This window comes from Mobula birostris, chromosome 14 (genome assembly GCF_030028105.1).
Source record: "Mobula birostris isolate sMobBir1 chromosome 14, sMobBir1.hap1, whole genome shotgun sequence".
Lineage (NCBI taxonomy): Eukaryota > Metazoa > Chordata > Chondrichthyes > Myliobatiformes > Myliobatidae > Mobula > Mobula birostris.
In genome coordinates, this window is record NC_092383.1 from 5457942 (window position 1) to 5602120 (window position 144179).

The window sequence follows — 144179 nt, forward strand, 5'->3', positions numbered from 1 at the left end:
TGCTGCCTGACTTGCTGAGTTCCTCAGCATTTTGTGTGTTGTCCAAGCTTTCCAGCATCTGCCCAATCCCCAGTGTTTGCTCTGTTAACATTTATTCATTCCCTCAGTGGTCACCTTATTAGGTACATCTGGACATTAATGCAAATATCTAATCAGCCAATCATGTGGCAGCAACTCAATGCATAAAAGCATGGTCAAGAGGTTCAGTCGTTGTTCAGACAAACATCAGAATGGGGGAAGAAATGTCATCTAAGTGACCTTGACCGTGGAATGATTGTTGGTGCCAGACGGGGTGGTTTGAGTATCTCAGAAACTGCAGATCTCCTGGGATTTTCACACAGAACAGTCTCTAGAGTTTACAGAGAATAGTGTAAAAATACAGAAATATATACAGTGAGCGGCAGTACTGTGGGAAAAAAAATGCCTTATTAATGAGAGAGATCAGAGAAGAATGACCAGACTGGTTCAAGCTGACAGCAATGTGACAGTAAATCAAATAACCACACATTACAACAGTGGTGTGAGGAAGAGCATCTCTGAACGCACAACACGTTGAGCATTGAAGTGTGTGGGCTACAGCAGCAGAAGATCATGAACATACACTCTGCGGTTATTTTATTAGGTCCAGGAGGTGCCGATTAAAGGTGCTGAGCGTCCATCTACTAAAGATCAGTTTTCTAAAGAGACAACCTCAGCTTCTGTTATCTCTAATCATAACTGAAGGTAGGTGCCCCTGAGCCAACCGCAGTAAATCCCTCTACACCTTCACCACCATAACCATGGTGTATCGCCCAGGTTCGGCTGTGAGATTCCTAATGTGCAACTTCGCAAAATTACAGACTCTAACGGCAATGGACTGATGTTATTTCCCTTTTAATAGACTTCTGATTTCACCATAGCGAGCCAAACCTGGCAATTCTTAGTAATTAGACATTTTCAGGAATCTCTGGTCATAAGGGGTGGTGCAGTAGCCGATTGGTTAGCTCAGTGCTCTATAGTGTCAGTAGGAAGATTGGGGTTCGATTCCCGTCACTGTAAGGAGTTTGTACATTCACCCAAAGACCACGCAGGTTTCCTCTAGGTGCTCTGCTTTCCTCCCACTTTCCAGAGATGTGCGGTTATGGTTGGGGTGAGTAGGCCGTGGGCATGTTATGTTGTCACTGGAAGCGTGATAACACTTGTGGGCAGCCCCCAGTGCATCCTCATCGATTTGATTTGAAACTAATGACACCTTTCACTGCATGTTTCAATGTACACGTGACAAATAAAGCTAATCTTTAAAAAGACTTTAATTTTTAACATCTATTTAGATTATGAGAACACTCAGTCCTCTTCTATTGTCATTTAGAAATGCATACATGCATTAAGAAATGATACAATGTTTCTCTGGAGTGATATCACAGAAAACAGGACAGACCAAAGACTAACACTGACAGAACCACATAATTATAACATATAGTTACAGCAGTGCAAAGCAATACCATAATTTGATGAAGAACAGACCATGGGCACAGTAAAAAAAAAGTCTCAAAGTCCCAAGTCAATCGACTCCCGAGTCCCTGATAGCAGGCAGCAAAAGGGAGAAACTCCCTGGCATAAACCTCCAGGCACCGTCAACTTGCCGATGCCTTGGAAGCAGCTGACCACAGCCGACACTGAGTCCGTCCGTCTGAAAACTTCGAGCCTCCGACCAGCCTCTCCGATACAGCCTCCCGAGCGCCGTCCTCTGCCGAGCGCCTTCGACCTCTCCCCGGCCGCTGAAACACGCAAAGCCGAGGATTTCATGGCCTTCAGCTCCGGAGATTCCGGTTACCACACAGCAGCAGCGGCTGCGAAGCGGGTACTTCAGAAGTTTTCCAGTTGTTCCTCTGTACTCTCACGTCCGTCTCCATCAAATCAGAATTGTGCACGATCCCCTACTTGACAAATAACAGATATTCATCACCGAAGTTAAGCACTGAAGCCAATGAAATAAATATTGGACACGTGATAATCGAGCCTCCAATTAGCTCTAATGACAGTGGATGAAGTTCCATTGTTCCTCTTTGCTTTTCCCCTCATTTCCTTATTGTTTTTTTTCTCTGTTTTGGATTAACCTTTTCCTTGCCCAATTGATACCTTATAGGAACCGACTACTGAGAGCATTTTTTTTCTACTTTGGAAGACACTGTCTCCTTGCTGAGGCACGGGTTGGAGTTGTCCAGAGGGCAAATCATTTTCTGCCTGGTACCCAGATGCTCCGCTGGAGATTCCTCACATCACAGTCGAATAGGACGCTTGACCAGTGAGTGTAACTCCACTTCCCTGCCCATTCCGCAGGGCCCGTCTTCTACCGTCCAAGAGCCGTGAATACACTCGCTGACTTACTACCACTGACATAGGTCATGAAATTTGTTGTATGGTGGCAACAGTACAGTGCAAGACATAAATATTAATATGTTGTGATCAATTAATAATCAGTCAATAGATAAATAGATGAATAAATAAATAAATTACGCAAAGAGGAATAGTGGGGTAGTGATCATGGGTTCATGGATTGATCGGAATCCTGATGGCAGAAGAGAAGGAGCTGGTCCTGAATTTTTGAGTGAGTGTCTTCAGGCTCCGGTACCTCCTCCCTGATGGTACCAGCGAGAAGAACCTGTCCCAAACGTGAGGGATGCCGCCTTCTTAAGGCAGCGCCTTTTGATGTCGTCAGCCTCGGTGGCGACCAGAAGGAGACGGCAGAACAGTTTGTTTCCTAAGTGAGCAACGGTTTGGTAGGGGAACCCAGTGGGTCAAGCTGCATCTGTGGGAGGACTGGAACTGTCGATGTTTCATGAGTTACTCCAGCAGGTTGTATGTTGCTCCATGTTCCGGCATTTACAACCTCTTGTGTCTCCCTGTTTCCGGGATGACCACAGGGTATTTTATTTTATTTTATATTATTTCATTTTATTTTATTTATTGAGATGTAGCGCAGAATATTTCCATCCAGACCTCCGAGCAGCACCACCCAGCAACCCCCGATTTAATCTGAGCCTAATCACAGGACAATTTACAATGACCTGTTAACCTACAAGGTACACAGTTGGACTGAAGAGGAAACCAGAGCACCCAGAGAAAACCCTCGCGTTTCACGGGGAGGGCTGACCCCATACAGGAAATGGCGTTGGCAATGAACTCTGAATGCTGACGCCCCAAGCTGTAATAGCGTCACGCTAACTGCTACGTTAAAACGGTGCCTAATACCATACGCTGTTTTGCCTCCACATCAGAGATCTCCTAATGGAACAGTGAACGCAAAACATAAAACATTACAGCACAGTACAGCCCCTTTGGCTCATGACATTGTCGCAATCTTATAACCTACTCTACGATCAATCTAACCCTTTCCTCCTACATAGCCCTTATTTACTATCATGCATGAACCTATCGAAGAGTTTTTTAAACACCCCTAATGTACCTGCCTCTTCTTCCACCTCTGGCAGGGCTTTCCGCACATTCACCACTCTCTGTGTATAAAACATACCTCTGACATCACCCTCCTACATTACTCAGATCCCCTGAAAATTAGACCCCTTCTTATTAGCCATTATTGTCCTGGGAAAAAGTCTCTGGTTTTCCACTCTATCTATACCTCTTATCATCTCGCACACCTCCATCAAGTCACTTCTTTTCTTCTTTCACTCCAAAGGGAAAAGCCCTAACTCACTCAACTTATTCTCATAAGCAATGCTTTCTAATCCAGGCAGCACCCTGGTAAATCTCTTCTGCACCCTCTCGAAAGCTTCCATATCTTTCCCATAATACAGGCATCCGTTAGTCTCATCAGACCATGGATTTGCGCCTTGGAAGGTTTCTGGGGCGCAGGCCTGGGCAAGGTTGTATGGAAGACTGGCAGTTGCCCATGCTGCAAGTCTCCCCTCTCCACGCCACCGATGTTGTCCAAGGGAAGGGCACTAGGACCCATACAGCTTGGCACCAGTGTCATTGCAGAGCAATGTGTGATTAAGTGCCTTGCTCAAGGACACAACACGCTGCCTCAGCTGAGACTCGAACTAGCGACCTTCAGCTCACTAGACCGACGCCTTAACCACTTGGCCACATGCCACCGTCTTCCTATAATGAGGTGAACAGAAATTAAGGTAATACCCCAATGTTCTCCGTTGTCCCACCGTCGCTCTGGAAGTGGGAATAAATTGTTCTGTCCTCACACTTCAACCTCTGCCTGAGCACCACATCCCTGTAAACATTCTTACTCCTCCTACCTCACCACCCTGCCCGCTCCCTGCCACCATCCTAGCCGTGACCCTACCCTAACTGAACCCTACCATGTTAGATCATGACCTCGCTCCTATCCCCAGCTCAACTACCCATTGTAGCCATTCTCCTAATCCTCCCACCCCACTTCAATCCTGTCTAACCCATGCAACCAAATCTTATCCTCCACACTCTGCCGCCCCATTGTCCCATTAGTCATAGTCATACTTTATTGATCCTGGGGGAAATTGGTTTTCATTACAGTTGCACCATAAATAATAAATAGTAATAGAACCATAAATAGCTAAATAGTAATATGTAAATTATGCCAGTAAATTATGAAATAAGTCCAGGACCAGCCTATTGGCTCAGGGTGTCTGACCCTCCAAGGAAGGAGTTGTAAAGTTTGATGGCCACAGGCAGGAATGACTTCCTATGATGCTCTGTGTCGCATCTCAGTGGAATGAGTCTCTGGCTGAATGTACTCCTGTGCCCACCCAGTACATTATGTAGTGGATGGGAGACATTGACCAAGATGGCATGCAACTTAGACAGCATCCTCTTTTCAGACACCACCGTGAGAGAGTCCAGTTCCATCCCCACAACATCACTGACCTTACGAATGAGTTTGTTGATTCTGCTGGTGTCTGCCACCCTCAGCCTGCTGCCCCAGCACACAACAGCAAACGTGATAGCACTGGCCACCACAGACTCGTAGAACATCCTCAGCATCGTCTGGCAGATGTTGAAGGACCTCAATCTCCTCAGGAAATAGAGACGGCTCTGACCCTTATTGTAGACAGCCTCAGTGTTCTTTGACCAGTCCAGTTTATTGTCAATTCCTATCCCCAGGTACTTGTAATCCTCCACCATGTCCACACTGACCCCCTGGATGGAAACAGGGGTCACCAGTACCTTAGCTCTCCTCAGGTCTACCACCTCTCCAGGGTCTTCATGATGTGGGAGGTCAGTGCCACCGGTCTGTAGTCATTGAGGCCGCTGGGGCTGGAGTCCACATCACCCTGTGGACTACAGCTTCAAGATGGTTTGTTCTGCCCGGTTTATAAGCTGAGGCTTTATAAGGCATTGGTCAGATTGCAGTTTGAATATTGTCAGCAGTTTTGTGTCTCTTGTCTAAGAAAGGATGTACGAGCATTGTAGAGAGGGTCCAGAGGAGATTCATGAGAATGATTCTGGGAATAAAAGGGTTAATGTATTAAAGAGAGGGGCATTTGATGGCTCTGAGGCTGTGCTTGCTGAAGTTTAGGATGGCGGGGCTGGGAGGATCTCATTGAAACCTATCGAATATTGAAAGGCCTGGATGGAGTGAACGTGGTGAGGATGTTTCCTATAGTCGGGGAGTCTAGGACCAGAGGGCACAGCCTCAGAATAGAAGGACCTCATTTTAGTGGAAGATCAGAAGGTGGTGTATCTGTGGAATTCATTGTCACTGATTGCTGTGGAGGCCAAGTCATTTGATATACTTAAAGCAGAGGTTGATAGGTCCTTGATTATTAAGGGCGTCATCAAATGTTACAGGGAGAAGGCAGGAGAATCGGGTCGAGAGGGATAATAAGTCAGCCATGATGGAATGGCAGTACAGACTCAATGGGCCAAATGGCCTAATTCCACTTCTATGTCTTATGGTCTTTTATTTAGGCTTGGGGTTATTTCTACTCTCATTCCATTCCGATCGCTGATTCACCACCCCGATTACCCGGCCACTTGCCGAGAGCTCCATCTACTGACAGCGTGAGATCCAGGCAGAGACCAGGCGTTTCTCACACACCCAGACACTGCTCCCCCAGGGTGCCTGGATAGTGACTGGTTTCCCTCAGGCGAGAACCAGACTTGCGTCTGCCTGGAGCTGAGAGCCACCTTGCCCAAGAGGCAGACGCCGTACTACATTAACCGAGACCGCACTTCAGAAGGGCTTCGCTGCCCGGGAGGGCGGTGGGGACATTCTGTTTTCTTCACTACCTTGTACAATTTGTGTGTAACACATTCTGTCTGTGTTGTCACATAAGACAATGGTAATAAACCTGATTCTCATTCTGATTCCGTCTGTACGTCCATGCCTGTGATGCCGCCGTGCCTCACTGCGCCTGTTCGCGTAAAGGCCAGCTCTATTTGTCACGTGTACTTCGAAGCATACCGTGAGATGCATCGTCTGCGTCAGCGACCAGCACGTGCCTGCAAGTGGCGTTGCCCTTCCCGCGCCAACAGAGCACGCCCACAAATCACTAACCTTAACGCGCACGTCTTTGGAATGAAGGAGGAAACCTGAGCACCTGGAGGAAACCCGTTCCGTCATGAAGGAAACTCCCGACAGACAGCAGTGGGAAGGTTTGAAATATTTTATTGAGAAACAGCATGGAATGAGCCCTTCTGGCCCTTTGAACAGCGCCACCCAGCAATTCCCGGTTTAACCCTAGCCTAACTAAAGGACAATTTACAATGACCAATTAACCTACCGAGCAATGCCTCTTTGGACCACGGGAGGAAACTGGAGCACCCAGAGGAAACCCAGGCGGTCACGGGGAGAAAGTACAAACTCCTTACAGCAGTGCCGGGAATTGAACCCACGTCGCCTGCACTGTAAAGCTCGCTGCTGCTGTCTTGTATAATTTATTTATAACATGTGTGTGTGTGTGTGTTGTTGTAGAAAATGGTGATCATAAACCTGATTCTGTTTCTGTCTCCACCCAAGTGCCTGCGATGTTGTTGCAAGTTTACACTGTACCCGTACCTTGTGTACGTGACAATAAGCTCAAAGAGATTCTACACTTGCTGGAAATCCAGAGAAATAAACACACACACACAAAATGCTGGAGGAATTCAGCAGGTCAGGCAGCATCTATGGAAATAAATAAAGAGTCAACTTTTCAGGTCGATCCCCTTCTTCAGAACCGAAGAAAGGCATATTTTCCTCTCTTTGAAGCGCTAACCTCAAGCGTGGTGAAGAAAAAGTAAATCCTTTTATTTATTTTAATGGAAAATGTCACTCCCAAGCAATGGTAAATCCCAGCTCACATCCGATTGGGAAAGGTCAGGGAGCACAGGGACCGCTTGGCACCAGTGTTGCCAGCTTTCGGCTTGGGTATTATCCAACTGCAGATAAACAAGATCTGTCACAGGGCCATTTGGGAGCTTGCTGTCTCAGCTGCTGTTTACCAACCAGCCCATCTGCCTCTCTCCAAGGGAAGAGTTAATTAGTCACATGCCCAAATTTATTATTCAGGATCAATTGAGTTTAGCACTAGCAATGAACATCTACTTGTCCAGCAAGATAATCCCGGCGTTCCTGGCAGACCTAACAGTCTGCTGATGCATCACAGCACAGCTGATCCAGCCAGAAATGTAATCACCTTTCCTTTCCCAGGGTTAGCTCATTAATGGAGATACCTTGAGCCAAGCGACGGGCACTTGGTGATGCAATTAGAACAGAGAGAGCGAGAGTGAGCAGCCCGGCCCTCCTGTCCTGCTTCAGTGCACCTGTCAGCGTCGTCCATGGGCACTCGTTATCTCAAAGCCCAGCTCTCCAGGCTATGGACTCTCTCTCGGCGTAGAGGGAGGCAGAAAGGGGCAGGCAGGCAGAAAATAAATTACGCCTGTGCCGCAGAGCTCCCCGAGACCCGTCCACAGGCAGCCTCCCGTACAGTGTACGCGGGGTCTGCAGGTGTCCTTGCACATCTGCCCCTTGGCTGCTCAATTGACATGGGAAGGAATAAAAGAGCACAGGAAACAGGAGCAGCTGGAGGCCGTTTGGCCCTTCGAGTGTGTTCTGTCCCTCATTAAGACCAGGTTTAATCTGCTTTTTCAGGATTCAAAATTCATGTTTGTTTGTCAGATCTGCATTGAAACATGAAGTGAAATGTGTGTTTGTGTTAACAACCAACACACCTGAGGGCGTGCTGGGGGCCGCCCGCAATTGTCGCCTCACATTTCAGCACCAACATAGCATGTCCACCATGTCAGTTCAGGGTCACTTCCTTGGATTAACCCTGTAATTCCCTGGTATCTTGAATGATGGAGTCATAGAGCCTTGGAGCACAAAAACAGGCCCTTTGGCCCATCTGGTTCATGCTTAACATGGTACCTAGCTAAACTAGTACCATATCCCTGCCTTAGGCCTATATCCCTCTAAACCAAGGGCTCCCAATCCTTTTTATGCTCCGGACCCCTACCATTAACCAAGGAGTCCATGGACCCCAGGTTGGGAACCCCTGCTCTAAACATTTCTCATCCATTTACCTGTCCAAGTGTCTTTTAAATATTGTATTTTTTTTTCTTTTTTTTCTCTTCCCTCTTCCCTTTTCTCTGGCCTCTTACCTCTTTGCATCACCTGCCAATCACCTCCCCCTGGTGCCCTGTCTCCTTCAATTTCTCCCATGGTCCACTCTCCTCTCCTATCAGATTCCTTCTTCTCCAGCCCTTTAACCTTTCCCACCCACCTGGCCTCACCTGTCACCTTCCAGCTATCTTCCTTTCCCTCCACCTGCCTCTCTTCCCCCCGCCCTTTTTATTCTGGCATCTTCCCCCCCTTCCTTCTCAGTCCTGATGAAGGGTCTCGATCCAGAACGTCGACTATCTATTAACTTCCATAGATGCTGCCTGACTGCTGAGTTCCTCCAGCATTTTGTCTGCGTTACTCTGGATTTTCAGCGTCTGCAGAATCTCCAGTGTTTTGTGTTGTTCATGTAACGGCCTCACACACTTCCCCTGTTCGGAATGAACTGTGTGAGTAACTCAATAGTGTAGAGACCTCAAAGAGTCACCACCTTCTGCTAATCTCAATACAACCCGCCCTCTGAGACTGTGGTCCCGTGCCTCCACTCCTCAGCTAGGGGAACGACCTCCCTGTCTCCGTGCAAGATTAAAAAGAAACACTGAATCAGAATCAGGGTTGTTATCGCTGACATATGTCATGAAATCTGTTGCTTTGAGACAGTATTAGGGTGCATGTCAGTTACTACAAGTTATAAAAATGAATAATATGAAAGATGAATAATGAGGTAGTGTTCATGGGTTCAGAACTCTGATGGTGGAGGAGTGTGGGTCTTCAGGCTCCTGCACCTCCTCCATGATTGTAACAATGAGAAGAGGGGATGCCTCAGATGATGGAGATGCTCGTTAATGATGGATGTCAGCTTCTTGAAACACTTCCTCTTGATGTCCTCAATAGCAAAGAGACTCCTCTTGCTCCTTAAACTTTACAGAAGACAGGCCAAGGGTGCTCAGCATGCACTTCGTTCAGAAAACAACGCATTTCGTTGTACATGGGACAAATAAAGCCAATGACTTCAGTACAAAAAGAAAAGCAATAACAAGAATGCTGAACGTTGTGTTCCAGTTAAAGGAAATTTATAATCAGAGTTCATAGACGTCACCATATACAACCCTGAGATTCATTTTCTTGTGGGCATACTCAATAAAAATATTGAATAATAACCATAACAGAATCAATGAAGGACAGTCAACTGGGGCATTCAACCAGAATGCAGAAGACAGCAAACTGTGCAAATACAAAAAGAAAGGAATAATAACAATAAATAAGCAATAAATATCGAGAACATGAGATGAAAGTGAGTCCATAGGTTGTGGCGAGTCCACGGGCTGCATCTCAGCCTGGTATGGAAACACCAACACCTTTAAATGGCAAATTGTAGTTACAGCGCAGGACAACAATAAGGTGCAGGGGCCACGATGGGTGTACAGATGATCATATCTCAAGGAGCACTGCTACAAGAAAGCAGCATCCATCATGAAGGATCCCCACTATCTAGGCCAGGCTCTTTTCTTGTTGCTACCATCAGGAAAGAGGTCCCACACCACCAGGGTCAGGAACAGTTATTACCCCTCGACCATCAGGTCCCACACCACCAGGTTCAGGAACAGTTATTACCCCTCAACCATCAGGCTCCTGAACCAGCGTGGATAACTTCACTCACCTCAGCTCTGAACTGATCGCTGAACACAAGCCATGGACGGAAACTCACGTTCTCAGTATTATTATTCTGTGTATTTGCAGTTTGTCTATTTTGCACATCGGTTGTTTGTCAGTGTCAGTGTGCAGCTTTTCATTGATTCTATTGTATTTCTTTGTTCTACCGCAAATGTCCATAAGAAAATGAACCTTGGGGTAGAGTTTGGTGGCATATATGTACTTTGATAATAAGATTAACTTGAATTCTGAACTTTGATATTTATTGTACAAAATCTTAATTCGAGTCAAGATCAGGGGTTCCAGACCAGGTCATGGACCCCTTTCTTAATGGTATGATCCATGGCATAAGAATGACCAATATCAGTAAGCAAAGGGTCCATGGTGTTGGAGGTTGGGAACCCCTGGTCTAGATGAAGAATCTTGAGCTGCCCATTTCCCTCCATAGATGCTGCCTGACACACTGATGTCTTCCAGCTCCTTCTGCAGATTCCAGCGTCTGCACAATCTTTTGTGTCCCCAGTGAAAAGTTTGTTTGTGTGCCTTGCAGGCAGGTCAAGCCGAACCCACGAGTAAGGTAAGGTACGAGTGTAAACGCTAGCATGAACCAGATGAGCAGAAAGGCCAACTCCTTTAGCGGCGAGCGTATAATTGCCACACGTACGTTCCTGGCAAGTCCCACTCAACAATAAATTTGCTTGAATTGCCTGCGGCACGACAATTAAAAGCTAATTAAAATGCGGGAATCTGTGCTCTTTCCCCCTCCCTCTTCCTCGAGACAGAAGTCTGAAATGAATCACTTTCCAGTTCCTGAAATGATTCCAACACTTCGCATTTCTCCACAGTGAGGCTCGGCACCAGAAAGAAATTAAATACGTCGGATTTCAAATCAGTAATTGACTAAAGCACAGGCACATTACCAAATGATAATTATAATTAATTTGTCGCCAGTATTGTGACAGCAACATATCATTAATGTAATAAGATGCTGTTTTGAAAAATCAGAAATTTGCATGTATTTAACATTAATTTAACTGCAGTTTTATGATGGCAAGTGCATTGTTAATGTAATAGACACCATCGCTAATGCAAGAATTTGCATCTAATTAGCCTACTAACAGTTGTAATCATACACACTTCTGAACTGCACGCTTTGTTTATTGTTTGTTGTCACCCATCTGAATGTGTTAATTAGCCAGGGTAGAGTGGTAACGTTACACAGGGCCAGAGAGATACAGCAATCAAAACAGGCAGTTGCCATTAACAGCTGAATAGACACCTGCAAGCAAAAATAAAATTTATTTTGGACCGTAACGTGTGGGGAGTGCCGCTCCAACTTAACACTGGATAACCTGCACTCTTCTCATTTCGGCAGATCTATCAGCTCTCAGAGCGACAAGCACAAACTCAGCGGGTCAACCGGAGTCTCTCCCTCCAGAGATACAGCACGGTAACGGGCCTTTCTGCCCTCACGAACCCGGGCCGTCCCGTTACTCCCGGGTGATCAACTCACCTGCTAACCAGTCCGTCTTTGGAGCGGGGGAGGATACAGGGAGAGTGTACAAACAAGTGGGGAAAAAAGGGTGAAGGAGTAACACCTTGTATTCTGTCTGGGTGACCTCCAACCTGATCGCGTGAACAGATTTCTCAAACTTCTGGTAACTCCTCTCCCCCTCTCTCTCCCCCCCCTCTCTCTCCCCCCCCTCTCTCTCCCCCCCCTCTCTCTCCCCCCCCCTCTCTCTCCCCCCCTCTCTCTCCCCCCCTCTCTCTCCCCCCCTCTCTCTCCCCCCCTCTCTCTCCCCCCCTCTCTCCCCCCCCTCTCTCCCCCCCCCTTTCTCCCTTTCACTTTGGTGGAAGGAGTAAAAGCATAAACTGTTTTATAAATGAGAATATTCAAAAATCTGAGGTGCAAGGGGACCTGGTTCGGGATTCCGTCAAGGATAATTTGCAGGTCCATTTGGTGGAGAGAGAGGTAAATGCAATGTTAGCGTTCATTTTGAGAAGACTAGAATACAGAAGCAAGGATGTACTGTCGAGGCTTTATAAAGCACTGGTGAGGCCCCACTTGGAGTATCGTGAGCAGTTTTTGGGCCCGTTATCTACGAAAGGGTGTGCTGACATTGGAGAAGGTTGAAAGGTTTATGAAAATGATCTGGGGATTGAAAGGCTTCTCATATGAGGAGTGTTTGCTGGTCCTGGGCCTGTGTTCACTGGAGTTCAGAAGGATGAGGGGTACATCACTGAAGCCTGTCGAGTGGTGAAAGGCCTTGACAGAGTGGATGTGGAGAGGATGTTTCCTATGATGGAAGAGTCTAAAACCAGAGGACACAGCCTCAGAATAGAGGGTGTCCTTTGAAAACGGAGATGAGGAGAAATTTCTTCAGCCAGAGAGTGGTGAATCTGTGGAATTCTTTGCCTCGGGCGGGTAAGGAGAGCAAGTCTTTATGTATATTTAAGGCAGAGGTTGACAGATTCTTGACTGGTTAGGACATGAAGGGATACAGGGAGAAGGCAGGAGATTGGGGCTGAGAGGGAAATGGATCAGCCATGATGAAATGGCAGAGCAGACTTGATGGGCCAAATGGCCTAATTCTGCTCTTAAAGTCTCACGGAAATTGGAACACCCAGAGGAAACCTGCTTGGTGTCAGGGAGAACATATAAACTCCTTACAGGCAGCAGTGGGAATTGAACCTGGATTGCTGGAGCAGTAACAGCCTTGCGCTAACCACTACTTTACTGTGTCGCCGTGGTGATTTATTTATATTTACTTCCTTAGAGATGGAGCGCGGAATAGGCCCTCCTTGCCCTCCGAGCTGTACTACTTGGGGGTGCCCGACAACCCTGACTTAACCCTAATCTAATCACAAGAAAATTTACAATGCCCGATTAATCTACCTGGTACGTCTTTGAACATTCCATGGGGAGGACGTACGGAGACTCCTTATAAAGGACGCTGGGAATGAACTCCCACCGATTTGACCCTAGCTTAATCAAGTGGCAATTTACAATGACCAGTTAACCTACTAATTGGTACTGTGGGAGGGAACTGGAGCAAGTGGAGGAAATCCACACACTCCATGGGGAGAATATACAATCTCCTTATGGAGGACAGCGGGATTGAGCTCTGAACTCTGACACCCCGAGCTGTAATGGCATCTGTGCTAACCACCATGCTTCTGTGGCGCCCCATCATGCGGCCTATATTGCGTCCGATAGGTATTTCACCACAACAGGAAGTAACTTGCAAGGGCAGGAATGCGAGGAGCTTCCGCCGGTACTGGTTAGAATCCAAACAGGACAAAGAATGACTTCACCTTGCTCAGAACCACGAACACCAAATGCAAATTTGTTCAGATTCTTTATCATTATCTTTTGAATTTAATTAGGTTTCATGGCTCCAAATGTTGGTCACAAGTTCCAAGGAGTGATTTGTTACCTACTAATGACTCTCTTGGTTCGCAGTCGTTGTCAGCGGGCAGCCCATTTCTACAGCAGATTTACAGCTCGCTCCATTCCTCTTCCTGCTGGCCTGCACGACAAGTGCGGCAGTGAAATCAGTCAGCTTGCTCCCTGCAACCAAAGGCCATCACTCTTCAGCAAAACGAGCACTTGGGATGACTCTACAGCTCGTCTCTAGACTATATTCTAAATGGAGAGAAAATTCAAATTCTGAGATGCAACGGGACTTGGGAGTCCTCGTGCAGGATACCCTTAAGGTTAATTTGCGGGTTGAGTCAGTGGTGAGGAAGTTAAAGGCAGTGTTAACATTCATTTCGAGAGGACTAGAATATAAAAGCAAGGATGTAATGCTGAGGATTTAATAAGGCACTGGTGAGGCCTCACTTGGAGTATTGTGAGAAGTTTTGAGCCCCTTATCTTAGAAAGGATGTGCTGACACTGGACAGGGTTCAAAGGAGGTTCATGAAAATGATTCTGGGATTGAAAGGCTTATCTTATGAGAAGCGTTTGATGGCTCTGGGCCTCTACTCACTGGAATTCAGAAGAATGAGGGGCGATCGCAATAAATCCTATTGAATGCTGAAAGGCCTGGATGGAGTGGATGTGGAGAGGATATTTCTTGTGGTGAGGGAGTACAAGACCAGAGGACACAGCCTTGGAATAGAGGGATGTACATTTAGGATGGAGATGAGGAGGAATTTCTTTAGCCAGAGAATGGTGAACCTGTGGAATTCATTGCTACAGGCAGCTGTGGAGACCAAGTCATTGGGCATATTTAAAGCAGATGTTGATAGATTCTTGATTGGTCAGGGCATGAAGGGTTATGGGGAGAAGGCAGGAAATTGGGGCTGAGAGGAAAATTGGATCAGCCATGATGAAATGGCTGAGCAGACTTGATGGGCCAAATGGCCTAATTCTGCTCCTATATCTTATGCTCTTATGGTCTTGTGTCCCAGCTGGTCTTCTGGGAATTCCTTCCAATTTTATTTGTGACCTATAAACACAAGAGATTCTATAGATACTAGAAACCCAGAGCAACAAATATAAAATGCCGGAGGAGACCCATCGTCAGGACTAATTATACCCTTCCCCCACCCACCTATCTACCCCCTCACCTGGTCTCATCTATCACCTGCCAGCTTGTACTCCTCTTCCGTCGACCTTTTTTATTCTGGCTTCCATTCATTGCCTTTCCAATCCTGCAGAGGGGTCTCAGCCTCAAACATCAACGGTTTATTCCCTTCCACAGATGCTGCCTGACCTGCTGAGTTTCCCCAGCATTTTGTTGTTATTTGTGACTGCGCTCCTTAGATTCTTTGCATCAGCGGCTCTGGCAGCACTTATGGAGGGAATAAACAGTCAACGTTTTGGGCCGAGACCCTTCATCAGACTGGAAAGGAAGGAGGTAGAATGTTGGGGGAGGGGAAGGAGTACAAGCCGGCAGGTGACAGGTGAGACCAGGTGAGGTGAAGGTGGGTGGGCCATGAAGTAAGAAGCTGGGAATTGATAGGTGGAAGAGGTAAAGGGCAGAAGAAGAAGGAATCTGATAGGAGAGGAGAGTGGACCACGGGAGAAAGGGAAGGAGGAGGGAAACTTAAGGCTTCAGGTGAGGCGAAGGGAAAGGGTGGGAAGGGGTCAGAATGGGGAATGGAAAAAGAGAGAAGAGGGTTGGGGAGAAATTAGGGTAAGGTTGAGAAATCACATATTCCAGCTGTTCTTGTGGGAATTCTTTCCAATCTCACTTATGAATGAGTTTCTCAGAGAAAAAAAAGCAAAAGTTCTGCACTGTTTTATTTTTTAAAAGGCTCAGGAGAAGTGATGCGCTGCCACTGAGGAGTAAAACAGTAAACTGCAGAGTGGATGGTCCTGTCAGTATAACTTGCAAGGAGTTTCTCGTGGAGTTACAAATACGAAAGGGCTGCTTCAGTTGTGCATCAGTACTGACTCTGTGTAGAAGTGCAGAGGGTTTATCTATGGCGTGGAATCTTTGACATCTGAAGCCTTAACCAGAGGAAGCTAAAAGGTGCCAACATTCAACCTTAAGGGTTTTAAACAGGAACAGAGTTGCTCTGGCCTTCGGCGTGGATCAACGAGACTAGGTAGAATAACATTTTGGCATGGACTAGATGGGCCAAAGGGCTGCTTTCTGTGCTGTAGTGTTTATGCTCTATGACTCTTAACTCCCTCCTATTGTGAAGCAAGTTATTGATGAAGTGTTTGTTTGATTTTGAAGCACCTCAGGTATTAAGTGTCCCTGACTGAAAGTCCAACATCGTCTGCACTCATGCTTATCCCGAAAGGGTCTTGAATCATCTATCAGAACAAACCGACTCCCACTTAAAAGGCCACAGAGTTTAGTTACCTATTCTTCTTGATCTTTATTGCTAATCAATTAATTATTATTATTATTTCTTTCTTTTTGTATTTGCATAGTCTACGCTCTGGTTGAACGCTAAAGTTGGGCAGTCTTTCATTGATTCTATTCTGGTTATTATTCTGTAGATTTATTTAGTATGACTACAAGAAAATGAACCCCAGGTTTGTATATGGTGACATTTATGTACTTCAATTATAAATTTACTTTAACTGTAACACTGTTCTGCATTCTTGTTATTGCTTTGAACTTTAAACCACACTGCCCGACAACCCCGATTTGGCCCTAACCTAATCACGGGACAATTTCCAACCACCAATTAACTAACTAACCGGTACGTCTTTGAACTGTGGGAGGAAACCAGAGCACCCGGGGGGCGGGGGGGAACCCACATTCCACAGGGAGGACGTGCAGAATCTCCTTACAAAGGAGGAGACCGGTACTGAACTCCGAACTCCAACGCCCTGAGCTGTAATAGTGCAGTGCTAACCATTACCTTACTGTGGAACTACGGTGTTGACCACTGAGTCAGTGTAGCAACAAATGCCGTTCCATGGTTGTAACCAGAATACCAGTTAATTCAGCGCGTGAATTTCTTGAGATGTTTTGATGTGGTACAGTGCTCCATAAATGCAAGTACTATTATTAATTTAGTCATTATTCTTTATAAGTGTTTGATACGCAGGACAGTACTTCCTGCTTTAATTATGGAGACCCATTAAGGATATCAATCATCACTACCCCGGTCTCTACATTTCCACTATTGACGAATACGTGAGAAATTGTCTCCAATAAAGCTTTCTAGCAATCAGGAAATGCAATTCCTGAAATTACAGGAAGTCTAATAGTTCTCCCAGCGGGACTATTTACCAAGAACACACACTACTGCCAAATGTGCAATTCAGATACAAAGTCCCAGTAAGGCCTAAAAATATATGTTGCATGGCCGAAATTGAATTAAATATTACAGCATTATAATTGATTTTAGCAGTGATATTTAATTCCTTTTTGCATCACTAAGCAAGATTTAGATTTATTTAATTGCTTTTGGTTTATAGTGAGGCTTGATTCATTACTACAACGTGGCTCGTGCCTGGGTAATGCATGCATCATAAACTCTGCCCGGATCGAATGATTAAAATTAAGGAATACTAAATCTTGGAACTAATCTAATGCTAGGATTAAAGCGATGGAAAAATTGCTCGTTAGATTGCAGCAGATTATTTCAACAAAACAACAGCAGATGGGGATTAAAAAGAATTTCACTGCTCATTACGATTTAATGGGGATGGGTTTTGGTTAAACTGGTGATTTACTCGGATGAGAAAGTGGGTGTTCCTTTAAACTCTTCAAGTAAGCTTTTGCTGAAGATAGTGATTTTCATTTTATTTTATTTAGAGATAAAGTGTGGAACTGGCCTTCCCGACCCAGTGAACCGCGCCAGCCAGCAATCCATCTGTTACTTCAAATTTCAGAGTAAGTGTTGTTATCAGAGAACATATATGTCACCATATATAACTCTGGGATTCATTTTCCTGTGGGCATACTCAGCAAGCCTACAGTAGAGCTACTAGGACTTGATGCTTCAATCCCTATGGTAAGTCGGCACTCTCGATGTTGGCAGTGGGTTTGGAGTGGTGACAAGGAGGGAGGGTAGGTACGTACGTCATCAGGTGGGCACCCTCCTTCTTTGACGTATCGTTGATAAGCCCATGACATCTGCAGAGGGCTCAACGGTGCTACCTGGTGTCCCAGATACACCCCCCTCATTTCTGTACTCTCCTGTTGTCATCTTGCAGCCCAGTTGTTGTCTTTCCTTTTAATCCAAATCCAATTGCTGCTTTCTTCTGCTGCATTTGACAAGGACTTGATTGGTTGTTGGAGGTAGTGACCCCTCACCCCCATCTTCCTCAACAGACTGGTCGTAGACGTAGCAACAAATCCCCTGCATCCCACTTCTACAGGGAAAATCTTGGTCTTCCAGCCATTCTGGGCAGCTTCAGTTGCCAGTTCAGAGTACTTGGTCTTTTTTCCTCTCATAAGCTTCTTCGACACCATCTTCCCATGGTACTGTCAATTCCACAACATATGCCAGCTTGGCTGTTGTGGACCACAGGACCATGTCTAGCTGGAGTGTTGTAGCCGCAATGTCTGGGGGAAGCACAAGCTTTTTTTTTCCCAAGTCCACGTCCATTTTCCAATCCCGAGCAACCTGCAGAACGCTTACATCTTTTGATGTTAAATGGTGCTCTGGAGGTTGGCCTGCTGGTACAAATCGTGTGATGTGGACATTTCCTGCTGATGTTTGTGGGAGAGAGGTTGCTGAAAGCAGCTCGCCAGAGTCTTCTGTCTTGGGGCAGTCCGTCAAGTTGCCTGCACATTGAAGAACCTTCCTTTCCCAGGGATGGGGTCTTTGGAGCTGCTGATGGTGTGTCTGTAGCTCTGGGTTTTTACAGGATTATGATTATGAAGACACGTAGTCTTCTTTTATTGTCATTTAGTAATGCATGCATCAAGAAATGATACATTATTTCCTCCGGTGTGATATCACAAAAACACAGGACAAACCAAGACTGAAAAACTGACAAAACCACATAATTATAACATATAGTTACAAACAGTGCAACAATACCATAACTTGATGAAGAAGTCCATGAGCACAGTAAAGTTCAAAGTTTCTCAAACGTCCCACATCTCACGCAGACGGGAGAGGGAAGAAAAACTCTTCCTGCCATGTCGACCACAATCCGACTCTGAGTCATCCGAAAACTTCGAGCTCTGATCAGCTCTCCGACACCGTGTACTGAGTGCCATCTCTATCCGAACGATTCGACCTCCTTCTCGGTCACCAAAAGCAGGCAAGGCTGGGGATTTGAGGCCTACCCTCCGAAAGATTCCCGACCACACAGTAATGACAGCAGCGGACGGGCGTTTGAGAAATTTCTCCAGGTATTGCTCTGTGCTTTCATGTCCATTCTCCATCAAATCAGAATTGTCCACGGCCCCTATTTAACAGATACAATATCATTTTCACCGGAGAGCTGCGCACACACAGGCGCGCTGCCATCTTCTTCTCCCGAAAGATGAGGTTGCTAGCCCTATGCCCAACCCTCCTCCTTTTGCAGCTGGTCTTGGGACCATCCATGGTGGAGCTAACCCACCTATTTAACCCTGGCCTAATCGCAGGACAATTTACAATGAACAATTAACTCGAATGCCTTTGGACTGTGGGAGGAAACTGGAGCACCCAGAGGAAACCCACACAGCCATGAGGAGAACAATACAAATACTGGCAGTGCCAGAATTTAATTCCAAACTCCAATGCCCTATGACGTAATAGCGTCCCGTTAATCACTGTGCCGCTGTGGCAAGCATTCTGTCAAGGTATACCCCTCAAGGCCGGCTGTGGTGGACACCTCGCTGTGGAAGCATGCCATCGTATTGAGGGGCCATTGTGTGTTTGTGCTATGGCTGTTGTAACCTCCTGAAATCACTCAGTACCTCTACTACTCAGAAGCTGCCTGACCCATTGAGTTCCTCCAGCTTTTTGTGTATTCCAACCATGCCCATGACAGTCAAAGAGCACTACAGAACAGTAGTCCCTTTGGCCCATCTGTTCCTGTGCTGGACTGTTATCTTGCCTAGTCCCATTGACCTGCATTTGTGCCACAGACCTCCATACCCCTCCCATCCATGTACTTATCCAAACTTTTGCAAAGTTGCGATTGAGCCAGCACCCACCACCTCCACCAGCAGCTCGTTCCACACCTGCACCACCCTCTGAGTGAAGAAGGCTCCCCTCACGTTCCCTGTAAATATTTCATTTTCCCCACATAACCTCTTGCCTCTTAAGTTCTAGTCTCACCCAACCTCATTGGTAAATGCCTGCTTGCTTTTACACCTCATGATTTTGTATACCTCTACAAGATCTCCCCTCAGTCTCCTGTGCTCCAGGGAGTAAGGTCTTAACTTACGCAACCTTGCCCTGTAAGTGAGGTCCTCAAGTCTTAAGATCGGGATCAGGTTTAATATCACTGACATTCGTCATAATGTTTGTTATTGTGTGACAGCAGTACATTTCAATTCATAGTAATTAACAGTCAATGCATTACAATAAGTAGTCTGTGTGTGTGTGTATGTATAATCAAATACGTGGTGCAAAAAGAGAGCCAGGTGAGGTCGTGTACATGGGTTTACTGTTCATTCAGAAATATGATGGGAACATCCTTGCAAGTTTTTTCTGTATTTTTTTTCAACCTTATTGATATCTTTCGTGTAGGTAAGTGACCAGAACTGAACACAATACTCCAAATTTGTCCTCACCAATGTCTTCTACAACTCCACCACAACATCCCAGTCTCTTATGCCTCCTGTCGTGCTATGGACTAGGTGGAGCGGAGCTGCGGGAGACCATGGCCGACTGCTGATGGACGTGAGATCAATGCTTGCTGTACGTATCTTACAGTGGCAATGCTGCCATTGATCTGATGCTGGTCAGGAGGCCCAGTGCAAATTTTCTCGGTGATGAAGTGTCAGTTGACTAATCACCAGAGGTGATAAATCCAAGTACCACTGGGAAGAAAACAAATGAACGTCCTGGTGCAATCACAACAGCTTGGTGCTGAATGCCCTCAAAATGGTGGAGATGCATATTGACTTCAGGACAAGTGTGTCCCCCTCTCCACCAACAACCCTACAATTCACACTGTTTCAACGTTCAAATTCCCAGGTACCATTATTTCATAGGACCTCGCGTGGGAGAACATATCTCCTTCATTAACAAAAAGGCTCAGCAGAAGATGTACTTCTTGCTGTAGTTGGTGAAGTTCCATCTTCCAGAGAAGGTACTGGTGCAATTCGACACTGCCATCAGAGAGAGCATCCTCACATTGGCCATTACTGTCTGGTTTGGTGCAGCATCTTCTCACAGGTCAGCTGAAAATGTTATTGGCTGCAGCCATACCATCACTGCAGGACGTGTGGGTTCAGGGCAGGAAAATCATTGCAGACACTACCAACCCAGCAAGCTGCCTTTCCTTTTCCCTCTGGAAAGCACTATAGGGCTCTTAAAACAAAAACGTCATGCCATTTTAAAGGGTTCTTCCCCCAGCCAGTTAATCTGATCAACCATTCTCTTTACCACCGCGCCCTCCCTATCTATTACCCCACTCACTGCAATGCACAGTAAACACTTTAAACCACTGTTTATAAAGCTGTTTACATTGTACGTACATGCTGGTATTTATGTATTTATCCACATTTTATTCTGTATCTGTACTTCAACTTCTATTTTTTTGCATAATTCTTTTCTGAATTGTTGAATGTTGGTTTTTGCTGCATGTTATGCCAACTCCTAATACATGTAAATGTATATGGCGAATAAAGTTGTTGTTTGATACTTGAATTCCTTTGATTTAGTTGCTGCAACGTGGTATGACACCGAGCATAAATTCTTCAGTCGGAGGCACCACAATCAATTAAAATGGAATTTAATCTGATAAGATGTATTTTGTAGCAATTAGAGTTAAATGGTTATCTCCCACTGGTATACAAACACTCTGTGCTTGCAATAACAATTGCCCATGCTCCTTAGTCCTGCATTCTCTTTCAAAGGGTTTGGGATGAAGACTGGATGTCACAGTGCATTGATCACAGGCTGCCGGTGTACACGATTATTCAACATAAGAATACAGGAAGTGGCTAGAATGTGAAACTGGCTACAAGGTTGGAGGGATGTCTCTAATAGTGAGAGAGTCTAGGACCAGGGGACACAGCTTCAGAATTCAAGGACATCGCTTTAGAACAGAGATCATGAGGAATTCCTTTAGCCAGAGGATGGTGAATCTGTGGAATTCATTGCCACAGATGACTGGCCAAGTCATTGGGTATATTAAATGCGGAGGGTAATAGGTTCTCGATTACAAACGAGAGAAAATCTGCAGATGCTGGAAATCTGAGCAACACACACAAAATGCTGGAGGAACTCAGTCAGCCGGACAGCATCTAGGAAAAGGGTGCAGTCGACGTTTCAGGCCGAAACCTGGAGAGAAAAAGCTGAGGAGTAGGTTAGTCAGGGTGTCAAAAGTTATGGAGAAAAGGCAGGAGAATGGGGTTGAGAGCAATATTCACTGTAAGGTGTGTGTGTACACACGTCTTTTGCTACTAGCGCACAAAAGTTTGTCACCCTCTACCTCGACGGCGAATTTGCAAGTGGGAAGAAGTGGAGTGATATTTGGAAACTTGACTTTTTGAAGTGTCATTTAGCAAGCAAATCAAGTATTGGTGGTGTATAAAAGCTCTCAAGTTCTTATTGACAGTATTTGCTAGCTGTTAAAATGAATACCTCTATATATAAAATTCAGGGCACACATGTTGTTGTCACTGGGCAAAAACTTGCATAGCACAAAATTTTTTGTGCACACTGGTCATTACAAAATATTGGGAATATTGGTTGAGAGGGATAATAAATTGGCCGTGATGGAATGGTGGAGCAAACTTGATGGGCCGAATGGACTAATTCTGCCTATATATCTATGGTTTTGGGGTCTAACATAGAGTGGCTGAGATAAGTAGCACTCAAGTACATGAGGTGTAAAGGAATAAAAGCACTTGTAGAAGAAATCTGAAATAATTAACATTCTTGTACCCATGACATAAACACAGGAAAGTCTGCAGATTCTGGAAATCCAAAGCAACATACACAAAATGCTGGGGGAACTTAGCGGGTCTGGCAGCATCTACAGAAAAGAGTAAACAGTCAACGTTTCAGGCTGAGACCCTTCTTCAGGACGGGAGAGGAAGGGGGAAGATGCCAGAATAAAAAGGTGGTGGGGGGGAGGAGGATAGCTAGAGGGTGATAGGTGAAGCCAGGTGGGTGGGAAAGGTAAAGGGCTGGAGAGGAAGAGATCTGATAGGAGAGGAGAGTGGACCATAGCAGAAAAGGAAGGACAAGGTGATAGGTGAGAAGAGGTAAGAGGCTGGAGGGGGAATAGATGGTGAGGGAAGGGGGAGGGAATTTTTTTTACCGCAGAAGAAGAACTTGATGTTCATACCAATAGGTTGGAGGCTACACAGACAAAATATAAGGTGTTGCTCCTCCATCCCGAGTGTGGCCTCATCGTGACACAAGCAGAGGCCATGGACTGACTTATTCCCTTGATGCTACCTGTATTTTCAGCATTTTATTATTTAATCAAAGTTCAAAGTACGTATACATTATACAACCTTGAGATTTGTCTCCTAACAGGCAGCCACAAAACAAAGAAACCCAAAAGAACCCATTAAAAAAAGACTGTCAAATACCCAATGTGCAGAGAGAAAAAAAACAAATCATGTGAACAATAAACGCAAGCAAGTATTGCTCTGAACCGAAGTCTGCAGAGTCCATCCCCACACCCTTAGTTCAGTGCAGAGCGGAGCAGCGAGCTGAAATGACCCGTCCCTCGCCCCCGGCCCCGACACCCTGACCTTTTCAATCTGGCCTGGCGCCTGAGTTGTCGTCCAAGCGTTGGCTTCTGTTGCTTCGATATGCTCTGGACCCTGGACCCTGCCGTCTCGACTTGGCCTGGACCCAACCCTTCCAGTTTGGGCCGGCACTTAAATCGATCAAACCTCGGGCCTTCCTCGCTCTCTGTGATGGGCCTGCTGCCCCGCCTCACCTTGGTTCTGCCACAGCGAATTGCCTCCGAGTCCGAGGGGTGAAGCTTGCGATGATCGTTTTCCAGAAGAAGAGTGATTAACAAGGTGTTTAGCTGTTTCCTTTGCTTCCATTGGCCACCAGTCAGAAGTCGCTGAGATTCACCAGTGCCGTCTTAAACTGAAACCTTTCTTTCCAGAAACTTCTGTAGTTTTGCTTATCTAGGGCTGTATGGTAGAATTGCAGTTAGCGTAACGTTATTCTAGCGCTATTGACTCACCTTCAATTCCCATTGCTGTCTGTAAGGAATTTGTACATCCTCCACGTTTCCTTCAGGTTCTCTGGCTTTCTTCCACATTCCAAAGCTGTTCGGGTTAGTAAGCTAACTGGTCGTGCAGGTGTGGGTTCGTTTGGTTGGAAGGGTGCTGTAATAACGTTATGCTGACCGCTATATCACCGTAGCACCCTATTAGAGCAAATATATAGAAGTTTTTGGAAAGCAGAGTTCCAATTTAAGATGGTGCTGGTGAATCTGATCGACTTCTGGCTGGTAGCCGATGAAACAAAGAATCTCTAAATAAATAAGGTAATAAATGGTGAGATATGCTTGTTGAAATGGATAAAAATGAATTAGATTAAAATAGGTTATGAGGACACGCAGTCCTCTTTTACTGTCATTTAGTAATGCATGCATTAAGAAATGATACAATATTCCTCCGGTGTGATATCACAAAACACAGGACAGACCAAGACTGAAAAAAACTAACAAAACCACATAATTATAACATATAGTTACAACAGTGCAACAATACCATAACTTGATGAAGAACAGTCCATGGCACAGTAAAAAAAGTTCAAGGTTTTTCGAAAGTCCCACATTTCACGCAGTCAGGAGAAGGAAGAAACTTCTCCCTGCCATGCCCGACCACAGTCCGACTCTGAGTCGTCCGAAAACTTTGAGCTCTGATCAGCCCTCCGACACCGAGTACCGAGCACCATCTCTGTCTGAACGTTTCAACCCCAGCCTCGGTCGCCAGCAGCAGGCAAAGCCGGGGATTTTGGGGCCTACCCTTTGGAGATTCTCGATCGCACAGTAACAACAGCAGCAAACCAGGCATTTCAGAAATTTCTCCAGATGTTCCTCTGCTTCTCACGTCTGTCTTCATCGAATCAGAATTGTCCACGGCCCCTATTTAACAGATACAATATCATTTCACCGGAGAGCTGCGCGCACTGCGTCGAGCTGCCATCTTCTCCTCCCGCCTATAGAAGATAAGACTTCTATAGTCATAAGCACCAGAATGGACCTAAACACAAGAGATTCGGCAGGTGCTGGAAACCCAGAGCAACACAAACAAAATGCTGGAGGAATTCAGCTGGTCAGGCAGCATCTGTAGAAATGAACAAAAAAATTGACGTTTCAGGCAGAGACCCTTCTTCCGGACTGGAAAGGGAGGGGGGAGGCACCAGAATAAAAAGGAGGGGGGTAGGGGAAGGAGGATAGTTGGAAGGTGGTAGGTGAAGCTAGGTGGGTAGGAAAGGTAAAGAGCTGGAGAAGAAGGAATCTGATGGCGGGGGGGCATTATCGGTAGAATGATCTGTTTCTGTATTATAAGTATGTTGTCTCTTATTGACTGACAAAGTCAGTGTTTATTGCTGATTCCTCGTTTCCTTTGCAAGGATGTGATGGGCCATATTGCCTTCCCTCTGCTGAAGGTGCTCCCACGGTTTTGGTGGACAGGATCTAGACCCAGCAATGGTGAAGGAACAACAATATGATTGCACATCAGAGTGGTGTGTGACTTGGAAGGAGACTTGCAGCATCATAGTAGCCCTTGTTCAGAATCAGAATCAGGTTTATTATCCACCAACTTATTTAATGAAATTTGTTGTTTTGTGGCATTAGTACAGTGAATGCATAAATAAATGCTGTAAGTTACAATAACAAATATTTAAAAATAAATATTTGGTCTAAAAAGTGAAGCTGTGTTCATGGGTTCATGGTCCACCTAGAAAGGTAATGGTGGAGGGGAAGAAGCTGTCCCTAAAATGATGAGGGTGTGTCTTCGAAGTTCAAAGTAAATTTATTATCAAAGTACATATAGGAGAGAGGAGAAGATGGCGACGCGATGCAGTGCGCGTGGCCGTTCCGAATGAATATCGTATGTGTAACTAGGGAGGCTGTGCACAATCTGGATTTGATGGAGACAGCCGTGAGGAGCACGGAGGAACATCTGGAGAAACTTCTGAAATGCCTGTTTCGCTGCCGCTGCTACTGTGCGATCCAGAATCTCCGGAGGGAAGGCCCCAAATCCTCGGCTTTGCCTATTGCCTGTTGCCGGGGCTGGGGTCGAAGCGCTCGGCAGAGATGGTGCTCGGTGCTCGGTGTCGGAGAGGTGGTCGGAGGCTCGGAGTTTTCGGATGGACTCGGAGTCGGACTGTGGTCGGATGCTTCCAGGATGCTGCATCGGCAAGTTGGCAGCACTGGAGGTTCACCATCTGCGTGAGATGATGGAACTTTCGAGAGACTTTGAGACTTTACCGTGCCACGGTCTGTTCTTATCAAGTTACGATATTGCTTTGCACTGTTGTAACTATATGTTATAATTATGCGGTTTTTGTCAGTTTTTAAGTTGGTTTGTCATGTGTTTCTGTGATATCATTCTGGAAAAACATTGTATCATTTCTTAATGCATGCATTACTAAATGACAATAAAAGAGGACTGCATGTCCTCATAATCTAATCTAATATTTACCTCTGGGCATAAACGGTAAATCTAAGAAACACAATAGAATTACTAAAAGATCACATCCAACAGGGTGGACAAACAACCAACGTGCAAAAGACAATAAACTGTGCCTATATAAAAAAAACAAGTAACAAATATTGTGAACATGAAATGCAGAGTCCTTGAAAGTGAGTCCACAGGTTGTGGGAACAGTTCAGTGATGGGGCGGTTGAAGTTATCCTCTCTGGTTCAAGAACCTTATAGTTGAGGGGTAATGACTGTTCCTGAACCTGGTGGTGGCCTGAAGCTCCTGTACCTCCACTCTGGTAATAGCAAGGAGAAGCAGGCATGACCTGGGTGGCGGGTGTCCCCAGTGATGGATGCCCTCTTCTTGACACATCGTCTTTTGATTGTGGGGAAGATAGTGCCAGTGACAGAGCTGGTTGAGTTCACAAACCTCTGCAGATTTTCCCAATCCTGTGCATTGTGCTGTAGAAATGTTGGGGTTTTATGCACTGAATGGACCCCACATTAGCACCACGGTGTGCTTGTGGATGGTTCAGGAGGATAACGATGAAGCCATTTCAGTTTGGGCCATAACATCTTGTTGATTAGAGGAGAAGTGTAGAAATGAGTTGGCCAATGTTCACCTCAAGTTGAGGTTGAAGAATGGTTGAATGGATAGACTTGCTGTTTCTGAGTCCAAAACTTTTTCATTGAAGTTTGATTTTGATCCCCAGTGCTGTCTGTTTGGAGTTAGTATGTTCTCCCTGTGACTGCATGAGTTTCCCTTGGATCCTCCATTTCTCTCCCATGTCCCAAAGGCATGTAGGCTGGTAGGTTACGAGACCCTAACTTGCACAGTAGTGTAGTGGTTAATATAGCACTATTACGCCACCAGCAATCAGGGTACTATTCCTGTCACTCTCTGTAAGGAGTTTGTACATTCTCCCTGTGACCATGTGGGTTTCCTCCGGGTGTTCCGGTTTCCTCCCACATTCCAAAGAGTTTTGGGTTAGGATTAGTAAATTGTGGGTATGCTATGTTGGCGCCAGAAGCATAGCGACACTTGTCTGCCCACACCACATATTCAGACTGCGTTAGTCCTTCACTGTATGTTTCGATATTGCATTCTACTTGTGACAAATAAAGCTAATATTTGTCTTTAATCTCTTTAGTTTGTTCGTTTGTTCGTTATGTGCCATGTCATATGACATGGGCAGTTATGGTCTTTCCATGATGGTGATTGTTCTCAGCAAATGTTTCAACAGAAGTGGCTTGCCATTGTTTTCTTCTGGGCAGTGTCTTTACAAGACGGGTGACCCCGGCCATTATCAATACTCTTCAGAGATTGTCTGCCTGGTGTCAGTGGTCACATAACCAGGACTCGTGATATGCACCGGCTGCTCATACGACCATCCACCACCTGCTCCCATAGCTTCACATGACTCTGGTCGGGGGCTAATCAGGTGCTGCACCTTGCCCAAGGGTAACCTGCAGGCTAGAGGAGGGAAGGAGAGCCTTACACCTCCTTTGGGAGAGATGTATCTGCACACTGCCACCCATTAGATTGCCCCTAATGTGTGATAGGACCCTGGAGAGTTCATGGGGCTATCAGTATATAAAAAATGAGCCAGGGTCGTACAGCAGAGCAACACGCCCTTCAGCCCACCACATCTATGCTGACTTTTTTTGTCCCTCTACACTAATCCTTGTTAACCGCACCTTGTCTGCATCCAGAAACCTGTGCACGTTGGGTTAGGTCAATGCTCCAGTGTGGTTCTGCTCTGTCAGACTTTCTCTGCCTTTCCGGTAAGTTATTATACTGAGTTAATAAATTATTAAATTGAATCTTTCCTCAAGTCATAAACACAAGAGGTTTTGTAGGTGCTGGAAATCCAGAGCAACACACATGGCAGGTTAGGCAGCATCTATGGAGGAGAATAAACATTTGACGTTTCAGGGCAAGACAGAGATCAGGACTGGAAAGGAAAGGGGGAGGGGGAAGGAAACAAGCTGGCAGGTGACTGGTGAAACTAGGTGAGGGGGAAAGGTGGGTGGGGGAGGGAGGCAGTAAGAAGCTGGGAGGTGATAGGTGGAAGAGGGAAAGGGCTGAAGAAGAAGAAATCTGACTGGAGAAGACTGATGCAAAATACTTATTCAGTTCATCCACCATTTCCTTGTCTCCCATCACTTCCAGCAGTTAGAAATGTCACTCTCACCCCTCTTTTACTCTTAATACTGGAAATGTGAAAAAAAAACTTTTGGTATCCTCTTTCATATTCTTGGCTAGTTTACCTTCATATTTTATCTCTTTTCTCCATATGGTTTTTTTACTTGCTTCCTCTTGGTTTTTTCAAAGCTTCCTAATCCTCTAACTTCCCACTAATTTTTGATATATTATATGCCCTCTCTTTTGCTTTTCTGCTGTCTTTGACTTCCCTTGTCAACCATGGTTGCCTCATCATCCTTTTAGAATGTTTTTTCATCTTTGGTATGCACATATCTTGCAGCTTCTGAGTTGCTCCCAGAAACTTCAACCCTCGCTGTTTTGCTGTCTTCCCTGCTGGTGTCCCCTTCCAATCAATTTTGGCCATCTCCACTCTCATGCCTCTGTAATTCTCTTTACTCCACTGTAACACTGATGAATCTGACTTTAGCTTCTCCCTCTCAAACTGCAGGGTGAATTCCAGCATATTATGATCACTGCCTCCTGAGCTTCCTTTACCTAAAGCTGCCAAATCAAATCTGGGTCATTACATAACACCCAATCCAGAATTGCCTTTCCCTTAGTGAGCTCAACTACAAGCTGCTCCAAAGATCCATCTTGCAGGCATTCTAAAAATTCCCTCTCCTGGGATCCAACACCAACCTGATTTTCCCATTCTACCCTCACATTGAAATCTCACATGACTGTCATAACATTGCTCTTTTGAATGCCTTTTCAATCTCCCATTGTAATTTGAAGCCATATCCTGGCTAATGTTCAGAGGTCTGTATTTAACTCCAATCAGAGTCCTTTTTACCTATGCACTTTCTTAACTCTACCCACAACAGTTCTACATTTTCCCATCCTATGTCTTCTCTTTCTAAGGAATTGATCACAGTTTTTATCGGCAGAGCCACCTGCCTACCTGCCTGTCCTTTCGATACAATGTGTATCCTTGGACGTTAAGCTTCCAACTATAATCTTCTTTTAGCCACGTCTCAGTGATGCCCACAACATCATACTTGCCAATCTCTAACTCCGTTACAAAATCTGTTAATCTTATTCCGTATACTACGTGCATTCAAATATAACACCTTCAGTGCTGTATTCATTGCTTCTTTTCAATTTTCCTCCCATATTATACTTCAACTCATCCCATTGACTGTCAACTGCCTGTCCTTCCCAGCAGTCTCACTACACACTTCCTCTGCTTGCAAACCAACACCCCTCTCCTCAGCCCTATCACTCTGGTTCCCGTCCCCCTGCCAAGTTATTTTTATCTCTACCCAGCAGCGCTGGCAAGCCTGCCCACAAGGATACTGGTTCCCCTTTTTGTACAAAGATGCTACAGAAAACCAGATACAGTGGATTCTGGTTAATTGGGACACACCAGGACCAGTACACTTTGGCCCATTTAAGCGGCTACCCCAATTAGCCGAAGTTTCATAGAAATAGTTAAAAAGGTATAAAAAGGAAAACTGCCATTTAACTGAGTAACAAATTATGTATTTTAATGAAATTCAGGACAAATCTGAATCAAAGTCTGATTTAATATCACCGGCAGATGTCATGAAATTTGTTATTCGGCAGCAGTACATTGCAGTACATAATAATAAAAATGTAAATTACAGTAAGTATTGAAATATTTTAAAGTTAAATTAAATAATTTTTTTAAAAAAAGAAAAAAAAAGTGGTGAGGTAGTGTTCATGGGTTCAATGTCCATTCAGAAATTTAATGACAGCGGGGAAGAAGCTGTTCCTGAATCTCTGAGTGTGTGCCTTTAAGCTTCTGTACCTCTCTCCTGATGGTAGCAATGAGAAGAGGGTATGTCCTGGGTGATGGTGGTCCTTAATGATGGATGACACCTTTTTGAGGCATCGCTCCTTGAAGATGTCCTGGATGCCGGGGAAGCTAATGTCCATGATGGAAATGGCAGCAGTTAAAACTTTCTGCAGCTTATTTTGATCCTCAGCATTGCCTCCTCCCCCTATCAGACAGTTAGAATGCTCTCCAGGGTACATCTGTAGAAATTTGTGAGTGAAGTTAGAACACCATCAACACTACTACTGTACTATAAAACTGTGTATCAGTTCCTAATAGTTATCAAAGGAAGAATTCATTCAGTGTACGTTTGCTCTTTTGATTGATTGTAAACGAACAAAATCAGTGCAGACACCTAGTAAAGATAATGGACTGATTTCAAACAGTACACTCAACGATTGCATCTTCCAAATCTTCTTTTTCATTGTAACATTCAAGATGATTGTCGATACCTTCAAAATTTTCATAGTTACTAACTTGTTGAAATAGGGAAATTGTTTCCTTTTCACTCTTGGCTGCTTCTGGCATCTCTAATCCTGAATGCTTGAAACTGCAGTGAGCAAAACAGTTCTGAATTGTCCTACTGTTTATTAATTGCCAAAATTCAAAGTTACGTTTATTATCAGAGAACACACATGTCACCACGTATAACTCTGAGATTCTTTTTCTTGCGGGCATACCTATCAAATCTAAAGAACAGAACCATAAACAGGATGAATGGACAACAAATTGTGCAAATACGGATAGAAATAAATAGCAATATATAATAAGCATGAAATAAGATGCATACGTAAGGATCCTTTTCATTGACTACAGCTCTGCCTTTAATACCATCATTTCAAATAAACTGATTCCTAAGCTCCGGAACCTGGGCCTCAGCACTCAGATCTGCAGCTGGATCTTCAACTTCTTCACAGACAGGACCCAGGCTGTAAAAATAGGGGACAAGCTCTCCTCTACAATCACTCTGAGCACCGGTGCCCCACAAGGCTGAGTACTCAGTCCCCTGCTGTACTCACTGTACACCCATGATTGTGTAGCCAAGTTTCCATCAAACTCAATATATAAGTTTGCTGATGACACCACAATTGCAGGCCGTATCTCGAGTAATGATGAGTTTGAGTACAGAGAAGAAATTAAGAACCTGGTGGCATGGTGCGAAGACAATAACCTATCCCTCAACGTCAGCAAGATGAAGGAATTGGTTGTTGACTTCAGAAAGGACCACACGACCCAATTTACATCGGTGGTGCACAAGTGGAGCAGGTCAAAAGTTTTAAGTTCCTCGGGGTCAATATCACAAATGACCTGACTTGGTCCAACCAAGCAGAGTTCACTGCCAAGAAGGCCCACCAGTGCCTTTACTTCCTGAGAAAACTAAAGAAATTTGGCCTGTCCCCTAAAACCCTCACTAATTTTTATAGGTGCACTGTAGAAAGCGTTCTTCTAGGGTGCATCACAACCTGGTATGGAAGTTGTCCTGTCCAAGACCGAAAGAAGCTGCAGAAGACCGTGAACATGGTGCAGCACATCACACAAACCAATCTTCCGTCCTTGTACTCACTTTACACCGCACGCTGTTGGAGCAGTGCTGCCAGGATAATCAAGGACACGACCCACCATCCAATGCACTTTTAGTCCCTCTTCCCTCCGGGAGAAGGCTCAGGAGCTTGAAGACTCGTACGGCCAGATTTGGGAACAGCTTCATTCCAACTGTGATAAGACTGCTGAACGGATCCTGACCCTGATCTGGGCCGTACCCTCCAAATATCCGGACCTGCCTCTCAGTTTTTTTGCACTACCTTACTTTCCATTTTTCTATTTTCTACTTATGATTTATAATTTAAATTTTTAATATTTACTAATTTTTACTATTTTTAATATTTAGTATTTGTAATCTAGGGAGTGCGAAGCGCAGAATCAAATATCGCTGTGATGATTGTACGTTCTAGTATCAATTGTTTGGCGACAATAAAATATAAAGTAAAGTAACAAGATAAAAGAGTCCTTAAAAGTTATACCCTTTTGTTCAAGAGCCTAATGGTTGAGGGGTAGTAACTATTCTTGAACCTGGTGGTACGAGTCCTGAGGCACCTGGACCTTCTTTCTGTTGGCAGCAGTGAGAAAGGAGCCTGACCTGGGTGGTGAGGAGCTTTGATGATGGGTGCTGCTGGTGTATGCAATGTTTCATATAGATGTGCACAATGGTTAAGAGTGTTTTACCCATAATGTACTGGGCTAAGTCCACTACTTTTTGTAGTATTTTCTGCTTAAAGACATCGGTGTTCTCATCAACACTCACAACACGCAGGAGGAACTCAGCAGGTCGGGCAGCATCCGTGGAAAAGATCGGTCGACGTTTCCACGGATGCTGCCCGACCTGCTGAGTTCCTCCAGCATGTTGTGAGTGTTGCTTTGACCCCAGCATCTGCAGAGTATTTTGTGTTTGGTGCTCTCATACCAGGCCATAATGCAGCCAGTGAGCACACATCAGTAGAAGTTTGCCAAGGTTTTTGATGACATGCCAAATATCTGCAGACTCCTGAGGAAGTAGAGGCGCATTCATGCTTTCTTTGAAATTACATTTCTATGATGGATCTAGGACAGATCCTCTGAGAGAGCCAACTATCAGTGACAAAAATCACTGCTTTTTGAAAACAAGCACACAAGTGCCACTATTTAAAAACCATTCTAAGCACGGCGTAATGTCTAATGGCCACAAGATGTGCACGTGGCTGACACTAGTTAGAAACTGTTTGGCAACAGGTCTCCTGCCCCAATTAAGCAGCATAGTATCCCATATAAACAAAGGGAATCCTGGCTATTTTCTCGATTAGTTTTTGTTTCTCAGAGTTGTCCCAAATAAGTGGCTGCCCCAATTAACCAATGGCCCAATTAACCAGAATACACTGTGTTTGATATGAATCATATTGGCAAGCATTCAGATATCTCTGATGCTCTGAAATGGCATGATGTGTTCTGCTGCATTGTTTAAACCTACTCAGCTGAAATAGTTCATTAAGAATCACTGACACAATTACCTACTTCAAGTAATAACTAGCACTAGACTGGGCTAGAGTAATGAAAACATTTCAGCATAATTGCAATCTTATTTGTTTTACATTGTTCAGATCAAGATTAGGGAATATTTATAAACTAACTTGCTTCAAATCTTAAAATTAGTGCATTTGGAGAAACAAATATAGATACTTTTTCTAAGCTGAAAGATTGTGAATCTTTATAACTTTGAAGCAAAGCCAGTGCAGCATCACTGTAGTAAGGATACAGCTGCTTAATCAAAGTCTAAAGTAAATTTATTATCAAAGTACAGATATGTCACCATACACAACCCTGAAATTCATTGTCTTGCAGGCATTTACTTACAGGAGAATACAGAAATACAAATGCTGGCTGGTGGTGTAGTGGCATTCCTACTGGACTTCGAAGCAAGTGGTCCTGGGTTTGAATCCAGCTGGCTCCTTGGACACTTTGCATCTTTGCTGGGTTGAGCGTCGAGCCAGCAAATCGGCCTCATAAAATACAGACAAAACTGCAGAAGAAACAACAAGGTTACTGCCTGATGAGGCACGAGGCATGGAAATGAGTAACCAGAGTGGTCGCTTCGGAAAGTTTTGTCGCACGACAAAGCCAGCCACTTGTGTGAAGACCCTTTTGGACTATTTAAATGGAAGGTATTTACATTGCACTTATCTCTGCCTCAGGCTGAAAATAAGCACCCTGAGATCCTCCTTAAATCCATTCATTCTCAAGGTATGAATGCTGCTGACTAAGCCAGCATTAATTGACCATCCCCAACCGCCCCTAGACTGAGAAGGCAGTCAAGGGTCAATGACGTCATAGGGTCTGGAACAAAGTTTGCACCTGATTGGTCAGTTAGCTTATTATTATCACGCGTACTGAGGTAGAGTGAAAAGCTTTTTCCTGTATGCTGTGCATACAGAACATAGAAGACTACAGCACAGGAACAGGCCATCTGGCCCACAATGCTATGCTGAACCAGCTAAAAAGCAAATCAAAAACACCCAAACACCAATCCCTCCTCCGATACCATTAGATTAGATTATGAGGACACGCAGTCCTCTTTTATTGTCATTTAATAATGCATGCATTAAGAAGTGATACAATGTTCCTCCAGAATGATATCACAGAAACACAAGACAAACCAAGACTAAAAAAAACTGACAAAAACCACATAATTAAAACATTTAGTTACAACAGTGCAAAGCAATACCGTAATTTGATAAAGAATGGACCATGGGCACGGTAAAAAAAAGTCTCAAAGTCTCTCGAAAGTCCCATCATCTCACGCAGACGGTAGAAGGAAGAAAAACTCTCCCTGCCATGAGCTTCCAGCGCCGCAAACTTGCCGATGCAGCATCCTGAAAGCACCCGGCCACAGCCGACTCTTGAGTCCGTCCGAAAACTTCGAGCCTCCGACCAGCCCTCCGACACCGAGCACCGAGCACCAAGCACCATCTCGGCCAAGCGCTTCGACCCCAGCCCCGGCAACAGGCAATAGGCAAAGCCGAGGATTTGGGGCCTTCCCCTCCGGAGATTCTCGATCGCACAGTAGCAGCGGCAGTGAAACAGGCATTTCAGAAGTTTCTCCAGATGTTCCTCCGTGCTTCTCACGTCTGTCTCCATCAAATCAGGATTGTGCACAGCCCCTACTTAACAAATACGATATCATTTCGGAGCAGCCGCGTGCACTGTGTTGCGCCGCCATCTTCTCCTCCCCTACCAGATCCATGTCCCTTCATTTTCTTCACGTCCACGTGCCTATCCAAACATCTCTTAAAAGCCTCTAATGTACTTGCCTCTACCACCATGCCAGGCAGTGCATTCCAGACATCCATGATTCTTTGAGTAAAAAAAATCCCCCTTGAACCTTCTTCCCCCTCACCTTCAATGCATGACCTCTGGTTTTAGACATTTCAACCCTGGGAAACAGATACTCTCAGTCCACTCTACCTATGCCTCTCATAATCTGGTAAACCTCCATCAGTTCTCTCCTCAGCCTCCGACGCTCCAGAGAAAACAACCCAAGTTTCCGGAAATGCAGCGCTATTACATCACAGGGCATTCCGGAGTTCCGAGTTCAATTCCGGCACCGTCTGTAAGGTTCCAGCAACGCCACGACTCTGTTTAACCCTAACCCCATCACGGGACAATTTACAATGACCAATTAACCTACTTGGTACATATTTTGACTGTGGGAGGAAACTGGATCACCCGGGGAGAACCCATGCATTCGGCAAGGAGGATGTACAGTGACTCCTTACAGAGTGGTGCCTGAATTGAACCTAGAACTTCAGAATGCCCCACGAGATAATAGCATCGTGCTAACCACTACGCTACCGCGGCTTGCCGGAAGGTAGCAGCGAGCACGTCCACATGAAACACTGTCGTAGGAAAGCAGTATCCATCTTCAAAGATCCTCACCACCCAGGCCACGCTCTTTTCTCGCCGCTGCCATCAGGTAGAAGGTACAAGAGCCTCAGGATTCACACCACCAGGCTCTTGAACAAATGTGATGACTTTCACTCACTTACCCATCCACTGAGATGTTCCGCAATCACTTTAAGGACTCTTGTTATCTCATGTTCTCGTTATTTATTGCTATTTATTTATATTTGCAGTTGCTCAGTTTGTTGCCTTCTGCACTCTACTTGATCTATCACTGATCGTGTTCTCAATACTATTCTATAGATCTGCCGAGTATGCCCTCAGGAAAATGAATCTTAGGGTTGTATGTGGTGACATAAATGTACTCTGATAATAAAATTTACTTTGAACTTTGAAGATTGATGCCTTCTTCCAGTGATTTGATTAACTCTTGGCAGGCTGTGACTGGCCATCAGGAAGGAGGTACAGGAGCCTTGGGTCCCGCACCACCAGGTTCAGGAACAGTTATTACCCCTCGACCATCAGGTCCCACACCACCAGGTTCAGGAACAGTTATTACCCCTCAACCATCAGGTCCCACACCACCAGGTTCAGGAACAGTTAGTACCCCTCGACCATAAGGTCCCACACCACCAGGTTCAGGAACAGTTATTACCCCTCGACCATCAGGTCCCACACCACCAGGTTCAGGAACAGTTATTACCCCTCAACCATCAGGTCCCACACCACCAGGTTCAGGAACAGTTATTACCCCTCAACCATCAGGTCCCACACCACCAGGTTCAGGAACAGTTATTACCCTCAACCATCAGCTCCCACACTACCAGGTTCAGGAACAGTTATTACCCCTCAACCATCAGGTCCCACACCACCAGGTTCAGGAACAGTTATTACCCTCAACCATCAGCTCCCACACCACCAGGTTCAGGAACAGTTATTACCCCTCGACCATCAAGTCCCACACCACCAGGTTCAGGAACAGTTATTACTCTTACAACCATCAGGTCCCACACCACCAGGTTCAGGAACAGTTATTACCCCTCAACCATCAGGTCCCACACCACCAGGTTCAGGAACAGTTATTACCCCTCAACCATCAGGTCCCACACCACCAGGTTCAGGAACAGTTATTACCCCTCAACCATCAGGTCCCACACCACCAGGTTCAGAAACAGTTACTACCCTTCAACCGTCAGGCTCCTGAACCAGCGTGGATAACTTTGCTCATCTCAATTCACAATCTGTGGACTCACTCTCAAGGTCTCTACAACTCATGTTGTCCACAATATTTATTTATTTATTATTTGTATCTGTTTCGTATTTGCACTGTTTGTCTTCTTTTGTACATTGATTATTTGTCAGTGTTGGTGTGCAGTTTCTCATTGATTATGTTATATTTCTTTGTCCTACTGTGAATGCCTGCAAGAGAACGAATCTCAGGCTTGTATATGGTGACATATATGTACTATGAAAATAAACTTACTTTCAACTTCGAACTTTGGTTTGCTTTCAGTTCTCCGAGGACTTGCCATCTAATGGACAATCAATATTAGTTTAAGTGAAATTGGTTGTATCTGTGGGGAAATTGGTAGTATCTACAGAGGCACTGCCTCAGGAAGGGAACATCTATTATCGAGGATCCCCACCATTCAGGCCACGCCATCTTCTCTTTATTACCTTTGGAAGGAGGTACTGAAGCCTTGAAGACCCACACCACCAGGTTGAGGAATAGCTACTTTCCTACAACCATCAGATTCCTGAACTGATTTGAACCACCCTAACTCTACCACAGCAATGGAACACCATGAACCACCTCTTGCACTACCGTAGACTCGTCTCTGAAATGGTCGCCGTGATAATAAACTCCACTTTCCAATACTGACTGTCCCTGAATGTTCAGCCCATGGCCGATGAGAGTGTGAGGATTCTCAAAGTGGAGATTAAATGATACAAAGTTCAAAGTAAACTTATTATCAAAGTACATAAATGTCACCAAATAGAGCCTTGAGATTCACTCTTGCAGGTAAGTACAAGAAAGACAATAGAATCAATGAAAGACTGCACTCACCAGGGCGGATAGACCACCAGTGTACAAAAGACAACAGACTGTGCAAATACAAAAAGAAAGAAAAAATAATAATTATAATTCAATAAACAAAAATATGATATGAAGAGTCCTTGAAAGTGAATCCATAGGTCATAGATTAACCTTCACCCTGCCCTCAAGTTCAACCTTCACCCTGCCCTCAAGTTTACCTGGTCCATTTCCAACACCTCCCTCCCCTTTCTAGATCTTTCTGTCTCTGTCTCTGGAGACAGCTTATCTACTGATGTCTACTATAAGCCTACTGACTCTCACAGCTATCTGGACTATTCCTCTTCTCACTCTGTCTCTTGCAAAAATGCCATCCCCTTCTTGCAATTCCTCCGTCTCTGCCGCATCTGCTCTCAGGATGAGGCTTTTCATTCCAGGACGAGGGAGATGTCTTCCTTTTTTAAAGAAAGGGGCTTCCCTTCCCCCACCATCAACTCTGCTCTCAAACGCATCTCTCCCATTTCACGCACATCTGTTCTCACTCCATCCTCCCGCCACCCCACTAGGAATAGGGTTCCCCTGGTCCTCACCTACCACCCCACCAGTCTCTGGGTCCAACATATAATTCTCCGTAACTTCCGCCACCTCCAACGGGATCCCACCACTAAACACATCTTTCCCTCCCCCCTCTGCTTTCCGCAGGGATCGCTCCCTACGCGACTCCCTTGTCCATTCGTCCACCCCAATTCCACCCACTGACCGATCTCCCTCCTGGCACTTATCCTTGTAAGCGGAACAAGTGCTACACATGCCCACAACAGGAATTCTGCAGATGCTGGAAATTCAAGTGACACACATCAAAGTTGCTGGTGAACGCAGCAGGCCAGGCAGCATCTCTAGGAAGAGGTACAGTCGACGTTTCAGGCTGAGACCCTTCGTCCTGATGAAGGGTCTCGGCCTGAAATGTCGACTGTACCTCTTCCTAGCGATGCTGCCTGGCCTGCTGCGTTTACCAGCAACTTTGATGTGTGTTGCTACACATGCCCTTATACTTCCTCTCTCACTACCATTCAGGGCCCCAGACGGTCCTTCCAGGTGAGGTGACACTTCACCTGTGAGTCGGCTGGGGTGATATACTGCGTCCGGTGCTCCCGATGTGGCCTTCTATATATTGGCGAGACCCGACACAGACTGGGAGATCGTTTTGCTGAACACCTACGCTCTGTCCGCCAAAGAAAGCAGGATCTCCCAGTGGCCACACATTTTAATACCACTTCCCATTCCCATTCTGATATGTCTATCCACGGCCTCCTTTACTGTCAAGATGAAGCCACACTCAGGTTGGAGGAACAACACCTTATATTCCGTCTGGGTAGCCTCCAACCTGACGGCATGAACATTGACTTCTCAAACTTCCGCTAATGCCCCACCTCCCCCTCGTACCCCATCTGTTATTTATTTATATACACACATTCTTTCTCTCTCTCTCCTTTTTCTCCCTCTGTCCCTCTGACTATACCCCTTGCCCATCCTCTGGTTCCCCCCTCCCCCTTTTCCTTCTCCCTAGACCTCCTGTCCCATGATCCTCTCATATCCCTTTTGCCAATCAACTGTCCAGCTCTTGGCTCCATCCCTCCCCCTCCTGTCTTCTATCATTTCAGATCTCTCCCTCCCCCTCCCACTTTGAAATCTCTTACTAGCTCTTCCTTCAGTTAGTCCTGACGAAGGGTCTTGGCCCGAAACGTCGACTGTACCTTTTCCTAGAGATGCTGCCTGGCCTGCTGCGTTCACCAGCAACTTTGATGTGTGCTGCTTGAATTTCCAGCATCTGCAGAATTCCTCGTGTGGTCATGGGAACAGTTCAGTGATGGAACAAATGAAGTTATCCCCTCTGGTTCATGAGCTTCATGCTTGAGGGGTAATAACTGTTGCTGAATCTGGTGGTGAAAGTCCTGATGTTCTTGTAGCTGCTTCCTGATGGTAGGGGCAAGGAGAGGGCATGGCTTGGGTGGTGGTGGTGGTCCTTGATGATGGTTTCCAGTGACAATACAATCTCCTGTCCACCCCTTATTAGATTATGTAAAATGTACCAGTAGGGTTGGATGAGAGGTCAGTACAATGAAATCCTCTCTACAAATGTTAGTTTAGGAAGGTGTCCTTTTCAGATATCTTCATCACTCTTGGGAACAATTTTCTCTGCATGTGACGTGCATGAAGTCACTATAATTCTTTACAAAGGAACAACATGTTCTTGGGCTAGGACAACCCCATTACAAGACAGACTGTTTGGTTACTTTAGATAGAGACATGAAATTAAATTCTTGGCTTCAGTACAGAGCTTCAGAGGAAGTTCTTCAAGCTCTCTCTGTCAAAGTTCCTGTGGTTTCTCATCCTTCTTAAGGCTGCTGCTGAAGTTTAGGAAGATGTTCTGAGAGTGTTTTACGTCAAATTAGAATCAGAATCAGGTTAAATATCACTGGCACATGTCATGGAATTTGTTGTTTTACAGCAGCGGTACAGTGCAATATAATAACAACAACTGTAAATTATAGTAAGAAGTATATAAGTGTTTAAAAAGCTAAATTAAAGAAGTGGTGCAAAAAGTAGTGAGGTAGTGTTTATGGGTTCAATGTCCATTCAGAAATCGGATAGCAGAGGGGAAGAAGCTGTTCCTGAAACATTGAGTGTGTGTCTTCAGGCTCCTGTAGCTCCTCCCTGATGGTGGCAATGCAAAGGCATGTCTTGAGTGAGGGGGATCCTTAATGATAGATGCTGCCTTATGGGATTGCATCTTGAAAATGTCCCGGAGGCTGGGGAGGCTAGTGCCCACGATGGAGCTAAAAAAAACAAGAAAGGAAAATGTCAAGAAGTACTGAAAATACTAGTAGGGCATCTGTGTGTGTGTGTGTGTGTGTGTGTGTGTGTGTGTGTGTGTGTGTGAATGTATGAGTGATTCGTTTCCAAATAAAATCCGCGTTCTTAAAACAGTTTAAAGGCCAACAAGTACTATAAAGCTTTCCCAAGTGCTTCACATTGCCAATGGCTCTCCAGCACTGTAACATTAAACACTTAAACAGCTGTCTCTGTTTTAGTTCAACTTTATGAAACACTTGTCTCTAATCACTGAGCGAACCTCAAACACCATTCCACAGTATTAAATGCAGCAAATACTACTTCAAGGGAAACACGTAAACTAGTAACACTAAAAAAAACAGCTTCCCTCACACAGCACTCCAAACAATCTCTCCCATTCACCCTTCCAAACAATCTCCAATCTCTCCCACACACCCCTCCAAACAATCTCCCTCACATACCCCTCCAAAAACTCTCCAATCTCCCTCACTCACCCCTCCAAACAATCTCCAATCTCCCCCACACACTCCTCCAAACAATCTCCAATCTCTCCCACTCACCCCTCCAAACAATCTCCCTCACATACCCCTCCAAAAACTCTCCAATCTCCCTCACTCACCCCTCCAAACAATCTCCAATCTCCCCCACACACTCCTCCAAACAATCTCCCTCACATACCCCTCCAAAAACTCTCCAATCTCCCTCACTCACCCCTCCAAACAATCTCCAATCTCCCCCACACACTCCTCCAAACAATCTCCAATCTCTCCCACTCACCCCTCCAAATAATCTCCAATCTCCCCAACACACCCCTCCAAACAATCTCCAATCTCCCCCACTCACCCCTCCAATCTCCAATCTCCAATCTACCCCACACACTCCTCTAAACAATCTTCCCCACACACCCCTCCAAACAACGTCCCTCACTCACCCCTCCAAACAATCTCCAATCTCCCCCACACACTCCTCCAAACAATCTCCCCCACACACCCCTCCAAACAATCTCCAGTCTCCCTCACACACCCCTTCAAACAATCTCCAATCTGCCCCACACACTTCTCCAAACAATCTCTCCCACACAACCCCACCAAACAATCTCCAATCTCCCTCATTCACCCCTCCAAACAATCTCCAATCTACCCCACACACCCCTCCAAACAATCTCCAATTTCCCTCATTCACACCTCCAAACAATCTCCAATCTCCCCCACACACCTCTCCAAACGATCTCCAATCTCCCCCACACACCTCTCCAAATGATCTGTAATCTCCCCCACACACATCTCCAAACGATCTCCAATCTCCCCTACACACCTTTCCAAACGATCTCCAATCTACCCCATACACCCCTCCAAATAATCTCCAATCCACCCCATACACCCCTCCAAACAATCTCCAATCTACCCTACACACCCCTCCAAACAATCTCCATTCTCCCTCACTCACACCTCCAAACAATCTCCAATCTCTCCCACACACCTCTCCAAACAATCTCCTATCTCCCTCACTCACCCCTCCAAATGATCTCCAATCTCCCCCACACACTTCTCCAAACGATCTCCAATCTCCCCCACACACCTCTCCAAACGATCTCCAATCTACCCCATACACCCCTCCAAATAATCTCCAATCCACCCCATACACCCCTCCAAACAATCTCCAATCTACCCCACACACCCCTCCAAACAATCTCCATTCTCCCTCACTCACACCTCCAAACAATCTCCAATCTCTCCCATACACCTCTCCAAACAATCTCCTATCTCCCTCACTCACCCCTCCAAACAATCTCCTATCTACCCCATACACCCCTCCATACAATCTCCAATCTCCCTCACTCACACCTCCAAACAATCTCCAATCTACCCCACTCACCCCTCCAAACAATCTCCAATCTACCCCATACACCCCTCCAAACAATCTCCAATCTACCCCACACACCCCTCCAAACAATCTCCTACCTACCCCATACACCCCTCCAAACAATCGCCAATCTACCCCATACACCCCTCCAAACAATCTCCAATCTACCCCACACACCCCTCCAAACAATCTCCCCCACACACCTGACAAGTTATCTCTCCAACCACCCCCCCCAACCATAATATTAGTGTCTCAATGAATCCCACTACCTCCCACCGGCAATCTCCCTGCTTCAGGTAGAACGTCGACATTGTGATGGAAGACTGTGATATTTACGGTAGTTTATTTATTTCGAGATGTTGTGCAGAATAGGCCTTTCTGGCACTTCGAGCCACAGCACACCCGATAAATCTGATTTAACCCTAACCTAATCACAGGACAGTTCACAATGACTTACCTAACCAATTAACCAATACTGTTTGGAGTGTGAGTGGAATCCGGAGCACCCGGAGGTGAACCAGGCATTCCATGGGGAGGATGTACGGCACAAACTCTGGACAGGACATCGGGATTGGACTCATGAACTCCGACACCCAGAGCTGTAACAGCACCATTTTAACCGCTGTGCTGCGTGGGGCCCACTAATATTTGGAAATATCCTGTATTCATCAGCTTTCTCGATTGGTAAGCTTATTGGAGAAGGAGCATGTGTGCCTTATGCCCATGTTAGTATTTAACCACTCAGAAACGAAGTGATTTCATTGGTGCCCCACGAGGACATACTGATTGGTCAGTTTTCTTTCATCTTTCACTCGTTCGGCAAGATTCTGTGCCCAACTGGATACATTTCAGCAAAGAAGTTGGAATTGGAAACAGAGATGGGGTTTCCATTGTCTCTTCCACTTGTTCTGAAGAAAGTCCAGAGGAGAGTGAACTCTGTCTGAAGTCCCGAAACGAAGCCCGACAGCGGAGGCCTGGAGACCGGAGGCTGGAGTTGGAGGCTCCTGCTGGATTTGGAGGCCCCTACTGGAGTTGGAGGCCCGTGCTGGAGTTGGAGGCCTGTGCTGGAGTTGGAGGACTCTCCCTGTCTGTGGGTGGGTGGGAGGGAGAGTGCAAAGCAGCCAACATACGAAACCCTCCCAACTGAATCATTCCCTCATCTTCCCCCTCCTATGAGGCAGGATCATGCACCATCAACAGACATGAGGACAGCTTCTATCCTGTTGTTCTTAGACTCTTGAATGAATCTCTCATAAGCAAAGAATGAACTTTTGATCTCTCGTTCTACCTCATCGAGGCCCTCACACTTTATAGTCTACGTATACTGCACTTTCTCTGCAACTGAGTCTAGATTCTGCTCTCAAGTTTACTTTTGTATTACCCTGATGTGCTTACGTATGGAATGTAGTTCTGCTCCTTTGCCTTATGGTCACATAAAGGTAACGGGGAGAAGGCAGGAGAACAGGATTGTGAGAGATAACAAAACCAGGCATGGTGGGATAGTGGCTGCAAAACAACACATTTCACAACATATATCAGTGATAATAAACCTGAATCTGATTCCGGGATCCTCAGTAATTGATTCAACTGGTGGTAGCGCAGCCCCCCCTCTGAAAAACGGTCAGAAATGTGTGGAAGATCTCAGTAGCCCACTCCAGGTATTATTACCATGCCAGTCTGAGCCCGCGTTCTGCGGCCTTAATTACGGTGCACTTACAGCGCTGAGCTGTTTACAGGCTCTCTCCCTGCTCTGCTTGGGCAATTCATTCGACTCTGGAGCTCTTCCCCATTCATTCTGATGCTTTTAAATCCACTTATTTCATGTTGGAGAGAGAGAGAACAAATTACACTGGGTATGGTTCAACAAGTGCACCAGGCCACTTTAGCTGAAATTTGAGCACTCAAGGCTCCTTCTAGGCATTTTGCATCCTCTCTAAATCCCTTTTGGAAACCATTTAGAAAATGGCTGTTATTTTTGCAGGAAGAGGGGAATTTATATTACATGATTTAAACACAGAGCAGCTCTCTTTCTCTCTTGAGAGTTATTTCCTGGTTTTTTCATTCATTCAGCAGAGGTTGACGTCAGGGAGTATTGTTCCATGCAAAAGACAGTGGGCCACTCAGCCCCTCAAATTCATTCTATCTTGCCCAAATTGTAGCTCAACCCCACATTGCTCCAGTTCCCTCATGAGCCATCCCAATGAAAATTCATGTACCTTCCTCTCAGAGATTCCAGTTACACTCCTGTCTCCAGGGTGTGTATGTGTGTTTGTGTGTATGTCTGTGTGTGTGTGTGAGAGAGAGAGAGAGTGTGTGTGTATATAGTATGTGTGTGAGTGCTTGCATGTGTGTGCTTGTGTGCGTGTCTGTGTGTGTGTGTGTGAGAGAGAGAGAGTGTGTGTGTGAGTGCGTGTGTTTGTGTGCGTGTCTGCGAGTGTGTGTGTGTGTATATCTGTGTGTGTGAGATCAGTCAGGGTGTTAAACCCTACGGGGAGCAGACGGGACAATAGAGTTGAGAGGGAAAATAAATCAGCCATAGAGGAATGGTGGAGCAGACTGGATGGGCTGGATGGCCTAATTCTGCTCCTATGTCTGATTGTTTGATGGCTTTGCCCACCATTACCTGAGGGGTGCAGAGGTTTGCTGTGACCTGGTGGGTCAGAAAATCTAAACGGAGAGCCTTTGCCACAGATTATGATAGTGGGACGTTATTTGACACTTGAGCCTGGCTGTGATCTCACCGGGTTGTGTCATTCACATGACTGCTTCATCGTTGTCACTCTGGTGTTGAAAGGTTACAAGTAGCTCCAAGTGAAAACTGAAGTTTATCTCAAACAGCCTGATAGTTACGAGACGGCATACTCCTTGTGTTAGATGCACCCTGCTGTGTTACTCAGGATATCTACTTTCGCAGTGACAGGATGATACAGACATAACCACACACCAACTGGTTCAAGAATCAAATCTCCTGCTTACTACAAGGCTCTGCCGTAGGCTGGCTCAATGCCTGAAGTTTGATCAATTACATTTATCTGAAAGGTCATTAATTCCGGCGTAACAGCTGAAACTCCCTAATCCAATACAATTCTTTCCCAAGTTAGATTTATACCTATTTCGAGATGCAGCACAGGACAGGCTCCATGTCCCAATGAGGCAGCATCACCCAGTACCCCATCAATTTAACCCTAGCCTACTCACAGGACTATTTACAATGACCAATTAACCTACTAAACAATACGTCTTTGGCATGTGGGAAGAAACCAGAGCACCCGGAGGAAACCCACAGGGTCACAGGGAGAACGAACAAACTTCTTACAGTCGGCGTCAGAGTTGAACTCCGAGCCCCAGCACCCCAAACTACAACAGTCTCGCACTAACTGCTACGGTACCATGATGGAGTGCAGCCCCTGTAACAAGGAGGCCTGATGTGGGGTCTTGGCCCGAAACATCTCCATAGATGCTGCAGACCTGCTGAGCTCCTCCAGCATCTTGTGTGTATTGTTCCGGATTTCCAGCGTCTGCAGAATCACTGGTGTCTTTCACAAGTTACATTCATTCAGTTATTTTCAGAATCGGGTTTGATATCACAGGCACATGTCGTAAAATTTCTTGTTATGTGGCAGCAGTACATTGCAATACAGAGTACTAAAAACTGTGGATTACAGTAAGTACATGTCAGAATCAGGTTTATTATCATTGGCATGTGTCGTAAAATTTGTTAACTTAGCAGCAGCAGTTCAATGCAATACATAATATAGAAGGATAAATAAGTAAATCAATTACAATATACTTACATTGAATAGATTAAAAATCAGGCAAAAACAGAAGTAATATGTGTTAAAAAAGTGAGGTAGTGTTCAAGGGTTCAAAGTCCATTCAGGAATCGGATGGCAGAGGGGAAGAAGCTGTTCCTGAATCGCTGAGTGTGTGCCTTCAGGCATCTGTACCTCCTACCTGATGGTAACAGTGAGAAAAGGGCATGCCCTGGGTGATGAAGGTCCTTATTAATGGACGCTGCCTTTCTGAGACACCGCTCTTTGAAGATGTCCCGGGTACTTTGTAGATTAGTACCCAAGATGGAGCCAACTAAATTTACAACCCTCTGTGGCTTCTTTCGGTCCTGTGCAGTAGCCCCTCCATACCAGACAGTGATGCAGCCTGTCAGAATGCTCTCTATGGTACATCTATAGAAGTTTTTGAGTGTATTTGTTGACATACCAAATCTCTTCAAATTCCTAATGAAGTACAGTTGCTGTCTTGCCATCTTTATAACTGCATCAAAGTGTTGGGACCAGATTAGATCCTCAGAGATCTTGACACCCAGGAATTTGAAACTGCTCACTCTCTCCACTTCTGATCCCTCTGTTCCTTCGTCTTTCCCTTCCTGAAGTCCACAATCAGCTCTTTCGTCTTACCGACGTTGAGTGCCAGGTTGTTGCTGCGACACCATTCCACTAGTTGGCATATCTCACTCCTGTACGCCCTCTCGTCACCATCTGAGATTCTACCAACAATGGTTGCATCATCAGCAAATTTATAGATGGTGTTTGAGCTATGCCTAGCCACACAGTCATGGGTATAGAGAGAGTAGAGCAGTGGGCTAAGCACACATCCCTGAGGTGCACCAGTGTTGATCGTCAGGGAGGAGGAGATATTATCACCAACCCACACAGATTGTGTTCTTCTGGTTAGGAAGTCAAGGACGCAATTTCAGAGGGAAGTACAGAGGCCCAGGCTCTGTAACTTCCCAATAGGATTGTGGGAATGATGGTATTAAATGCTGAGCTATAGTCGATGAACAGCATCCTGACATAGGTGTTTATGTTGTCCAGGTGGTCTAAAGCTGTGTGAAGAGTCATTGAGATTGCATCTGCTGTTGACCTATTGTGGCGACAGGCAAATTGCAATGGGTCCAGATCCTTGCTGAGGCAGGAGTTCAGTCTAGTCATGACCAACCTCTCAAAGCATTTCATCACTGTCAATGTGAGTGCTACTGGGCAATAGTCATTAAGGCAGCTCATGTTATTCTTTTTAGGCACTGGTATAACTGTTGCCTTTTTGAAGCAAGTGGGAGCTTCTGCCCGTAGCAGTGAGAGGTTGAAAATTCCTTGAATATTCCCGCCAGTTGGTTGGCACAGGTTTTCAGAGCCTTACCAAGTACTCCATCGGGACCTTCGGCCTTGCGAGGATTTACTCTCTTATATACAAAGGTTTTATTAAATAAGTAGAGGGAAAAGAGAACAAAAAAGTAGTGAGGTGGTGTTCATGGATTCAAAGCCCATTCGGAAATCAGATGGCAGAGGGGAAGAAGTTGTTCCTGAATCGTTGCATGTGTATATCTTCAGGCTCCTGTACCTCCTCCCTGATGGAAGCAATGAGAAGGTGGTGGGGGTCCTTGACGATTTCTTAGATGCTGGGGATGCTGGCTCAGTTTACAACTTTCTGCAGCTTTTCCCAGCCCTGAGTGATGGCGCCTCCATACCAGACGGTAATGCAACCAGTGAGAATGATCTGTGTGGTACAGCACAGAAACAAGCTCTTTGGCTTACTAATTCAGAAAAGGCCTCCTGCCTCTCTGCACTAACCCTGCTTTCCTGCATTATGACTGTGTCCGTCTATAACTTGCTGATTTAAGTAGCTGACTAAGTGCCTCTCCAATATAATGCAAGATCTTAATGAGGTAGATTATGAGGTCAAGAGTCCATCCTCTTATACAAGAGCTCCGTTCAAGTGTCTGATAACAGCACGATAGAAGCTGTCCTTGAGCCTGGAATGTGCTTTCAGGCTTTTGTATCTTCTGCCTGAAGGGATAAGGGACAAGAGGGGATAGATAGGGTTTTGATTATGTTCTAGGTGGTGAGGTGGAGGTGTGAGGCACTCCTTCCCTCCACTAGCCTGCGGGTCACCCTTGAGCAAGGTGTAGCACCTGCTTAGTCCCCTGATCAGGGTCACACAAAGCAATGGGAGCAGGTGATGGATCATCATATGAGCAGCCGGTGCATATCACAAGTCCTGGTTATGTGACCCCTGACACCAGACAGACAACCTCTGAAGAGTACTGATAACGGCTGGGGTCACCCGTCTTGTAAAGACACTGGTCAAATGAAGCCACTTCTGCAGAAAAATTTGCCAAGAACAATCATGGTCATGAGACCATGATCGCCCACGTCATAAGACATAGCGCATAATGAAGATGATGATGATTTGATAATGCTGGCTGTTTTATTGAGACAGTGAGAAGTGGAGACAGAGACCATAGAGGGGAGGCTTGTTTCCGTGATGTGTTCGGCTGTGTCCACAACTTTCTGCAGTTTCTTTCTTTTACTCTGGTCTGGTGACCAGAACTGCACACAATATTCCAAGCGCAGTCTTACCAGTTTCAGCATAAAACCAGTTCCCACATAATGTCTAACTTTTATACTCTATGACCTGGCCTACAAAGGCTAGCTTGCCATATGCCTTCTAAGCCCCCTTATTGACCTGTGTTGTCACTTTGAGGGAACTATGGAGCTGAACATGCAGGTCTCTTTGTTCATCAGCCATATACTGCATATTCTCTACCTGTACTTGACTTCTCAAAATACAACTGCTCACACTGGTTAGGATTAAATTCCATTTGCCAGTGCTCCACACAGATTTCCATTTTTTCTGTATCCCGCTGCAGTCCGAGACAAGATTCCTCGCTGTCCATAACACCACCGATTTGGGTGCCCTGCTGGGCAAGATAGTGAGTAGTGTTGGATTTGGAAATTGGACATTGGTTTTCTAAGTCCAAGTCCTCAGGACTTCCTACAGGGGCACCAGCGAGAGCATCCTGACTGGCTGTGTCACTGCCTGGTATGGGAACTTTACTTCCCTCAATCACAGGTGCGGGCAGCCCAGTGCATCTGTCAATTCAGGACATTTATCCTCTATTCAGGACATTTACAGCAGCAAGTGTGTAAAAATGGCCCAGGGGATCATCAAGGACTCCAGCCACCACAACCACAAACTGTTTCAGCTGCTTCCGTCTGGCAAACAGTACCAGGGCATTAACGGCAGGACCAACAGGCTACAGGACAGCTTCTTTCACCAGGCAATCAGACTGATCAATACGCATTGATCTGATTGTGTATCTGACTGTACATTATACCTGACTGTATACAAAACAATTATGCATACAATCTCAGTGTTTGGGCTATATCCTCCCACATTTCCCTTCTTTAATGCTTGTACATAGCGACAGAGACCCAACATAAAGATTTTTACTCCCTCATGTTGTGAGATAGATACAAGAAATAAAAAAATTCTAATTCTATTGCACTAAGGTATAGGGAAAAACATTTTCACGCTGGCATTCGGACAGGTCGTACCATACAGCAGTGTAGGATTAGTGTAACACCTTTACAGTACCAGCAACCTGCTTACAGTTCCCACCAAGGAGTTTGCATATTATCCCTGTGACCGCGTGGGTTTCCTCCGGGTGCTCTGGTTTCCTCCCACAGTCCAAAAACGTACAGGTTGGTAGGTTAATGTAGTGTAGTGTAGTGTAGTGTAGTGTAATGTAGTGTGCCTGGACTTTCAGAAAGCATTTGATAAGGTCCCACATAGGAGGTTAGTGGGGAAAATTAGAGCAAATGATATTGGGGGTAGGGTACTGACTTGGATAGAAAATTAGTTGGCAGACAGGAAACAAAGAGTAGGGATTAACGGGTCCTTTTCAGAATGGCAGGCAGTGACTAGTGGGGTACCGCAAGGCTCAGTGCTGGGACCGCAGCTATTTAGAATATACATTAATGATTTAGATGAAGGGATTAAAAGTAACATTAGCAAATTTGCAGATGACACAAAGCTGGGTGGCAGTGTGAAATGTGAGGAGCATGTTATGAGAATACAGAGTGACTTGGACAGGTTGGGTGAGTGGGCGGATGCATGGCAGATGCAGTTTGATGTGGATAAATGTGAGGTTATCCACTTTGGTGGCAAGAACAGGAAGGCAAATTACTATCGGAATGGTGTCAAGTTAGGAACAGGGGAAGTACAACGAGATCTAGGTGTCCTTGTTCATCAGTCAATGAAAGTAAGCATGCAGGTACAGCAGGCAGTGAAGAAAGCTAATGGCGTGTTGGCCTTCGTAACAAGGGGAATTGAGTATAGGAGCAAAGAGGTCCTTCTGCAGTTGTACAGGGCCCTGGTGAGACCACACCTGGAGTATTGTGTACAGTTTTGGTCTCCAAATTTGGGGAAGGACATTCTAGCTATTGAGGGTGTGCAGCGTAGGTTCACAAGGTTAATTCCCGGGATGGAGGGACTGTCATATGTTGAAAGATTAGAACAACTGGGATTGTATACACTGGAATTTAGAAGGATGAGAGGGGATCTGATTGAAACATATAAGATTATTAAGGAATTGGACACGCTAGAGGCAGGAAACATGTTCCCGATGTTGGGAGAGTCCAGAACCAGAGGCCACAGTTTAAGATTAAGGGTAGACAATTTAGAATGGAGTTGAAGAAAAGCTTTTTCACACAGGGGGTTGTAGTTCTGTGGAATCCTCTGCCTCAGAAGGCAGTGGAGGCCAATTTTCTGGATTCTTTCAAAAAAGAGTTAGATAGAGCTCTTAAAGATAGCGGAGTGAAGGGATATGGGGAGAAGGCAGGAAAAGGGTACTGATTGTGGATGATCAGCCATGATCACAGTGAATGGTGGTGCTGGCTGGAAGGGCTGAATGGCCTACTCCTACACCTATTGTCTATTGTCTATTGTTAATAGGTCACATGGGTGGAATTAGGTGTCATTGGGCCGATGGGCCTGTTCCCATGCTGTAACTCTAAATTAGATCTCTTTAAGTACAACAAAATGGGAAAAAGAAAACAGAGCACATAAGATATAGGTACAGAAAAACTCGGTGTATGTAGACAAATGAGGTGCAAAGGTCATGAGGAGGTGGACTGGGAGATCGGGAGTTCGAGAGTTCAGCCTTTAGCATCTGACTGGTCTGATCAACATGGGATAGAAGCTATCCTTGAGTCTGAGAGGTGGCTTTTGTATCTTCTGCCTGATGGGAGATGGTCAGAGAGCGAACGACATTACTTTCGATGCCATCCATTTTGATCATTGCATAACACTCGTACACTCAAGCTGCTTAATGCCATTTCCTGTACTCAAGTGTAATGAAAACAAAATAATTGTTACTCCGGATCTGACCAGCACAAATAAAACACAAAAGAAAAGGAACACAATAATAATAATAATAACCACACAATAAATATAAATTATTTATGTAATATAGCTTATATACACAGATGGATTGCACGTCTATGAAATGATACAAGGCTGGACATAAGGTCACTGACAGGAATTAATAAAGTAGTGGTGGAGTTAGTGGGTGGAGGTGTTGATCAGCCTTACTGCTTGGGGGAAGTAACTGTTTTTGAGTCTGGTGGTCCTGGTGTGGATGCTACGCAGCCTCCTCCCGGATGGGAGAGAGACAGACAGTCCATGAGCAGGGTGGGTGGGATCCTGTGTGATGATACTGACCTTTATCCAGCACCTTTCTATACAGTACCATGCAAAAGTCTTATCACTATTTATGCAGTAATTTTATGTATTGCACTGTACTGCTGCCGCGAAAAAAGAAACAAATTTCATGCCATATGTGGGTGATGATAAACCTGATTCTGATCTGGGTCTCTATTGTGGACTGAGAGTGGGAAGGGGGCAGGGAGAGGGGAATCATGGTTGGGAAAAGGGAAGAGAGAGGGGAGGGAGCGGGAAGCATTTGAGAGTCATCCTGTCATGATCAATAAACCAATTGTTTGGAATCAATGACCTTGCCTGGTGTCTCAGGGCTGGGTGTGTCTGCACCCTCACTGCCCTCCACTCCTGGCACTCTTCTGCCACCTGTTCCACACCCCTCCTGTGGCACCACCCTCACCATTCCCATCATCCTATGCCCCTGCCAGATTTACAACTCACTCTCAGTACAAATATAGTACTGGGCCAAAGTTTTAGGCACCCTAGCTATATATAATCACAAGAAAATCTGCAGATGCTGGAAATCCAAAGCAACACACACAAAATGCTGGAGGAACTCAGCAAGTCAGGCAGTATTTATGGGAATGAATAAACAGTCAACGCCTTCAGGACTGGAAACGTAGGGGGAAGATGCCAGAATAAAAAGGTGGGAGGAGGGGAAGGGGTCTGGCTGGAAAGAGGGTCTGGGTGAGTACATGGTTGAAGAGTCAGAGGGCAGTATAGATCACAGAGGGGCAACAGTGAGAAACAATCTCACTGAACTCCCGTCGAAGAGAAACTTCTTCAGGTAGGCGTCCCTCAAAGAGACTTCTATATGTGCCTAAGCTTGTTTTTTTTTTGGCATTTGTGTGCGTGCATGTGTGTCTGTGCGCGTGCGTGTGCGATGTTGGCGGGACGATGTCTTTTTCGTGCCTTTACAAGGCGCGGAGCGAGAGAGAGAGCCCGTGTGGCGCGCCACTCCTCGCACAGACAGTTCGCAGTATTTTTCCCTTATCCGAGTTGCGATCTCGATACTCAACCCGGCACGGATGGAAAGTGTACTTGGGAGTGGCGCCGACTGGATTCGAACCCAGGAACCTTCGTTGCGGAGTCCGGCGCTGATGTCATTGCGCCACCAGCCGACCCATGTGTGCCTAAGCTTTTGCATTGCACCGTATGTCCTTGGTGACGGGTAGGCTGCTGCCACTGAGGTACAGTAGGTCAAGGGTAGAACAGCAACAGGACGCAGAATATTGTGTTACAGTTACAGAGCAAGTGCAGTGCAGGCAGACAGCTAAGGTTCAAGGCCACGACAAGGCAGATTGTGAAGCCAAGAGCGGATTTCATCACTCAAAGGTATGGTTCAAGAATCTGATAAGGACGGGATAGAGACTGGTGGTACATGTTCTCAAATTTTTGTATGATGGGAAGTGGTAAAGGAGAATGGGAGGGACCTTTGCCCTTCTGTAATAGCGAGGAGTACAGGGAGGGAATGCTGTCTTTACATGAATGGACTTGGCCACTTTTACAATCAGCATTTTCTTGTGGGGTCCAAACCAAAAACTCCATTCCTCATTTGGACAGGATGCTCTCTGTGGTGCCTCTGTCAAAACCGGTGAGGATCCACAGGGGCATGCCAAAATAATCCACTGGCACGGCAGCCGAGGCAGCCGAGGAACTGAGGGTGAGGGCTTCAAAACCAAGGCCACTCTAATAGATTTGAGGTGTTATTTTGAGATACTGGTCTGACCATACTTGGAGTATTGTGAGCAGTTTTGGGCCCCTCCTCTAAGGAAGGATGTGCCGGCATTGGAGAGAGTCCCGAGGAAGTTGACACGAATGACCTTAGGAAAGAAAAGATTAATATGTGAGGAGCGTTTGGTAGCTCTGAAGGTACTCACTGGAGGTTAGAAGAATGCGGCAATCTTATTGAAACCTGCCGAATATTGACAGGCTAGATAGGGTGCTCATGGAGAGGATGTTTCATATACCATAACACATAGGATCTGAATGAGGCCATTCAGCCCATTGAGTCTGCTCCGATGTGGAGGAGTCTAGGACCAGAGGGCACAACCTCAAAATAGAGGAACGTCTATTTGGAATGGAGATTAGAAGGAATTCCTTCAGCCAGAGGTTGGTGAGTCTGTGGAATTCAATGCCACAGACTGCCGTGGAGACCAAGTCAGTGGGTATATTTAAAGTGGAGGTTGATAAATTCTTGATTAATAAGGGCATCAGAGGTTATAGGGAGAAGGCAGGAGAATAGGACTGAGAGGCAAAATGAATTGAATTGACTTTATCACTTACATCCTTCATAAACATGAGTAAAAATCTTTTACGTTATGTCTCTGTCTAAATGTGCAATGTGCAATTTACAGTGATTTGTAATAAATACCATGTACAACAGGACAGTCAATATAACATAGAAATACAATTGTATCAGCATGAGTTAATCAGTCTGATGGCCTGGTGGAAGAAGCTGTCCTGGAGCCTGTTGGTCCTGGCTTTTATACTACGGTACTATTTCCCGGATGGTAGCAGCTGGAACAGTTTGTGGTTGGGGTGACTTGGGTCCCCAGTGATCCTTCGGGCCCTTTTTACACATCTGTCTTTGTAAATGTCCTGCATAGTGGGAAGTTCACATCTACAGATGTGCTGGGCCGTCTGCACCACTCTCCACGGAGTCCTGTGATTGAGGGAGGTACAGTTCTCATACCAGGCAGTGATGCATCTAGCCATTTTCACATAACAGAGCAGACTCGATGGGCCAGGCAGCCTAATTCTGCCCCTATCTCTCCTGGTTTGGTGGTCTCCTTGACAGAAGCTGGTTGCAGGTGATCCCGCACTGGAGCCAAGTGTGAACAGACCTCAGCTCGGATCGGGGTCCTGGGGCGGGGCCAGCAGCCGAATCTCTATCCGCCAGAGATGGTGACGGCTTCACCCAGGCGGATAAGGGAAAGGTCACGACCCTTCATTACCATAATCCCAGGAAGGATTAAAGCAAGTTTCAGTTTACATCACTTGAAGATAAAAGGTCACCACCTGCTTAGAAGCTGCTGCACATCAATTAACATTCCATTAGGCAGCAAATGTATAAATAGAGAAACCTTTTGGCAAATGCACCAGTCACATTGACAGTGTTGATATTAGTAATTGTATTTAGTGGCTCTCAGCAATAAGCCTATTCTTAGTCCAGACTCTTAAAATCCCTCCAGTCATCACATTGAAACCATAAACATAGCAGGGGTGGCCAGTGTCCACACTTCTCAAAAACGGAGATGCAAGGCGTTCTGCGGATGCTGGAAATATTGAGAAACACACAGAAAAGAACTCAGCGGGTTAGGCAGCAGCTACGGAGGGGACCCGGCAGTTGACATTTCGGGAGAGACCTGACGTCTTGTGCCTCGGCCCAAAACATCGACTGTCTATTCCCCTCCATAGATGCTGCCTGGCCTGAATCGGAATCAGGGTTATTATCACTGGCATGGGTTGTAAAAGTTGTTCATTTGCAGCAGCATTACAGTGCAATAAATACTAATGCAAAGTATAAATTATAATCAGAGTAAATAAATAAATATGTAAATAGATAGACAGGTAGATAGATGAATATATAGATAAATAAATAGTTTTTAAAAATAGATAAATGAATAGCAATGTAACTAGCGAGGTGGTGGTCATGGGTTCATTGCCTATTGAGAAATCTAGTGGCTGAGGGGAAGGAGCTGCTCCTAAATCGTTGAGTGTGTATCTTCAGGCTCCTGGACCTTCTCCCTGATGGTAACAATGAGAGGAGGGCCTGTCCACGGTGGGGAGGGTTTTTCATGATAGATGCCACCTTCCTGATGGTGGGGAGGATAGTGCCCATGATGGAGCTGCTGAGTTCCTCCTGCATTTTGTGTGTGTGTTGGCATTTCCATAAAGACACCCATATGGTGACGGAGGATACTCTGGGGGTGGGGCTGTGAAGTGCAACAGAGACACTTTCGGAGTGAGAAGTCACCAGCCTGTGTTACGGTTGTTCCTCGCCATACTGAGGTACCTCTGCGTGACATCAGCACATCTTCAAAGCCCTCTGCTAAGCAAGTAGCCACCAAATGGGGGAAGGCAGAGTTGACAGGTGTTGGTTTATCATTGTCTCGTGTAGCACAGCGGGAGTGCCACGCTGCTGAGGAACAGCACTGAGGATGAACCACTCAAGCTGGCTCCTGATGGGTCGTTGTAATAGTGGAATTGGTATTGGAATTGATAGATTATTGTCAGAATTAAAATGTTTGGCCTCCGGGAAGTTCCACTTTTAGCAGGTGGAGTGGAGGTACTCGACGAAGTGGTCCCTCAGATTAAGATGGAACTCACCAATGTGAGGAGACTGCATCGAGGGCACCGGTCACAATGGATGGCCCCAACAGATTCACAGGTGAAGCGTTGCCACACCTGGAAGGACTGTTTGCAGCCCTGAATGGAGGTGAGGGAGGAGGCGAATGGGCAGGCGTAGCACGTTAGCCCTTTGCAGGGATAAGTGCCGGGTGGAAGCTGTAGGAGGGAAATGCAGGAGGGGGAGGCAGGGGCAGCAGGAGAGGGAGGAAGGAGCAGTAGGAGAGGGAGGCAGGGCAGTAGGAGAGGGGGAGGAAGGGGCAGTAGGAGAAGGAGGCAGGGGCAGTAGGAGAGGGAGGCGGGGCAGTAGGAGGGGGAGGCAGGGGCAGTAGGAGAGGGAGGCGGGGCAGTAGGAGGGGAGGAAGGGGCAGTAGGAGAGGGAGGCAGGGCAGTAGGAGAGGGGGAGGAAGGGGCAGTAGGAGAGGGAGGCAGGGCAGTAGGAGAGGGAGGCAGGGGCAGTAGGAGAGGGAAGCAGGGACTGTAAGAGGGGAAGGCAGGGGCAGTAGGAGGGAGGTGGGGCAGCAGGAGAGGGAGGCAGGGGCAGTAGGAGAGGAGGAAGAGGCAGTAGGAGAGGGAGGCAGGGGCAGTAAGAGGGGGAGGCAGGGGCAGTAGGAGAGGGAAGCAGGGACTGTAAGAGGGGAAGGCAGGGGCAGTAGGAGGGAGGTGGGGCAGCAGGAGAGGGAGGCAGGGGCAGTAGGAGAGGAGGAAGAGGCAGTAGGAGAGGGAGGCAGGGGCAGTAAGAGGGGGTGGCAGGGGCAGTAGGAGGGGGAGGCAGAGGCTAGCAGAGGGGGATATATAAGTAGCTGAGCTAGAGGATGTTTTGGAGGGAATCAAAGCAATCCTGCAAGCATTGAACATCAGAACTGGGAGAACAACATCTCCACATACACTCTTTTAATTCACTTGAAGGAACAAATATTTTTTTTCCCCTGTTGAAGTTTCCAGCAGCCCTGTCTGACAGACTGACATTAACAGCGCTAAAATGATTGCCAAACATAACAGAACCCTTTTATTGCGGTGCTTTGTGTGACAAGCAGGAAATGAAACAGGCGACCCATTAAAACCTCAACCCTTCAGTCTACAATATATTTCTGCCATCGTATCAAGAGGAGATCTTAATTATCAGGGTTGGTTGCACAGACGCCTCCTAATATTGTAAGAGCGATATCACCAGAGCCTCCTGCTCGGTGTGTGAGTGACGCTAATTGAGTTGCAGTTGAACATCTAACCCAATCAAACTGTTACTCATGTTTTAAGACTGCTCTGCTACCGGAGCTAAATGGGCCTATTCTGACAGGCTGAGCAGCGATTCTGGTTGCCTGGATACCAGTCTAGCTCATAGGTGACATCAGAGAAGCCATGCGACGTGCTTGACATGCTGGCTGCTAACGGGAAGGTGGCGAAATACAGAATTGACAATAAACATCCCACATATAGATTATTAAGATTGCTTCTTTCCAGCCCCCCCACCACCCCCCAACATGATTTACACCTCTGTAATAATTACAAACAAAATGAAATACAGAAACGGATCTATCGAGACGCAACATTCCCTGGAAATGGAATTGGACTGGGTTTATTATTGCTGCGTGCACTGTGATACAATGAAAAAGTTGTCTTGCATACTGTTCATACAGATCAGATCATCACACAGTGCATTGAGCTAGAACACAGGAGAACAGCAACAGAATGCAGAGTAAAGTGTAATGGCCACAGAGAAAGTGCAGTGCAGGTAGACAATAAGGATTGCGAGGTCAAGAGTCTGTCTTATCGTACTGGGGAACCATTCAATAGTTTTTCACCAGCTGGGTAGAATCTGTTTTTGAACCTATTGGTATGTGTTTTCAGGCCCTTAGTGCAGGAAAAGAAGCAGTTTCTAAAACTTTGAGTGAGTGTCTTCAGGCTCCTGTACCTCCTCCCCAGTGGTAGCAATGAGAAGAGGGCATGTCCTGGGTTCTAGGGTTTTGTAATGATGGACGCTGCCTTTTTGAGGCATTGCCTTTTGAAGTTGTCCTCAGCTGTGGGGAAGGTGGAGCTCATAATGGACCTGGTCGAATCGACAACCGGCTGTAGCTTTTTTTGATCCTGTGCAGTGACCCCTCTGTACCAGATGGTGATGGAACCGATTAGAATGCTCTCCATGTGATATCTGTAGAAATTTACTATAGAACGTTTGGTGACAGACCTTATCTCCTCAAGCACCTAATGAGATATAGTCACTCTACAGCACAAGCGATTACTGATTGGAGTTCAATTCCCACCAACGTCTGCAGAGAGTTTGTATGTTCTCCCTGTGACTGCATGGGTTCCCTTCTGATTGCCCTAGTTTTCACCCACGTTCTTCCCAAGTTCCAAACTCATACGGTTAACGTTGGTAAGTTGTGGATACATTATGCTGGCACTGGAAGCATGCGGACTATCCCTGAAAAACACTCACTGATTTAATTTGACACAAATGACCTGTTTCACTGCATGTTTTGATGTACGTGTGACAGATAAATCTTGGGATTATGTTGAGTATCTACCTGATAGCAACTTTCCCGTAGCTTAACAGTACACCTGACTGTAGCTGGAATGGGTGCAGCAGAGGAGTATATTTCAAACCCAGCCTTATGACCAGAGTGGAGGATGAACTTTGAACTTGAACTTTGAACTATTATGGCCAAGCAGAGATCCAGCCATAGGTGATAGCCATGCAGTAGTTCATATTCGCAAAGTTAATTAATGACTGGTAATATTTCCATAGTTGTACCTCTTTTTGTCTGAATCTATCTCATATGCGTAATACTGGAAGTCAATAGCGAGGGTGTAAGTAGGCATGCAGTGATCATTGGTCAACAAGCATTACTGAGGCTTTATAAGGCATTGGGTCAGACTACACTTGGAGTATTGTGAGCAATTTTCGGCCCCTTATTGGAAAAGAGATGTGCGAGTATTGGAGAAGGTCCAGAGGAGGTTCACAAGAACGATTCCAAGAACGAAAGGGTTAATGTATGAAGAGTGTTTGATGGCTCTGGGTCTGTACCTGCTGGAGTTTAGAAAATTGACAATGAATCTCATTGAGACCTGTTGAATATTGAAAGGCCTAAGTAGGGTGATATGGAGAGGATGTTTTCTATAGTTGGGGAGTCTAGGACTAGAGAGGACAGTCTTAGAATAGAGGGACATCCATTTAGAACAGCGATAATATCTTCAGCCAAAGGGTGGAGAATCTGTGGAATTCATTGCCACAGATGGCTGTGGAGTGCAAGTCATTAAAGCAGAGATTGATAGAGATTAAAGCAGAGACTTGATTAGTAAGGGCAGCAAAGGTTACAGTGAAAAAGCAGGAGAATGGGGTTGGGAGGGATAACAAACCAACCATGATGGAGTGGCGGAACAGACTCGATGGGCCAAGTGGCCTAATTCTGCTCCTATGTCCTATAGTCTTTTGCTTGCTACAGGGCTTGTATTGTGGCAGAAATATGGAGAGGCTGATGTAATATTTGGTCTAAAGGAGATGGTAGGAAAGATTCATTCTCTCAAGAGCCAGACTAAAGTCAAATTGCAGGGATTCTCTCTCCCCCAGGGTGTCATTACTAGAAATACGATTTAGGATTTTACATCCTTTTAGACTGCTTTTCCTTGGCTGTCATGGGTCCAGTTGTGTAGCTATTGAAGCATCATTCACTGGGAGAGAGATGAATGCCGACTGGTCAAATTGAGCTCGGCTGCATGACAGGTTCAAGGCAATAAAACCGTCATCTCCAGAGGACGGTGCGGATGGATGGTGGCGAGGGCGGCGAGGGCAGCAATAAAAAGCTGCACAAATTAAAATAGTCTTTCAACTTCAGGGGAACACTCGAGTAGCAGCTGAGTAGGAGAAGGGGGATGTCTGTCTGGGGCTGCACCCCACAATACCCTGTATGGTTACAGGCCTTCCAAAGTGAGACAAAAATTAAGCCTTACCAAAAGAAAGCAAACCACTTACCAACATAAAAGAGCCTCAGCGCAGCCAGTCTTAATAATTAATCCTCAGGAATTAATCATTTTAATAATTACTATTACTAATGCAGATCAGCTGGTGATTTAGGGTAGTACAGTAGTGTAGCGGCTAGCACAACGCTCTACAGTACAGGTGACCCGGGTTCAATTCCCACCGCTCCCGGTAAGGAGTTTGTACATTCTCCCCGTGACTGAGTGGGTTTCCTCCGGGTGCTCTGGTTTCCTCCCACAGTCCAAAGACGTACTGGTTGGTTGGTTAGTAGGACGTTGTAAATTGCCCCGTGATTAGGCTAGGGTTAAATTGGTGGGTTGCTGGGCCACACAGCTTGAAGGCCAGAAGGGCCCACTCCTCACTGTATCGCAAAAAATAAAATCCCTGTTGCCGCCCTCATTGGTCAATAGAGGAATACTATCTGTAACGTTTTACCACAACTCATACAAAACACTTGAGGAGTTGAGCTAGGGGTGAGGGGAGCCATTCATCAGGACTGGAAAGGAAGGGGGCAGAAGCTGGAATAAATAGGTGGGGGTTGATGACAAGCTGGCAGGAGATAGGTGAGGTCAGGTGAGGGGAGGGGAAGGTGGAGGATGAAGTAAGAAGCTGGGAAGTGATAGGTGGGAGAGGTAAAAGGCTGAAGAAGAAGGAATCTGATAGGAGAGGAGGGTAGACCATGGGAGAAAGGGAAGAAGGTGGCGAACCAGAGGCAGGTGACAGAAGGGTGAGGAGAAGCGAAGAGCTGAGAGGGTAACCAGAATGGGATTGGAAAAATGGAGAAGGTGGGAGAGGTTAGAAATGATCAGAAATTGGAGAAATTGATGTTTAAGCCATTAGGGCAGAGGCTACCTGGACGGAATATAAGGTGTTGCTCCTCCTACCTCAGTTTGGCCTCATCATGGCAGCAGGGGGAAGTCCTGACAGGACGGGAAGTCGAATTGAAATGGGTGGCCACTGGGTGATCCTGCCATTTGCAGTGGTCAGAGCGAAGGTGCTCAACAAAATGGCTTCCCAGTATGTGTGTGGGGTCTCACTGATGGAGTGGAGGCCACACCGGGAACACCAGATACATCCAAAGAGACTCGCAGGTGAAGTGTCGCCTCACCTGGAAGGACTGTTTGGGGCCCTGAATGGTGGTGGGGGAGGAGGTGCAGGGTAGGTTAACGTCTGAGGAGTATGTGATGGCTCCTGTACTCGCTGGAGATTTGAAGAATGGGGGGGGGGGGTGATATCACTGAAACCTACCGATTATTGAAAGGCCAGGTTGGAGTGGAAATGGTGAGGATATTTTCCTATAGTGGGTGAATCTAGTGCACAGACTCAGAATACAAAAAAAAGGTCCCTAAATAATGAGGCGGAATTTATTTAGCCAGAGGGTGGTGAATCTGTGGAATTCTTTGTCACGGGCAACTGTGGAGGCCAGGTCATTGGGTATATTTAAAGCAGAGGTTGATAGGTTCCTGATTAGTAAGGGTGTCAAATACTGGAGAGGAGGCAGGAGAATGGGGTTGAGAGGGAAAATAAATCAGTCATGATTCCATTCTGTTCCCATGTCTCATGGTCTTGTGGTTTTATCAGGAAAATGTCCCGATGAAGGGTCTCGGCATGAAATGTAGACTGTTCACTTCCCTCCATAAATGCTGCCTGACCTCTTAAGCTCCTCCAGCATTTTGTGTGCGATGCATTTCACGTTGGTGTCCCGAGAGCAATTCCTTCCACCGGGAAGTCTGTGAGTTGGCAGGCTGCCCCACACTGCCCACCCTTTGGTACTCGTTGTGGTCACACATTCCTCAGCACAAGCTGAGGGGTGGGGCAGTCCCGTGACTCTGTGCACTGGGTGGCCCACACCACATTCCTCCCTCGTACAATTCACAGTGTGGTGCAAAAGTCTCAGACACATGTATAGATAGATAGGAGCCTCAGACTTCTACACAGTAGTGTATTTGTCAACGTGGAGCGGAGAGTGAGTGTGTAAATCTGGTGGGAGCAAAGAATGTTGGGAATGGCGAGGGTGGGGCACCTTGGGAGGGGTGTGGGGGAGGTGGTAGAGAAGGAGTGTCAGGAGGGGAGGGTGGTGAGGGTGTAGACACAGCCAGCCCTGAGACACCAGGCAAGGTCATTTCATTCGAAGAATTGGTTTATTGATCATTACAGAATGCCTCTCAGGTGCTTCCCATTCCCTCCCCTCTCCCTTCCCCTTTTCCCAGCCATGATTCCCCTCTCCCTGCCCCCTTCCCACTCTCAGTCCACAACAGAGACCAGAATCAGATTTATCACTCACATATGTCTTGAAATTTGTTTATTTTTGCAGCAACAGTACAGTGCAATACATAAAATTACTACAGTACTGTGCACTCTAACTATAAATATGTGCCTTAGACTTTTACACAGTTCTGTAAAAGAGCAATGTGTCAGATGGATCTAGTTGTGCCAGTACTAATGTTGATGGGATAAGCAGTAGTTACTAGGCAGCCACTCGAAGGACATTATCATGCCACAGTAACCATCAACTTTTGGGGTGATGTTTCCTATTGTGGGATAGTCTGAATATTTTTCTGTCAAAGGTGCAATTGTTCTGACTATTATGCTGAAGAATTAGTTTTGTCTGAACTTGCAAAGCACATACTGTGAAAACAATAGGAGCTTCTGCTCTGTTGGAAGGGAGATGGCGGGAGTGTACAAAATGCCAAAAGCAAGCCAAAGTCTTTTATTCCTCCCCATTAACAGTTGTGGCCTCAGTGATGTTAAAGGAAGATAGAGGTATACAAAATTATGAGGGATATAGACAGGGCAAATGCAAGCAGGCTTTTTCCACGGAGTTTGAGTGAGCCTAGAACTAGGGGTCATAGGTTAATGGTGAAAGGTGAAATGTTGAAGGGGAATCTGAGGAGGGTGATCTTCACTCGGAGGGTGGTGTGAGTGTGGAACAAGCTGCCGGAGGAGGTGGTGGATGCCGGCTTGATTGCAAAATTTAAGTGAAATATGTGGATGGGAGGAGAATGGAGAGCTCTGACCCAGGTGCGGGTTGATGGGACGAGGCAGAATACCGGTTCAGCACTGTCTAGATAGGCCAAGGGGCCTGTTTATGTGCTGTAGTACACTATGACTCAATGATTCTAATTTGCAGACCATAAGATTATGAAGTATAGGACACAGATTAAGCTATTTGGCCCATCAAATCTGTTCTGCTATTCCATCATGGTTGATTTATTTTGCCTCTCAACCCCATTCTCCTGCTTTCTCCCCGTAACCATTGACAGCCCTTACTAATCAAGAACCTATCAATTTCCACATAAAACATTTATTTATACAGCGTGGAATAGGCCCTTCTAGCCCCTCAAGCCACACCGCCCAGCAATCCCTGATTTAACCCTAGCCTAATCATGGGACAATTTACAATGACCATTTGGTACATCTTTGGATTGTGGGAGGAAACCAGAGCATTCGGAGGAAACCCACACGATCATGGGGAGAACATTCAGTCTCCATTCAGACAGTGGCACGAAAATACCCAATGACCTGGGCTCCACAGCCGTCCGTGGCAATGAATTACACCCTCTGACTAAGGAAATTCCTTCCCATCTTCGTTCTAAAGGGATGTTCTTGTTTCCTGAGGCTGCATATTCTGTTCTTGCACTCTCCAGGTCTAGGATGAGCTGATTTTAGCAGGTCAGGCGTTTGTTGTGGGAAGGAGAGTCATGACTTGCCCCAACAATCCCTGCAGGAAAAGTGATGGAAGCAACAGGATCAGGGAAAGGAGAGCAGGAATCAGTGAAGTCCTGAAGCAGGGCTTCAAACCAAAATATTGACAAGTCCTCCCCCCCTACCCGCCCCCTACAAATGCTGCTCGACCTACTGAGTTGCTGAAGCAGACTGCATGATGCTCCAGATTCCAGTGTCTGTTGTTATAGAGAGACAGGCCTTTCAGCCCATCTAATCCAGGATGAACTATCAATCTACCTAGACCCATCAACCCTCACCTGGTCCATAGCCCTCCATATCTTTCCCATCCATGTACTTATCCAAACTTCTCTTAAATATTGCAAGGAGGAGAAGATGGCGTTGCGACGCAGCATGCAGCTGCCACTCTGGTGAATGATATCTGTAACAATTCAAGTAGGGTGCCGTGCACTATTCTGATTTGATGGAGACAGACGTGAGAGCACGGAGGAACATTGGGAGAAGCCTCTGAAATGCCTGCTTCGCTGCTGCTGCTACTGTGTGATCTGGAATCTTCGGAGGAGAAGGCCCTGAGTCCTCGCCTTTGCTTGTTGCTTGGCAGCCAGGGCGAAGTCGAAGCGCTCGGCAGAGGATGGCGCACGGGAGATTGTATCGGAGGGGCTGGTCGGAGGCTCGAAGTTTTCAGACAGACTCAGAGTCGGCTGTGGTCGGGTGCTTCAAATGCATTGGCAGTTGTCGGCGCCTGGAGGTTTATGGCAGGGAGGGTTTCTCCCTTTTGCCGCCTGCTATCTGGGACTATCGGGAGTTGATCGGAACTTTGAGACTTTTTTTTAACCGTGCTCATGGTCTGCTCTTTATCAAATTATGGTATTGCTTTGCACTGTTGTAACTATATGTTATAATTTATGTGGTTTTGTCAGTGTTAGTCTTTGGTTTGTCCTGTTTTTTTGTGATATCATTCTGGAGGAACATTGTATGATTTTTTAATGCATGCATTTCTAAATGACAATAAACGAGGACTGAGTGTCCTCATAATCTAATCTAATCTAATCTAATCAAACCTTTATTCACCACTTCCACTGGCAGCTCATTCCACACTCACACCATCCTCAAGTTCCCCTTAAACATTTCACCTTTCACCCTTAACCTATGACCTCTAGTTCCAGTCTCATCCAACTTCACTGGGGAAAAGCCTGTTTGCATTTACCCTATTTATACCCCTTATAATTTTGTGTATCTCTATCAAATCTCTCCTCATTCTCCAATGCTGCAGTCTCTCATGTCTCCAGTAACTTTTGTTTGTTTGTGCACTGCTGAGCAAAGGTCTTAAGCACGCATATATATAGCCAAGGTGATTAAGACATTTTCACAGTACTGTATGTGTCAATGTGGAGCGGAGAGCCAGTTTGTAAATCTGGTGGGAGCAGAGGATTTGGGAATGGTGGAAGTAGAGCGCCGCAGGAAGGGTGTGGGACAGGTGGCAGAGAAGGAGTGCCAGGGGCAAGGGGTGATGTGGGTGCAGACACACCCCAGCCTTGGGACACCAGGCAAGGTCAGTTGATTCCAAGCGCACAGAATGTCTTTCTGGAGCTTCCTGCTCCCTCCTCTCTCCGTTCCCCTTGTCCCAACTGTGATTCCCCTCTCCCTGCCCCCTTCCCACTCTCTGTCCACAACAGAGACCCATATCAGAATCAGGTTTACCATCAAATAAACACCTCTTAGTTTCCAGCTGCGTACAGGTATTGATTTTATCCAACATTTTGATGACAAGCTCTGCCATCTTCATCAGGGATGATGACTGGTCAAGCTTAGTCCGGTGGTGCTTATACCCCTGCCATCCATCCCTACTGATTGGTTAGTCCTCATCCAATCAGGTTTCCACTGTCCCACCTAGTTTATAATCAAATTCCAATTCTTACTTAGAGCAAGACCTTCACCTTTGTTAAAATTTTTTTCCTTTAGTGTTATTTCAAAGTCTTTCTTCACCAGATGGTCCCAAAAGCCACTGGCATGGCACAGTAGTTTTGTGCCATCCGGAGTCAATCCTATGGCCATTGCAAATGCAGTGTTCAGCTACTGCTGATTTCTCCAGGTGACCCAAATGGATACACCTCCTGTGCTCTTTGATGTGGGTTTGCACTGTGTGTCCCATCTGGCCTATATATGCTACTCCATATTCACAGGGAATTCTGTAAGTGCCAGCCAATAGAATCCCAGGTCATCTTTCACCTGCATAAGCTGTGATTTGAACTTCCTTACGGGTGTGAGGATGGCATTAATCTGGTATTTCTTCAGGATCCTGGAAATCCTTCCAGAAACGGTGGAAATATAGGGAAGACAGGCGGTAGCGGTGGGTTCCTCCTCATTGTTAGATTTCCTGGTTTTTCAATCGGCCCTCTTAAGGGCCCAATTAATTTCCTTCACCTTGTTGCCATTCTGTAGGAACATTGTGTGTAATCATCTTATTTCTTCATGGAGACTTACTGGGTCCAAAATAGTTTTCGCACAGTTAATCAAAGTAGAAAGGACCGCTGTACGTTGGGAGGTATGATGGTGGTTGTTACTGTTGAGGTATGAGACCATGCGAGTGGGTTTCCAATAGACGCCATGTCTGAGGTTACCGTCTGGTTTCCGTCATATTAGAATGTCCAGGAATGGGAGGCAACCATTCTTGTCCATCTCTATCGTAATTTGAATGTTTGAATGTATGCTGTTCAGATGGTCCATGGAACTGTTGGAGTGCCTGGCGTCCATGAGGCCACACTACGAAGGTGTCATTGACATACCTGAAGAAGCATCTGGGGTGTAAGGGTGATGAACTCAGAGCCCTCTCCTCAAAGTCCTCCATGGAGGAATTAGCAATAGCTGGACCAGCGAGGGCAATCTAATGGCCACTCTGTCCGTTTGTTTATAGTGGTTCTCCTTATGAAGGAAGCACGTTTATCATCACTCACATATGTCATGAATTTTTTTGTCATAGTAGTAAAGTGCAATACATAAAATTACTATAGTACTGTGCAAAAGTCTTAGGTACCCTGGCTATGTATGTGTGCCTAAGACTTTTGCACAGGGTTGTATCTAATGCAGGCAGAGCATGCAGATGTAACTATGGTAAGTTCAAGTTCCAGTTTAATTGTCATTCAGCCGTCCATGAATACGAAACAGTGTTACTCCCGGGGCATGGTGAAAAACACAGTACCAAAGGTCATATTGAATTATCGGCACCCAATTACCCACCATTGAGAACATCTACCATAAACGCTGCCTGGGCAGGGCGAAAAGCATTATCGAGGATGCATTTCCCCCTAACCATGGTCTTTTTACTCTCCTCCCATCCGGTAGGTGCTACAGGAGCCTCCGCTCCCGCACCAGCAGGCAAGGAAGAGCTTCTTCCCTGAGGCTGTGACCCTGCTGAACCTCACATCACAGCGCTAAGCAGTATTGCATCCGTATTGTACTGTCTCAGCACTTTTATATTTGTGTGCTGTAGCGCAGGGGTCCCCAACCTTTTTTGCACCACAGACTGGTTTAATATTGACAACATTCTTGCAGACTGGCCGACCGGGGTTGAGGTGGGGGGTGTTCAAGTAGGGTTAGACTCACCTCAACGTGTCTTTTACAGTTAAGGTTGCCAACTTTCTCACTCCCAAATAAGGGACAAAAGTAGCAGTCAAATACAGGACACTTGTGTTTACCCTGAGCAAGACTATCATGACCATGAAGCCTTGCGCATGAACCTGTGGGTGCATGAGCGTACGTGCCGATTTTTCTCCCCCACAAATCAGTTTTGGCTTAATCTTCCCGACTATACTGTACATACATTATTTCTACTGTATATAGGCTGTGTATTTATCACATCATTCCTGCTTTTACTATATGTTATTGTTACTTTCAGTTTTATGTGTTATTTGGTTTGATTTGGTAAGTTATTTTTTGGGTCTGGGAATGCTCAAAAATTTTTCCCATATAAATTAATGGTAATTTCTTCTTCGTTTTACACCATTTTGGCATGAAAGGTTTCATAGCAATGTTCTACCTTAGCGGGGGAAATACGGGACAAGGGTGGTCCCGTATGGGACAAACTAATTTAGCCCAATATACGGGACGTCCTGGCAAATACGGGACAGTTGGCAACCCTATGTTCAAGTTCAACAGTGGGTGACAGGGAATGAGGAAAGGTGCAGCTGACTCATATCATTTCCTCGCAGCCCGGTAGCACATGCTTTGCGGCCCGGTACTGGTCCGCGGCCCGGTGGTTGGGGACAGCTGCTGTAGCACTTACTCTTTATTCGCAGTTATTTTGTAAATAACACTGTTCTTTGCATTTCCGGTCAGATGCTAAGTGCATTTCATTGGCTTTGTATCTGTACTCGGCACAATGACAATGAAGTTGAATCTAATCATACGTAACATGCTGGAGAAACTCAGCAGCCAGGCAGTATCTACACGAAGGAATAAAAAGACCGTGTTTTGGGCTAGGCTCCTTCAGCAGGATTGAAAAGGAAACAAGAAGCCAGAATAAGAAAGAGGGAAGAGGGGAAGGAGCAGAAGCTGGCGGGAAGGTGGATGAGAAGGTGGGGGCAGGGAGAAGCTGGGAGGTGAAAGCTGAAGACCATAAGACCATAAGACCATAAGACAAAGGAGCAGAACTCGGCCATTCAGCTCATCGGGTCTGCTCTGCCATTTTATCATGAGCTGATCCATTCTCCCATTCAGTCCCACTCCCCCGCCTTCTCATCATAACCTTTGATGCCCTGGCTACTCAGATACCTATCAATCTCTGCCCTAAATACACCCAGTGACTTGGCCTCCACTGCTGCCCGTGGCAACAAATTCCATAGATTCACCACCTTCTGACTAAAAAAATTTCTTTGCATTTCTGTTCTGAATGGGCGCCCTTCAATCCTTAAGTTATGCCCTCTCGTACTAGACTCCCCCATCATGGGAAACAACTTTGCCACATCCACTCTGTCCATGCAAGAAGGAGGAATTTGGTAGGACAGCCGACAAAAACAAGTTCCCAGGAAGGGCATAAACAAGAGAAAATCTGCAGATGCTGTAAGGCCAAACGACACACACAAAATGCTGGAGGAACTCAGTAGGCCAGGCAAAAGTACAATTGATGTTTCGGGCCGAGACCCTTCAGAAGGGCATGTGGCCGTGGTATCGAGCATATGAATGAAGAGTTGGTGAGCAGTAGAGACATGGTGCCCCCAGTGCCTCTCCTTCTTCCCTTTCTCCTATTGTCCACTCTCCTCTCCTATCAGATTCCTTCTTCTCCAGCCCTTTACCTTTCCCACCCACCTGGTTTCACCTATCACCTTCTAGATATCCTCCTTCCCCTCCCACCACCTTTTCACTCTGGTATCTCCCCACTTCCTTTCCAGTCCTGATGAAGGGTCTTGGCCTGCAATGTCAACTGTTCGTTCATTTCCATAGATGCTGCCTGACGTGCCGAGTTCCTCCGGCATTTTTCCGAGCAGAGACCAATGCAACAAGGAAACCGTTCCTTTAGCCATGATGCCCGCACCAAAGTAAATCAGAAACTGCTGCACATACTTAACAAGTCAGGCTCCACCTGAGGAGAGAAGAGAAACAGTGTCAATGTTTGAGGTTGTGACCTGCCCGTAAGGTAGCAACAATTAGATCAGAAGGGTTTGAGCAGGTTTGCTGTTCTGGTGCTGCTGGGTTTGAGAGCTTGGCAGCCTCTAGAGGTGTAGTTCTATTTGTCTAAGTACCATGTCAGAGTGAGAATCAGAGTCAGGCTTAATATCACTAACATATGTCTTGAAATTTGTTTCTTGGCAGCAGCAATATGTTGCAATACATAATAAAACTTCAAATTACAATAGAAGGTGTCTGATGGCTGAGGGAAAATGCTGTTCCTGAAACGTTGAGTGTGTGCCTTCCGGCTCCTGCACCTCCTCCCTTACGGTAGCAATGAGATGAGGGCATGTCCAGGGTGATGGAGATCCTTAATGATGGATGCCGCCTTTTTGAGGCATTGCCTTTTGGAGGTGTCCTGGATGCTGGGGAGACTAGTGCCCATGGTGGAGGTGGCTGAGTTTACAGCTTCTGTAGCAGCCCCTCCATACCGGACGGTTAGAATGCTCTCCATGGTTCGTTCACCTGTGGAAATTTGCGAGTGTCTTTGGTGACATACCAAATCTCCTCAAACTCCTAATGAAATTGTATGGGGGTTTCTTCTTTGTTATGTTAAAATTAAAATGGCTTCTTTCTTAAGTTAATCTTTTAAACTGCTGCGTATGTGAATTAAAATGGCTTCTATGTTATGTTAAATGCTGAGGAAGTCTCTAGCTAGAAATTTGCTTGGGTTAATACAGATAGCAGAGGTACTATCAGCCAATGGGTGTTCATGTTATTCTTTCTTGGGGTGATATGCTGTCTCATATGACTGGGAACCAGGGGCTTTTGGCGGGGAGTCGGAGGAGAGACCGTGAGGACGACGGACGTGCGGGAAGGCTCAGTTCGATCACTCCGGGTTTTCCCGAGCTGCGAGTCGCCGGGATCAGAGGGGTCCCGAAGAGGTTCCTGAGCTCCAACATGTGCACGAAGAAATTGAACTTTGATAAATCTGGCGCCTTTTCCATTCCTGTTTTTTGTATTGAACTTATATTAATTTCATAGACTTAGTAATACCTATAAAGTGTAATTGGTAAAACGTACTGGGTGTGCTGGCTGATGATTGATGTTTGAAGCTGAATTTGGTGGCAGTTGTACAGCAACCAACACAACTGGGAGACCAGGCGGGTGGCGGGCGGGATTTCCCCAAGATAAATACGAGCCAACATAGCTGAGCATTACAAAATAGAGCTCCTTTGGTCATGCTGTTTTTGTAACTGCTTCAATATGGTGGACTCGGGATATCTCTTCAGAGATATTGACACCTGCATGCTGGCAGCTTCCTTTCAGACTCACAACATACGGAGGAAAGACATCGACCTCCACCCACTCTTTATATGCCCTTGAAACAGCAAAATCTGAGAGTTTAAAGTTTTTGGTGGTATTAATAAACATCTCTTGGACATACTTCGAAGAGAATATTATGTTCAAGCTTACCTTTGTTGTTGCATGAATAAAGTCACCAGAGAGACGTGGCTGGTAAATATAAAGTAGTCTTTTTTTGACAAAATGAGAAACAGCAGGCATCATGTTGAGACCCCTTTGGAAGAAGAGGCCTGCTCAACACAACAGCACATGACATTTTATATGCTAAAGATCAAAGGACAATTCTATATTTACAATGTATCTACAATGCTTTCTTTGAATTATATATAACTTTCACGCCTCCTTCTTCACATCCACACTACAGGCACACAAAATGAATGCTAAATCAACATCTCTGGTTCACAGATCTTAGGAACCCCTTGTCCAGAGCTGCATTTTAAATTTAATCTACAATCTATATTCAGATCTGAAGATTGGTGGCTGAAGTTAGTTGCTGAAGATAGTAGTTAATATTTTGCTAAATGTCCTAACCCCAAAAATGCCCTAACAATCTTTATGCCAGATGTTTACACTTGTTTACATGTATAGATATGGAGTGTTATGTACATGTTGATAGAACTCCAAGTGCAGCCAATTTGTACGATTGCAACAGTTGTACAAACACGCAAGTCATTATTTACTGTATTGCTGAAAAAAACTGGAACAATTCAATGGGAGTTACACAGCACAATGAGTTTGAAGAACCATGTGGTGAAAGTCTTGCTATGAATCATGACAATGAGTTCAAGAAAAACCATGAAACCAGAGATTGCGCTTTGTTGAAAATAATGGAAGGTGAAATTGCATCCTTATCCTTCGAATGATTTGTGAGCATGCCAGAAAGACCTATACCTATGTTTCATTGTTTACACCAAAGACATGAAGAGCTTATAAAAATCCTTCAGCACATAAACGTTGATGGGATAGATATCAGAATCATCAGGAATTTGTATTGGGCATAAAGAGCAGGCATGAGCATCGAAAATGAGACAAATGGGAGGCGGGAGGAGAAGTTGGCGGCGCGACGCAGCGTGCACAGCTCTCCGGTGAAATGATATCATATCTGTTAAATAGGGGCCGTGGAAAATTCTGATTTAATGGAGACAGACGTGAGAAGCACAGAGGAACAGCTGGAGAAATTTCTGAAATGCCTGTTTCGCTGCCGCTGCTACTGTGCGATCGAGAATCTCCGGAGAGAAGGCCCCAGAATCCCCGGCTTTGCCTGCTGCTGGCTACCGAGGCTGGGGTCGAAGCATTCGGCAGAAATGGTGCTCAGTACTCAGTGTCGGAGGGCTGATCGGAGCTCGAAGTTTTTGGACGACTCAGAGTCGAACTGTGGTCGGGCATGGCAGGGAGAGTTTTCTTCATTCTCCCGTCTGTGTGAGATGTGAGACTTTCGAGAGACTTTGAACTTTTTTGCTGTACCATGGCCTGTTCTTCATCAAGTTATGGTATTGTTGCACTGTTGTAACCAAAGTAAAGGCATCCGTTAGTCTTGCGAGACCATGGATCTGCGCCTGGAAAGTCTTCACTCTCAAGGTTGTATGGAAGACCAGCAGTTGCCCATGCTACATCTGTCCTCTCTACGACACCAATATTGTCCAAGGGAAGGGCATTAGAACCCATACAGCTTGGCACCAGTGTCGTTGCTGAGCTCAAGGACACAATACATTGCCTCGGCTGGGGCTCGAACTCACGACCTTCAGGTCGCTAGTCCAATGCCTTAACCACTTGGCCACCTGCCCAAGTTGTAACTATATATTATAATTATGTGGTTTTTGTTAGTTTTTCAGTCTTGGTCTGTCCTGTGTTTCTGTGATATCACACCGGAGGAATATTGTATCATTTCTTAATGCATGCATTACTAAATGACAATAAAAGAGGACTGCGTGTCCTCATAATCTAATAATCTAATCTAAAATGATTTTGTCCTGATTAAGAAGGGAGTCTGACAAGGTTGTGTGCTCTCACCCGACCTATTCAAACTTCATAGCGAGAAGATTCTAAGTGAAGTTAATAGTATTCCAGGCGTGATTTTCGGTGGGTACAATTTGATCAACCAACGATACCCAGACAGTGCTGATAGCTACTTCTAAAGAGAAGCTCCAAGAAATACTACATTGAAGAAAATGCAAAGAGAGGATTGCCCATTAACTGCAAGAAGACTGAATGTATGATCGTCACAAAGGCGCAAGAAATAGAAAAACACAAACTGAAAGTGAGCAATGAAACAATCAAGCGAACATGGAAGTTCAATTACTTAGGGAGCACAATAACATCTGGTGGTAGGGCTGAAGTTAAAATTAGAAGAAGGATTGGTACTGCTAAATGCGTATTTGAGCATTTGAGCACGATATTAAAGAATAACATCATTTCTATGGACATGAAACAGAGTGTTGTGCATTCCACACTATCATATAGAAGTGAATCAACACTCACAACACGCTGGAGGAACTCAGCAGGGCAGGCAGCGTCCGTGGAAATGATGAGTCAACGTTTCGGGCCGGAACCCTTCGTCAGGACTGTAGAGGGAAGGGGCAGAGGCCCTATAAAGAAGGTGGGGGGAGGGTGGGAAGGAGAAGGCTGGTAGGTTCCAGGTGAAAAACCAGTAAGGGGAAAGATAAAGGGGTGGGGGAGGGGAAGCAGGGAGGGGATAGGCAGGAAAGGTGAAGAAGGAATAGGGGAAAACACAATGGGTAGTAGAAGGAGGCGGAACCATGAGGGTGGTGATAGTCAGCTGGGAGAGGGGGCAGAGTGAAACTGGGATAAGGGAAGGGAGGGGGAGGGAATTACCCGAAGTTGGAGAATTCTATGTTCATACCAAGGGGCTGGAGGCTACCTAGACGGTATATGAGGTGTTGCTCCTCCAACCTGAGTTTAGCCTCATCATGGCAGTAGAGGCCATGTATGGACATATCTGAATGGGGGTGGGAAGCAGAGTTAAAGTGGGTGGCTACTGGGAGATCCTGTCTGTTTTGGCAGACAGAGCGGAGGTGCTCGTTGGACAATATCAAAGCAAACCAAGGGAAGACTCAAAGCTGCAGAAATATCATGTAAGGACAGAGTAACAAACGCAGAAGTGTTGCAAATAGCTGGAATAATGTCATCAATCAGGAAACAGCAGCTGGGATTTCTGGGATGTATACTGAAGAAAGAGAAGCTCGAATATCTTGCAGTGACAGGAAAAATTTCCGGAAGAAAAGGTCGCGGTTGACCGTTCATAGTATTCGTGAGTTACATCGAAGGATGGACAGGCAAGAGTTTTGAAGCGCTTATTAGAATTTCTCAGATTAAAGGCAGATGAAAGACCATGATCGCCCACGTCAGACAACACGGCACATAATGGTGGTGGTGATGATGATGATGATGATGATGATGATGATGCAACATGAAAGAAGTGGTTAAGGATGTGGTGATTGTGTGAGGTGATTGCGAGTGAGAGGGACTAAGTGGGGAACAGCAAAGAACAAATTGGCTGAGTAGCCAAATCCTACATTTTAATGCCAATACACAACTTAGTTACCTTCATTACAAAGATTGTTATAATCTTGCACTTTATCATTAACACTTTTTCAGTAACATCTACACGTCATTCTGCATGGTTATTGCTTTACCTTATTCTGGCTCAATGCACTGTGTAACGATCTGATCTGTATGAACAGTATGCAATAGACAATAGGTGCAGGAGTAGGCCATTCAGCCCTTCAAGCCAGCACCGCCATTCACCGTGATCATGGCTGATCATCCACAATTGGTATCCAGTTCCTGCCTTATCCCCATAACCTTTGATTCCGCTATCTTTAAGAGCTCTATCCATCTCTTCCTTCAAAGCATCCAGAGACTTGGCCTCCACAGCCTTCTGGGGCAGAGCATTCCATATATCCACCACTCTCTGGGTGAAAAAGTTTTTTTCTCAACTCCGTTCCAAATGGCCTACCCCTAATTCTTAAACTGTGGCCTCTGGTTCTGGACTCACCCATCAGCAGGAACATGCTTCCTGCCTCCAGCGTGTCCAATCCCTTAATTATCTTATATGTTTCAATAAAATCCCCTCTCAGCCTTCTAAATTCCAGAGTATGCAAGCCCAGTTGCTCCAATCTTTCAACATATGACAGTCCCGCCATCCTGGGAATTAACCTTGTGAACCTACGCTGCACTCTCTCAATAGCAAGAGTGTCCTTCCTCAAATTTGGAGACCAAAACTGCACACACTACTCCAGGTGTGGTCTCACCAGGGCCCTGTACAACTGCAGAAGGACCTCTTTGCTCTTATACTCAATTCCCCTTGCTATGAAGGCCAGTATGCCATTAGCTTTCTTCACTGCCTGCTGTACTTGCATGCTTGCTTTCAGTGACTGATGTACAAGAACACCTGCATCTCGTTGTACTTCCCCTTTTCCTAACTTGACTCCATTTAGATAATAATCTACCTTCCTGTTCTTACCACCAAACTGGATAACCTCACATTTATCCACATTAAACTGCATCTGCCATGCATCTGCCCACTCAGCCAGCCTGTTCAAGTCACCCTGCATTCTCATAACATCCTCCTCACATTTCACACTGCCACCCAGCTTTGTGTCATCGTCAAATTTGCTAATGTTACTTTTAATTCCCTCATCTAAATCATTAATATATATCATAAACAGCTGCGGTCCCAGCACTAAACCCTGCAGTACCCCACTGGTCACCGCCTGCCATTCCGAAAGGGAGCTGTTAATCGCTACTGTTTGTTTTCTGTCAGCCAGCCAATTTTCAATCCATGTCAGTACTCTGCCCCCAATACCATGTGCCCTAATTTTGCCCACTAATCTCCTATGTGGGACTTTGTCAAAGGCTTTCTGAAAGTCCAGGTACACTACATCCACTGGCTCTCCCTTGTCCATTTTCATAGTTACATCTTCAAGAAATTCCAGAAGATTAGTCAAGCACGATTTCCCCTTCATAAATCCATGTTGACTCGGACCGATCCTGTTACTGCTATCCAGATGTGTCATAATTTCATCTTTTATAATTGACTCCAGCATCTTTCCCACCACCGACGTCAGGCTAACCGGTCTATAATTCCCTGTTTTCTCTCTTCCTCCCTTCTTGAAGAGAGGGACAATATTAGCCACCCTCCAATCCACAGGAACTGATCTTGAATCTATAGAACATTGGAAAATGATTATCAATGCGTCCATGATTTCTAAAGCCACCTCCTTAAGTACCCTGGGATGCAGACCATCAGGTCCCGGGGACTTACCAGCCTTCAGACCCAACAGTCTATCCAACACCATTTCCTGCCTAATATAAATTTCCTTCAGTTCATCCATTACCCTAGGTCCCTTGGCCACTATTATATCTGGGAGATTGTTTGTGTCTTCCCTAGTGAAGACAGATCCAAAGTACCTGTTCAACTCATCTGCCATTTCCTTGTTCCCCATAATAAATTCACCTGTTTCTGTCTTCAAGGGCCCAATTTTGGTCTTAACTATTTTTTCCCTTTTCACATACCTAAAGAAGCTTTTACTATCCTACTTTATATTCTTGTGGGGCCAAGCTTCGCACCGTATCTTGGTACATGTGCCTTCAAGAGGACCACACCCTTTTTGTAGGGTTTGGAGGCTTACATGCCTCAGTGACCCAGTGAACTATGTTGACTGGAGTCAGAGTGTTATGCTTTGGGAGGGTCAACCCATGCTAAACAGGTTAAAGGGCAGAGGCCAGACTAAGAGTGGTCCATCGGTCCTCCAGTTTCAGGGGTTCAGCTCAGGGCTAACAACCCTGAATGGTCAAACAAAACTGTTACGGAAACAGCAATGAAGATTCTTTCTACATCTGAGCGTGATGGTATTCCTGAGTCTCCACTTGGGACTTACACGACTGGAAGTAGTGAAAGCTGACAGGAAGCTACTGGCACGATGAAGGAAGCCGTGAACATCGCCAGAGATGGAGGACCTTCATTGCTCCTAAATGACGGCGGCGTAAAGGGCAGTAAGTTAAGTTCATAGTATGGCAACAGTAAACCATAAACCCCTTCCCTTCAACTATCTCAGACATTGTATGACTATCACCCTCAGGGGTTCCCAACCTGGGGTCCACAGACCCCTCGGTTAATGGGATATAATAGGTAGCCTTAGACAATTTAAGTCAACAAAATCAATACCAATTACATAATGCGCAAGATACACAAAAGGCTTTAGGAACTCCGTAGGTCAAACAACATAACACCATTAGATAAAGGAGCAGAATTGCCCCATCAAGTCTGCTCCACCATTCCACCATTGGCTGATTTATTTTCTCTCTCAACCCCATTATCCGGCCATCTCCCCATAATCTTTCACGACCTGATTAATCAAGAACCTATCAACCTCCCCCTTAAATACACCAAATGACTTGGACTCCACAGTAACAATGAATTCCACAGATACACCATTCTCTGGCTAAAGAAATTCTTCCTCATCTCCATTCTAAAGCGATGTCCCTCTTTCCTGAGGCTGTGCCCTATGGCCCTAGACTCATCCACTATAGGAAACATCCTCTCCACATCCACTCTATCTAGGCCTTTCATAGATAGGTATCTATGGAGACAAATAAACAGTCGACGTTCCGGACTGAAAGGTCTCGGCCTGAAACTTCATGTGTCCTGATGAAAGGTCTTGGCCCAATACGTCAACTGTTTAGTCCCCATCATAGATGCTGTCTGACCTGCTGGATTTCTCCAGTGATTTGTGCGTGTGTTGCTCTGGTTTTCCAGCATCTGCAGACTCTCTCGTGTTTACGATCATTGAAAAAGTGGTTCACTGCCTAAACTACTGCTGAGCAAAAGGCTTTGAGGTCTTTTATAAACTTATTCTAAACTCAAATCATTGTCTGTGGTAAGACCATAAAAATTCCAAAGGAAAGGAAATTGAAGAGGGTTTGGGTGGGTTTGAGTGCTTGGTGATTCAACTCCACCGCACATCCTGGCTGCACGGTTGCATAAATACTAACCTCTGTGCTATGTTCTGAAGATAATTCTCCATCACTCCCAACCACAATCCAGATCTAACAGTGAAAGAAAACAAAGTGGTTTTAACCTCCGAATCCCATGACCAATTATTAATGGAATAACTACACAGGGCATTTTGGAGAAAACTATTTAATTCTGTGAGCTGCACTTTGCTGGTTCCTTGTTGAAATGAAGGCTTGGCTGAGTTGGCAGCTGGACCACTCCGTCCGCCACACAGACAGGATCTCCCAGTAGCCACCCACTTCAACTCTGCTTCCCACTCCCATTCAGATATGTCCATACATGGCCTCCTCTACTGCCATGATGAGGCTAAACTCAGGTTGGAGGAGCAACACCTCATATACCATCTAGGTAGTCTCCAGCCCCTTGGTATGAACATAGAATTCTCCAACTTCCGGTAATTCCCTCCCCCTCCCTTCCTCTATCCCTATTTCACTCTGCCCCCTCTCCCAGCTGCCTATCATCTCCCTCATGGTTCCGCCTCCTTCTACTACCCATTGTGTTTTCCCCTATTCCTTCTTCACCTTTCCTGCCTATCACCTCCCTGCTTCCCCTCTCCCACCCCTTTATCTTTCCCCTTACTGGTTTTTCACCTGGAACCTACCAGCCTTCTCCTTCCCACCCTCCCCCCACCTTCTTTATAGGGCCTCTGCCCCTTCCCCCTACAGTCCTGATGAAGGGTTCCGGCCCGAAACGTCGACTCATCGTTTCCACGGGTGCTGTCCGACCTGCTGAGTTCCTCCAGCTTGGAGCGAAGATAGCGTGTGACACAAGAGACTGCAGGTGCTGGAATGTGGAGCAACAAAGGAACTGCTGGAGGAACTCAACGTTCAAGGTAAATTTATTATCGAAGTACGTATATGCCACCATGTACAACCCTGGGATTCATTTTCCTGCAGGCATTCACAGTAGAACAAAGAAATACAATTATGATAAAACGATAAGAAATATAGTAACGGTAATGAAAAACTATTCCCAGTCGTTGAGCTGGGAGTATTGCTATAGAGCATTGTCACTGCAAAGGGGCACCCATCCCCCGGGACCCCCAGTTGCCTCCATGGCCCCGTACTCCCCGGTTGTCTCCGCAGGTCCGCAACCCCCATTGCTTCCACCTTCCCGTAACGCCCCCCACCTCCTCCCCATAGGTTGCCTCTACATCCCACCCACAGATACCCGGGCAATTGGTCAACCTTCCACCACTTCTGAGGCTGAGCACTGTTTTAGACATTGATAAATATTCTAAAACCCTCAAAAATGTGTTGAAAAAGACTCCTAAAATCTGCAAAAATTATTAAAAGACAATTAAAGGCAACTTAAATCAATTAAATCACATCAAAAGTAAATTGCCATGTATTTACCCTACTGTTGACAGAAATCTCTTCCTATTGAGATCAATGGGCTTGTTGGCTGTCTGCCATGTTATTAGTCTGGTGCTGTTTTCAAAGTAGAATGTTGCCCAGCAACAGCTTTTTAGGAGCTGGCAATTTCCAGAAACGTTTCAAGAATCGTCTCGATAAAGTCATGTGGAGGCTGAATACTGGCTGTAAGACATCTGTAGTCTGGCACTCCAACCTTCCTGCTGTGAAAGCCAAGACACCTGTGAATGTCTGAATCCTAGTTCAAGTCCGTGAGCTGTCTAGAGGGGGACGGAAGGTGTCACAGGGCTGGTGATCAGCTGAACAGAGGCTTCCAGGCGTGTGTTCCACCCCTTGGACTTACCAATATGATTCCACTCAGGAGGCGGAAGAGCAAGTTTAGGACAAATGGAACGAGGGTTAATATACCGGTTAAAGTTGAGAGATAGTTAACAAACAGAGAATAGGGAGTGGTACAATGGGACAGCTGGTTCAATTCTGATATCCAGTACTGTCTGTGTCGAGCTTGCACGTTCTCCCTTTGACCATGTGGATTTCCTCCGGATGCTCCGGTTTCCTCCACATCCCCCTGATGTGCAGTTTGATTGGTTAATAAGTGACAGTATACTGCTCCCTGTATTGGACATTTCTACCCTGGTCCAAAGATCCTGACTGTCTATGCAATATATTCCTCTGATAATATTATATATTTGTACCAGGCCTCCCGTCGACCTTAGAGAAAACAACATTAGCTTGTTTTATTACAGTACGGTCCAAAAGTCTTAGGCACATGTTAAAACATCTGTAAAGTAAAGATGCTTTCAAAATATTGAAATGAAAAGTTTATAAATATCAAATAATTTACTATGAAGAGCAGTAAACTGTAAAACAAAATAATCAAATCAATATTTGGTGTGACCACCGTTTGCCTTTAAAACTGTGCAGATTTTCTTAGGCACACTCTCATGCTGTTTTATTAAGAAAATCGGCTGGTAGGTTGTTCCAAGCATCTTGGAGAAATTGCCACAGTTCTTCTACGGACCTCAGCCGTCCTGCTTGCTTCTGGCTCTCCAGATAATCCCAAACAGCCCCGATGATGTTGACATCGGGGCTCTGTAGAGGCCATACCAACTGAAATCATATTAAAAAAAGCTTGCCTAAGACTTTTACACAGTGCTGCATGTACTTCCTTATAATCATCTACTGTACATGCATGTAGTTGTTCAGTGATTCTTCCAGTAACTATGATACAGCTGCTTCTGTATTTTTCTAGAAACTTCTTAGTTTTCTGCAGCAGGTGTCACACTACTTGAAACTGTCTATTTTATAGGTTAATTGTTATCAATGGAATTTTTGGTTATCTCTAGCCTGTGTATGAGATGGCCACAATTGCTTTTCCTTTGTCTTTTCTTTGTTCATGTAACATATTAATTAGCTTAATGCCTCATTCTTGACTTTCAGAGAACCTCTGGATCACAAAGGGGCAACGGAATTCAGAGTTCATTCCTAGTATCCTCTGTAAAGACTTTGTATATCCTCCCAGAGGAACACAAGGGTTTCCTCCGGGTGCTCTGGTTTCCTCCCACATTCCAAAGACTTACTGGTTAGTAGGTTAATCGGCCATTGTAAATTGTCCCATGATTTTGTGAGGTTAACTCTGTTGGTTACTAGCTGTGCAACTTGAAGGACCTAGTCTGAGCAGCTGGTGCATATCACAAGTCCTGGCTATGCGACCGCTGATGCCAGGCAGACAATCTCGGAAGAGTATTGATAACGGCTGGGGTCACCCGTCTTGTAAAGACACTGCCCAAGGAAGGCAATGGTTAAGCACTTTTATAGAACAATTTGCCAAGAACAATTATGGTCATGGATAAGACCACAGTTGTCTATGTCATGTGACACAGCACATAATAATAAGGGGAGGTAAGTTTTTGACACAGAGAATTGTGGAACACTCTGTCAGGGTGATGGGAGAGGACTGATAACACAAGAAACAATCCCTTATTGCCGACGAGAAAAACAGCCATGAAAATATTGTGCATATTAGGGACATTTAAGAAACCCTTAGATTGGCACATGGATGAAAGCAAAATAGAGGCTATATAGAAGGGAAGGGTTAGATTGATCTTGGAGTAGGTTAAAAGGCTGACACAACTTTGTGGCACGAAGGGCCTGTACTGTGCTGTAATGTTCTATGTCCTAGATTCTGTGTACTTCAAGTGTAGCCTAACCAAAGTTTTATGCAGTTGCAACATAACTTCCTGACTCCTACAAGGGAATATAACATAGTCTGTTAAGCGGGTTGGCTCCAGGATTACTGGAAGCAATACCACAGAAGAATTTGTCTCTTGTAAAATAAAATTAACAATTTGGAAAGGAGATTAAATTCTGAAGTTCTGTCAATCCATCAGTGGAATAAGTAGATCAATACAGCAACTCCAGTGCAAGGTACTAAAATAAAAGTGACATTTACAGCAATGTATAGACACAAGAGATTCTGCAGATGCTGGAAATCCAGAGCAACACACATGCAAAATGCTGGAGGAACTCAGCAGGTCAGGCAGCATCAATGGAGAGAAATAAACTGTTGACGTTTTGAGCTGGGTGTCTTCATCAGGACTGGAAAGGAAGGAGACAGAAACCAGAACAGGACGGTGGAGGGAGGAGGAGGAGTACAAGCTGGCAGGTGATAGGTGCAGAGGAGGGGAGTTGAAGTGAGAAGCTGGCAGGTGATAGGTGCAGAGGAGGGGAGTTGAAGTGAGAAGCTGGCAGGTGATAGGTGAAGAGGAGGAGAGTTGAAGTGAGAAGCTGGGAGGTGATAGGTGGAAAATGTAAAGGGCTGAAGGAACCTGATAGGAGAGGACAGTGGGCCATGTGAGAAAGGGAAGGAGGACAGGAAACAGAGGGAAATGATGGGACAGTGAGGAGAAGAGAAGGGCTGAGAGGGGAACCACAATGGGAATTTGAGAAAGAGAGAAGGGGGAAGGGGAGAAATTAGGGGAAGTTGGAGAAATCGATGTTCATGCCATCAGGTTGGAGACTAACCAGACAGAATATGAGGGTGCTGCTCTTCCAACTTGAGAGTGACCTCATCGTGGCAGTAGAGGAGGCCGTGGACTGAAACGTCAGGATGGGAATGACAAGGCATTAATAACAACGCTCACATCAGAGTGCAAGAGCCAGGCACTGCTACACGCAGCTCAAAACATATCCTTCAGTGAGGAAACAGACAGTGCATTGGAACATATTGTGACTTCAATGATGTGAAGTAGATTCCTTGTGGACCTTCTAATCTAGTAGAGTGATAATTGCAGGGACCAAAGGAAAAGCCAAGCCCAAACAATCCAAGCTGGCGTTGGAGCGTGCCAGGAATTTATTCACAGGCCACTGGCCAACTGCTGTAGCAGACAGCTGAGAAGTCTGCTCTGTTTTCTGGAACTGTTCAGCCAGAGAAGAACATCCTGGAGCCGGGTCATCTCTGTTGTTAGAACATAGAATATAGAACATAGGACAGTGCAGTACATGGCCTTTGGCCCACGACGATGTGCTGACCTTTTAACCTACTCCAAGATCTATCTGTGGTAGTGTAGCATTAGTGCAACCATATTACAGCTTGAGGAATCGGAGTTTGGATTTCAATTCTGACGTCATCCATAAGGAGTCTGTGTGTCCTCCATGTGGAATGCGTGGGTTTTCCCTGGGTGCTCTGGTTTCCTCCCACAGTCTAAAGGTGTACCAGTTGGTTGGTAAATTGTCTCGTGATTAGGCTGGGGTCGAATTTGCAGTTGCGGGTGGCATGGAAGGGCCTATTCCATGCTGTATCCCAATAAGTAAAATACAATAAATAAATTAAATCTAACCCTTCCTTCCTACGTATCCCTCCATTTTTCTATCTTAGAGTTTCTTAAATGTCTCTAATGTATCTGCCTCTAGCATTACCTCTGACTGGGCGTTCCACACACCCACCACCCTGTGTGTAAAGATCTTACCTCTGACATTCCTCCTCTATTTCCCTTCAATCATTTTATAATTATGCCCCTTTGAATTAGCCATTTCCCCCCTGGGAAAAAGGCCCTGGCTATTCACCCGATCTATGCTTCTTATCATCTTGTCGAACTCTATCATCCTTCATCCTCCTTTGCTTTAAAGAGAAAGAACCTAACTCGCTCACCCTATTTTTTTAACAAAACTATAAAAGTTTATTTACAGCACATATACACAAGGTACAGACATTCAATATTTACAAGACAGTAAGTATACTCTGATTAAAATATGATTACTGCTGACTATAAAACAGTCAATACTCTGGCGGGGGACGTCTCCCAATGTAGCCATTGCGACCGTGTGCTCCGTTGCCAAGGAGAGCCGGGCATGAACGTATCCTCGGAAAAGAGGCAGGCTGTCGGCCCAGGCAGTTCCCTCCACTTTCCGCCGCCTAGCCCCGTGAATGGCCATCTTGGCCCCGGCCCAGGAGCAAGCCCACCGGGAGATCCTCCTCACGCCCGCCCCCTTCCGAACTGGGTGTCTGTATACGAGGAGCCCGAGGCTAAAATGCAGCCAGAACCTCATCTGCAGCCCCTCGAGAAACTCAAATAGGGGCTGCAACCTCCCACATTCTGTGAACGAGACATGCCCTCCAGTGCAGGCAGCATCCTGCTAAAACACCTCCGCACTTCCTCTAAAGCTTCCACATCCGTCCTGTAATGAGGCAACCAGAACAATATTCCAAGTGTGATCTAACCAGGGTTTTATAGAGCTGACGGCTCCTGAATTCAATCCCTCTACTAATGAAGGCCAACACACCGTACACCGTCTTAACTTGCTTGTCATTAGGAGCCTTCTTAAGCATTAAGAACTTTCTGCGGAGACTCATATTGAGTGCGGTTGCCTTCCATCACGCTGTGGCAGTGGGCTATTAACTGTGAGCCGTGAGACAGCCTGTGGCATTCAGGAGCAATGGGTGGGAGGGGTGACTGAGAGGTGGCTGTGTCACGCTGACTCAAACATGAGTGATCTGCATATGGTTTAAAATGGCAACGTTTAATCTGAGGTGAGGTTACTCACCACAAGATCACGTTCATTATACACCAGCACTGTGCTCTGATTGTCCTGAAAAAGGCTCTGAGCCGTGTAAATATTGACAGAATAACAAACAACAGGAATTCTACAGATGCTGGAAATTCAAGCAACACACATCAAAGTTGCTGGTGAACGCAGCAGGCCAGGCAGCATCTCTAGGAAGAGGTACAGTCGACGTTTCCGGCCGAGACCCTTCATCAGGACTAACTGAAGGAAGAGTTAGTAAGAGATTTGAAAGCAATTTTGATGTGTGTTGCTTGGCAGAATAACATCTCACTGCAGGGTCAGAATTGTGGGCAGCACTCCCACGTTACTGTCAGCCTGTAGCACAGTGACTAAGACTCTCACCCTTAAGATTGTGGGTTCAAAACTGGCAAGGAATGCTAGTTTAGGTTTATATTCCATTGTGTTTCTCCCGCACGCCCTGACTTTCAGTCAAAACATTAAACCAAGTTCCTTACACCGAGAGTGGTGGGTGTGTGGAACATGCTGCCAGGAATGATGGTAGAGGCAGATACCTTAGGGGCATTTAAGAAACTCTTAGATAGGTACATAGATGATAGAAAAATGGGGGGGGTTATGTAGGAGGGAAGGGTTAGATTGATCTTAGAGTAGGTTAAAAGATTGGCACAACATTGTGGGCCGAAGGGCCTGTACTGTGCTGTAGTGTCCTGTGTTCTCTGCTCTCTATTTTATCAAGAAGAATACATCTGTTGTTCTGCCCTGCAATTGTTTTCATTCTTTTGGCTACTTGGGGATCTTGCTGTGTCAGACATCCCGCCCTGCAAAAACTCATCTCAGGGAGGTAGCATCATCAATTTGTGGGAGACTTCCGGGAGAGGTGGGATGTCTGCAATAGAGTAGCTCCTTAGCAGCTAGCCAGCTAGTTTAAATAACGTTAGCTATGCTAATGAACGAATGACACCTGTAAACTCACCTCAACATGTCTTTTACAGTCTTAACCCACCATGGGCAAGAGAAAAGTTACTGTTGCGAACAGTGCAGTGAGCAACTCTGTCATTATTTTTGACCCCTATTAGGCAGGGGTACACTTTAGTGTAGTCTGGGGTGACGTACGTTTCATATTTTCTCGTTTTGGAACACTCTCGCTCTTGCTCTTGCTCTCGCGCTCTCGCTCGTGGTCGCTCACTCGCGTTCGGTCTCTCGCGCTTGCCTTCTTGCTCGCGCTCTCTCTCTTGCGCTCTTGCTTTCCTGCTCTTGCGCTCGCTCTCTCACTCTTTCTCGCGCATTCTCTCACGCTCACTCTCAAAACAATCAATTTCTGAGACATTGTATATAATTTGTGGGCATCAGGGAGCCACTATCAATTTGCGGGAGACTCCTGGAACTTCTGGGAGAGGTGGGATGTCTGCTATGTAGAGATTATTTGCTGCTTCTGATACATTACCAGAGTAACAATGTGTCACAGTGACCAGTCCAAATGAGGGGAAACATCGACCGTCCATTTCCCTCCACAGATGGTGCCCGACTCGACGGATTCCTCCAGCATTTTGTGTGTTCCTCCCTCGAAGCCTGTCATCCACGCATCTTTTAAATATTGTTATTCTACTTTCTCCACCCTCTTCTTCTGGAAGCTCATTCCATATAGGGACCACCACTGGGGTGAAAAAAGTGGCCCCTCAAATTCCTGCTAAGTCTCTCGCCTCTCCCTTTAACACAATGCCTTCTGGTTCTTGCTTTCCTAACCCTGAGAAAAAAGATTGAGTGCACTTACCCTACCCATGCCCCTTATGATTTTATATACCTCTCTATTTTATCCTCTTTTTGCACCACTTATTTAATTACAGCACTGTGCAAAAGTCTTCGGCACAAATGCATATAGCTAGGGTACATGTACGGCCCGATGAAGGGTCTCGGCATGAAATGTAGACTGTTCACTTCCCTCCATAGATGCTGCCTGACCTCTTAAGCTCCTCCAAGCATTATGTGTGCGATGCGTTTCACATTGGTGTCCCGAGAGCAATTCCTTCCACCGGGAAGTCTGTGAGTTGGCAGGCTGCCCCTCACTGCCCACCTTTTGGTACTCGTTGTGGTCACACATTCCTCAGCACAAGCTGAGGGGTGGGGCAATCCCGTGACTCTGCACACTGGGTGGCCCACACCACATTCCTCCCTCGTACAATTCACAGTGTGGTGCAAAAGTCTCAGACACATGTATAGATAGATAGGAGCCTCAGACTTCTACACAGTAGTCTATTTGTCAACATGGAGCAGAGAGCGAGTGTGTAAATCCGGTGGGAGCAAAGAATGTTGGGAATGGCAAGGGTGGAGCGCTGTGGGGGGGTGGAACAGGTGCCAGGGGTAGAGGGTGGTGAGGGTGCAGACACACCCAGCCCTGAGGTACCAGGCAAGGTCATTTGATTCGAAACAGTTGGTTTATTGTTCATGACAGAATGCCTCTCTGGTGCTTCCTGCCTCCTCCCCTCCCTCTTCCCCTTTTCCCAACCATGATTCCCCTCTCCCTGCCCCCTTCCCACTCTCAGTCCGCAATGGAGACCCATATCAGAATCAGGTTTATCAGCACTCACATACAGTATGTCATGAAATGTGTTTTTTTGGTGGCAGCAGAACAGTGCAATACTTAAAATTACTACAATACTGTGCAAAAGTCTTAGACACCCCAGCTATACACATGTGCCTAAGTACAGTATATTCCTTATTGTAACTTAAAGTAAATTATTTTAAGTATTTTACTGTAAAGGCATCTGTTAGTCTTGCGAGACCATGGATCTGCGCCTGGAAAGTCTTCACTCTCCAGGGCGCAAGCCTGGGCAAGGTTGTATGGAAGACCGGCAGTTGCCCATGCTGCAAATCTCCCCTCTCCACAACACTGATGTTGTCCAAGGGAAGGGCATTAGGACCCATACAGCTTGGCACCGGTGTCGTCGCAGAGCAATGTGTGGTTAAGTGCCTTGCTCCAGAACACAACACGCTGCCTCGGCTGGGGCTCGAACTCACGACCTTCAGGTCGCTGCCCCAAAACAACACATTTCACAACATTTATCAGTGATAATTAACCTGATTCTGATTCTGATCAATCTTCATTTTCCTATTCTCTCGGATGACTAAAGTCCCAATCTGCTCAACCGCTCTCCACAACACAGTCACCTGAGTCCTGGCAACATCCCTGTGAATCTTTTCTGGACCCACTCCAACCTAGTGGCATCGTACCTGTAGCTGCTGCTCCACTGATCTGGTCTGGGTTCAGTTGTCACTGGTTTAGCAAGTCCGCAAAGGTGTGTTGGTCTCATCTGGTGAACTCCTGAAGTCCCGCCCACAAAACATTCCGACAGACTTCGACAGGAGGCAAGGCAGAGAGGTGCAGCTTCATATCCCATTAAGGTCATCGAGACATTTCAAGGTGCTTGGTCCATTGATTTTACTCACTGGCACTCCAAAGCGATTGAACAAGTAAAACACCAGCATGTAGCACAGCCGTTGGCGCAACGCAGTTACAGCTCGTGGCATGGGAGCTCAGAGTTCAACCCTGCCATCCTCTGCAAAGAGCCTCTGTGCGTCCTCCCCGTGAACTGTGTGGGTTTTCTTCGGATTCTCCAGTCTCCTTCCACAACTCAAAGACGTACCCATTGGCAGGTTATTTGGTCATTGTAAGTTATCCTGTGATTAGGTCAGGGTCACATCGGGGGCTCTCGGGGGTTACTGGGAAGCGTGGCTCAAAGGGGTGGAAGGTCAGATCCCAGACTGTATACCTAAATAAATAATTAAATACATTTACTAATTCCTCCTCATCTCTGTTCTAAGGGAATGTAAAAGAATTAAATTTTTGACTGAGTTAAATTATTGCAGACCCTGTTCATAAATGTATGCCTCCCCCAGTTTATATTATCCGGATAGCTCAGCTAACTTACTGCCAAACATTTTCTGCCCACTCTCCATCTATTTGACTGTATTTGTCACATGAATGGGTAACAAAAGAAATTTGTTTCATTTCCTCTGAATAGGTTGTGAAATAAATCTGTAGGAAGTAACAGAATAAATGATTCCTTTTCAAAGCAAAAACGATGCAGAATCTGGAAATCTGGAATAAAAATCTGTGCAGCAAAGCCTGTTCCACAGATCCCAATTAAATCTTTCCCCTCTTACATTAAACTTGTACCATCTATTTAGAGATACAATGTCACGTACCCCGTAATGGGTTAAAGATCCAGCAGAAATGGAAAACACTTTGGAGTCTGGTATTGCTATTAACTAATATTATTTATTAGTAACTACGCAATACAGTAATATAAAATCAGATTAGCAAAGATTATATGTATATAAGTGTGGAAATACCAAGCTTCTTCAAGCCTAGGGGTAAATGGATACAGTCTTATGATGATGAGTAAAATTCAGTTCAGTTCGTGGTATTGAGTTGGGTAGTGATGGAGAGAGAGAGGTGTTTTGTTCTTCAGGTGAGCTGATGCCATCGATCTTCCTGTTGTCCTCCAAAACTTCCAAGTTGGCCAAACTTGACCAACTTAAGAGCACCGTCTTCGAGTGATAGTCTACCAACACAGGCAAGGGTTAGACACACTAGTAGACTCCACAAGGTCGCTCTTTCACGCACAAATAATCACAGATCGATACCTCGTAATTGATTGTCAGTCCCACACTCATGGGCACCTGGACAGGATACTGGTAACTTCACCACACCCTAATGCGTCTGCATGTCCTCCTGAAACAAGCAGTTACGCTGGTTTAAATACTGTTGTGCTGAACGCCAACTGTCCAAGTAGCTCCTCCCTCCTCTCTCTATAAGAACACAGAAGCTGGAAGTGTCCTTGCAAAAGTGTAAACACACTGCAGAGAAACCATAACACCATCCCCAAGCAGTCTTCGCCTCTCTCTCTCTTAATAACAAGGTGTCTGTGTTGGACACCACTCTCTCTCTCTCTCTCTTTTAAAAGCACAGTTCATAGGGATAATTCAGGATCCCGTCACAACTATGTGGAACAGGCCCTTCCTGCCTAACGAGCCACACTGATCATCAACCCACCTCACACTTGTCTAATCACATGACCATTTACAATGAGCAATTAATATACCTACTGGTACGTCTTTGGACTGTGGGAGGAAACCAGAGCACCTGGAGGAAACCCATACACTTCACAGGGAGAACATGCAAACTCCTTACAGGCAGCGCTGGGATTGATCTCCGAACTCCGGAATGCCCCAAGCTGTAATAACATTACGCTAACTGCCACACTACCATGGCACCGTTACGTTTAGACTCCCAGCCCACGGAAAAGTCCCAGCCCGTTCAGTCTCTCCCCAAGCCCTGCAGTCCTGGTAACATACTTGTGAATCTTTTCTGCACCGTCTTTAGTTTAATCACATCCTCCCTATAGCAACCAGAACGGCACATGATTTTCCAAGTGTAGCTTAACTAATACTCTGTACAAAATTCCTATCCACGATCCCTTGGAAAATGAAGGCAGGGACACCATCTGCCTCCTTCAACACCCTTTGTACCTGTTGCCAGATTCAAGGATCAAAGATCAAAGTAAATTAATTATCGAAGTATGTGTATGTCATCATATACGACTCAGAGATTAATTTTCTTGCAGACATTCACAGTAGAGTAGATTAATACAATAGAATCAATGAAAAGCTAACAAAGACTGACAATTAACCAAGGTGAAAGAGTAGAAAAACCGTGCGAATAAATGCATGCATACCTACTGACAACACCAGTTGTAGAGAGCTCCAAAGTGAGTCCTTAGCTTGTGGAATCAGTTCAATGTTGAGGTGAGTGAAGTTATCTATCATGGTTTAGCAGCCCGACGGATGAAGGGTAATAAATGTTCCTGAACCTGGTGGTGTGAGCCTTAAGACTCCGGTACCTCTTGTCTGGTGGCAGCTGCGAGAAGAGATCGCAGCCTGGATGATCTCTCTTTGGAATGACAGGGAAGGACCGGTCCTGTTTGCCTCAGCTGCTGCCTGGGGAATGAGTTTCATTTCCTCACTGGCCTTTGGCCAAAGAAATTTAATCTAATATTTTGTTGAATTTAACTTTGCCGTGGAATCTGCAGCCCAGCTGCACAATGATGAAGGTTGGGCATGAGATTAGCCACCGCATCCCGTTAGAAACCCAGAGCTACAGAAACTGCAACAGAAGCTCCAAAGACATCATACCCGGAGAGGAAGTACCTTCAAAGATCGGCCACACCTGCGGACAACTGAAAGACTGGTGCAGACAGATGACTCTGGCGAGCTACTGTTGGTGGCCTATGCCCCAGTCGGGGTGATGGGCTCAATTTAGTAAGTAAGTTTGTTGAGGTTATTAGGTTGTCTGTTGGTTAGTTTGGCATCGACTGTGTGAGCTGAAAGACCTATTTCTGTGTTGTATGATTCTGTGACTTGGTGACTCTGTGATCAGTCTGGTGTGGGAGCAAGCCAAGCCAATGTCAAGTTTATTGTCATCTGCACAAGTCCATGCAATGGAAAACTTACCTGCAGCAGAGTCACAGGCACACAGTATCAGATACACACTATTCACAAGAAAACATAAATTAATCATAAATTATAAACACAACAGATTCTGCAGATGATGGAAATCTTGAGCAACATGCACAAAGTGCCGGAGGAACTCAGCAGGTCAGGCAGCCTTGATGGAGAGTAATAAACTGCCAATGTATTGGGCTGAGAGCTTTCATCATAACTCATGAATTTTCGGGCCAAAACCCTTCAGTTATGATGAAGAGTCTCGGCCCAAAACATCGATTGTTCATTCCTGTCCCTGCCCGAACTGCGGAGTTCCTCCAGCAGTCCTTAGGTAAACAGTATTCAATTTGTTCACTTAAATAGTCTGCTTTACACACGCTCTAAGGCAATCGACTCACTGCTGTGACATCGATCAGAAGTGGAAGGGCAGGCTCATAAGTATGCAGGTGACACGAAGGTTGGTGATTTTGCATGGTCCTGACGAAGGGTCTTGGCCTGAAATGTCAAACTGTTTATTCATTTCCAAAGATGCTGCCTGACCTGCTGAATTCCTCCAACATTTTGTGTGTGTGTGTGTTGCTTAAACTAAATTACACACAATTATAGATAATGAACACATTTAGAACAGAACAAAAATGTTTATTGTATGAAAGTAGTCAGAGTACTGCCATAAACACAAGAGATTCTGAAGATGCTGGGAATCCAGAGCAACAGACACAAAATGCCATGAGAGTTTAGCTGGTCAGGCAGCATCTATGGAGAGGAACCAAATTTCTACATTCCAGGCTGAGACCCTTCATCAGGACTCATTACCTTATTGGGGTATTGATTAGGCTTGTGCTGGCTGATTAAAGAACCGAATGGTTGATTCTCACCTTGTGTTATGTCTTCAGTCAGAGTGAATGAATTTCATGGAAGATTTGCCGCTTGCTGCTGAGTTTTTACAGCGATGGTATCGGCGCTTCCCTCCTCGAAGAACAGAAACACAGATTAAGGCTCCGTGTTATTCAGAGGAGGGAGGATGGTGGGATCAGGGCCAGCCATGATCTTTCATCCATATCAAAGCAGACCTGAGAAGCCTGCAGCTCCGATCGACTGACAAATCTGCGTTGCCCACAGGCTCACAACAGGGGAGTTTCACATTGAGGGAGAACACACTGAGCTAGATTTCTCAGTGCTTTGAGTCACTTGGTTTTCCTCACCCATCAAAACACTTCTGCCTCTTGGCCAACATTTCCACGCACAGTGTATTCAAGTACGGCCACGGGCCAGTAAAAGTGCATGGCTTGTTTGATGGGATATGGCATTCCATCCCACATCCCGTTTTCCGGGCATGCGCCAGGTGACAGAGGGAACACCAGCCAATGAGATCAACCTCCTTGTCTCAGGCTGTTCCAGACCCTCTGTCACACCGCAGAGCAGCCAAATGAATGAGCTGACCTAAAAACAAATAATCTTTATACAACATCGACTTCCGCTTTTCCTTCTGGAAATTTTTTTCTCCTTTTTTTTCCCATTTCTCATCTACCATCTCTCTTCTTCTATTCCCACTTTGGCCTCTTCCCCCTTGTCCTCACCTGCCTATCACCTCCCACTGGTTCGCTTCCCTTTCTCCTATGGTCCACTCTCCTCTCCGATCTGATTCCTTCTTCTCCAGCCCCATACCTTTCCCACCCACCTGGCTTCACCTATCACCTTCTAGCCATCCTCCTTCCCCTCCCACACTTACTTATCCTGGCATCTTCCCTATCCCTTACCGGTCCTGATGAAGGGTCTCGGCCTGAAACGTTGACTGTTTATTCACTTCCATAGATGCTGCCTGACCTGCTGAGTTCCTCCACCATTTTGTGTATTAATTTGTACCCGTCAGTAGGTTAATTGGTCATTGTAAGTTATCCCATGATTGGGCTAGGGTTAAATCAGGGGTTTCTTGGTGGTGCAGCTCGAAGGGATTCCTTCAGAACTCCTCTTTGCTTGATGGAAACAGTGGATCAGTCTAAACCCAATGGGGGTAACTAATGCAGTCCTAAGGGGCTGGCACTGGGGAGGGGCATGGGCAACCCTCAGAGGCTGGCTCTGGGGAGGGGCATGGGCAGCCCTCAGGGGCTGGCACAGGGGAGGGGCGTGGACAGGAGCGTTTGCCAAGGGATCTCCCCCTCCCCCCGGAAGCCTCTCCTCTGCGGCCAGTAGTGTTTGGACGCTGGTCTGGAACACAGAAGCAGTGAATCACATGGGTGGCATGCTGGAGAGATGGCAGAGAAAGAGAGGATGGGAGAGAGACAGAGAGAGAGAGAGAGAGAGTTCAGGAGGGAGGGACTAACCATGAGAGGTGGGTAGAAAGCGTGGTGCTGCTGGGAATGAAAAGAGAAAAGATTTCAGACATTACGTTATTAGACTTAACACCCATCTTCATCCCTCTGCCCTCCCAATTAAATAAAATATCGACTCTTTGAACAAAGATAAGCCAGACTCTTGCAAAGCCACTGAGAAATCAAAGTGTCTAATTTAATTCCTGTGTCTGACAGAGAGGGGCTTCATCACTCAGTGCTGCAACATGAAAGCAGACACACACACACAGACACACACACATAGACACACACACACACACACACACACACACACACACACACACACACACACACACACACACACACACACAGCTCCCGAGTGTTTTATACATCAGCTGCTTCGTCCTCACTTCTGTATCTCCAGCTCCCTCACCCATCCTCAGAGTCCTGTTGTTCTGCGTCCAGTGGCCACAGGATGGTTCATGCAAGCTGAACTCAGGACCAGCACCAGTGACCACCCACTCCGACCCACCACACCCCCCCAAAGCACCCCCTACAGTCACTCCTCAACTGGCAATCCTCTTCAGTGTAGAGACCCCAATGATGAGGGAGCAACGCACAGAGATATGATTCCATTCTCCATACAGACCACTGGACGCATTCCGTCTGCATGCATCACGGCTTCGTGTGGTAACTGCTCTGTCTGTGACCACAAGAAACTGCGAGAGTTGTGGACACAGCTCAGCACATCACAGGAACCAGCCTCCCCTCCAACGACTCTACACTTCTCACTGCCTCAGTAAAACAGCCAGCATAATCAAAGACCCAACCGACTCCGGACATTTTCCCTTCTCCCCGACTCCCATCGGGCAGAAGATACAAAAACCAGAAAGCACCTACTACCAGGCTCAAGGGCAGCTCCTACCCTACTGTTATCAAACTCGTCAATGGACCTCTTGTATGATAAGATAGACTCTTGGCCTCACAATCTACCTCACTATGATCTTACATTCTATTTTTACCTGCACTGCACTTTCTCTGTAGCTGTTACACTTTATTCTGCATTGTGATTATCTTATCTTATTCTAACTCAATGCACTGTGTAATGATTTGATCTGTATGAACAAGATGCAAGACAAGCTTTTCGCTGTTGTCTCGGTACATATGACAATAATAAACCAATTCCACTATTACAACAACCCCTCAGGAGCCACTCCTGACACGGCGGTTCACCTTCAATGTTGCTAACCGACAGCGTGGCACTCCCGCTGTGCTACACGAGACAATGATAAACCAACACCTGTCAACTCTGCCTTCCCCCATTTGGTGGCTACTTGCTTAGCAGAGGGCTTTGAAGATGTGCTGATGTCACGCAGAGGTACCTCAGTATGGCGAGGAACAACCGTAACACAAGGCTGGTGACTTCTCACTCCGAAAGTGTCTCTGTCGCACTTCACAGCCCCACCCCCAGAGTATCCTCCGTCACCATGTGGGTGTCTTTATGGAAATGCCAACACACACACAAAATGCAGGAGGAACTCAGCAGCTCCATCACGGGCACTATCCTCCCCACCATCAGGAAGGTGGCATCTATCATGAAAAACCCTCCCCACCGTGGACAGGCCCTCCTCTCATTGTTACCATCAGGAAGAAGGTCCAGCAGCCTGAAGATACACACTCAACGATTTAGGAGCAGCTCCTTCCCCTCGGCCACTAGGTTTCTCAATGGGTAATGAACCCATGACCACCACTTCGCTAGTTACATTGCTATTCATTTATCTATTTTTAAAAACTATTTATTTATCTATATATCCATCTATCTACCAACCTGTCTTTCTATCTATCTACCTGTCTATCTGTCTATTTATCTACCTACCTACCTACATATCTTCTCACTCCCAACTTGCCTTGATCGCACTTCACAGCCTGTATCACTGTATCATTGTACATGTGAGAATAATAAGCCAATTCCACTTCATTCACCGAAGTCCTGATTCTGCTACATTTGGATAGTATGGCAATAAACTTCTGTTGTCTTCTGTTCTACGGAGTCACAGTGTAACACAGCACAGAAACAGATCCTTTGGGTCAGCTAGTCCACGCTCACCCCACTTTGTGCCAACCCAAGCTCGTTCTGTTTACCTGCATCTGACCCATTTCCCTCTAAACTCGTTCCATAGACTGACCACTCTTGGCGTGAAAGAATTGCCCCTCGGGTGCTTTTTAGATCTTTCCCCCGAGAAGCGGAGAAGCTTGAGTTATAGGGAGAGGTTGGCCAAGTTAAGTCATTATTCCTTGGAATGTCAGAGAATGAGGGGTCAACTTATGGAAGTGTTTAAAATTATGGAGAGACCTAGATAAGATTGGAATGTTATTGTTAACATGAACATTTTAACATTAGTATTTTTTCTTTAAAACCTCCAAGACAACCACAACCCTGTTGTGGTTTGGAGGTTTGCGTGTCCCAATGACCCAGAGAGCTATGCTGGTTGGAGTCACGACTTTATGCTTTGACTCTTGGTAGGGTCACCCGTGCCAAATAGGTCAAAGGGTAGAGGTCAGACTAAGAGTGGTCCACCGGTCCTTCAGGGCTGGGAGTTCAAGCTCGGGGCTAACAACCTTGACTGGTAAAACAAAATTGTTACAGAAACAGCAATGAAGAATCCTTCTACATCTGAGTGGGACGGTATTCCTGAGTCTCCAGCCGGGACTTGCATGACTGACAGGAGTGAAAATCGAGAGGAAGCTATTGTCACAAGGAAGGAAGCCCTGAATGCTGCCTGAGATTGAGAGTCTAAACACCAGTGGCGTTACAGGCAGTAAGAAGAGAAACATTTTTTAAAATTCATTTATATTTTAATGTTATCAGCATAGCATCAAATCACATATACTTGACTATAGAATTAGATTAAAAGACTATATGTCATAGGAGCAGAATTAAGTTGTTTTCTTGCAGGTGCTTACAGGAAAACTGAAAAAAATAATAGAATTTATGAAAAACTATCAATAAACAACAGCTGACAATTAACCCATGCGCAAAAAAAGACAAATTGTGCAAAGGAAAATATAGTGTTCGTCCATCATCAACGTCGATGAGGACCTCCACGCCATTATGATGGTGTCGAGACTAGCGCGTGGTTTGGATTTAAGTGAGGGAGGGTTGCGCAGCGTCAGCCTCACTCTCTCTTCCCAATTCCCATCTGGATCCCCTGAAAGAGAGCCTGTAGGTCATGGGATCAGTTCAGTGTTGAGGTGAGTGAAGCTATCCACACTGCTTCAGGAGCCTGATAGATGTAGGGTATTAAATGTTTCTGAACCTAGTGGTGTGGGAAATAAGGCTTTTGTACCTCCTGCTCAAAGATAGTAGCAAGAGAGGAGCATGGCCTGGCTGGTAGGCTCCCATTACTTATTAATTTCTAGAAAGTAGAGGAGCTGCTGAACTTGATTTGTTTCCTGATGTAGGGTTTTGAACTGAAACATGAATAATTCCTTCTCTATCTGGGTTCTTCCAGCAGATTGGGCGGAGGAGATCAGAGAGACAGCTGTCCAGGAATGGATTTAAATTGGTAAGACTGTTTATTATTGTCACATGCACTGAGATACAGTGAAACACTTTGTTCCGCATGCATTGATACCGATCGTTTCATCACGTCAGGTAGTGCAAGGCAAATTAATAACAATGCAGAAAAAAGTGTAAAGTTAAAGAGAAAGTTCAGTGCAGACAGCCAATAAGATTCAAGGACATAAACGAGGTAGAATGTGAGGTCACGAGTCCGTCTGATTGTACCAGGGGACAGTATGCTAGACTTATAACAGTGGGATAGAAGTTGCACGAGCTATGAGGTACGTGCTTTCAGGCCTTTGTATCTTCTGCTGAACAGGAGGGGAGGAGAGAACATGCATCATAAAGCATAAAATAACACAGTAAAGGCCTTTTGGCCCATAATGTTGTGCTAACCCTTTAACCTACACCAAGATCAATATAAGCATTCCCTCCCACATTACCATTAATTTTTCTATCACCTAAGAGACTCTTAGAGGTTCCAACATCTCCAATGGTGCATTCCATGCACATACCACTCTCTGTATTAAACATCTACCCCGATATTCCCCACCCATACTTTCCTCCAATCACCTTAAATTTATGCACCCACGTGTTAGCTGTTTCTGCCCTGGAAGAAAAGTCTCTGGCTCTCCACTCTCCTTACGCCTCTTGTTATCTTGTACATCTCTATCAAGTCACCTTTCATCACCCTTCACTCGGTGGAGAAAAGTCCTAGCTCGCTCAACCCATCCTCATAGGAAATGCTCTCTAGTCCAGGCAGCATCCCGGTGAATCTCCTCCGCACCCTCTCTAAAGCTTCCTCATCCTTCCGACAGTGAAGTGACCAGAATTGAACACATGAGAAAATTTGCAGATGACGGAAATCCAGAGTGGCACACCCAAAACGCTGGAGGAACTCAGGAGGCCAGGCAGTATCGATGGAAAAGAGTCAACAGTCGACATTTCAGGCCAAGACCCTTCATCACGACTGTTTACTCTTTTCCACAAGACTCTAAGTATGGTCTAACCAGAGTTCTATAGAGCTGCGACATTATCTTGTGGCTATTGGAAAAAATCCCTCTGACTAAGGAAGGCCAACACACCATACGCCTTCTTGACCACCCTTTCAAACTGCACAGCAACTTTGAGGGATCTGTGGACGTGGACCCCAAGATCCCTTGGTTCCTCCACACTGCGAAGAACACTGTCATTAATCCTGAAGTCTGCCTTCAAATCTGAAGAGAAAAATGAGATCAAGAATGGATCTGAATGGAGCCAAGACCTTACAATTCGGCACAAGAGACAAGTGACCAGTTAATGGTAGCCATAAACACTGGGGCACCTCTCAAACATTACAAAGAACTTGTAAGATTGGAAGGAAATTTCTGTGGCTGAGGTTCTACACATCTATGACTGATCGAAATTTACATAATTAAAACAAACATGTTATGATGCTCTTTTATTCTGTTGCTGAGGTCATTAGTTGACAGGTCACAGTGACAGTTAAGGTTGATACGGTAGCATGATGCTATTGCAGCATGGGGCATTAGGGTTCGGAGTTCAGATCCAGCGCTGTCTATAAGGAGTTTGTATGTTCTTTCTGTGACCGTGAGTGCTGGCAATGACTGAATCCAGGTATGGAGGAACTACAGACTCCAATGTCGAGACAGAAACAATGTAGAGACAAGTTATGCATGGGAATTCCAACAGACCATTGGAGCAATACCATGAGACAAATCATTCTCCACAAACAAAGGACTCTGCAAACAGCGCTTAGTGGGAGTCCACATTAAATACTCATAGAAAGCAGAAAACCCGTGCCAGTCACAATTAACTTGACAAGATTAAACAGAAAGCACCAGGGGCTTAATTAAGCAACACACACACAAAAATACTGGTGAACGCAGCAGGCCAGGCAGCATCTATACGAAGAGGTACAGTCGACGTTTCGGGCCGAGACCCTTCGACTGTACCTCTTTCTATAGATGCTGCCTGATCTGTTGCGTTCACCAGCATTTTTTGTGTGTGTTGCTTGAATTTCCAGCATCTGCAGATTTCCTCGTGTAGGGGCTTAATTAATTACAATTAGTAAATACAGGTGCTTGAAAAACCTGGAAGCCCAACGCTTAAAGGCACACCACAGTGGCACGCCAGGGCTCATGACAGAGGTTTTCTTCCAGGTCCTCTGATTTCCTTCTACAGTCCAAACTAACAAACCATTTAGAAGGTTAATTGGCCATTTTACATTGTCCCGTGATTAAGCTCAGGATAAATAAGTGGGTTGCCGGGTGGTGCAGCTTGTTCGGCCGGGCGAGCCTGTTCCACGTTTTATCTTTAAATAAACTAAATAACATTGATAAAATAAACTATAATCAGGAGTTTGAAAACCTATTTAGTGAATGCCAATATCTAGTCTGGTTTTCAACAAGTATAATTTTCTAAGGCTTTTGTTCCAAGTAAATAATGATTAACATGTTCCAACTCATGAGGTCTTTCACTGGTCCAGTCAACCATGAATGCTGTGTCCTATCTGTCTACGTGGCACGCAAGCTGGTATGCAAACCAGGGCAGTATGATATGGAGAGCAATCTGCTGCCCACGAAGCGGGAGCTCCCTCTCCACACAGCTGATGAATGCAGAGAAACAGTAGAGAGCGATGCACTTTGGCACAAGCAGAGTCGCAGGAGTTGCCAGTCAGCATTGAACTCGACATGAGACTCCAGCTCCGGGTCTTTCCTCAGGGCTTACTCCTGAAGCCTCCCCATGAGTGGGTACAGTCGCAAGGCAACAGAAGTTTGAGATCAGAGTCTTCTTTCTCCTAGATGAGCTGCCGAGCCTTATCTGCCTAAAGCAAACACTTTTAAGGCACCAGTAACCCACCTTTGCCCCTTCTCATGTCAGTAGAAATGGTTCCTCTGGGCTTAGTAGCTAAGCTACATGTGAAGACTAGGCACTGGACTCAGTCGTCAGAGGTGAATTTGAGACATAGGCCATTGGGAGCATTTAATATGTAGTGGGAGCTTGTCCCCATTACCAGCCCCGGCTATAACAACCCTAAGGAGCCATTTTACAGCTACTCAACAGTAAAACATTACAACAATGCCCCCCCCCCCCCGCCGGTGAAAGTGAGACTTTGGAACCAATGGCGGAGATGCAGCTGGACAGAACATCCCTTCCCACACTTGCACTATTTGTCCCAGGACACTTCCAACTGAACGATAATGTCTGCCAGAGTGAAACAGTGAACAATTAACTCAAGCCTCCAAGCAGCCAGCATCAGAATTCAGTTCAAATCAGAGCACTGGCGAATCAACTTACAAAGATGTTGGCTGGATAACAAATTTTGGAGTCAACTTGAAATGTCCATGGCGTAAAAGTTCAAAATTCAAAGCACAGTAAATTTATTGTCAAACTACATTTAAGTCACCAGATATTATCCTGAGATTAATTTTCTTGCAAACATTTGCAGTAGAACAAAAAGTACAATAGAATCAATGAAAATCTACCAATCCACCACCAAATATACTGTATCTTTACCTGACCCCCACTTCCTGCAGGGATCGCTCCCTCTGTGATTTTCTTGCTCATACGTCCCTCCCACTAATCTCCCTCCTGGCACATATTGCTGCAAGTTACTTAAACGCTATACCTGCCCATTCACCTCCTCCCTCACCTCTACTCAGGGCCCAAACACTCCTTCCGGGTGAGGCACCACTTCACCTGTGAACCTGCTGGGATCCTGTGCCCGGTGCTCCCGAGGCAGCCTCCTGGACATTGGCGGGACATGACCTACATTGGGCTCCGCTTTGCTGAGCACCTTTGCTCCATCTGCAAGAAGCAGGACTATCCAGCGGCTGACCATTGTAATTCCTATCCCCATTCCCATTCAGATGTATTAGTCCATGGCCTCCTCTTCTGCCATGATGAGGCAGCTCCCAGGTCAGAGGATCAACACCTCATATTATGTCTGGGTAGCCTCCAACCTGTTGGCATGAGCGTTAATTTCCCCAACTTCCGGTAATTTTTCTCTCTCCTCCTTCCCTTTTCCTCAACTCCACACTATGGCTCCCCTGTTACCTCTTCTCCTCACCTGTCCCTGGTAGCCCTCCTCCTTCCCTTTCTCCCATGATCCACTCTCCTCTCATATCTCCTCTAGTCTTTCACATTTTCTGCCTGTCATTTCCCAGCTTCTTAATTCACACCCCTCCACTCACCTGGCTTCATCTATCACATTCTAGCTTGTATGTCTTCCTCTCCCCCCATTTTATTATTCTGGCTTCCTTTCTCTCCAGTGCTAATGAGGGATCTCAGCCCAAAATGTCGACTATTTATTCATTTCCATAGATGCTGCCTGACTTGTTGAGTTTCTCCAGCATTCGCAGTGTGTTGCTCTGGGTTTCCAGCATCTGCAGAATCTCTTGTGTTTGAAGTAAATACTGTGTTCTGATCTGGTCACCTCATTATAGCAGACTCTGTATTAGAAAACAGCTGAAACACGATATTGGATTTAAGAACCTTGTATTGTTTACACAACAGGCTCGTTATGTACTGGAGGCGGGGGAAAGTTAGATGTTATTTGTTAAAATTGCCTTTTAATCTTTGCCATTAGATAAACTTTCCTTTCCAATTCAAGTGACAGTTCTTTCCATTTTAATGAAATTGCATGAGTGTTAAACATGAATCACCTTTCAGTGTGGCATTTTTAGAGTCTTTAATCTGCTGTAGTGCAATTACACTCTGTCGTGTTGGGTGCATTCCCTCAGCAACAATCTAGAGCATTTTTATAGCGCCGTTAGTGAATCCAAGGACCTTCACAGGAGTGCAACTAATCAACAATTGAGACCGACCATATGAGAAGGGAAAGCATGAACAAAATATACTGCCTCAATTTTCAAAGTTAGTTTATTATCAAAATATGTACTGTATATGCCACCAGATACTTCGCCCTGATTCATTTCCTTCTGGGCATTCACAGCAGAACAAAGAAATACATTAGAATCAATAAAATATGACACACTGAAACTGACAAACAATCAATATGCAGAAGAAAAACTGCACAAGTACATAAAAATAATAATAGATAGATAAATATTGCTGAGAACATGAGTTGTAGAGACATTGAAACTAAGTCTGTAGGTTATGGAATCAGTTCAGTGTTGACATGAGTGAAGTAATCCACACTGTTTCAGGAGTCTGATGGTTGAGGGGTAATAACTGTTCCTGAACCTGGTGGTGTGGGACCTGATGGTTTTAGGGTAATAACTGTTCCTGAACCTGGTGGTGTGGGACCTGATGGTTTTAGGGTAATAACTGTTCCTGAACCTGGTGGTGTGGGACCTGATGGTTGAGGGGTAATAACTGTTCCTGAACCTGGTGGTGCGGGACCTGATGGTTGGGGGGTAATAACTGCTCCTGAACATGGTGGTGTAGGACCTGATGGTTGGGGGGTAATAACTGCTCCTGAACCTGGTGGTGTGGGACCTGATGGTTGAGGGGTAATAACTGTTCCTGAACCTGGTGGTGTATGGCTCCTGTATGGCTGCAGTGAGAAGAGAGCCTGGCCTGGATGGTGGGGGTCTTTAATCATGGATGCTGCTTTCTTGCAGCAGTGCTCCTTGTAGATGAGCTCAGTGATGGGGAGGGCTTTCCCTGACATGGACTGGCCTGCATCCAGAAGTCCAGGCTGGTGGCCCAGAGCCAAGTCTGCAAGTCTTTGTGAGCTCAGTGGGGAGATCGAAGCCTGGTGTCCGTAGGCCCGAGTTAGAGTCCACTAAAGACTGGAGGCCTGCCCTGGGGTTAAAGGACTGTGTCTGCGTGTGGGTGGGTGGGGGAAGGAATGCGGCTTGTTTTTGCTGTTGTTGTTTTGTTGCTTCTGGGTTGTTCTGCTGAACATTGCGGACATGCGATGTTGTCACAGAGTGTGTGGCCACACTTGTGGCTGCCCCTTCTGCATCCTCTGTCAAGCCTCCATATCTTTCCTGCTTTCATCTTTGCAAGCTTTACTTCTGCAGTGTGATGATTAACATATATGTGTGTTTTGGCAACCAAAACTGAAATGTCTAAAATGATTAATGGAACTAATAGTGGCAGTTCCAGGGTTACTGTAGAGGGCGAAGGACAAATAAAACAATGGGCTGGAAGAGTGCATGAGGTCAGAACAAAGGTTTTCAGTTAGGGAACTGCAAAGATTTAACATGTAACAGTTAAAATGTGTTTCATCCCATGAAGAGAAAGAGATGGAGAGATAGAAAGTGAGACTTTAGATTAGATTAGATTGTGAGGACACTCAGTCCTCGTTTATTGTCATTTAGAAATGCATGCATTAAAAAATGATACAATGTTCCTCCAGAATGATATCACAAGAAATGTAGGACAAACCAAGACTAAAACTGACAAAACCACATAATTATAATATATAGTTACAACAGTGCAAAGCAATACCGTAATTTGATAAAGAGCAGACCATGGGTAAAAAAAATTCTCAAAGTCCCGATAGCCCCATCATCTCACACAGACGGTAGAAGGAAGAAACTCTCCCCGCCATGAACCTCCAAGTGCCGCAAACTTGCCGATGCAGCACCATTGAAAACACCTGACCGCGACGGACTCTGAGTCCGTCCGAAAACTTCGAGCCTCTGACCAGCCCTCAAACACTGAGCACCATCCTTTGCCTAGCGCTTCGACCCCGCCCTGGCTGCCCAGCAACAAGCAAAGCCGAGGACTTGGGGCCTTCCCCTCTGGAGATTCTGGATCACACAGTAGCAGGGGCAGCGAAGCAGGCATTTCAGAAGTTTCACCAGATGTTCCTCCGTGCTCTCACGTCTGTCTCCATCAAATCAGGATTGTGCACGGCACCCTACTTGACAGACAACAGACATCACCACCGGAGTGGCCGCTGTGAGCTGCGTCCCGCCGCCATCTTCTCCTCCCGCCGTGAGGAGTGAGTCGCGCAGTGAGTTAGAGAGAGATAGATGTATAGAAAGAGGGAAGGAGAGAGGCACACAGATAGATAGAGTCAAGTCAAGTCAAGTTTACCATCATTTAATTATATGTATGCATGCCGTCAAATGAAATGTTTCTCCAGATCAGGGTGTAAAGCACTGTAGTATACATAACACCCATATAACACACAATAACTTATGAAAGTAAGGATAAAACCTACAGATGAATTATATGTAGGTAAACAAAGTATTTTATATAGGCATCCGTTAGTCTCGTGAGACCATGGATTTGCGCCTTGGGAGGTTTCTGGGGCGCAGGCCTGGGCAAGGTTGTATGGAACACTGGCGGTTGCCCATGCTGCAAGTTTCCCCTCTCCACGCCACCGATGTTGTCCAAGGGAAGGGCATTAGGACCCATACAGCTTGGCACCAGTGTCGTCACAGAGCAATGTGTGGTTAAGTGCCTTGCTCAGGGACACAACACGCTGCCTTGACCAAGGCTCGAACTGGCAACCTTCAGATCACTAGACGAACGCCTTAAATATTTGGCCACGCGCCAACACCAAGTGAAGTGCGTAAAGTAAATATTGTCAGGTACAGAACAGGTTAACTGATGACATTTCAAATGTGATGCGGCAGGGAGATCAGAAGCCTCACAGCCTGAGGGAAGAAACTGTTTCCCATCCTGACCGTGCTTGTTTTTATGCATCGGAGTCTCCTGCCTGATGGTAGAAAGTCAAAAAGGAAGCTAGATGGATGGGTGGGACCCCACGGCAGCGTAACGGCTATTGCTACGCTGTCACAGCTTGGGGCAATCCAGATCTCGGAGCTTAATTCTGGCACCATTCTGTAAGGAGTCTCTGTACATCCTCCATGTGGAAGGCATGGCTTCTGTCCAGGTGATCTGGTTTCCTCCCACAGTCCAAAGACATACTGAGTAGATTAATTGGCTATTGTAAATTGTCCTGTGATTAGTTTAGGGTTAATTGAGGTCGTGGGTTGCTGGGCCAGTATGGCTTGAAGGGCCAGAAAGGCCTATTCCACGCTTATCTCTATATAAATAAATAAACCTCCTGTACCTAATAAAATGGCTGTAGCCCCTCTACTTCAAAGCTCAACATATTGTGCATTCAGAGATGCTCTTCTGCACACAACTGTTGTAACGTTTGGTTCATGGAGTTACTGTCACCCTCCTGTCAGCTTGAACCAGTCCGGACGTTCCCCTCTGACCTCTCTCATTAGCAAGGCCCTTTCGCCCAGAGATCTGCCACGTACTGGATGTTTACTTTCAACACCATTCTCTGTAAGCTCTAGAGACTGTTGTGTGTGAAAAATCCCAGGAAGATCAGCAGTTTCTGAGATACTCAAACCACCTCGTCTGGCACCAACAATCGTTCCATGGTCAAAGTCACTTAGATCACATTTCTTCTTCATTCTGATGTTTGGTCTGAACAACAGCTGAACCTCTTGACCACGTTTATTGCCCAATCGGATCAATAAAGTACTTATTATTATTATCATTATCATCATCATGCTTTTATGGGTTGAGTTGCTGTAATGTGATTGGCCGATTAGATATTTGCATTAACAAGCCAGTATACAGGTGACCCGAATGAAGTGGTCACTGAATATATGTGTGTGTATACGTATCATAAATTAGTAATGCAAGAGAAGAGCTTGGGTTCATGGACCCTTCAGAAACCTGATGGCAGAGGGGAAGATGCTGTTCCTAGAAAATTGAGAAAGTGAAGAATATAGGGAAAGAAAAAGAACAAAAGTGATAAATAAACAAAAAGATAGAGAGAAGAAGAGGGAATGAAACATTGAGAACAAAAAAAGAGAAAAGAAGGTGAAGGAGAGAATTTGTGAGGAACGTTGGTGTGATTGTATCAGCCATGCAGGAAACCTGGTGTTCAGGGAAATAAGTCCCACTGTGCCACTAATAGCCTGTTAACAAGTTGTACTGATTTGAAAACTCAGCCTATTACAAGGTGAAGGAAACAAAACTAACAGGGATGTCAACATCTTCCCTGGGGCTGCCAAAGAGTCTTCAGCAACTGAGCAGTCTTGAAAGTGCGAGGCCCAGTGCAGAAGGCTGAGAAGTGGTTAATGAGTCAGCTGCAGTCTCCAATTCCCTGCAGTCTTTAGTAAATGTCCAGTGATTTAATGGATTCCACATTTCGTTTGGTCCATTTCCCACCCTCGGTGGGAGGGAGGAGAAATAAACACCATAAAAGGAGAGGCTGGAACAGAGATTCAGGAACAAGACTGCAAGATGCAGAGAACCTAAGAAATAAAAGTGATTTTTCTTTGGCATGGTCCCCTGGTCTGGCATAGCAACCAAACATTGCAATTCATTCTGCGCTTGGGTTTACGTGATGAGAGTCAACATGCTTTACCTGGGGCTGGTGTCATTCACACTTCCTTTCATCACTTCCACCAAGTTGAACATGGCACTTGGATTGCCGAACGCCATTCCGTGTTGGGAATTGTTTTCAGTGTAGTGAGCCTGCAGCTGACAAGGGGGGCCCTTTCACAGAGTTCCATTACAGCATTCAGGCAATTGCTTAAACACTAAATTCTGATCAACTGCATCAAAAAAAAACTGCAGAGGGCATGATCATCGATTTCTCTAACCACCAGTATTTTCTCCTCCTCCTTCTCTCTTTATCCATTCTCCATTCTGACTCCCCTCTTACCCCTTTTCTACTCCTCACTTGCCTATCACCTCCCTCTGGTGCCCCTCCTCCTTCCCTTTCTCCCATGGTCCACTCTCCTCTCCTATCAGATTCCTTCTTCTTCAGCCCTTTACCTCTTCCACCTATGACATCTCAGCTTCTTACTTCATCCCCTCTCCCACCTCCCCCTCACCTGCCTTCAACTATCGCCCGTCATCTTGTAGTCCTCCCCCTCCCCACCCCACCTGTTATTCTGTCTTCCCGACCTTTGCTGTCCCGTTCTGAAGAAGAGTCTTGGCCTGAAATGTCGATTGCTCTCCCTGGATGCTGCCTGACCTGCTGCGTTCCTCCAGCATGTTGTGCGTGTTGCTTTGACTATCCAGGGCGGGGGGGCTCTTTGATTATGCTGGCTGTGTTACCGAGGTAGCGAGGTATAGACAGAGTCCATAGAGGGGAGGCTGGCTCCTGTGATGTGCTGAGCTATGTCCACAGCTCTCTGCCATTTCTTGTGGTCTCATGCAGAGCAAGAAAGTGAATCTCTGTGTGGTATATGGTGCCATATAGTTACTTTGATAATAAATTTACTTTGAACTTTGAAATTTGTACCAAGCTGTTACATATCCAGACTGAATGCTTTTTATGGTTCGTTGATAAAAGTTGGTGTGTTGACCATAATGCCACAGTAAAACAAATCTACCTGCCTGCATGTAGTCCATATTCCTCCATTCTCTGCACGTTAGTATGCCTGCCTAAATGCCTCTTAAACACCAGCACTCTGTCCACTTCCACCATGGTTATCACCCTTCAACCATCACGGTGTGGGTAACTTCACTCACCTGACTCCACGTTACAGACTCCACAGCTCATGTTCTCAGTATTATAAATAACTTACTTACTTATTTATTATTATTATTTCCTCTTTGTACATCTTTGCCCAGTTTATCACCTTTTTTAGATTAGAGGACACGCAGTCCTCTTTTATTGTCATTTAGTAATGCATGCATTAAGAAATGATACAATGTTTCTCCAGAATGATATCTCAGAAATACAAGACAAACCGACTGAAAAACTGACAAAAACCACATAGTTATAACATATAGTTACAACAGTGCACAGCAATACCGTAATTTGATAAAGAACAGACCATGGGCACAGTAAAAAAAGTCTCAGAGTCTCTCGAAAGTCCCGTCATCTCACGCAGACGGTAAATCTCCAGCACCGCAAACTTGCCGATGCAGCATCCCGAAAGCATCCGACCACAGTCCAACTCCGAGTCCGTCCGAAAACTCTGAGCCTCCGACCAGCTCTCTGACACCGAGCACCGAGCACCATCTCTGCCGAGCGCTTCAACCCCGGCCCCGGCAACAGGCAATAGGCAAAGCCGAGGATTTAGGGCCTTCCCCTCCGGAGATTCTCGATCGCACAGTAGCAGCGGCAGCGAAGCAGGTATTTCAGAAGTTTCTCCAGGTGTTCCTCCGCGTTTCTCACGCCTGTCTCCATCAAATCAGGATTGTGCATGGCCCCTAGTTAACACATATGATATCATTTGGAACAGCTGCGCGCGCTGCATCGCACCGCCATCTTCTCCTCCCTCCTCCTCGTTGTCTTTTGCACTTTGATTGCTTGTCCATCTTTGTGTGTAGAGTCATAGAGTCATCAAAGAGTATGGCACAGTAACAGGCCCTTTGGCCCATCTTGTCTGTGCTGAACCATCCATACTGTTTACTCCCATCTACCTGCACCCAGACCATAGCTCTCCATACCCCTTCTATCCGTGTAGCTATCCAAACTTCTCTTAAACGTTGAAATCGAGCTTGCATGCACCACTTGCACTGACAGCTCATTCCACACTGTCACGGCCTCCGAGTAAAGAAGTTTCCCCTCATGTTCCCCTTAAGCATTTCACCTTTCACCCTTAACCCATGACCTCCAGTGTAGTCCCACCCAACCTCAGGGTAAAAAGCCTGCTTGCATTTACCCTATCTATATCCCTTGTTTGTAGTATTTATTTTATTTAAAGGTACAACACAGAACAGGCACTTGCCAGCTCTTCACCACCCAGCAACCCACCTATTTAACTCTAGTTTAATCACAGAACAATTTACAATGACCAATTAACCTACTAAATCATATGTCTTTGGACTGTGGGAGGAAACTGGAGCACCCGGAGGAAACCCACAAGGTCACAGGGATATCGTACAATCTCCTTACAGATGGTATCTGAACACTGATGCCCCAAGCTGTAATAGCATCACAGTAACCTCAAGGCTCATCGCCAGGTTCCGGAACAGTTAATGCACGTCAACCATCAGACTCTCGAACCAGTGGGAATAACTTCACCTGACTCGTCACCAAACTGTTCCCACAACCTAGGGACTCATTTTGAAGGACTCTACAACTCATGTTCTCAATATTTATTATTTATTTACGTATTATTATTATTATTTTGTTTTTCTTTTTGCATTTGCACAATTCGTTGTCTTTTGTACACTGGTTGTTAGTCCGTCGCGTGGCCAAGTGGTTAAGGCATTGGACTAATGATCTGAAGGTTGTGAGTTCGAGCCCCAGCCAAGGCACTGTGTTATACTTAATCACACATTGCTCTGCGATGACACTGGTGCCAAGCTGTATGGGTCCTAATGCCCTTCCCTTGGACAAGATTGGTGTCGTGGAGAGGGGAGACTTGCAGCATGGGCAACTGCTGGTCTTCCATACAACCTTGCCCAGGCCTGCGCCCTGGAGAGTGAAGACTTCCCAGGCGCAGATCCATGGTCTTGCAAGACTAACGGGTGCCTTTACTGTTAGTCCGTCTTTGTTTGTATGTAGTTTTTCTATTATGAAGAGCACTGTGAACGCCTGCAGGAAAATGAATGTCAGGGTGATAGATGACGAGATGTACGTACTTCCATAATAAATTTACTTTTGAACTTTGAACTATCCCCAGCAGCGGCTCTCTTTAACAATGTTCTGCTCTCTCCATACTGTGTGCTCCACTTGTGCCTGTCAACCTTTGCTGAAATATAAAGATACAAGGAAAGTTAATAGCAGAGAATCCTTGGTAAAGCGAATCAATAACATCGTTAATGTGTGCCAGAGCTGAGTGCTTGTTCAGGAGTTCGTGAGAAACAGGAAAATAAATAAATTGAGAAGGAAAGTATAAAATGTAGCTATCATTTTACCCCAGCCACTCCACATCAGGAAATCAATGCCAACCAGCACTGTTGGCAGGCACAGAATTCATTTAAGACATTAACAAATTGAAGAAGCATTTAAATAAAAACTTGGCAGCTGTTTGACATCTTAGAAATTGAATCAGTTTATAAGGAACAAAAAGGCTAAATATTTTATAAAACTGTGGAGAATCTGGGATAGAATTTTGGCCAGAAATCTTGCTGAAACAAAGTACAGACCCAACAAGGCCACATAAGGAATGTTTGTTTGGAAGGGGTAGGTATGAATCATTGCTTTAGCACAGTTATGTTGCTGTTGGTGTCTGGATTATCCTGGACTGCCTCACTCCCATTGTTTGTGTACATCTCATATTCCACCTAGGTAGCCTCCAATCTGACAGCATGAAGACTGACTTCTCTGACTTTCTCCCCTCCTCCACTCCCTTCTCTTTTTCTCCATTCCTTAATCTGACTTCCCTTTTATCCCTTCCCTTCTCCACATCTACCTATCACCTCCCTCTGGTGCCTCTCCTCCTTCCATTTCTACCTTGGTCCACTTTCCTCTCCTACCTGACTCCTCCTCCTCTTTACCTCTACCAGCCATCCACCCAGCTTCCCACTCACCTGATCTTCCCCGCCACCTGCTCGTCTGTACTCCTTCCCCAGCCCCACCTTCTTATTCTGGTTCCAAGTCCTGATGAAGGGTGTCAGCCCGAAACGTCGACACTTTATTCCTCTCCACAGATGCTGCCTGACTTGCTGGGTTCCTCCAGCGTTTTGTGTAAGTTTCTGTACCTCCTGCCTGATGGTAGCTGCAAGAAGGTGCCATGTCTCAGAAGGTGGGGATCTTTGATGATGGGTGAGGGCTTCTCGAGGCAGCATCTCCCGTACGTGAGTGAAATGGCCGTGATGTGTTGAGCTGAGTCCACTTGGAATGAGATATCCAAGTCATAGTTCCTCAGTTAGGTACCTCTCAAACAATTTGCATATCTTTCTATTGTGATCCGTTTAAAAATTCTCTGAGCAACTTAGTCTGAAAGAAAAGAGAAATCTCTAAATAAAGAACCTTCGAATCAGCCAATCATGTGGCAGCAGCTCAATGCGTAACAGCGTGCTGATATGGTCAGGAGGTTCAGTCGTTGTTCAGCCGACCGATCATCAAAGTGGGGAAGAAATGTGATCTGAGTGACTGTGTTGGTGCCAGATGGGGTGGTTTGAGTATCTCAGAAACTGATGCTTTCCTGGGATTTTCACTCACAGCAGTCTCTAGAGTTTACAGAGAATGGTGCAAAAACAAAAAAAAAATCCAGTGAGCGGTCAGTCCTGTGGACGAAAATGCCTTGTTAATGAGAGAGGTCAGAGGAGAACGGCCAGGCTGGGTCAAGATGACAGTAATTTAAATAACCACATGTTACAATGATGGTGTGTAGAAGAGCATCTCTGAATACACAACACATCGAACCTTGAATTGGATGGGCTACAGCAGCAGAAGACCATGAATATACACTCGTTGGCCACTTTATTAGGTACAGGAGATACATGATAAAGTGGCCACTGAGTGTATTTCACTGTAATGTGAGAGCACGTACTGCTGTCTTGGAGGAATGTTTGACTGTGGACTGACTGCAGAGTGTGTGTTGAGTGTTAAATACCAGATAAGAGCACTTCAACACTGGGTGTAAGACCATATGATATAGGAGCAGAATTTGGCCATTCAGCCCATCAAGTGTGCTCCGCCATTCCATCATGGCTGATTTATTATCCTTCTTAATCCCATGCGTCCTCCTTCTCCCTGTAGCCTCTGACACCTTGACTAACCAAGAACCTATTTAAATCTCTGCTTTAAATCTACTCAATGACTTGGGCTCCACAGCATCCATGGCAATGAATTCCACTGATTCACCTATCTATGGAATTTGTTGCCACAGGCAGCAATGGAGGCCAAGTCATTGGGTGTATTTAAGGCAGAGATTGATAGGTATCTGAGTAGCCAGGGCATCAAAGGTTATGGTGAGAAGGCGAAGGAGTGGGACTAAATGGGAGAATGGATCAGCTCATGATAAAATGGCGGAGCAGACTCGATGGGCTGAATGGCTGACTTCTGCTCCTTTGTCTTATGGTCTTATGGTCTCTCTGCAGTATTTTGATAGACAGTCTATACCACACTGCCTCAGTAAAGCAGACAACATAATCAAAGACCCGCCTACCCCAGGCATTCTCTCTTTTCCCCTCTCCCGTCAAGCAGAAGATAAAAAAATCTGGAAGCATGTACCACCAGGTTCAGAGGCCTCTCCCATCCTATGCAGATGCATCACAGCTTTCCACGGCAACAAGTCAGCCTCAGACTGCAAGAAACTGCAAAGAGTTGTGGACACAGCTCAGCCCATCGTGGAGACCAGCCTCCCCTCTATGGACTCAGTCTATGCTTCTCACTGCCTCAGCAAATCGGTCAACACAATCAAAGACTCCACCCACCCCAGAAGCTGCCCTTGAGCCTGGTGTTCTGTGCTTTCATGCTTTTGTATTTCACCCCTCCCACTGGGCCTGAAAGCACACACCACCAGGCTTAAAGCAGCTTCTACCCCGCTGTTATACAACTACTGAGTGATTGTCCGGTACGGATGGACTCCTGACATCACAGTCTACCATGTTATGATCTTGCTCCTTATCATCCGCCTTCACTGTACTTTCTCTGTAGCTGTTGCACTTTATTCTAAATTCCGTTCTACCTCAGCTCACTGTGCAATGAGCTGACCCTGATGAACAGTACGCAAGACAAGCTTTTTACTTTATTTCAGTACATGTGAGAAGAGTAAACCAATACCAGCCTTGGTTCGAATCAAAAGACTGCAGACGCTGTCAATCTGAATTAAAACTAGAGACTGCTGGAACCACACAGCAGGTCAGACAGCATTTATTCTGACAGAAGTCTTCAATCTAAAACATTAATTCCAGTTTATTCTTTCCCTGTAGAATCCCGTGGGTCACAGAATACCTGAGTTGGGCATCTTGGCCGGCAGTGACCAGCGGAGCTGAAGGACCTGTTTCCAAACTGTATGACTCTACGACTTGATGATTAACCTTGCCTGAACACCACAGAGCCCTTGAGGAGATAAAAAGAGCTACAGTCAGTGGCCACTTTATTAGGTACACCTGTGCTCCTGCTCGTTAATGCAAATATGTGGCAGCAACTCCATGCATAAAAGCATGCAGACATGGTCAAGAGGTTCGGTTGATGTTCAGACCACACATCAGAATGGGGAAGAAACGTGATCTAAGTGACTTTGACTGCTGTTGGTACCAGACGGGTGGTTTGAGTATCTCAGAAACTGCTGATTCCCTGGGATTTTCATACACAACAGTCTCCAGAGTTTGCCGAGAATGGTATGAGAAACAGAAAACATCCAGTGAGTGGCAGCTCTGTGGGTGAAAACTCCTTGTTAATGAGAGAGGTCAAAGGAGAATGGCCGAACTTATTCAAACTGACAGGAAGGCGACAGTAACTCAAATAACCACGTGTCACAACAGTGGTGTGTAGACGAGCTTCTCTGCATGCACAGCACATTGAACCTTGAAGTGGACGGGCTACAGCAGCAGAAGACCATGAACATACACTCAGTAGCCACTTTATTAGGAACGGAAGGTACCTAATAAAGTGGGTACTAAGTATATATTTTATTCTGACTGAGAAGTACATCAATATTCCTTCATAATCACGGTGTCTAAATGCTGAAACTCACTTTGAAACACCACAGTGGGTGTAGCCACACCAGAGGGACCACAGGGGGTTATAAAGACGATTCACCATCACAATGAGGAACGGCAAATACATGCTGGCTTTGCTAGTGGCATTCACGTCTGATTTTGCATGTCATCCATACAGATGAAACGTTCAAAACAGAAGTACATGGAGGTAACACAGAGGTAAAATGCAGAATCTAGTGTTACAGTTACAGAGAAAGTGCAGTGCTGGTGGACACATAAGATCTAACGACCATGATGTAGGAGATTGAGAGATCAGGAGTTCATCTTCACTCTATAAGAGATCTGTTCTAGTCTTATAACTGTAGAATAGATAGGAGCTGTCCTTGAGCCTGGTGTTTTCAAGCTTTTCTATCTTCTGTCTGTTACGTTTTGTAACTCCAAAACATAAAACTAATTGAAATGTAAACAGAGGAGCCAAGAGATACCAGTCTTATTTTGTTTTTACTTTAAGCAAGGCGTGCATGTACATGATGTGGCAGCGTGATGACGTATGCCATTTACATACTTTTATATATAATCAGCAATGCATTGCATAAACAACGAGGAGTGCTTAATCAAAGAATATATTTACAATATTACTGAAATAATTACACAACACTAATGATGGAAGAGGGGAGAAGAGTGATTGAGAGGGCATTTGATTATTTTATTTATTTTGTGAAGTCAGTGGGGAGTGTAGATGATAGGTGTTTGAATGGAAGGAGAATACAGAGACTCCTGCAGAGGTAACCGTATGAAACACTGGAGACCAGAATGCAGGTATGACAACTCATGGGGGAGGCAAATAAAAGGAGCACGAAAGTTGAGGAGGCTTGCTAATGTTAGCGTAAATGCATGAAAGATTAGTTGGAGTTTGGTTTCAGATCAGCCATTGGGTGACATGGTAGTGTAGTGGTTAGCACAACACTTAGGAGAACAATGGTGCCTAACGATAACTCCTTTGCTTGCATCCATCTTTAATATCTCTATTTTTCCCTTTCAGGGTTCTTTTGAAGACCCTGACCTGGAGTTACACACTGACTTCGGTTCTTTACGGGAATGAGACTCACTCTCAAGGTCTCACGACTGGATGCTATTCAATATGCCAAAGTCGCGGCCTAGAAGGCCTTCAGGGCTCCAGGATTTCTTGGCTCTGGAGGCTGGCAGACTCAAGGCTGGTGCTGCTGCAGGAAATTGGTGTATCGTGGGAGACGGAAGATCGAAAGCAGTGCGCTGGCTGCTGGCTGTGTGGCCAGAGACCTGAGTTCTTTGGGCACAGAGATTGAAAGAAGCAACGCAACTGACTTGTAACATCATAAATCGGCAAGTTGTTTGTTATGTCTCCCCTCTCACTGTGAAACAGGGACATCTGTTTTTCCCTTATTAGGGAGAGAGAGAGCCTGTGGTATGTCGAATACTGTGTGAACGAGTAGTCTTTGGGGTACTGCATGTCCGTGTCTTTATTGATGCTTTGCTGCACGCTTGAGTGCTCGGTGGGGGGGGGTGCCGATCCTTTTTTTCCTAGTTGGGGGGGGGGGGAAATCGTTGCTTTGCTGCTGCTTATATGTGAGTAGGGGAAGCTGGAGAGGGAACTTTGGGTTCTAACATTTAACTGTCATTCATTCTTTGGGGCACTCTGTTTTTGTGGATGTTTGCGAAGAAAAAGAATTTCAGGATGTATGTTGTATACATTTCTCTGACGTTAAATGTACCTTTGAAACCTTTGAACAGTTTACATTACCGGGGTTCAATTCCCACTGATAGGAGTTTGTATGTTCAAAGATGTACCAGTTGGTAGGTTCATTGGTAATTGTAAATTGTCCCATGATTAGGCTATGGTTAAATTTGGGATTGCTGGTTGGCATGGCTCAAAGTGCAAAAAGGGCCACACTGCATCTCAATAAATGAAATCAATAAGCAAGCCCAGTACGTGTTTGAGGGGTCAATTCAGGAGCAGCTGCTTCCCCTTTGCCTTCAGATTTCTGAGCACTCCATGAAAACTACCTCAATATTGATTTCTTCATTTTTTATAATGTTTTTATTTGTAACTCACAGTATTTTTTATGTCTTGCACTGTACTGATGCCACAAAACAACAAATTTCATGATATTCGTCTATGTTAAGGGTAACAAAGGCTAAGTTCAAAGTTCAAAGTAAATTTATTATGAAAGTATGTTATCATATACAAAGTTGTGCTTCATCTTCTTGCAGGCAGCCACAAAACAAAGATACACAACAGAGTCCTCAAAAAAAGACCCACACAGCAAAGACTAACAAATATCCATAATGCGAGAAAAAAAGTAAATTGTGCAATCATTAAAAACAAATAATTCACAGAACATGAACCACAGAGTCCCCAAAAGTGAGCCCATAGCCACAGACCCAGTTCAGCGCTGAGGTGCGTAAAGACAGTCCAGAAGCCCAGTGGCTGTAGGCCACGGCCAGGGAGCCAATTCGGCACTGAGGCGAGTGATGCTGGTCCTGAAGTCCGACGGCTGCAGGGCAACAACTGCTTAGAACCTGGCAGCATGGGACCCAAGACTATAATCCTTCAGGTGACAGGCAGGAGGCCAGCAAGTTAAATAAATCAGCTATGGTCAAATGGTGGAGCAGAAGTGAAAGGGACGAATGGCCTAATTCTGCTCCTGTGCCTTATGGCCTTAAAAGAAACGATTCCGATTCTTCACGTTTACATTTTTCATATTTCTATCACAGCAGTGACATCACTAACACAGATAACATGCTCTTTATAGGAGTTACAGCTGTGAAAATTGATTGCCACATTTCCTGCCAACAACAGTGACCCTCTTCAGGCGTCTCCTCTTTGATTGGCATCTGCTCCTGGACGCCCTGAGGTTGTGAGAGCTGCTACAGGAAGGCAAGCCTTGATTTTTCTTGGTGGATTAATCTCAAACTGCAAGAAATATACTCAGCCTACTAGAGCCTGGTAATACTCCGTGGTAATGAATTCTCCTGGGATGCTTAAAAAGTGATTTTCCCTGTCAGTGTCTCTTTAAAAAGCAATACGCTGCAAAGAATCCATCCCACTAACCGCCATGGTAGTGTAGCAGTAAGCGTAACACTTTACAGAGCAACAGATCGGTGATGAAATCCCGCCACTGGCTGTGAGGAGTTCGTATGTTCTCCCCGTGACCATCTGGATTTCCTCCGGGTGCTCCGGTTTCCTCCCACATTCTAAAGACATACGGGCTAGGGTTCGTGAGTTGTGGGCGTGCTATGTTGGCATGGCGACACACGTGGGCTGCTCCCAGTACTTCACAAATGATGACACAACAGGCGCATTTCACTGTATGTTTCGATGTAATGTGACAAATAAAGCTTAATCTCCCATCAATTTTTCTTTTCTTCACTGACTTATTTATTTCTAATCATCAGTTGTTACTAACTCACCGATTGCTAATGGCTGGGAGGGGATGCATTGCCGAGTGAGATTGATGTTCTCAGCTGCGGGGCGGGGAGTCTACAGACCCATCTACGTCAACTGTACTGCCGTCGTTCAATACTGCATCTTCACTTGGCCTCCACCACAGTCAGACACAGAGCAGGGGTTCCCAAATCGTTCGTGCCATAGACCCTGTTATTAACCAAGGGGCCCGCAGGGGCCAGCATGAGAGCATCCTTCATGAAGGTGAACACATGGAAAGCATTTGGCCCAGAGCTGGTACCTGGCCAAGTACTGAAGACCTGTGCTGATCACTGATATCTTTAACCTCTCACTTCAGCAGTCTGAGGTGCCCACCCGCTTTAAGCAGGCTTCAGTTGTACCAGGATGTGGTGAGCTGCCTCAGTGACCATCGTCCAGTAGCAGTTACTTCCACTGCGGTGAAGAATCTTCAGAGTTCAGTGATGAAGCACATCAACTCCTGCCCCGGGAACGATTTGGATCTGCTCCAGTTTGCCTACCATCACTACGGGTCACCAGCAGATACCAGTTCATTGGTTCTTCACCCAACCCTGGAACATCTGGACAGTAAAGCTGTACATGTCAGGATGCCTATCGTTGACTACAGCTCTGTATTCAACACTATCAACCCCTCAAAACTAAGCTCCAAGATCTGGGCAACATTATCTCCTTGTGTTGTGTGGGCACGTGGCCAAGTGGTTAAGGCATTCGACTAGAGAGCTGAAGGTTGTGAGTTCGAGCCCCAGCTGACGCAGCATGTTGTGTCCTTGAGCAAGGCACTTAACCACACATTGCTCTGCGACAACACTGGTGCCAAGCTGTATGGGTCCTAATGCCCTTCCCTTGGACAACATTGGTGGCGTGGAGAGGGGAGACTTGCAGCATGGGCAACTGCTGGTCTTCCATAGAACCTTGTCCAGGCCTTTACCTTGGCCAAGGTGGTGCTAGAGTGTGAGGTCACAGTCTCAGAGTACAGGGTTGAGATTAAGACATTTAGGACCGAGAAAGGAAAACACAGAAGCTGTTGAATTCTCTACAACATAACGCAGTATGAACAGGGACGTGGTATTGAGACGGATGATCAGTCGTGATCATATTTAAAGATGGAACTGCCTGAAGGGCCTTTATGCACTTCTCCTGCTCTGCTGTTCTGTACGGATTTTGAGTCATAAAGTCGCAGAGTTATACAGTAAGGCCACAGGCCCTTCGGCCCAATTCATACATGCTGACCAAAATGCCTATCTAAGCTAGTCCCATTTACCCGCGTTGGACCATATCCCTTTAAAACAGCGATTCCCAATCTCTGTTATGCCATAAGCCAATGCCATTAAGCGAGGGGTCCATGGGCCCCAGAATGGGAACCCCTGTTAGAACCATAGAACCATAGAAACTACAGCACAGAAACAGGCCCTTTGACCCTTCTTGGCTGTGCCGAACCATTTTCTGCCTAGTCCCACTGACCTGCACACGGACCATATCCCTCCATACACCTCTCATCCATGTATCTGTCCAATTTATTCTTAAATGTTAAAAAAGAACCCGCTGTTCTGAGGGTTCCTATCCATGCTTTCATCGAAGTGTCTTTTAAATGTTTGTTTTCAAGGATCAAGGTTCAACTTTATTTACCATATGCATTTACATGTATTAGGAATTTGGTGTGCTGTGTTGGTCAGGGTGCAACATGTAACAAAAAACAACATCCAACAATTATAAAAATAAAGAATTAAATAAAAAATAAAGTTAGAGGTTGAAGTATGGATATGGAATAAAATGTGCATAAATACATAAATACCAGCCTGTATTTACAGTGTAAACAGCTTTATAAAAGGTGGTTTGAAGTGTTTACTGTGCAGTGACTGAGGTATTAGACAGAGGGTGGCTGACGAGAATGATTAACTGTCATGTGGAATTAACTTTTGAGATGGTGTGAAGTTTTTATTTTACTAGCCCTATGACACAGTTTACAGGCTGGATAGTGTCCCCAATGATCCCTCCTACCGGTTTCTTTGTCCTGGACACATACAAGTGCTGCAGTGACGGTAGAATGCAGCCAATGACCTTTTCCGCTGTCCTGCAGCCAATGACCTTTTCACTACAGTTTTTGTACACTGTGGGAGGGTGCTGCACCAACCCAGACAGTGATGGCTGATGTGAGGTGGCCACGTATTCCAAATACACACCTCTGCATGAAGAAGTTGCCCCTCGGGGCTCATTGAAATCTTTTCCCCTCTCACATTTCAGTCTCATGCCAACATCAGAGGTGCTCTCCTACAGAGAGGAGGGACAAGAATCTGAAGACACACACTGAACGTTTCAGGAACAACTTCTTCTCCTCCGCCATCAGATTCGCGTGAACACTACCTCGGTATTTTTTTCCTCTCTTCTTTGCACTACTTATTCAATTTAATTTTTTTATATACTTCTTATTGTAATTTACAGTTTTTATCATTATGTATTGCAATGTAGTGCTGCTGCAAAACAACCAATTTTGTGACAAGTGCCAGTGATATAAAACTTGATTCTGATCCTGATTCGGAAAGTCATCAGTCTCACTCAAGACATGATGAAGACTGAGTGAGTCCCAAGAATACTAATTGCTAATGCAAGCTGGTGCCTCAACACATTACCTCCAGGGCATACGGAGGAGGGAAAGAATTATGTTAAAAATAAAGTTCATTTTTTTCCATATAATAAATGTTTTTCCAAATAATAAATTTACTATATTTCAATATTATGAATTAATCAATTTGTATGAATATAGAGTAAGGAGTTTGTATGTACAATTCAGTATAAAGTATTTGATATATTTCTTTTTTCTTGAACTCTGTATTGTTCTATGTAGAAAATTAATAAAAATATTGAAAAAGAAAAATAAAGTTCAAAGGGGAAAAATGAAGTGGTTATTGCTGAAAACATCAAAGCAACATGTGTCCTGATGAAGGAATGAGGCCCGAAACATTGACTGTTCATTTCCCTCCATGGACGCTGCATGACCAGCATGTTATATAAGTGTGTCACTTCTAGTGTCTGTAGAATCTTTTGTGTAAAGGAACAAGTGAGCCTGTGTAACACACACAAAATGCTGGAGGAACTCAGCATCCATTGACTGTACCCTTTTCCATTGAGCATTTTGTGTGTGTTGCTCAGATTTCTAGCATCTGCACATTTTCTCTTGTTTGAAGTGAGCCTGGGTGTTTTTTTTAAATTAAGCTGTCTCACATGCTTTGTAAATATCTGTTCTGCATGGACTGGAGTAGCACCACAATCTCGTTGTCTTGAGCAATGGCAATAAGGTTCTATTCTATTCCAAGCTACAGTAGATACAGTCCCTAACAACAGTGTAAACTGAGCTCTGCATTTTCAAAGGAAAACTATTTTAAGAATACACCATAGACCCAATTTAATTAAACACCAAAGTTTGTCACACCTACTGCAGCTCCAATGATGATCACTTTCTGTTTGGGCATATTTCTTGAAGACTATGTTGTGTAATTAGCCGCATTGCATCAACAACACGTTCAGTCCTCCTGTTTCACTGTTTAATTATTCAGTGGGGTATTGCTTTGGCTGTAACCCCAATTAATTTGGTTTTCATTAACCCGGTTCAGTTTCACAGATCATTTGTACTAACCTTTTCACTGAGACCGTTAGCATTAACTCTTTAACGACATACGCACTAGTTGTCCCTTCACAAGCTGCACTTCACAAGACCAAGCCAGCCTGTATTTGCACTGGTATCTCACCCGTGGCTCCAAGTAGCTGTCTGCATGTGACAGCAGCCACACCCCGGTACACTGCTTCGACAGGTGGCTAAACCAGGTGAGGGCGTCCTGCAGGCGTCACACCCCGGTGAGGTAGGGGCATGCCTGTCCTAGCATGCAAAAGTCAGCTCTGGCAGACTGGGCGGATGAGATCTCCAGGGGGAAACAACAGCCGGGATCGTTCAGCAACGCTCTGTGGAGAGCAAAGAGCATGACGAGACACAAAGGACGTCATGGTCATCCAATCAAGGAACACCCCAGTTTGTGACTTCTGAGGTCAAGAGAGCAGAACTGCCCCAGTGCAATGGTTTTCCCACTTTAAAAACTTTCCTGCACAAATCTCCTGTCATTGTCAGACACAACAGACAACCATCACTGTTGGAATTGGAACTGGTTGATTATTGTCACACGTACACAGTGAAAAGCTTGTCTTGCCTACTGATCATACAGATCAAATCATTACACGGTGCATTGCAATAGAACAAGACGAAACAACAACAATGTAGAATGAAGTGTAAAAGCTACTGAAAAAGGTGTGGTGTGAGTAAATGATAAAGTGCAAGATCATAATGAAATTAAAGAATAGCGTTATTTGTCACACGTACATCGGAACATACGGGGAAAGGTGTAGTTTGTGTCAAAGACTAACACAGCCCGGGGAGGTGCTGGGGGCAGCCCGCAAGTGTCGCCACTGCTTCCAGCACCAGCTTAGCACGTCCACAACTCACCAACTCTCAGCTGTACATCTTTGGAATGTGGGAGGAAACCAGAACACCCAGTGGAAACCCACAGGGAATGTAAAAACCCCTTGCAGACAGTGGGTGAGAATCGAATCCCGATCTTCCGATCGCAGGGTGCTGTAAACCAGTTTGCTCACCGCTGTGCTACCATGTCACCAAATAGTAATTACGTTCCAAATAGCATATAGATCAGGCCAGCATGGGAACAGGCCTTTCGGCCCACCATGGCTATCCTGACCATGTTGTCATAAAGTCATACAGTCACAGAAAACTACAACGCAGAACCAGGCCCTTCGGCCCATCTAGTCCATGCCAAACCATTTAAACTGCCTACTCCAATCGACCTGCACTGGGACCATAGCCCTCCGTGCCAATCTAACTAATCTATCTGCCGGAGCGTGGTCCATATCCCTCCATTCCCTGCCTGCTCATGTGTCTGCCCAAATGCCTTTAAAACTTTCCTATCACATTTGCTTCTATCACCTCCTCTGCAGCTCATTCCAGGAACCCACCACCCCCTGTGTCAAAACAAACTTGCCTTGCAAATTTCCTTCAGACTTTCTCCATCTCCCATAACACTGGCATCCAAGGATGTGCTGGCGGCAGACTCAAGAGTCACCACACGTTCCAGCGCCAACGTAACGCTTCCACGATACTCAGCAGATCACACGTTGAGGCCCTTCCGCTGGTCAGGGTCGCCCATGGATGTTGCGTCCCAGCGGTCTACGTGGTACGCAAGCCAGGGCAGTGCAATATGCAGAGCAAGCTGTTGCCCCTACAGCAGGCTCCCCCTGTCCACGCAGATGATGAATCCAAAGGAACATGAGAGGCGGATACAGTTTGGCACCAGCTGGAGTTGCCAGTCAGCGTTGAACTCAGCATAGGACTGCCTCAGGGACTCCAGCTCTGGATGTTTCTCTTGTGGTGTACTCCTGAGGCCTTCCCTATGAGTAGGGATAGCTGCCAGGCACTGGAGGTTTCATGGGCTTACTCTCAACACTCTTCATGTCTCAATATTTATTGTTTATTTATTATTATTATTTTTCTCTCTTTCACGTCTGCGCAGTTTGTTATCCTCTGCGCATTGCCTGTTCGTCCATGTTGTTGGGTGCGGTCTTTCACTGATTCTATTGTGTCTCTAGTATTTACTGTGCATCTCTCGCAAGTAGACAAATCTCAGGGTTGAGACATGTTTATAATTTGATAATAAGCTTACTTTGAACTTTGAACATTGTACTTTGCAATATTGCTTGGATGCTGCTGTTAATGCCTAGAACTGCACCTTCATCTACAATTTTTTTTGTAGGGTTTCCATAAGACCATAAGACCATAAGACAAAGGAGCAGAGGTCGGCCATTCGGCCCATCGAGTCTGCTCCGCCATTTTATCATGAGCTGATCCATTCTCCCATTTAGTCCCACTCCCCCGCCTTCTCACCATAACCTTTGATGCCCTGGCTACTCAGATACCTATCAATCTCTGCCTTAAATACACCCAATGACTTGGCCTCCACTGCTGCCCGTGGCAACAAATTCCATAGATTCACCACCCTCTGACTAAAAAAATTTCTTCGCATTTCTGTTCTGAATGGGCGCCCTTCAATCCTTAAGTCATGCCCTCTTGTACTAGACTCCCCCATCATGGGAAACAACTTTGCCACATCCACTCTGTCCATGCCTTTCAACATTCGAAATGTTTCTATGAGGTATCCCCTCATTCTTCTAAACTCCAGGGAATACAGTCCAAGAGCAGACAAACGTTCCTCATATGTTAATCCTCTCATTCCCGGAATCATTCTAGTGAATCTTCTCTGTACCCTCTCCAACATCAGCACATCCTTTCTTAAATAAGGAGACCAAAACTGCCCACAGTACTCCAAGTGAGGTCTCACCAGCGCCTTATAGAGCCTCAACATCACATCCCTGCTGCTATACTCTATTCCTCTAGAAATGAATGCCACTGTTTCGACCACTGTTCAAAGGGGAAGAGCTTTTCTGCAGTTTCTCTAAAAAAGCTGTGGAGAGCGTAGGTGGAAGAGGTAAAGAGCTGAAGTAGAGTGAATCTTCAGTCCGTTACCTTTTCCTCCTATCACCTTCCAGCTTCTCACTTCATCAACCCTCCCCCACCCATCCCCTCACTTGGATTCATACATCACCCGCCAGTTCAAAGTTGAAAGTAAAATTATTATCAACGTTTGTATACTGGATATCACCACATACTATCCTGAGATTCATTTTCTTGCAGACATTAGCGGTAGAACAGAAAAAATACTATAGAATCAAAGAGAAACTATACACAAAAACCGACAAACAAGCAACGTGCAAGAGAAGAAAAACTATGCAATAAAAATAAATACTGCAAATAAACAAATAATACTGAGAAGATGAGTTTTGAATTGAATTGACTTTATTTTTTACATCCTTCACATACATGAGGAATAAAAATCTCTATGTTACATCTCCATCTAAATGTGCCATGTGCAATCGTAGTAATTTATAATAATTTATAATAAATAGAACAGTCAATATAATATAGAGTACCCTCAAATCAGTGTGAGTTCATCAGTCTGATGGCCTGGTGGAAGAAGCTGTTCCAGAACTTGTTGGTCCTGGCTTTTATGCTGCGGTACCATTTCCCGGATGGTAGCAGCTGGAATAGATTGTGGTTGGGGTGACTCGGGTCCCCAATGATCCTACGGGCCCTTTTTACACACCTGTCCTTGTAAATGTCCTGAATAGTGGGAAGTTCACAACTACAGATGAGCTGGGCTGTCCGCACCACTCTCTGCAGAATCCTGAGACTAAGGGAGGTACAGTTCCCATACCAGGCAGTGATGCAGCCAGTCAGGATGCTCTCAATTGTGCCCCTGTAGAAAGCACTTAGGTTTTGGGGGCACATACCAAATTTCCTCAACTGTCTGAGGTGAAAGAGGCGCTGTTGTGCCTTTTACACCATACAGCTGGTGTGTGCAGACCACATGAGATCCTCGGTGATGTGTATGCTGAGGAACTTAAAGCTGTTCACCCTCTCAACCCCAGATCCATTGATGTCAATAGGGGCTAGCCCGTCTCCATTCCTCCTGTAATCCACAACGAGCTCCTTTTATTTGTGACATTGAGGGAGATGTGGTTTTCTTGACCCCACTGTGTCAGAGAGATGACTTCTTTCCTGTAGGCCACCTCGTTATTGTTGTAGAGTCTTTAAAACTAGTTTGTACTCCTCCTCTCACCCCCCCCACCTTATTATTCTGGCTGCTTCCCCCTTCCTCTCTTTTTTTCTACAGATATGCCATGGAGAGCATTCTAACTGGCTGCATCACCGTCTGGTATGGGAGTGGTGGATAGGCACTGCGCAGGATCAACACAAGCTGCAGAAAGTTGTAAGCTCAGTCAGCTCCATCATAGGCACTAGCCTCCTGGACACCTTCAAGGAGCAGTGCCTCAGGAAGGCAGCGTCCATCATTAAGGACCCCCGTCTCCCCAGGTCATGCCCTCTTCTCATTGCTACCATCAGGAAGGAGGTACAGGAGCCTGAAGACACACAATTCGGGAATAGCTTCTTCCCTTCTGTCATCTGATTTCTGAATGGACATGAACTCTACCTCACGACATTTTTGGACTGCTTATTTAATTTAACTTCCCACTGTAATTTAATTTTTATTATTATGTATTGCAATGTAGTGCTGTTGCAAAACAACAGATTTCACAACGTACGCCGGCGATATTAAACCTGATTCTGATGAAGGGTCTCAGCCCAAAAGGTCGACTCTTTATTCCCCCTCCATAGATGCTGCCTGACCTGCTGAGTTCCTCCAGCATTTTGTGCGTGCGTGTTGCTGAAGATCTCCAGCATCTTCGGAATTTCCTGTGCATCCTTTGAATGGCAGAAGCTTGCTAGAACAATCGGCTTATTGAACTGCAGCCCAACCAAGCACTTGAACAAAGGGGAGCTTTTGGTGTTGCTCGGAGCCTTGCTAATGTATCTTGCCTGGTATACATGAACAAGTCAGAACTCCAGCGTGTCTGGTTACATATTTGTTTGGATTGCATGCCACATTTTTATGTACCTTGAATAATCTTGTTTTTCACATTGACAGTGCATTGACCAAATGGACGAAGATCATCTTGGTACATTCATCACCTTACAATATTTGGATTATACCAGACTTTTGGGTGCATCTTATGGATTTTGTATTGCTGATCATGAAAGCCACATGCAGCTGGTTGACAACATGACGAGCATGGTGAACGGTTTCACCAGGACATTGCAGTCATGGAAAAACAGAGTCAGGGCAACTGGAAACCATGAATGCTGGCTGATTACTGTTGGACACGTTAGTGAGAAGCCTCATACACTGTGTACAAACGAAAATCAACAAAACATTTCTAGCTTAGTTGAACTATTGCAAAGCATCAGCACTGCTATGCAACTAAATGCATTATATTCAATAAAGCAAAGACAAGAAAATCTGCAGATGCTGGATCTTCCATCTTCAGTCCCAATGAAGGGTCTCGGCCCAAAATGTTGACTGTTTACTCTTTTCCATAAATGCTGCTTGGTCTGCTGAGTTCCTCCAGTATTTTGTGTGTGTTGCTTCATAGTCAATAAAAGTTCATTTCTTGTTTCTCCAAATTGCTGTGTGATAGAAGTAGTCTGAAATTATATTTGAGTTCAGCTTCAAGCGGTCTATCATAGTGAAAAAAAAAATTCTGAGGAAGCAATGCATTCAAAAGACTTTGTTGTCTGGTGTTATCCTTAACACGATAAATTCTGTAGATGCTCTTCCTCCATTATCTTGCATGTGTTTCTTTGGATTATCCTTGCCTTTCAGGGGGGAGAAAGGCCTAAAAAGGTGAATGTGCCTATATTTTTGGAAGAAGGCGCAGCTGGAGAGAGTACGGAAGTGTTCTTGTAAATGATGAGGTCCAATAAAAGATGGATAGCCTCAGGGCTGCTGCTCTGAGCTTTGCTTAGTAATAAAGGAATGAGTGTAGAAGGTAAACAACAGCAGCTATTTATCTTTCCGGTTAGGTTGCTGCTTTTAATTTATCTTCTCACCCTTGTGTATGCTTCATGCTGTCACAATCCCCTTAAGGAATGTAGAGGTCTAAACCTTAGAACAAAAATTGTAGATGAAGCTGGAGCTTTAGGCATTAACGGCATCAGCCAAGTAACATTTCTGAGGGCGTTTTAGCACATGCTCCCTCACTGTGGAGAACAGCATCTCCCCCTGGTGAAGATCTGAGTCTGGCTGACTAGCATGGTCGTCCTAAGGTGGATCCAAAAAGACTGCATACGTCTAGGTCAGGGGTTCCCAACCTGGGGCCCACGGGTCCTCCGTTAATGGTAGCAGGTCCATGGCATAAAAAAAGGCTTGGGAACCCCTGATCTAGGTTAACACACACAAAATGCTGGGGGAACTCAGCAGGTCAGGCAGCACCTATGGAAGGGAGTAAAGAGTCAACGTTTTGGGTCAAGACCCTTCCTCAGTCCTGAGAGCGGTGAATCTTTGGAATACTCTCCCTGGTGGAACGGTGGAGGCTGAATCATGAAAGATGTTCAAGGGTGTGCGGAGCTGAATTCTGTTCTGCTGAAGAGACAGAGGTTGTGGGGAAGTAGAGGCAACTAACTCTTTGACCGTCAGGGAAGGTTAGAGGCAGGTACTTAGAACACAGTACACAACAGGCCCTTTGGCCCACAATATAGAGCCTGCCAACTTTATAACCTACTCTAAGATCAACCTAACCTATCCTTCCTTAATAGTCCTAAATTTTTGTATCATCCATGTGCCTAACTCTGGGTTTCTTAAATATCTCCAAAGTTCAAAGTATATTTATTATCAAAGTATGCATACAGTATAAAACCTCGAGATTCATCTTCTTGCAGGCAGCCACAAAGCAAAGAAACACGATTGTCCCCACTTAATGAAAACACACAGTAAAGGCATCCAAGCATCCAATGTGCGAAAAAGAACAAATCGTGCACACAGTAAAACGTAAACAAATGATACAGAAAACATGAACAGCAGAGTCACCGAAAGTGAGACCAAAGTTGGGAAGTCATGGGCTGAAGAAGGAGGAATCTGACAGGAGAGGAGAGTGGGCCATGGGAAAAAGGGAAGGAGGAGGGGTGCCAGAGGGCAGTGACAGGCAGGTGAGGAGAAGAGAAAGGGTGAGAGGGAGGCCAGAATGAAGAATGGAGAAGAGAGGAGAGGGAGGATGAAAAAATTACTGGAAGTTGTACAAATTGTGCTCATGCTGTCAGGTTGGAAACCACCAAAGTGGAATATCTCTTGTGTTTATAATTTAAATCTACTTATCGCATTGGGGAGAAAGAAAATGGGATTAGTGTAGAATTAGTGTGAATAGGTCCTTGATGGTAACCTGGAGTCAGTGGGTTAAAGGCCTGTTTCCGTGCTGTGTGATACTGTGACCCATTAACTACAGACAGACAGACAGACACACACACACACACACACACACACACATTCGTACACAGATGTCCCAAATGATTAATTGTTGTGAGGTGGTGCATGTCCCTCTCCACACACCCTGCCTGGTTCCAATTTGAAAGTTATGGTTCAGTGTCCTTTATTCGACAGAAGAAACAGTTTTTCCTCATTTCTTCACCTGATCTATTTAACACTTTCAGTGCCTCTGTCCGATTGCTGTGTCCTGGTGTCCGCTTTTGCCCTGATAGACCAAGCAGACAAATGAGAACCTATTGCAGAAAATGCCTTAGAATTTCCATATCACAAGAGATTCTGCAGGTGCTGGAAATCCAGAGTGACACACTCAAGTGCTGGAGGAACTCAGGAGGTCTATGGAAGTGATTAAACAGTCGATGTTTTGGGCCGAGATCCATCATCATTCCAATGAAGGGTCTCAGCCCAAACCATTGATTACCTATTCACTTGTGTATGTTGCTTAGGATTTCTGTCGTCTCTTTCATTCTAGTTGTACCTTGCATGTCCATCCTCCCAGTGGTAAATGGCTCAGGATCAGAATCGCATATAGTGTCACTGGCATACACTCAGTGTCCACTTTATCAGGTACACCTGTACACTTGCTCGTTGATGCAGCTATCTAATCAGCCAATCATGTGGCAGCAACCTAATGCACAAAAGCATGCAGACATGGTCAAGAGGTTCAGCTGTCATTCAGACCAAACATCAGAATGGGAAGAAATGTGATCTAAGTGACTGTGACTGTGGAATGATTGCTGGTGCCAGATGTAATGGTTTGAGTATCTTAGAAACTGCCGACCTCCTGGGATTTTCATGCACAACATGTTCTCTGGAGTTTACAGAGAGTGATGGGAAAAACAAAAAACATCCAGTGAGCCGCAATTCTGTGGGCAAAAATATCTTGCTAATAAGAGAGGTCAGAGGAAAATGGCCAGACTGGTTCAAGCCGACAGGAAGGTGACAGTAACTCAAATAACCTCAAGTTACAACAGTGGTGTGCAGAAGAGCATCTCTGAACGCACAACACATTGAACATTGAAGTGGGTGGGCTACAGCAGCAGAAGACCATGAACGTACACTCAGTGTCCTCTTCATTGGGTACAGGAGGCCTCTGAGTGAATACCATGAAATATGTTGTTTTACATAGAAACATAGAAAATAGGTGCAGGAGTAGGCCATTCGGCCCTTCGAGCCTGCACCGCCATTTATTATGATCATGGCTGATCATCCAACTCAGAATCCTGCACCAGCCTTCCCTCCATACCCTCTGATCCCCCTAGCCACAAGGGCCATATCTAACCCCCTCTTAAATATAGCCAATGAACTGGCCTCAACTGTTTCCTGTGGCAGAGAATTCCACAGATTCATCACTCTCTGTGTGAAGAAGTTTTTCCTAATCTCAGTCCTAAAAGGCTTCACCTTTATCCTCAAACCGTGACCCCTCATTCTGGACTTCCCTAACATCGGGAACAATCTTCCTGCATCTAGCCTGTCTAATCAGAGAGGTATGATGCATCAGAGTATGATGCAAGATGTAAAAAACTACTACAAAAATTACAATAAGAAATCTATTAAAAATAAATAGTGCAAGGAGAAAGCAAAAAGTGAGGTCGTGTTCATGGTCCATTCAGAAATTTGATGGTGAAGGGGTAGATGCTATTCATAAAACACTGTGTTTGTGGCTTCAGGCTCTATTTCCCTGATGTTAGCAATAAGAAGAGGGCATGTCCTGGATGGTGAGGGCATTTCATCGTGGATCATGCCTACTTGGGCACGGCTTTTTGAAGATGTGGAAGGGTCATGGCCATGAAAGAGCTGGCCAAATTTATAACCTCCAGCAGTTTTTTCAGTCCTGTAGCTGGACCCCCCATACCAGATGGTGCAGCCAGTCAGAATGTTCTCCACAGTACATCTATAGCAATTTTCTAGAGTCTTTGGTGACATACCATATCTCCTCATACTCCTCATGAAATATAGCTGCCAGCGTGCCTTCTTTGTAATTGCATCAATATACTGGGCTCAGGGTAGATCCACAGAGATATTGGCATGGAGAAGCTTGAAAGCTGTTCATTCTTTCCCTTGCTGATCCCTCAGCGAGCAGTCCTTTGTGAGGATTGTTATGCATTCTCCTGACTTCCCCTTTCTGAAGTCCACAAACAGTTCCTTGGACATACTGAGGTTGATGCGACACCACTCAACCAGCTGATCTATTTCACTCCTGTACGCCTCCACGTCACCACTTAAGATGCTGGCAACAACAACTGAGTCATTGGCAAATTTACAGGTTGTGTTTGAGATTTATAGATGGTCTCCTGCCATACTCCACGGCTGCCCGATTAACCCCCTGGCTCAAAGGTTGTCCTCGTCAGCAGGCCTCTCCATGCCCAACTTCACGGACAATCTAAGTGTCTGAACCATCGCTGTACATTGTAACTTCAAGTCAAAGTCTTAAGCACTCCGCTGTTTAATCCTCTTAACACATTCATCGCACATCGTACACTTCCCCTGCAAAATTCTCTTCAATTTCACTTTACGTAGTTGTACTGTGGACACGACTCAGTACATCTTGGTAATCTGTTTCCCCTCCATGGACTCTGTCTGTACTTCTCACTGCCCCAGTAAAGCAGCCAGCCTAATCAAAGACCCCACCCTCCCTGGACATTCTTCCATCGGGTAGAAGATACTAAAGCCTGAAAGCTCCTGTCACCATGCTCAAGGACAGCTTCTATCCCACTGTTATCAAACTCTCCTAGTACAGTAAGAAGTTCAAAGGACATTAATTATTAAGGTATATATACATTATACACCCTTGAGATTTGTCCTCTTACAGGCAGCCATAAAACAAAGAAACCCCAAAAGAACCCATTAAAAGAAGATCAAGATGCAAAGCCAGACAGCACTGCAGCTGGAGGAGGCCATCGAGTCCATTGAGGGGAGGCACAGTCCACTGCAGAGCTGAGTTAACATTGTGGAGCAGTAAACAGAATCAACCCAGCCCTCGCCTCTGGTCCCGATACCCTGACCTTTTCAATCCGGCCCGGCGCTTAAATCGTCCAAGCATCAGAAGGTTTCTCGCTCTCGAACGGCTCTGGGCCCCGGGCCCCGCCGCCACAATCTGGCTCATACCCAACTTTCCAATTCGGCCCGGCACTTAAGGCGATCAGACGTTGGGTCTTTCCTGGCTCTCAGGGATGCCTCGGCTCTGCTTCAAGCCCACCTCCACCTCCACTTGTCTTGACTCTGCCTCACCTCCGCTCACATCACCTTGCCTCTACTCGCCTGGGCAACACCAGCGCCATCTTAAACCAGGCTCTCGGCCTCAATACCTACCTCGTTATGACCTTGCACTTCACCGCTGCACTGCACCTTTGGAGTAGTGTTTATTCTAAATTGGTATTATTTCACCTTATTCTACCCCGGTGCACTGTGTAATGATTTGATCTGTATGAACAGTAAGCAAGACCTGCTCTTCACTGTTTCTCAGAAATAAACCAGAACCAATACTGACTGACAGTTTGCATTTATGTCACTGCTTGAATGTTGCAGAAACCTCTGCCGGCACTGAATCTCTCTCAAAGATCAAAGTAAATTTATAATCAAAGTAGATATTCAGTGTATGCTACCATATACTACCTTGAGATTCATTATCGTGCAGTCTTTTGCAGGAAAAGAAGTACAATAGAATTTTTTGAAAAACTACACATAAACAGACAAAGACTGACAAACAACCTACGTGCATGAGAAGACAAACTGTGCAAATAAAAATAATACTGAGAACATGATTTATAAAGAGTCCTTGGAAACTGAATCTCTGGATTGTAGAATCAGTTCGGAGTAGTGGTGAATGCTGCCAACATTACCAGATGAAAAGATTTAATGATTCAGATTGCTTCATCCCCAGGAGAAAATCTGGTTTTTAGCTAAAATCGATAACGGAATGGTTGCAGCTCAAGAGGAGGCCGTTCAGCCCGTCCCACCTGTTCTGGATCTCCATTCCATCCTTCCTCTCCCTCCTCTTTTCCTCACAGCCCTGCATTTTTTGTTTCCAAGTGTTTACCCAATTCCCTGTGGGAAGTTCCCGCTGAATCTGCTGGGCATTGCATTCCAGATCGCAACTTCCTACTCGTCAACCCCGCGCGGTCTGTTCTGATCATTCCAAGTACAGAGTAGAAACAGGCCCGTGGTCTGTGAGTCTGAAAGAGTTCGGGAAAATTCACAAGGTGCTTCCGGGACTTGAGGACCTGAATTGTAGAGAAAATGTAAACAAGTTAGGACTTTATTCCCTGGAATGTTGAAATGATGGGAGATTTGACAGAGATTCAAGATTGTTTAACGTCATGCCCAGTACACAAGTGTAAAGGAGAACAAAACAATTGTTACTCCAGATCTGACTCAACACAAAAAAATACAATAAGATAAAGAACACAATAATAAAAAAAGCAATAATTATTTAAGGCGGAGGTTAATAGATTCTAGATTGTTCTAGACATGAAGGGATACGGGGAGAAGGCTGGAGATTGAAGCTGAGAAGAAAAATAGATCAGTCATGATGAAATGGTGGAGCAGACTCGATGGGTCAAATGACCTAATTCTGCTTCTATATCTTATGGTCTTATAGTCTAAATATGGTCTTGTATACATAGATTGATTGTATGTCCGTAAAGTGACACTAGGCAGTGGAATGTCCGTGCATAATGTGACTCTGACAGGAAATGATAAAGTAGCGGTGGCTGGGTGGAGGTGCTGAGCAGCCTTACTGCTTGAGTCTGGTGGCCCTGACGTGGATGCTACGTAGCCTCTTCCCTGATTGGAATGGGACAAACAGTCCATTAGCAGGGTGCGTGGGATCCTTCATGATGTTACAGTACTGACCCCTTTCTGGCACCTTTCTGTATATATGTTCTTGATGGTGGATCGGCTGGTGCTGGTGATGCGTTGGGCAGTTTAGGCTACCTGTTGCAGAGCCCTCCTGTCCACGGCACTGCTGTTTCCGTACCGTGCAGTGATACAGCTCGTTATGATGCTCTCTACCGCGCAACTGTAGAATGACGAGAGTATGGATGTGCATCGTCCAGCTCTGTTCACACTCCTTAGAAAGTAGAGGCATTGGTGAGCTTTCCTGATTGTGTAGAAGGTGTTCTGGGACCCTGAGAGGTTGTGTGAGGTGTCCCCCCCCAGGAATTTGAAATTGCTCCCAATTTCCACTGCTATGCCACCGATATAAAAAGGAGTGAGTGTGGTGCGAGTTCTCCAAAGTCAATGACTATCTCCTTTGTCTTGTTGGCATTGAGGAAGAGATTATTTGCCTGGCACCAACATTACGAGGCGTATTGATAAGGTAAATGCAAGCGGGCTTTCTACACTGATGTTAGATGAGACTTCCAAGGAGATCATAGGTTAAGGGTGAAAGGTGAAATCTTTAAGACCATAAGACACAGAATTAGGCCATTTGGCCCATCGAGTCTGCTCCGCCATTTCATCATTGCTGCTTTATTATCCCTCCCAAACCATTCCCCTGCCTTCTCCCCGTAACCTTTCATGCCCTTACTAACATAGAACCTATCAACCTCTGCTTAAAATACACTCAATGACTTGACCTCCACAGCCATTATGGCAATGAATTTAAAAACGCAAACACAAGGAATTCTGCAGATGCTGGAAATTCAAGCAACACACATCAAAGTTGCTGGTGAACACAACAGGCCAGTCAGCATCTCTAGGAAGAGGTACAGTCGATGTTTCAGGCCGAGACCCTTCGTCAGGACTAACTGAAGGAAGAGACTGAGGTAACTGAAGTTTTTCAAAGAATTCTGTTGTACTCTTCCTTCAGTTAGTCCTGACGAAGGGTCTCGGCCTGAAACGTCGACTGTACCTCTTCCTAGAGATGCTGTCTGGCCTGCTGCGTTCACCAGCAACTTTGATGTGTGTTGCATGGCAATGAATTCCACAGTTACACCACCTTCTGGCTAAAGAATTCCTTTTCAGCCCTCCATTCTGAGACTGTTCCCTCTGGTTCTAGACTCTCCCTCTATCAGACATATCCTCTCCACATGCACTCTGTCTGGACCTTTCAATATTAAATAGATTTCAATGAGGTCCCCCTTTATTCTTCTAAACTCCAGTGAGTACACCCCAAAATCATCAAGCACTCCACATGTATTAGCTCTTTCAATCCCTTGAATCTTTTCTGGACCCTCTCCAATGCCAGCACATGTTTCTCAGAAAAAGGGCCCAAAACTCTTCACAATACTCCAAGCATGGTCTAATCAATGCCTTATAAAGCCTCAGCATTATGTCCTTGCTCTTATATTCTAGTCCTCTCAAAATAAATGCTAACATTACATTTGCCTTCCTTACCGCTGACATCAAACTGTAAATTAACCATTAGGGAATCCTGCACAAGGGCTCCCAAGTCCCTTTACACCTCTGATTTTTGAGCTTTCTCCCCATTTAGGAGATAGCCTATTCCTTTATTCCTTTGACTAAAGTGCATGACCATACACTTCCCTACACTATGTTTCATCTGCCACTTCTTTGTCCATTCTCCAAACCTGTCTGAGTCTTTCTGCAGGCTGCCCTGTTTCCTTAACACTACCTGCCCCTGTACCTATCCTTATATCATCTGCAAACTTGGCCATGAAGCCATCAATTCTGTCATCCAAATCATTGACATATAATGTGGAAAAAAAAAGTTCCAGTATCGACCACAGCGGAACACCACTAGTCACCAGCAGGCAACCAAAATGGGCCCCATCTATTCCAACTCTTTTCCCCCTGCCAGTCAGCCAATCTTCTGTCTATGGTAGTATCTTTCCTGTAACACCATGGGCTCTTATTGGTGAGACCCGACGCAGACTGGGAGACCGCTTTGCTGAACATCTACGCTCTGTCCGCCAGAGAAAGCAGGATCTCCCAGTGGCCACACATTTTAATTCCACATCCCATTCCCATTCTGACATGTCTATCCACGGCCTCCTCTACTGTAAAGATGAAGCAACACTCAGGTTGGAGGAACAACACCTTATGTTCCGTCTGGGTAGCCTCCAACCTGATGGCATGAACATCAACTTCTCTAACTTCCGCTAAGGTCCCACCTCCCCCTCGTACCCCATCTGTTACTTATTTTTATACACACATTCTTTTTCTCACTCTCCTTTTTCTCCCTCTGTCCCTCTGAATATACCCCTTGCCCATCCTCTGGGTCCCCCTCTCCGTCTTTCTTCCTGGACCTCCTGTCCCAACGATCCTCTCATATCCCTTTTGCCTATCACCTGTCCAGCTCTTGGCTCTATCCCTCCCCCTCCTGTCTTCTCCTATCATTTTGGATCTCCCCCTCCCCCTCCAACTTTCAAATCCCTTACTCACTCTTCCTTCAGTTAGTCCTGACGAAGGGTCTCGGCCTGAAACGTCGACTGCACCTCTTCCTAGAGATGCTGCCTGGCCTGCTGCGTTCACCAGCAACTTTGATGTGTGTTGCTTGAATTTCCAGCATCTGCAGAATTCCTGTTGTTTGGGCTCTTATCTTGTTAAGCAGCCTCATGTGTGGCACTTTGTCAAAAGCCTTCTGAAAATCCATGTAAACAACATCCACTGGCACTCTCTATCCCGCCTGTTATTTCCTCAAAAGAACCACGCTGACTTTGGCTTACTTTATCACGTGCCTCCAAGTACCCTGAAACCCCATCCTTAACATCTTCCCAACCACTGAAGTCAGGCTAAATGGCGCATAATTTCCTTTCTTCTGCCTTCCTCCCTTCTTAAGGAGTGGAGTGACGTTTGTAATTTTCCAGTCCTCTGGAACTGTTTCAAAATCTAGTGACTCTTGACAGATGCCACCACACTTCGCTCAGAGTGGAGGGAGGTGGAACGAGTTGCCAGTGGAAGTGGTTGATGTGGCTTTGACTGCAACATTTAAGGGAAGTTTGGATAAGTACGTGGTGGAAGGGGTTTGGAGGGTTACGATCTAGGTGCAGGCAGAGTCACAGTTCAACCCAGACTGAACGGCCTGTTTGAGTGTTGTAGTGCTCTATGACTCTATCAGGTTCAAAGTACATTTATTATCAAAGAATGTATAAATTATACAACCTTGAGATTCATCTGCTTACAGGCAGCCACAAAACAAGAAACCTGAAAGAACCCAATTTTTAAAAAAACACCCAATATGCCCAAGGTGTATAAGATGATGAGAGGCATTGATCATGTGGATAGTCAGAGGTTTTTTCTCAGGGCCGAAATGGCTAACATAAGAGGGCACAGTTTTAAGGTGCTTGGGAGTAGATACAGAGGAGATGTCAGGGGTAAGTTTTTTTACGCAGAGAGTGGTGAGTGCATGGAATGGGCTGCTGGCGATGGTGATGGAGGCGGATATGATAGAACTTTTAAGAGACTCCTGGACAGGAGCTTAGAAAAATAGAGGGCTATGGGTAACCCTAGGTAATTTCTAGGTGCAATTCTGGTCATATTACAATCAAGGAACGTGTTTGTAGCCCGGATATTGAATTTTTCGCTGTTGGACTCCGGCTATATTCCACTGAGATACAACACTGGGCGTCATGGGAGGTTGTTCCTGCCTGTGGCCATAGAACTTTGCAGCTCCTCCCGTGGAGGGTCAGACACCCTGAGCCAATAGACTGGTCCTGGACTTATTTCCATCTGGCATAGATTGCATTTTGTTGTTTGATTGTTTGTGGTTTTTGTATTGCTATATTTATGCTCTATTCTTGGTTGGTGCAGCTGTAACGAAACCCAATTTCCCTCGGGATCAATAAAGTATGTCTATGTCTATGTTCTAAGGTAAGGACATATTCAGAACAGCTTTGTGGGCTGAAGGGCCTGTATTGTGCTGTAGGTTGTCTATGTTCTATGTTCTATGCAGAGGAAGACAGGGCGAGAAAACACAAATCATGCAAACAATAGAAGCAAGGAACAGCATTCCGAACCAAATTGAGTCCGTAGACCCAAATCCTGGGGCAGCCAGAATAGGCCCAAAGTCACGGTCTCAGTTCATCATATAGCAGGACAAATCGCCGCAAAGCTCACAGACATGCAACACGTGGCAGCCTCAGAGAGAGCAGTGAGTGTCACAGGACAGTGAGTGGAATCAGCCCGACCCTCGCCTCTGATCACCACACCCCACCTTTCCAGTCTATCTGGCATTGAAATTGTCAAACACTGGGTTGTGCTGCACACTAGGACCCAGGCCCCCCTGCAGCGACATGCTCTGGGCCTAGGCTTTGCCGCACAGCCTAAAGCTGTTCTCAACCTTTCCAAACTGGCTCGGAGTTTCGAGCGATTCAACCTCATCCTTAGTCAAGTGGACAAGCACCAAAACTCCACCACCTCAACCCCCCTCCGTATCGCCTGAGCAAGATCTAGAAAAACTAGTCCATGCATTTATTTTTTGTAGGCTTGACTACCGTAATGCCATTTGTAAAAAAGCCCTCAGACAGCTGCAGCTCATTCAGAACACCGCAGCTAGAGTCCTTACTAAGACCAAGAAAATAGAACATATCACTCCAGTTCTCAGATCACTACACTGGCTTCTTGTCCATAAGAGGATTGACTTTAAAATATTACTGCTGGTTTATAAAGCACTGAATGGTCTCGAGCCAAAATACATCTCCGATCTTCTGCTGCATTATGAACCTGCCCGAGCTCTCAGATCATCTTGGGCGGGTCTGTTTACCGTTCCCAGGGTCAAAACTAAACATGGTGAAGCAGTTTTTAGTTACTCTGCTCCACATATCTGGAATAACCTCCCAGAGGATCTGAAGTCTGCTCCAACTTTAAGCTCTATTAAATCGAGGCTTAAAACTTTTCCTTTCGCTGTAGCTTTTATTAGGAATCTCCCGCACTGTAACTTCTATTTATCATATCTAGTCTTTGTGTGATTTTATTTTCTTACATATTGTGTGAAAATTGATGTTTGATTTTTATAAGTTGTTCTATGTAATTCACTTCGAATCGCCTTGTGTTTGAAAAATGCTATACAAACAAACTTGCTTGCTTGCTTACTCCAACTCTATTCCTGACACCATCGCCAACGACTCCGACACTTTATGCTCCAACTTTGCATCGCACCAGCACGGCTCATCCCTCGAGTCCACTTCGCCTTCGTTCGCCTCTTCATTGTTTGCTGTGTTATTTTGCCACAATTTACCTCAGATAAGGTATTAATTAATAATGACTTTCATTGTATTTCTTGCCTTTTCAACTACCAGTAAACTGTCGCCTGATTTCAATAGTACCAACTCAAACCAGAAATCCCTCCAAGGTTGTAGTGCTCACCGAGCTTGGCAATTAGCTTGCAGACCAGTCGAGGTGATGCCTTCAGCGGGTAGGTGTTGTGTTTCTCTCTGGGAGTGCCTGTGTTCTTTAGGCCCTCGTTCACTTGCCTCATTGATATAAATTGAGCACTCCCAGAGAGAGAAGCACCAATAACTGCGCACTGAGGATGTCTCCTCGACTGGTGATGAAACGTCTGTAAGCTACCAAAATTCACCACTGTCTATGACTACATCATGGCTGCAGTGGTTTAAGGTCTCATACACTGATTCCTGTTTAGGCAGGTAATGCCTCCCATCCCACTGCTCAGCTAAATTCTCGCCTGACTTACTTACACAGGCAGAACAGAACAAACACGGGCTCAGGTGACAGGATCACTTGGTAATCCAGTCTATCACTTCATAAGAACAAGAAAATGAATAAATAAACCAGCTGAACAAACAGCGCAGGCAAATAAAACTACAATTTGATAGAAGAAAGCAAGATTAAACACTGTGAAATAAATGCGTGTTGAACAATAATTGGTGTGGTCCATTTATCAACTGTTGCTGATTATGAACATTGTACTGGAACAGCAGCCTACTTGTCAACGACCAGCACAGTCCAAGGATGTGCTGGGGGGCAACCCGTACATGTCGCCATGCTTCCAACGCCAACATAGCATTCCCATAACTTATTAAGCTAGCGACAGCTGTGGTGGTACGTTAATGCAGCAGTTAGCGTTACACTGTCACGTCGCCGATGACCCAGGTTCAGTTCCCGGTGCTGCCTGTAAGGAGTCTGCAAGTCCTCCCTGTGACCGCGTGGGTTTCCTCTGGGTGCAGTGGCCTTACAATCTGGAAAGGACCGTACATTTAAACACAGTTCTTCAGGGATATGTCCATGCCCACGCACTCCTGGAGAAGGAGCATGCAGTATTCATGGGTACAGCTGGGGGATTTACAGCCCACAGGGGCTCAAATGTGTTGATCAGGCAGCACTGTGGCCTAGTGCTTCGTGTAATGCTATTGCAGCATCAGTTATCCCGGTTCCATTCCTGCCGCTCTCTGTAAAGACCTTGTGCATCCTCCCCATAACCACGTGGATTTCCTCCTAGTGCTCTGGCTTGCCCCCACATCGCAAGGACATACAGGCTAGGGCATGCTGTGAGAGTTTGGGTATGTTACATTGGTGCCAGAAGCATGGTGACACCTGCGGGCTGCCCCTCAGTATATCTTTGGACTATGTTGGTCTTTGACATAAACGACACATTTCACTCTATGTTTGATGTACATGTGCTGAATGAAGCTAATTTTCAAGAAAAATCTCTATGGTAAGTAATTGCAGGTGGAAGTAGAGATGGGCCATTCAGCTTTTTGCTACTGTCCTGCCACTCAATAGGATCCTTTCGGACCTTTTACATCATTGCCACTCTTCTGCACTGCCCTCGTTTCCAGTAATGCAGACGGGTGGAGACATAAGAAACTGCAGATGCTGGAACCTGAGGCAACAATGAGTCCGCTGGGGAGGTGGGGTGGCTCTCATCAGGTTGAGCAGCATCTTTAGGGGTGTAAGAAACTGTCGATGTTTCAGTCGGAACTCTGCGTCAGAGGCTGATAGCATCTCACGTTCCACCTGAGTGATGGACAACCTGATGGTATTCCCCCTTTCTCTGTCCTCCTGGTGTACCCGTTCCCCCACCACTCTCTCCAGCCCTGACTTTGGAGTTCAACCAGTGTGCAAGTACAAAAAGAAATGAATGATGATAATTAATAAATAAACAATTAATATTGTGAGCATGAGATGAAGAGTCCTTAAGAGTGAGTCCATGGGAACATTTCAATGATGGGGCAAGTGAAGTTATCCCCTCTGGTTCAAGAGCCTGATGGTTGAGGGGTAATAACTGTTTCTGAACTTGGTTCTGAAGTTTCGGTACCTCCTTTCTGATGGCAGAGAACATGAGCAGGGTGGTGGGGGTCCCTGATGATGGATGCTACCTTCCTGTGACACACTCCATGTAGACGTGTTCAATGGTGGGAGGGCTTTACCTATGGTGGACTGAGCTGTATTCACTACTCTTTGTAAGATTTTCCATTCAAGGGCATTGGTGTTTCCACATCAGGCAGTGATGTAATCTGTCAATATACTCTCCACCACACATCTACAGAAGTTAGTTAAAGTTTTAGATGTCATGCCACATCTTCACTTACACACTGTCCCCACTATTCAGCACGCGCGGCCTCTCCGGTGAAATGATATCCTATTTGTTAAATAGGGGCCGTGCAACATCCTGATTTGATGGAGATGGACGTGAGAAGCACAGAGGAACATCTGGAGAAACTTCTGAAATGCCCGGTTTGCTGCCGCTGCTACTGTGCGATCGAGAGTCTCCGGAGGGGAAGGCCCCAAATCCTCAGCTTTGCCTATTGCTGGCGGCCGGGGCTGGGGTCGAAGCGCTCGGCAGAGATGGTGCTCGGTGCTCGGTGTCGGAGGGCTGGTCGGAGTCTCGAAGTTTTCGGACGGCCTGAGAGTCGGACCGTTGTCAGGTGCTTCCAGGATGCTGCATCGGCAAGTTTGCGGCGCTGGAAGCTCATGGCAGGAAGAGTTTTCTCCCTTCTACTGTCTGTGTGAGATGTTGGGACTTTCGAGAGACTTTGAGACTTTTTTTTACCGTGCCCATGGTCTGTTCTTTAACAAATTATGGTATTGTTTGCACTGTTGTAACTATATGTTATAATTATGTGGTCTTTGTCAGTTTTTCAGTCTTGGTCTATCTTGTGTTTCTGTGATATCATTCTGGAGGAACATTGTATCATTTCTTAACGCATGCATTACTAAATGACAATAAAAGAGGACTGCGTGTCCTCATAATCTAATCTAATTCATAGAACACTAAAGCACAGATACTGGCCTTTCAGCCCATCCAGTCTATGTCAAGCTATTTTGCTGCCTAGTCCCATCAAACTGCACCCAGACAATAGCCCTCCATACCCCTCGCATCTATGTACTTATTTAAGATCCTCTTAAATGTTGAATCTGAACCCACTTCCTCCACTTGCATTGGCAGCTCATTCCACACTCTCACCACCCACTGAGTGAAGGAGATCCCCTTCAGGTTCCCCTTAAGCATTTCACCTTTCACCCTTAACCCATGACCTCGAGTTCTAGTCTTGCCCAACCTGAGGGGGAAAGGCCTGCTTGCATTTACCTTTTCTATACTCCTCATAATTCCTGTCTGCTCTGATCACTTTCCTTCCTTTATTCCATGGATCCACCCTGCTCTCCGATCAGATTCCATCCTCTGCAGCTCTTTGTTCCCTCGACCTGTCACGTTACTGTTTCTACTCTCCCCTCCTCCATCTGCCTATCACTGCTCCTCACCTGGATCCACCTGTCACTAGCCAGCTCTCGCTCCACCTTGTCCCTCCACCTTTTTATACTAGCTCCTTCCCCACTCTCTTTCAGTCCAGATGGAAGAGGACCGGGTCGAGACAACAGAGACTTATGCAGAAGAAGAGTTGTAAGCCGTGTCGCCCCTCTCTCATTATGGGCAAAGTGAGATCGCTGGGTAATAAAATGGACGAGTTGACGCCGCTAGCCAGGAGTCAGAGAACATTTCGGGAGTGCAGTGTTATATGTTTTACTGAAATGTGGCTGCACGAGTTCGTACCCGACCAAAACATTTCCATAAAGGGCTTCCAGACTGTTCGGACTGACCGGAAGTGCATTGAGAGCGGTAAGCGTAAAGGAGTGGGGCTTGCTATTCTGGTTAACAACAGATGATGCAATTCTGGTCATATTACGATCAAGGAACGTGTTTGTAGCCCGGATATTGAACTTTTTGCTGTTGGACTCCGGCCATATTATTTGCCAAGGGAAATCTCACATGCAATTGTGGTTGTTGTGTACATCCCTCCCTCTGCCAACCCGACGTCGGTGTGTAACATCATTTACACCGTTGGGCACAGGGGTACATTCAGCCAGAGACTCATTCCACCGGGATGCAGCACTGAGCATCATAGGAAGTCATTCCTGCCTGTGGCCATCAAACTTTACAACTCCTCCCTTGGAGGGTCAGACATCCTGAGCCAATAGGCTGGTCCTGGACTTATTTCCGTCTGGCATGGTTTACGTATTATTATTTGATTGTTTGTGGTTTTGTATTGCTATGTTTGTACTCTGTTCTTGGTTGGTGCAACTATAACGAAACCTAATTTCCCTCGGGATCAATAAAGTATGTCCATTTATCTATCTATTTCTGAAGGGTCTCTGCATGAAACACTGGCTGCCCACATCCCCCCACAGATGCTGCCTGAACTGCTGAGTTCCTCCAGCATCATGTGTGCTCCAGCCACCACAGTGTCTTGTGTCCCCTGATGACTGCTAGATGCTTTGAATAAGTTTAGTCTCCATCATCTGGTATGGGGCGGGAGGGTGGGGTTCCACTGCTTAGGATTGGAACAAGCTGTGGAAAGTTGTAAACTCAGCCAGCTCCATCATGAGCTCCAGCCTCCCCAGCATCCAGGACACCTGCAAAAGGTGATGCCTCAAAAAGGCAGCGTCCATTATTAAGGACCCCCATCACCCAGGACATCCCTCTTCTCATTGCTGCCATCCAGGAACCTGAATGTGCTCAAAGCTTCAGAAAGTTTCTTCCCCTCCACCATTAGATTTCTGAATGGGTGATAAACCCATGAACACTACCTCAGTAATTTTTCTTTATTCCGTCTCTTTTTGCATTACTTATTTATTTTTATATACTTATACTTTATTGTTGCCAAACAATTGATACTAGAACGTACAATCATCACAGCGATATTTGATTCTGCGCTTCCCGCTCCCTGGATTACAAATCGATAGTAAATATTAAAAATTTAAATTATAAATCATAAATAGAAAATAGAAAAATGGAAAGTAAGGTAGTGCAAAAAAACGAGAGGCAGGTCCGGATATTTGGAGGGTACGGCCCAGATCCGGCTCAGGACCCGTTCAGCAGTCTTATCACAGTTGGAAAAAAGCTGTTCCCAAATCTGGCCATACAAGTCTTCAAGCTCCTGAGCCTTCTCCTGGAGGGAAGAGGGACAAAAAGTGCGTTGGCTGGGTGGGTGGTGTCCTTGATTATCCTGGCAGCACTGCTCTGACAGCGTGCGGTGTAAAGTGAGTCCAAGGACGGAAGATTGGTTTGTGTGATGTGCTGGGCTGTTTTCACGATCTTCTGCAGCTTCTTTTGGTCTTGGACAGGACAACTTCATATATATATATAAAGACGCATGGATGAGGTTTAGTAAGTTGTGAGCATGCTCTGTTGGTGCTGAAGTATATATATACTTTGTACTGCAATTTACAGTTTTTATTAGTATATGTTGCATTGTACTGTTGCTGCAAAACAACAAATTTCACAACATGTGCGGGTGATATTAAACCTGATTCTGATTCAGTGCTCTTGGGTAAAGAATTCCACAATGCACTGAGTTAAAAGGTTTCTCCTCAAACAACACAACGAGTGAAATTTCTCCTGATCTCAGTCCTGAATCTCTAACCTCAGCTCCAAGTCTGAGACACATCGTTCCAAATACATTCTGTCAATGCTCCTGTTGCCTCACATCAAATGTGGTAAGGATTTTTCCTTCATTAAGATCCCTTGATATTTGGTTATTCAGATTAAAGATTTGTTTTACTTGTCGTACGTACATCGAAATATTGAAAAATACAGTGAAATGTGTCGTTTGCGTCAACGGCCAACATGGTCCGAAGCTGTGCTGGGGCAGCCTGCAAATGCCACCACGATTTTGGCACCAACATAGCATGCCCACGACTTACTAAACCTCATCCATGAGTTTTTGGAATGTGGGAGGAAACTGGAGCACCCAGAGGAAACCCATGCAATCACAGGGAGAGCGTACAAACTCCTTATAGGCAGCAGCAGGAATTGAACCCAGAGCAGTGATCACTGGCGCTGTAAAGCCCTGCGTTAACCACTGTGCTATGGTGCCACCCATCCTTAGTGTCACTGTGTTACTGGCAAGGGCAATTTCTGTCGCTCAATCTTAACTGCCCTGGAGAAGGTGGTGATCAGATACCTTCTTCGACCTGTGTCACTTTTCCACAAGAGTTCCAGGATTTTGACCCACTAGGAGTC

The 144179-nt window shown here is 45.5% G+C and overlaps 1 long non-coding RNA gene across 1 annotated transcript; it reads right to left on the reverse strand.

Annotated features, from left to right (window-relative positions):
- Positions 1-30141: 30141 nt before the first annotated feature.
- Positions 30142-90458, reverse strand: LOC140209667 (uncharacterized). The gene is made up of 4 exons (XR_011889043.1): positions 90256-90458; positions 39633-40715; positions 33801-33966; positions 30142-30616 (listed from the first exon to the last, which is right to left on the reverse strand). It is a non-coding gene; the product is annotated as an uncharacterized lncRNA (long non-coding RNA).
- Between the last annotated feature and the right edge of the window lie 53721 nt (positions 90459-144179).